General features: G+C 41.0%; 1 protein-coding gene across 5 annotated transcripts; it reads right to left on the bottom strand.

The window, feature by feature from the left end:
* Positions 1–52,829: 52,829 nt before the first annotated feature.
* VRK1 (VRK serine/threonine kinase 1) lies at positions 52,830–131,344 on the bottom strand. Of its 5 annotated transcripts, none has more exons than XM_032624730.1 (15): positions 131,254–131,344; positions 105,564–105,680; positions 103,930–104,100; positions 98,306–98,470; positions 93,466–93,521; positions 85,429–85,498; positions 84,362–84,449; positions 79,795–79,903; positions 79,583–79,675; positions 76,993–77,125; positions 76,079–76,199; positions 75,725–75,783; positions 71,742–71,920; positions 58,466–58,553; positions 52,830–53,341 (listed from the first exon to the last, which is right to left on the bottom strand). In XM_032624730.1, the coding sequence occupies exons 4-15, from the start codon at positions 98,463–98,465 to the stop codon at positions 53,310–53,312; spliced, it is 1,188 nt and encodes a 395-aa protein (XP_032480621.1). In that variant the 5' UTR covers positions 98,466–98,470; positions 103,930–104,100; positions 105,564–105,680; positions 131,254–131,344; the 3' UTR covers positions 52,830–53,309. The 5 variants fall into 5 exon arrangements, with proteins under 5 accessions (XP_032480621.1, XP_032480618.1, XP_032480619.1 ...); XM_032624727.1 differs by having other exon boundaries at positions 53,120–53,341; positions 58,466–58,556; XM_032624728.1 differs by having other exon boundaries at positions 53,120–53,341; positions 58,466–58,556; positions 105,585–105,680; positions 131,254–131,308.
* Between the last annotated feature and the right edge of the window lie 12,835 nt (positions 131,345–144,179).

Here is a 144,179-nt window from a genome sequence, read left to right as displayed (position 1 = left end):
TGGCATTTCTTTCCTCACCGCCCCGCCTTTACCTGCCCAACTCCCATCAACCCCTTCCATCCTCAGGCCTCAGTTTCATGGCGATTCCTCCGGGAGTTTGGACCCACAGCACATGTATTCTCATTAAGACACTATCACACATCCCCACTAAGCTGTAAATCCAGGTGAGTCAGTGACCGAGCAACCACCACTTTGTCCAGTGCCTGGCAGAGCAGTGGCACTGGCTGTATGTTGAATAAATGAATAACACACAATGGATAAGAAAGGTGAGTTGACAGCACTGAACTCCAACCAGGAACACGGTGGCCAGCAGGCCAGGGAGAGACCCCTCAGCTCTTGAATGGTCTTTGTGTACAGGTGTCTCCAACTTCTAAAGACACAGTCTCTTTATAACAAATACTACATACAGTGGGGACAGTCATATACAGGTGATGTCAGAGCCTGCGGTTTTTAGAAGCATGGCTGAAGTCCCTTGATACATAGTTAAGCAGATGTCAAGGCCCAGCCAGAGGCCTGCCAATGGTCACCCTAGAGCTCATCAAGTCAGTGGGTGTAGAGGGGCATCCCCTGGATGCCTGGTGCCTCTGACTTCCCCCAGCTCCTCCACTACCCCGTGTACTCTGAGCCCCAAGCCTTGCTTCCTGCTGTTCCGGCTTCTCCCAAACACTGCGAGGCGTTTTCACACACCTGTGTGCTCCTCCCGGTGCCCGCAGCCTCTTCCTTGATGCAGCTTCCCAGAAAGGCCATCCTTCCCTTCTGCTGTGACCAGGTTCCCGTCGTGCCTTGCATTTCCCTGGCATCAGTCTCCTTCATCTGCACCACTTCTCATGGCCATCAGCTCCTCTCGCTTCTCAGCCCTTTCCCTGCAGCATCCCCAGCGCCCCACACGACACAGGTGCTCGGTAAAGAGGTGGTTATGATAGTTGAACTAGTGCATTTTGCACAGGTGCACACATTGGGCTGCGGTGGCCTGATGCTACTGGACACTGATTTTCTGTAAATCCCTCACTTGTTTCCATGAGCACCAAGCGACCGACCGTCTGATGATGACCCCGCAGCTCTGGCGAGCTCTGCCCATGGAGAGAGAAAACCTCGGTCATCATTCAAGAATTCCGATCCACACATTTATAATCCTCACTGCAAACTAGCAACTCGGATTCTGGCCTCATAAAAACTGAACCAAGTACTGAGTGACTCCCTTGCAGAAAAGCTATATGTTTGCCTGCTACCATCCTGTCTCCCAGGACCAATACTGAAATGGTTCTTCCTTTGTCTCCTCCCATCCCCCAGAAAGGCAGGCAAGGTGGAAAGGAGAGAAAATCTGCACTAACCTTGCGTCTCGTTCTCATCTCTTTGTAAAAGGAAGGCAGGGTTTACTGGAAAATACCGCACAAAAGAATCTCTTCCCACAGGAAAAAAAAAAGGTAATCGTCTCTTCAGGGGAAAAAAAAACAATACGGGCCCTTAAAAACCCAGCCATACCCCACATATGGTCTGTTTAGATGCATTTTGTTAAGATTTATACCATTTAATGATGACTTAAAGAATCGCTACATAAACAATACTATTTTAGTGTAAGAGGGTTAGAATATTTCTAATTCAAGCCAGTAAAAACTCACTCCTCAGTGATTTAGGGAACTTGAGTACGTTGATGTGGCAGCATTCAATTAATGTCAGGCCGTATGGATTTCAATCTGGCTTGAAATATATTTAAACAAATGAAGTAGATACAAATGTTAGCTCTTTGGCCAGCCAGAGCTGAAAAATCCATTTTCTATCCCATTTATAATAAGAACTAATTTGAATGTCATTTATCTAAAGCACAATGTTTCCTAATTTTTACATGCAACCATTACTTATAGTTTAAGTAATAGTTATATCCATGGATCTTAGTGCACTTAATTGAAAATGCATGTTATTAAAATGCAAGACTTAATCCTTCAAAAATAAAAGCATGATCCTAAAGAATAATTGAATACTCAGATGCAGAGCCAGAGAGAACAGGGAGGGAAAAGCTTTAAAAAAAAAAAAAAAAAAAAGCACCTCCCCTTTAAATACAGCACTTCTCTCTTTTTACGTGGTATTAGAATTATGTCAGAGTGAAATTAGCCACCCTCGACCCGTTATTTCAGTTCAGATTACGACTGCCTCTCATCCGGGTGTCAGACTTGGCACCGGAGTCAAATCCGTCTGCCGAGGAGTGACATGTCAAGGGTGACAGTGACAAATTGTCACTAAGTGAGGAATAACACATGACAGGGCATGTGTCCGTAATGAGGCATATGCATGCCAGGGACGCCTCGGGACGCGTGGGGGCTGAGGACAGAACGCTGGGAGCGCTCCTGATGCCGCGTTCTCATTAGGGCTCCGCGCCTCCTTGGATGGGGGTTTCCATCATTACAATAAATAAATAATAAATAAGATCCTAAATGAACAACACATGGACAAAGCTCTTTTCTGTTTGTATGGGTTTTTTTTTTTAAAGGAGATCCAAATGTTTGTAATTTTTTTGAGGGTTGAAAATAAAATAAGACCTTTCTCTGGTGACCCCTTCTTCCACATTAATGATTGGTTTCTTTATTTCTTCCTTTAACTTCACCAAGATCAAGGAAACCCACACTCCGGAATGAAATGCTTCTACCTCTGTGTGTTGGTACAGATATTTCTGTGAGCACGTTGAGAGACAGCCCGATTTCCCAAGCAGAGGCCGTCACACAGACGTTTCACAGAAGTACAGAAAGAGGAGATTTCTTATTGGTCTCCAGTGCAAATGACTGTCTTCTGACCTCAAGCAAAATGCAAACTGTGAGAGGGAGAGAGAGCAAGCAAGCAGGTAAGAGGTATCATTATGAAAAATTAGATCAAGAGGCCACAAAAATAGGAGGCATTAAGAAAGGAAGATAGAATCCCCTATCATTTTGTTTCTTTTTGTTGTCTTTAATTTCCCATATGGCATCTCTGGAATTGTTTGTCCTTATGCACAGTGATGTTTTTATACCCAAGTCACAAGGATGCATAAAGAAGTGCTTTGGGATTTTATTGGGTAGATGGATGGAGGAATGGATGGATAGTTGGAGGATGGATGGATGGAAGGATGGATGGATGGATGGGGGAATGGATGGATGGATGGATGGATGGTTGGATGGATGGATGGGGGATGGATGGATGGGTAGATTGATGAATGGGTGGATAGTGAATGGATGGTTATGTGGATGGTTGGATGGGTGGGCACAGAGATAAGACAGGAAGTGATGAATCCACAGGTGTGACTGGGGCAGCTCCTTGAGGGAATCAAATGTCATGTAAGAGCATGGACTGTCCAAGGTGGTGAATAATTATTGGAGGCTTTCAAGTTGGGAGTGACATGGCCAGGTCTGCGTGGTGGAGAGATCACTCTGGCTTCAGTGTGTCCAGTCAATGGGGGTAGATGAGAGCAGAGGCAGGGTGACCAGGGAGGAGGCTGCCGCAGTCTTCCAGGTATGAAATAGTGAACCCCAAGATAAAGTGCTGAAAGAGATTGGAAGAAGTGGACAGATATAAGGGATGTTAGAGAGAAATGATCAACAGAAACATGTTAACTGGTTGGATTTACAAAATGGAGATAGAAATTCTAGATGATTCCAAGGTCTCTGGCAGCATGATGGAACCAGTGACCAAGACAGCAGCACAGAGAAAGAGCAAGTTTTAGAAGGAAGGAATAAACTGACCGTTTGGTAAATGTTGACATCATAGCAAAAAAAAAAACGCAACTGGATGTGGGAGCCCTCAGCACATTGGTGGGAATTGAAGCTGCAAGAGTAGAAGACATAACTGTAATCAAAGACTGTATTTCTGCAAAATTGGAAAGGACCCAAGGGGCAACATTTGCACATTTCTATAGTACACACTCTCTACATACAGATCTACATTTTTTAAGTGGGATCATACTTTGTAATCTGCTTTATTTTTCTCAACAAAAGCATCAGACATTTTCCTTTATCCTTTTTCTTTGCTCTCATTGGTAATGGCTATTTCAACTTATGTCATAAATAACTGAATATAGCCCCTCATGTTGGGCATTTAGGTTTTTTCTGTGTTTTCATGATTATAGACGACCTCCTGTCAATTTTGACTCTAATATACTGATCTTCTTTGCAAGAGCTCCCCAGAGTTCCACTGTGATAAAAGGAGACAAGAGAGGCGTGGAGAAATGCAGAAAGGCTGGATGCAGAAAGCCTGGTGAGGGTGCCTGGGGACAAGGGGTCTGGTGGTGAGAGGTGATTTGGGGATCACACACCATCTGGAGTGAGGGGAAAGATGCAGATACCAGGGAGGGTCTCCTAAGAATTCCTGTCTGCATCTGCAGTTCACAAGTTCCATGGAGCCTCACCAGGAAATTTCTTGATCAACTATTCATTTAAAAAGTCACTTATGAAATTCAGTATCCAAATATCTATGCATTGATTCTCACTGTGAATCAGATAGGCCAAAGTAAACAACCTAAATGCCTCGTGACTGAATGCAACCAAGTTTACTTTTTGCTCCTGCAAAAATATCACCAAGTCCATCATGGATCTTGCAGGAGATTCTGCTCAGGGACCCAGGCTGACAGGAGTTTCACCATCTGGAACATTCTGCCTCTTCAGTCACATGGTGAAGGGAAGAGAGGAGAGGGTCCCACGTGGGCTTTCCCTGGCTGGAAGTCACACGCACTGCCTCTGTTCACAGTCCTTGGGACAGAAACAAGTCACATGACTGTGCCTACCCACACGGGGGCTGGGACACATGGAAAAGAGAAATGGAATATCAGAGGCTTCACCATCTCTGCTATATCCTACCTGTGATGACAGAATAAGGTCACTCTTCCATTAAATGCCCACTGTGTCATGGCAAAAGATGTGAGACAGCCAAAGTGTCCTTCAGTAGGAAACTGATTAAATGGATCTTACACCCATCAGTAGAATATATTTTAATTAGAAAAAAAAAGATAAGCACTGTGTACCAATAGGAAATAATCTCAAATATATTTTGAGGTAAAGGAATTAAAATGCAGAACAGAATGTATGGAATTGTGCCATTAGGTAGAAGGGGGAGATATACAGCTACCTGCACGTGGATAAAATGTCTCTGACCCAGGAAGCTGGTAACACTGGCTGTGTTTAGGAAGAGAATGAATGGCTGAGAAGCAGGCAGGCAGGACAATTCTCCCAGCTCCCCTTCCCTAGCTTTTGAATGCTGAGCCATGTAAATGCATGACCTACTCGCAAAATTCCTAAATCATTTTGTAAAGACCTTCATTGAAACTGACTTCCAGCATCCCCTACTCCTGCAAGAACTTGGGCACACACACCCCATGAGCACAGCCCGGCTCTGTGAGAAGCTCCAGGCTGCCATCTCATGCCTCTGTGGGTCGCATGTGAAGCCACCACGTCGCAGCTGCCAGTAGCCCCCCTAAGGAGGTCGCTTTCCTCTGAGCCTCTTCCCCACGCGGTCACTGCTCACGTGCCCTGCCCTCTGGCCTTGGGGTGGAGCTGCTGCCTTGAATTCCATCTGACACAGCTGATGCCAGGCTTTCGGCTGTTTCAAGATGTCGGGAAGCCTTGGGCATAACAGAGAGAACTGAGCATCTGCTTCTAGGTTTGGGGGGCCTCGGGGACCACAGACGCTGCCAAAGTGCTGCTCCCACCTCCACACCACAGGAGCCGCTCAGCCCATACCGTGGGGGTGCATCCTGCACCATTGCACCACCAAGTCCAGGCCTGGCCACCGAGGAAGCCCAGAGAGGGAACTCCTCGGTGGGAAGTCCACCTCTCCAGCCCTCACTTCCTCCCCAAGGTGGGCCTCTCCACGGAGTAACTGACCATGGGTTTAGCCACTCCCTCTGGTGGCCTTGCCCCCTGGTCCCAGTAGGCCAGGAGCCCTGAAACCATCCAACAGCTGTGTGTCTGGCAGGTGTGCAAATGTACAAAGACTTACCTAGGAGGCTCTCTCCGACTCAGAGGAAGTGCAGCAAGGAGCGGGCAGACGCACGTGACAGACCAGGGCAGCAGGAGAAACCTTGGGACTCTTGCTGTAGGCTTGCCAAACCCAGCCTTGGCAGGGGTGAGACTCCCACCGAGAGAGAGGCTCTCGAAGACTCTGGTCCACCAAATTAATTTCAAGTGTTTGGGGAAATCAGAGAAAATTTGCTGAAGACAAATCCCAGACCTCCCATTGGGCAACTGCTCCCCTTACTCATTTCTCCCTTAAGTCTAGTTCTGATGCAGACGCACCCCCTGCCAGCCCCTCTCCTCCTGCCAGCCACCCCCCAACCCCATGCTCAATCTCCCCTCCCTGCCAGGAGCGTCCCCTGGAGGAGGTCTCCCCTGCCATGAAAAGCATGGCGGCCCCAGGCTGCCACCCTCCCCACAGGCAACAAATGAGTTCCCGTATTTCCATGGTGTGACCAGGTGTGGGATGCGTCTCCTTGGCCTGTGTGACTGCAGGGGTCCCAGCTAGGGGAGGCAAATACTGACTGCGTGCTGGGCACTGGGAAAAGGGCAGTGAACAGGACAAAATCCTCCCTTGTCATGGGGCTGGAAGAGGAGACACACCACAGAAAACAAGCAAACAAGCAAGACTGACGAAGAGAATAATGACAAACCATAATTCACTGAACCCTGGAGTCGCTCAAGAGGAGGCAGTGGAGGGGATGGGCCAGAGCCGGGTCAGGTGGTGTGAGCAGAGGGCTGCTTCTGGGAGCAGATGACCTGAGGGCAGAGGGAAGGGAGGGTATACACAGGTCGGAGATGAAAATGAGCTGGAATGTTCCAGAAACTGGAACAACCCAGAGTGCCTGAGGCAGAGTGAGCCAGGAGAGGAGCCCAAGAGGCTGGAGAGGTAGGGAGGGGCCAGGGTGGGATTGCGCTCTGATGGCAGTGGGGAGCCTGTGCAGGGGGGTTAGCCCAGGGACAACCTGGCCATCGGAGCAAGTGTGGGTGGAGGGAACCCAAACGGCATTCGAAACTTAAAATTTCCAGTCATCAAAAATGTGAAAAGACAGGGCTTCCCTGGTGGCGCAGTGGTTGAGAGTCCGCCTGCTGATGCAGGGGACACGGGTTCGTGCCCCGGTCCGGGAGGATCCCACATGCCGCAGAGCGGCTGGGCCCGTGAGCCATGGCTGCTGGGCCTGCATGCCCGGAGCCTGTGCTCCGCAATGGGAGAGGCCACAACAGTGAGAGGCCCACGTACCGCAAAAAAAACAAAAAAAAAAATGTGAAAAGACAGACCACAGATATCTGCATGCACATAACCAGCCAAGGCAGGGAATGATATACAAAGAAGGTCTACAAATCAGTCAAAAACAGGAAAAAACAAAACAACAGAAACAATCCAAAGAAAAGACTGTGAACAGGCTTTTCACAGAGGAAGAGACACCAGGAGACCACAAACATATACAAAGCTGTTCTACCTTGCAAATAACTGGGAGATGCAAATTTGATGCCCATGGGTTCCAGAAGTTGTGCAGGGCCTAAAGGAAGCACACATCCCATTAGCAATCAATTGCGGTTATTTAAGAATAAAATCAGAATACATTTTTTCAATTTGTATGTATTATTTCTTTCAGATGGCTACTAAGACGTTAGGACATAAATATGCATTAGGTCGTCTGGTCCTAATACTTAATGAACAGAAGTGTGAGGTGTTTCTTTTGGTTGAGAGGTGTGTGAGAAATTCCTGAGACACTGAGGGTGCCCTGAGCTGAGAAAGTACAGGGGGCTCTGGGTTAGAGAAGGTGGACCTTCCTGGAAAAAGGCCACGAGGCTGCCCCCCCCAGGTAAAGAGAAGGCAGGACTCTGTGAGTCAGGGAGAGGGTTCTGCTAGGGGGTGTGATGGGAAGATTCCTTGGGGGTCATAATAGTTCCTGTAATGATTCCTGCAAATGGCATCCCACCCTTTCTTCAGGAGAGTGCAGGCACAGTGTGACTGGAGGTCTGACAGGCTCAGAGGCAATGGTCCAAGTCCCGTGTAGTGAGTTGAACGAAGTCCCCCCAAAAGATATGTTCCAGTCCTAACTTCCAGAACCTATGAATGGGACCTTACTTAGAATTAGGGGCCTTCACAGATAGAATTAAGTTGAGAATCTCCATATAAGGTCATCTTGGGTTTAGGGTGGGCCCTAAGAGGCAGAAGGAGATCGAAGGCCCAGAGAGGCCCAGGGGAGACGGATGATGTGCAGACCGAGATTAGAGTGATGCTGCCACAAGCCAAGGAACGCCAGGAGTCACCATTCACTGGAATAGACAAGGAAGGTCCTGCCCGAGAGCCTTCCGAGGCAATGCAGCCTTGATGACACCTTGATTTAGGACCTCTGGTCCCCCAGAACTGGGGGAAAACAAATTCCCATTGTTTTAAGCCGCCCAGCTGGTGGTAAGTTACTGTGGCAGCCCCGGGGAAATTAACACACCCTGTTGGGACACTGCAGAGGGTCAGCCAACACAGGACCCACCTACCAGCCAAAACTGGGGAATTCAGGATGGGGCTGTTGCATCATAACTACCAGCAAACCAACCAACCGGGTCCAGCCACGTCTCACGTACCATTAGTAACTCCGGCCTTGGCATAGCGGCCTTCCAATGTGGGCTCACTCATTATTATTATTATTATTATTATTACACACAGCCTTCCTAGGTATAAGGAGACAAAGAGCAGCAGGAGGGAGCCCTGTGCTGGTTCCCATCCTACCTTCACCATTCTGGGCTGTGTGGTCACGGATCTGTTGCTTCCCTCTCTGGGGGCCCATTGGCCCATGTGCCGGTGGCCTTGCAGAGAAATGAGTTAGCAATTAGACCCCTAAAATCCATCTGCGAAGGACCCTCGTATGTGCCTGTTAGCCACAGACCACCCTGAGTCTTGTTGCCATGGTGATGGCATCTCATCCCTGGGGGAGGCAGGGTGTTTCCAGCGTGTATCAGTCAGCTAGGGCTATTGCGTTGGCCAAAAGGTTCGTTTGGGTTTTTCCATAATATGTTATACCAAAAGCCAAATGAACTTTTTGGCCAACCGAATACCACTCATTGAAGTAAACCAAGATGCATTGTCTCACAGCTCTGGAGGCCAGGGTCTTGTTTCCTTCCAAGGATGTGAGGGAAAATCTGTTTCTGCTTCTCTCCCAGCTTCTGGAAGCTTCAAGTGTTCCTTGGCTTGTAGATGGTTTTCTCCTTGGGTCTTCACATCGTTTTCCTTCTATGGGTATCTCTGTGTCCAGATTTCCCCCTTTATATCAGGATGAGGGGACCACCCTAAGGACCTCATTTTAACTCAGTTACCTCTGTAATGACTATCTCCAAAGAAGGTCACACTCTGAGATACTGGGGGTTAGGACTTCAACATGTCTTTTTAGGGGTGGGGGGGGAACACGAGTCAACCCATAACCCTGGGACAGCAACAACAACAATGTTAAAATGTGTTGATCTAGCTCCTCCTTACATCTAACCAACTAGAGGGTGCGGATCCTTCCAGAGGTCAGCCCACCATTTACCATGGGGGGTGGGACCGGAGTAAAGAGGAATCAAGGGTGGTATTTTCGGATCATCATGACGAGCGGTCAAGTGCACAGCCACACTGCCTGGGTTTGAATTCCAAGCTTCATCCTTAAATAGCTCAGCGAACACAGGCAACTTTCCTAAACCCTGTGAGCCTCGGTTCCTTCTTCTGCCACGTGAGAATTAGAGTTGTGGTCTCTGTCCTATAGGGTGACTATGAGAATCTAGAGGATGCTCTAAGTGCTCGGTGCTGTGCCGGCACATGGGGCCCCCTGGATGAACCGGAACTGTTATTACTGTTTGTGTCCCCAGTTTCTGGCATACTGGGGGGTTCCATTCGTGTGTGGGGAGTGCAAGAATCAGAGAATATATAAGTGTAAACCAATACACTGGCATAATTGTTTAAATTAATTTTTATTGGAGTATAGTTGCTTTACAATGTTGTGTTAGTTCCTGCTGTCCAGCAAAGTGAATCGAAGCAGCTATACGTATACATATATCCCCTCTTGCAGAGACATGGATGGACCTAGAGACTGTCATACAGAGTGAAGTCAGAAAGAGAAAAACAAATATCGTATAATATTGCTTATATGTGGAATCTAGAAAAATGATACAGATGAACTTATTTCCAAAGCAGAAATAGAGACATTGGCATAATTTTTACAGGCTTAGAAATGACCACTCACCTTGCTGATGGAAATAACAAATGTGCCTGGTGAGCTGGAAAGATCGCCAGTTGCCAGTGTGGGTTTCCACCAGGGGAGTCTTCTGAGGGAGACGCAGCTCCACGTTTCTCCCACTGTAGAGACTGGTAAATGTTTTATACTTATTTACAAGGCAGAGCAATTATGTATAATTATTCCATAATGCAAACACATTATGAATACTTACAGCGCCCCTTTTCCCCCTCCTCCTAAGGAATCTGGCTGAACTATGTGTGAAAGATATTTTGCGTAATTGAAATTTGGAACAGGTGTAGGAAGGAAAAAAGAGCCTTCCTGATGGAGGTGAAGGGAACTGCAATAAGATCTCTCGTTAAAATTAGAAAGCTATAGTAGGAAGGATTGGGGAGGGGCTCTGTCGTGGAGGAATCCCACATATGAGAGCATCAAACACGATGGGCAGAGAAGTCGAGAGCTCCAAGGAAGATGTCCTCACGGCCCCAGGCACAGCATGGTCACTCCTGAAAGTATCTTCATTTGCTCCCTTGTCCGTGGCCCACCTGCCCCACTGGAAGGGGAGAATTAGGGGTCTTGTTCACCAGTGTGTCCCTATAGCCACAGCACCCCAAAGAGGGCCGGGTACATAGTAGGCACTCAATAAATGCCTGTTAAATAAGCAAGGAAGCCATGAATACATCACTCGCTGGAGGGAAGCGGAAGGGGGAAGGAATTAGCATTAAATGAGCACTTACTGTGTGGGGCAGTTGCATGATTGGGTTCGTTCCTCACACACACTCTTGGGGTTTGGGATTTGACTCCCAGTGCACAGGGGAGGATCCTGGGGCTGGAAAACACTAAGATCACACAGGTACAAAGACGTGGAGACAAGAGCCTCCCTCAGGCCTGGGTTCCGTCCACTGCACCCCGGACCTGTCTCCTACAGCTAATACCAACACCCTGAATAAAGGGGGCGGGATGTCTGGGCGCCCAGAACATCATAAACCCCCCAAATGAACAGCACCGCCATGATCAAAGGAGCAGTCAGAAACAAAAGCTGTTTTCAAAAAAGAAAAGGGGATACGAGTAGCCAGGGGAGGCCGTTCATCAGGGGAGCTCATTTTCCCGACAGCTGCATGGAAACTTGAACTTTGGCCTCTCAACCTGAACTTCGACTTGGCCTAATTCTATATCAAGCAACAACAGTTTGCCATCTGTCCTGGGTCTGGCCGGCAGAGGACCTCAAAGGGCAGATTTCATCTCCCGTCGCTTGGCCTTGACATTCAAATCCTGTCTGTTCTTACTTAAGAAACAATAACGGCATTTATGTCCCAGCCCCTCACAGATGGCTGGACAGCCACCTGCTCCCTCGTCTGCCCCTCCATCTGAGAGAGTCGGAAGGGACGGTCACTTTCAACTGAGGATGAAGCCGACAAAAGCCCTCGTAGACAGAGAGCATTTTAATTAGGACGTGACAGATGAAACTCATGCACCTTTGCCCTAAGCGTCAACTGGAAAAGCCCCATGGAGAGAACATGGACTTGGGAATCAGGCTATTGTTGGACCCTGGCTCCCTCCATACTAGCTGTGTGACCCTAGACAAGATAATTTACTTCTCTGTTCAGCTGTCTTAGCTACAAAAATAACTCCTTCCCTGGAGTTACTGAAGATTTAATTTAATGGGATAATGTATGTAAATCACCTCAGATCAGACACAGAAGGAGCTTCTTAAACAGTAGGTATTATTGTTAGTAGATTACTTAGGCTCTCAGCAAATGTGTCTTAAGCCAAAGAGGTCTCCAGGAACGCAGCTGCAAATCTTTTTCTTTGTTGAACTAAGCTCTTCCCAGAACTTGTCCAGAAAGTCGGTTCATCACAGGGTTGTGAGAGACCTTAGAAGCCAGTTGATCTGCCCACTTTACAGACAGGGAAACCAAGGACCAGAGAAAAGTGTTGGCCAGGACCACCCAGTGAGACAATGGCAGAGCCAGGAGTGGAACCCCAGATCCCTGAGTTTTCCATCTTCACTTCCCCAGCTCTTTACATACTGTATCAGTTACTGTTGCTGCATAACAAATATCTCCCAAATTTAGTGACTTAAAACAACAGCTGTGTTCTTATCTGTATTCATTTGCTGGGCTGCCAAAGCAAAATGCCACAGACTGGGTGGCTTAAACGACAGAGATTTATTTTCTCATAGTTCTGGAGGATGGAAGTCCAAGATCAAGGTGTCAACAAGTTTGTTTTCTCCTGAGGCCTCTCTCCTTGTCTTGCAGATGGCCACCTTCTCGCTGTGTCCCCTTGTGTTCTTTCCTCTGTGCACACACAGCCCTGGTGTCTCTTCCTCTTCTTATTAGGACACCAGTCATACTGGAATTAGGGCCCCACCCTTATGACCTCATTTAACCTTAATCACCTCTTTAAAGGCTTGATCTCCAAATACAATCGCATTCTAAGGTACTGGGGGTTAGGACTGTAGCATATAATTTGGAGGAGGTGGACACCATTTAGCCCATGGCAGTATCTCTCACTGTTTCTTCGGGTCAGGAGTTTGGGAGGGCCCAGAGGGCAGTTCTGCTAAGGGTTTCTCATGCTATAGCGGTCAGATGGTGGCTGAGATAGAATGTTGGGGACTGGAGTATGTGGGGACTGGCGGGCATTTCTTTCTCCTCACATAGTCTCAGGGATTCTCCAGGGGGTCTCTCCAGGGGGACTAGTTTGGGTTTCCCCAGGCAGCCGGATGGTTTACATGGTAGCCCAGGGCTCTGACTCAAGTGACCAGCCAACAAGCTGGCAGGTGTGCAGTCAGGCAGGGCATCACTTCTGCCCCCTTCTGTGGGTCACACGTCATGAGCCGTACCGGGTTGGAGAGCGTCCCCTCAAATCCATGTATGCCCAGAACCTCAGCATGTCACTTTATTTGGACATAGGGTCTTTGCAGGTGGTTAAAATGAGGTCCTACTGGAGTAGGGTGGGCTGTCAGTCCAGTATGATGGGTGTCTTTACAAGGAGAGGGGGATTCAGATCCAGAAACACGGAGGAGACTCAAGGGGAAAAGACCACGTGAAGACAGAGGCAGAGACTGGAAGAATACAGCCCCAAGGAACGCCAAGGATGGCTGGCCGCCACGAGAAACTAGGAAGAGGCAAAGAAGGAGTCTCCCCCAGAGCCTTTGGAGGGAGCGTGGCCCTGCCAACACCTTGAGCCGTTGATGTTCCTGAATAAACAACAGGGGAATAAATTCTTGTTGTTTTAAGTCACCCAGTTTGGGTAATTTGTTACGGCAGCCCCAAGAAACCAAAGACACAAGCCCACCCAGATTCAAAGGGAAGGGAATCCGACTCCACCTCTGGAGGGAAAGTGGTGAAGTTCTAGAAGATCACAGAACTTGTAGTGATCACCTTTCAACAGTACAATCTGCCCCAGATTCTGAGTCGATTAGATGACTGTGACTTAAGTCACAGGCCTCCAGACCCACCTGAGCCAATCCAAGCTCTCTGGGGTGGACCACTCCCAGCCTAAGGAGCTCCTGAACCATTAACATGGTGGCAAGAATAGAGGCTGGCTCAGGTGGGCAGAGAAGCTGGGGAGGAATGGCCTCTGGACCAGCATGAAACAAGCCAACTCCCCTTGAAGCCTGAAAAGGGACATTTACCAGGCGATGCCAGGAGCTTAAGGAAGATCTCATCTTTCCAGGGCTGGCTGGGGCTGAAGAGGAGGGTCTTTCTGATTCTAGAGGTGCTCTGCCCACCTGGAGCTGTTCCAGGCTGCCAGCCCAAGCTGCTGTCCCGCCCTCTTACCACCACGCCCTTCACTGGGTCCAGCAGGACCTGCATTTTGATCTCAAATGCCAACCTTTAGGTTTCGGTGGTGAGGGAGACCTCCAGCTTCCTAGGGCTATGTGCTGGGACCAGTGCCCAGTGGTCTCAGCAGTAAATCCTAACCATTCAATCAGCTGGGATGCTGAGGGCTGCAATAAACCAAAGCTCTCCCTTGAGCTGCCTCGATCTCAAAGGAAATGTTTCTCTTCCTAAACGTGTAAGACCAGAAGTGGGGCAAACTTCAGGCATACTGTATTCGTTAAGGAAACCCTAGTGCAAGCAAAAGCAAACTCACAAGTGATTAATGGCTCCAGGTACCATAGAGTTTTATTTCTTATTCATGTAAAGCCCAAAGCAGGATTCTGACTGGCAGGTGTCTCTTCTTCAAGGTGTGATTCAGGGACCCAGGGTCCTTCCATCCCCTGGCTTCTGTATCTTTAACATGTGGCCTTCATTATCACCACGCTCAACTGCATCACTCTTGCAGAAAGGGAAAAAGTCATAAATGATAAATGATGAGCTCAAGGGTAGGGAGTTGCTTACTTCCTGTCTCCCCAACAAGAATGCAGGCTCCATGAGGGCAGAAAGTTGAGTCTGTTTTATGCTCTAATGTATCACCAGTGCCATGCAGTGCTTGGAACATTGCAGACCATCAATAAGTCTGTGTTGGACAAATGAATAAAAGGGCTACTAGGGCAATCAGGACTGCATGTCTCCTGACTCACACCCAGCAGGACAAGGAGAAGGGATTTTAAAAATAATGTTCCTCCAGCCATGAAATATAGGTTTTCCTTTTCTGGCTCTTGAATCTGGCCAGGCCAGTTTAGGAGGCATTCTACCCCAAGACTAGGATCCACCACCCTCAGTGAGTTGGCTCTTGTTTTCAAGCTGATCCCTCATGGTTGCAAGATGGCTGCCATAGCCCCAAGCATTACAACTTCACACTATAGCATCCAAAGAAAGAAATAAAAAGGAGGACTCTAGCAAAAGGAGCTCCCCATATACACCTCTCTCTTCTTGTCAGAGAAGAAAATCTTTCCCAGAAGCTTTCCTGTGCACCTCATAATCCAGAATAGGAAGACATGACCTTCCCTAGCTGCAAGGGAGCTGGGCAAAGGGAATATCAGGATTTTTGAGCCTCCAGCATGGAATGTGGGCAAGGGTGAGGGGTAGACAGCCAGTAGGGTTTGCCACACAGCCTTAACGCAAGACCAGCTCAAAGTGGGGCCCTGTAGAAGCTGCAATGGAGGAGGTATCCAGGCTAGCCTGGGACAGGTGTCAGGCAAGGTCTGAACCAGCACAAGCCACACAACCTTCCTAGTTAATTAACTGGGGCAGAGATGGGTTCTGTGCCCGAGTCTCCACCACCCCGCCCAGCATCCTCCCCCTAGCTCCAGTAAGCCCCACTCACTCCATGGGAAGTGAGCAGGAAGGTCCTGGGAACAGCCCATGAACAGGCTCAGAGGTACACCCCTCCCATAAGAAGAAGCACAAGAATGGAGATAAAACACTTTGCTGCTTTTGATCAAACCCTGCACACTGTAATGGCTCCAAGGCAGAAACGCCAAACATCACTGTTCACACACCTCATGGTATCCCTATGTCCTCCTGAAGCTGTTTTCCTCCTATTTAATTTCTCCCTCTTGGGGCCACTATAATATACAGTACAATATATTTTTTCCTGGAAAGGACAGCTATTCTGTCAGCATTACAAAGGCACCTTCAATTCGAATTCAACTTGTAACCACAGCTGAGGACGATCTCACTTTTAGTCACTATTATGTGGAATGTTATTCATTACTTCTTCTTACTTCCAGCAATATATTTTCTATTAATGTGTATCTTTTGTGACTCTTTTTCTTTTAACACGATTGAATTCTTCTCTACCGCACTATTACGTGAGGAGAACACACGGGCTGAACTCCAGAGTGTCTTTGACTTCTTGGGAAAGAAAAAGAAAAACGTTATTGAATTGAGGCTCTTTTCCCCGGTCCCGTCCTCAGGACTGCCGAGACCCCGCTTCCTTCACCCCCTGACCTGCCTAATGAGGGCAGGGCTCCGAGGGGCCACAGGGCAGGGTTGGTCTTCCTGAGCATCCCGAGCTTTGGGGCTCAGTGGGCCATGCAAGTACAAGTCTAAGACAGAGAGGAGTTTGGTGACCCTGGACACGCCCCCATGGGAGGGATAGCCTGCTCTGGCCAAGGGAGCAGTTACAAGTGATGACAAGTGGAAGCTGCCTTGGCATGTGGGAGAGTCAGGCTGGGAGCAGAGCAGGAAAGCCACTGAGCCCAGGGAGCCCCCATGAGCCTCAGTGCTGGTCTCCTCAACGGTGGGTTCATCCCCCAGGGAAGTGGGAAGGTTGCAGTCTCCCCTGGTCACCGTGCATGGCCACCTCTGAAGGGCAGGGCTCTCTACCTGGGAGTCTTGGCTGGTCTTCAGAAGAAGCAGAACCTGCCAACAGGGGACACTGCTCTCAGGACCTGATGGTTTGGGAAGGAAGAAAGGCAAGAAATGCCTCCTAATCTCAAGGTCTGGCCAATGCCACCTCCTCCAGGAAGCCTTCCTGATCCCTCCACCCCATCCCTGTTGCTCCTCTCACACTATGCACTGGGGGTCTGTGCGTCTCTGCCACACCCAAACTTTTCTCATTCATCAGTGAAAGCCCAGAGCCTAATTTCTACCCAATGCTCAGAAAATACTAGCTGACTTGATTGAGACAGCCAGGGACACAGACACAGGTAAACGTAAAGTTCAACAGCGTTGGCCTTGGCGGCAGCAAGTGAGTCTGGTGAGGGCTCCTTCAATGCACAGCTCCTTGAAGAACTGATTTAGTGATTTAGAGGAAGGCAAGGCACATCAAGGGCCAGGTCATGGCCAAGCGGTCATTTGGAAAGCTGAATCCCATCATTTCCGCAACACATGGAGAGTCTGTAATTAACCAGCTCCTGGAAGGCACCTTGCCATTTACAAAGAGCTCTGGGGGACAGGAAGGAAAAATACATTTGAAATGCTTATGCTAGCATTGGGTTAGTATCTAGAATGGGCACGAAACTCCTGCAAATCAGTAAGAAAAAGAGATCAGACCTAATAGAAAAATGGACAAAAGAAAAGAAACTGCAACATACAGAGGAAGAAAATGAAAGAACCAACAAGTAGGTGAAGAGGTGCCCAGGCACGTGAGTTTCAGGGAGATGCTGCTTAAAACGAATCTCGCACTGCACACACAGTAGACTGGAAACAGCCAGAAAGCCGAGTTATGCCAAGTGTTGGCAATGATGTGGGCAATGGCAACAATTATTCAATTTAGATTTCTGAGACTCAAACAATCCCACTTCTGGGTTTACAGCCCCAAGGAACTCTTACCCTGACCCAGAAGGGACCTTGAGGGCCGTTGACTGCAGCATTACAATGTTATTACAATGTTTCACTGAAACAAAGGCTCACTGAACTTTGAGAAGGACCAGTGTTTTATGTACATCCAAGAAAGGGAAAAAGATCTGCCAGTTAAACAAGGACAAAATGCTTTCTTATCACTTAGAATTTTTATACTCATGAAAAGGGCTCTTTTTAGACTTGTTTAGACATAACTCTTCTTAAAAATTATTTTTCACTCTTAGGCACACGTAAAAAGGAAAACATACATGAAACTAATTGAATGAAGTCTTCCTAGCCTCCTTCGTGTCCAGAGCTCACCTATGACTCAGAGTTCTCGGTACCTGTCCCTTTCCAAACTGCGTTGCTTTCAGAGAACTGATCACCAAGCGGTTCTTAAATGAGTGCTCTGCTATTTTCTCCAGACTCTCTTCAGGCTTCAGTCACCCTTGCACGAGCTCCAGCTCTGGTCCTGAGGATGTTTGCGAGGGGCGAGCAGTGGCAACTACATCACACTCGCCAAGAGCGAGTGCAAGAGACCACCCGATTTCAGAGACTTTAACTAAAAACGTGCATCTGAGAATCCCTGAAACTTGGTATCTGTGGACTTGGCAGTCATCTGGTAATGATGGGAGAGATGAGGTGGAGACTAGGCAGTGGCTAGAAGCACCGGGCAGGATGCACACACATGACTATTTGTGTAAATCAAAACAATAATTCTCACTAAACCTATTGGGATGGTTGTCTACTGGAGGGAAAGATAAAGAAAGAGGGGCATGGGGAGAAAGTGGAGGAAGTAACTAACAACAGGAACAAGTGACAAAAACAAGAGAGGGGTCTTGAAAATATCAAAGAAAATATCAAATATCACATGTTCTGTTCATTTAATCCTCACAACTCTGACCACCTCCAGTTGGTGAAACTGAGGTTCTCAGAGAGTGGGATGGAGAAACAGGTCCAGGAAGAGGGAAAACTCCCATTTATTGGGCACCTATTGTATGCCAGGTGCTCATTTAGTCTCCTAACCATCTGCCCAGGTAGGCATGAATGTCCACACTCTATAGATGCAGAAACCGAGGTTCAGAGAGGGAAGCTTTCTTGCTTGGGGACATACAGCTCATAGGGACCAGGCTGAGATTTGAGCCTGGAGATGAGACTCCAAAACTTATGTCTCTCCGCAAGTTGCCTATTTCACTGCATGCCCATTAAAGGCTCAGGGCAGGAGAGGGAGGCAGAAAAAGTTCCGAGGAATTGGAGCCCAAGGCCACGTCTGCAGAGAGTAGAAGAGCTCTGCACATTGGAAGAGGACGGGGATGGGGAGCTCCAGCCAGCAGAGGAGACCAACCGCACATCACACTGTGAGACTACGAGGTCAGATGGCTTCACTCACAGGGGGTTAACATGCAGACACATATGTGTGGCTGTAGCCACAGAGCAGGCTTGGTGGACAGACCACCGTGGGCGTCTCTGCCACATCCACATTCTGCCCGGAACTCCAGGCAAGTCTCAGAGTATCTGAGCCCCGTGCATCCTTGCTTCCAGCTGCCTTACACACACTTTTGCGCCCAGTCTTGGAGGCAGGTGGGGAGACTGGCGCCCAAGGGACAGTTCCGATACAACGGGGTTAGTATTAAATTATGTGCAAGTTGAAAGTCAGGGGGGCTTCTTGGAAGAAGCGATCTTTGAGATGGTGGGAAAGAAGAGTGACAGCAGCTCGCCAAGGGATGTTGACGGAGAGTGAACACCAAACCCAAAGGGCTGTGCCAGCACTGTCCTTGCACAGCCACCCTGTGCCACAGGGAAGGTGCTGCCTGCATCGCACTGGTGAGAGATTTGAGTCTCAGAGACACACAAGGACTCACTCTGTGTACCTCTAAACCCTGCGCCCTTCCTGCTGTATCCCAACGCCCTGCAGATATTCGAGGTAAAATAACCACTGGGGCACAGGTGCCCATCCAAAGGGAAGCAAGCTGGGGGGACCTCAAACAGCTGCCTGTAAGTGGAGCTGAAGGCTCCAATGGAGACAGTGGTCATGAGATGGGTTGGTGGGGGGTGGCAGGAGGCTTTGTTCAAAGCTCTGACAAGACCTCCCCGACCCCCGCACATAAAATGCAGCCCCCATCCCCATCCTAGCATCCTCATTCCATTTCCAGCCAGGGAAGGAGACAAATCCCAGCTCACACCATGCAATCACATTCCAGTCAGGCAGCTTCACTGGCCCTTGGTCTTTCTTTCCTTCCAACGTACTAGCTATTTTACTTATTTACTTGTACTGTTTCTCTCGCAGGAGAAGGGATTTGGGTCTGCTTTCTTCTTTGCCACATCTCCTGGATCTAGAACAACGTTTGCATATAGGCAGCCTCAGTAAAACCTTTATTGAATGAATGAAATCATGCCCGTCTTACACACATGCTAAGGTATTACGTAGTAGCTCCTTTCCCGAGGCCCCAGAGTAGCCAGTGGAGGGTCTGAGCAGGGCTGGGACATGCTCAGATCTGCAGGAGTGGGCAATGGTTAGCAGCCAGGCTGCCAGGGTGTGACTCTTACCCCTGCAACAGGCCAGCCTTGTAATTTTGTGCAGGTCACTGAATCTTAGCTTCCTCATGTGCAAAATGGGGATGAAAATAATATGTCCTTCAGGATGTTTTGTGAGCAAGAAATGAGTTAATACACGTGATGTTCACAACAGTGCCTGGCACTTAGTAAATGTTATAGAAGTGTTAGCTATGTATCAGTTAGTGTTTGCTGTGTAACAAACTACCCAAAGTAGTGACTTAAAACGGCAATCATTTATTTAACGCACGATTCTGTCCTTTGGCAATTTGGATGTTCCTCAACTGCAAGGTCCTTCTGCTGGCCTGACTGGGCTCACTGGTGTGTGTGCTGGCAATCAGTGACCTCACTCACATGTTGTGTAAAGGGTGACCTTGGTGTGTGTCTCACCTTCTGGCAGGCTTTTTCACGTGGTGTCTCAGGCTTTTTCATGTGGTGGCAGCCGTGGTGTTTCCAAGCTCCTGTTTGCATCATTTTGCTAATATCCTATTGGCCAAAGTATAGTCACCCCCGTTTCAAGTAGAGGAAGAGACTGTACCTCTTGATGGGAGGGTAGGAATTTGTGGCTGTCGTTGAAATCCACCGCTGCCCTTACTTGTTCAGAAAGGCCAAAGGCATCGAAACGGAAGTCAGAAAACCTTTGCCAACGGCCAGATTTGATGGAAGACTGGGAGCCCTCTGGGGTGTGAGAAATGGGAAAGCAGCCTGTCCTACTCCTTAATCTTACCTCCCAGTCCTCCGTCATAAAAACCAGTTATTTTTAGTGGTAAGTGAGCTAATGCCAGAAATTGATTTCTGCTCTGTCTCAAATGGTCCTTAAACTTTGGGGGATGGAGATGGGAATGGGGATGGGATGGAGTGCAGGCTCAGAGCAGACCCTCTTTCAGGGGTGGTCCGCTTCTGCCTGAGCCATCCTTCTGAGGGCGGCGCTCTCATCCTCAGTCTGCACGATCCAGGCTGTAAAAGCCCAATCTCAGTGCCTTCTCAAACAATAATTTGAAATCAATGAATTCTGCTCTAATGTACTCCTCCCCCATGATTACTGAGCTCTAGACATGGGGAAACAGATTTCTCCACTGAGCCCTCGGCCCGTGATTACCATTATTGCATAATTGGGGACATCAAAGGCAACAGAGGGCTGCAAGCTGCCAGGCCCAAGCTCCCGCTCAAATGACACCCTGAGCTCAGCTGCTGGGAGACGGGGAAATGTTGGTAATTGAGGCTAAAGACTGTTCTGTGCTGCTTTCTAATTTTCTACAGTTAGTTCTTTTTCATTCTGCAGTTGGATCCTTTTGGTAATTGACTTTCATATACTATTGGTTATGTACTGCACTTAAATGGGAGTGTTTCTGGCAGGGCTGAGCTGCATGACGGATCTAGAAGTGAATTTCATTAGGTGAGTCAGCTCTGCAGATCTGGCCACCCCCAACAGTGCCCGCCACACGCCAGTGCTCAAAAAACACGAGCCACCAGATACGTTCACACAATTATCAGTGGACAGAAATCATGGCATGATCCACATGTGCGTATAGCAACCATGCACATGATCACAGAATCCCCACGTCTTTTCTCTCACTTTACAAGATCTGGTGAGCTTAGAAGGACAAGAGATAAGTGAGGAAACAGACTCAGTTTCAAAGTTGGATCAGTCCTTCCCAATGCACTTTCTTGCACACGTACTCTATGTCAAGCAGGAAATACAGACACGAATAAGGAAAGGTGTTCACAGCATGGGGGTGGGGTGGGGAGAGAGAACAAGCAAACAAATTGTAGTAATGCATCGGGAAAGTCTACATGACAGAGATTTATAGAAATGCAAGATGGGGCAGAGAGGCGAGTAACTCTCCATGGGCACTGGGGAGGTAAAAGTCAAGTTAAGTCTTGAAGGATATCTAGGAATCAAGCTGGTGGAGAGGGGGTTAAGGCACCCCAGTTAGAGCAGCAAACAAATGTGCTGCCTATTTCAGGGAAGGGAAGAAATTCCCCAGGATGCATGTGCCACGAGCATGGCAGAGTGGACTGATCTCAAGTCCCTGGCCTTGACAACATCCACAGTTTTTGTGGGCGTGTGCTATCCAACTGTTTTGCAAATATGTCACCCACTTCCGTGTTTACATGGAACCTTTCATGACACCCTCTTGGGAAGCCACCTACTCATTTCATTGGGGCTGTCATCACTCCAACCTCATTTGGAGTCTTATTTTAGAATTGCCACTGGAGTCCATTTGTAAGCCACATAACGATTTTGTTTATACAGCAATACAATGTTTTTGATCCCAAGTGCTATATTCCTCGGCTCAACTATCCATTTTTTGCTAGATTAGGCTCCAAAGAATTCGGAACTATCTCCAAACATGAAATCCAGCCTCAAAAGTTGAGCATGGCCTCTGAACTGTGCGTGCTCAAAGACATGGGCAGGGGACCTGGCGCCCAAAGGCTGATGATTATGAGTGTCCATAAGTGTCTACATCATTCTGTGGGATTATTAAGCTGGCCCTGTCCCCACTCCCAACTTATTCACCCTTATCTAAACACACCCACTTTCACTTCCGATTCTTGTAGCTCAAGGTCAGCCAGAGGAACCAAAGACCCCAAGATTTGGATTGGGGGTTAAAGAGCTATAAGAGGTTATGCTTACTTTAGGAGAGAACATACCTATTAAGATACAAATAATACAGAATGTTTGTTTCCAAAAGTCTGATGAGTAATTAAAATCTACACCTCGTATGCAGACAATGCTGGGGAGGTTAGCAAAGCATTTTCCATTAAAAACGCTCGCAAAATCTTTTTCAAGGGCACACAGTCCTGAACCCAGATGCATGAACCCAGAGCCGTTTCTAGACCAACGTGAGAGTTGCAAGATTCCCCTCCTGTTGTCATGCATAGGGGCGCCTCCCCACACCAGGCTGGTGTGTGAGCCCCCAGCCCAGAACCACCACCCAGGAGCATACTGCAGTTCTAGGACGCCCACCTTGGCTCTCGGAATTACATGCTGTGAACTATTGAAAATAAAACCCTGGGACCACACAGAGCATCGGAAAGAAGGACTGGCATTTCCAGGCTGGGAATTCCAGATTGAGGCGCCTGGGTGGGGTCTGTGGTCCCCGCTCCCGAGGGCAACCGGGGCGGCTGGCTGCCCTGCTTTCCACGGCTGCTGACGAGCAGGATGACGCCGTCATTCACCAGGAAAAGTTCACTTCCCAAAATACCACATGCTGCAGGTAAACGGAAGAAAGGTCAGAGTGATGTAGGTGTGCATGTTATAAACCATCTCGTACATAAAAATTGCCTAATTACTGGGAAGATATGGAAGAGCACATACTACTCTGAACAGCGAACCTTCGGGGCTGTGCAGGAGGGGAGAGCATCTTGGGATGTTGAGAACTTTAGACTTCCTCCAGCCGCAGAGAAGATGCCAAAATTCTTTATGCCCCCACCCCACTCCCACATTATTACATATAAAGCAACCTCTGTACAAATAGCAGGGAAACGTCATGTACATTTGAATCTTTTGTATTCATTTCATACTTAAGTGATGTGACTAATCATTGCTTCTTACTCTTCGCTCTTGGATTTTCATTATGAAGATTCAAAAGGTATAAATTTCATATATTAGGTTTGGAAGCATGTATAGCATGATACTTGGATGAATTACATTTTGTTGACTTCTGTCTATTTCAATCAGATTTTGAAATAAAATGGGTGAACACAGTGTTTCCCATCTCGTTTTATTTTGCTGGGTACCCAATCTCTCTGTGACCCAACTCAGCAAATATGGGTTCTTTACCATTCAATGATCAAATCCCTTCTGAAGCAATACAATTCTTCTTTTAAAAATAACTTCATAATTTATTTATCCCACCAAAAAATCATTTATTAAGTGTCTCTTATGTTCTAGACATTGGGCATCGTTCCAGTATTTCTGTGAGCTTTTTGGAAAAAGACAACATATAGATATGTAATTATAAAAATAGTTGTTTATAAATGTAAAGCAGGGAGCAAATAGTAGGGACATCTAAGCCAGGTTGATGGGATCAGGGAAGGCTCCCTGGAGGAAGTGAAGCCAGACTCTTAAAGAATTAATAGGAATCAGTTAATTGCAAAAGACCAGAAAGGGCTTTGGAGGCAGCAGGAGTGTCCCATGCAAAGACACAGAGGTTAATGGCAGTGTAGAAGGACGTGCTCTCACTGCCTCTTGTGAGAACACCAGAATCACAACTAGCTGCTGGACAATCATCAACAGGAAGACACTGGAACGCACCAAAAAAGATACCCCACATCCAAAGACAAAGGAGAAGCCACAATGAGACGGTAGGAGGGGCGCAATCACAGCAAAATCAAATCCCATAACTGCTCGGTGGGTGACTCACAGACTAGAGATCAATTATACCACAGAAGCCCACCCACTGGAGTGAAGGTTCCCAGCCCCACGTCAGGCTTCCCAACTTAGGGGTCCGGCAATGGGAGGAGGAATTCCTAGAGAATCAGACTTTGAAGCCTAGTGGGATTTGATTGCAGGACTTTGACAGGACTGGGGGAAACAGAGACTCCACTCTTGGAGGGCACACACGAAGTAGTGTGTGCATCGGGACCCAGGGGAAGGAGCAGTGACCCCAGGGGAGACTGAACCAGACCTACCTGTTGGAGGGTCTCCTGCAGAGGCTGTGGCTCACCGTGGGGACAAGGACACTGGCAGCAGAAGTTCTGGGAAGTGCTTCTTGGCATGAGCCTTCCCAGAGTCTGTCATTAGCCCCACCAAAGAGCCCAGGTAGGCTCCAGTGTTGGGTCACCTCAGGCCAAACAACCAACAGGGAGGGAAAATAGACCCACCCATCAGCAGTCAAGCGGATTAAAGTTTTACTGAGCTCTGCCCACCAGAGCAACAGTCAGCTCTACCCACCACCAGTACCTCCCATCAAGCCTCTTAGATAGCCTCATCCACCAGAGGGCAGACAGCAGAAGCAAGAAGAACTACAATCCTGCAGCCTGTGAAACAAAAACCACATTCACAGAAAAATAGACAAGATGAAAAGGCAGAGGGCTATGTACCAGATGAAGGAATAAGATAAAACCCCAGAAAAACAACTAAATGAAGTGGAGATAGGCAACCTTCCAGAAAAATAATTCAGAATAATGACAGTAAAGATGATCCAGGACCTTGGAAAAAGAATGGAGGCAAAGATCGAGAAGATGCAAGTAATGTTTAACAAACACCTAGAAGAATTAAAGAACAAACAGAGATGAGCAATACAATAACTGAAATGAAAACTACACTAGAAGGAATCAATAGCAGAATAACTGAGGCAGAAGAATGCATAAGTGACCTGGAAGACAGAAAGGTGGAATTCACTGCTGCGGAACAGACTAAAGAAAAAAGAATGAAAAGAAATGAGGACAGCCTAAGAGACCTCTGGGACAACATTAAAGGCAACAACAGTCACATTATAGGGGTCCCAGAAGAAGAGAGAGAGAGAAAGGACCCGAAAAACTATTTGTAGAGATTATAGTCGAAAACTTCCCTAACATGGGAAAGGAAATAGATACCCAAGTCCAGGAAGCACAGCGAGTCCCATACAGGATAAACCCAAGGAGAAACACGCTGAGACACATAGTAATCAAACTGGCAAAAATTAAAGACAAAGAAAAATTATTGAAAGCAGCAAGGGAAAAACGACAAGTAACATACAAGGGAACTCCCATAAGGTTAACAGCTGATTTCTCAGCAGAAACTCTACAAGCCAGAAGGGAGTGGCATGATATACTTAAAGTGATGAAAGGGAAGAACCTACAACCAAGAGTACTGTACCCGGCAAGGATCTCATTCAGATTTTTATTTTTTTTTTAACATCTTTATTGGGGTATAATTGCTTTACAACGGTGTGTTAGTTTCTGCTTTATAACAAAGTGAATCAGCTATACATATACATATGCTCCCATGTGTCTTCCCTCGTGCATCTCCCTCCCTCCCACTCTCCCCATCCCACCCCTCCAGGCTGTCCCAAAGCCCCCAGCTAATATCCCTGTGCCTTGCGGCTGCTTCCCCCTAGCTATCTACCTTACTACGTTTGTTAGTGTGTATATGTCCATGACTCTCTCTCGCCCTGTCAAAACTCACCCTTCCCCCTCCCCATATCCTCAAGTCCGTTCTCCAGTAGGTCTGCGCCTCTATTCCTGTCTTATCCCTAGGTTCTTCATGACATTTTTTTCCCTTAAATTCCATATATATGTGTTAGCATACGGTATTTGTCTTTTTCTTTCTGACTTACTTCACTCTGTATGACAGACTCTAGGTCTATCCATCTCATTACAAATAACTCAATTTCATTTCTTTTTAAGGCTGAGTAATATTCCATTGTGTATATGTGCCACATCTTCTTTATCCATTCATCCGATGATGGGCGCTTAGGTTGTTTCCATCTCCGGGCTATTGTAAATAGAGCTGCAATGAACATTTTGGTACATGACTCTTTTTGAATTTTGGTTTTCTCAGGGTATATGCCCAGTAGTGGGATTGCTGGGTCATATGGTAATTCTATTTGTAGTTTTTTAAGGAACCTCCATACTGTTCTCCATAGTGGCTGAACCAATTCACATTCCCACCAGCAGTGCAAGAGTGTCCCCTTTTCTCCACACCCTCTCCAGCATTTATTGTTTCTAGATTTTTTGATGATGGCCATTCTGACTGGTGTGAGATGATATCTCATTGTAGTTTTGATTTGCATTTCTCTAATGATTAATGATGTTGAGCATTCTTTCATGTGTTTGTTGGCATTCTGTATATCTTCTTTGGAGAAATGTCTGTTTAGGTCTTCTGCCCATTTTTGGATGGGGTTGTTTGTTTTTTTGTTATTGAGCTGCATGAGCTGCTTGTAAATTTTGTAGATTAATCCTTTGTCAGTTGCTTCATTCAGATTTGATGGAGAAATCAAAAGCTTTACAGACAAGCAAAAGCTAAGAGAATTCAGCACCACCAAACCAGCTCTACAACAAATGCTAAAAGAACTTCTCTACGTGGGAAACACAAGAGAAGAAAAGGACCTACAAAAACAAACCCAAAACAATTAAGAAAATGGTCATAGGAACATACATATCAATAATTACCTTAAACGTGAATGGATTAAATGCTCCAACCAAAAGACACAGGCTTGCTGAATGGATACAAAAACAAGACCCATATATATGCCTGTCTACAAGAGACCCACTTCAGACCTAGGGACACATACAAACTGAAAGTGAGGGGATGGAAAAAGATATTCCACGCAAATGGAAATCAAAAGAAAGCTGGAGTAGCAATATTCACATCAGATAAAATAGACTTTAAAATGAAGAATGTTACAAGAGACAAAGAAGGACACTACATAATGATCAAGGGATCAATCCAAGAAAAAAATATAACAATTATAAATATATATGCACCCAACATAGGAGCACTTCATACATAAGGCAACTACTAACAGCTATAAAAGAGGAAATCGATAGTAACACAATAATAGTGGGGGAATTTAATACCTCAATTACACCAATGGACAGATCATCCAAAATGAAAAAAATAAGAAAACACAAGTTTTAAATGACAAACTAGACCAGATAGATTTAACTGATATTTATAGGACATTCCATCCAACAGCAGCAGATTACATTTTCTTCTCAAGTGCGCACGGAACATTCTCCAGAATAGATCACATCTTGGGTCACAAATCAAGCCTCAGTAAATTTAAGAAAATTAAAATCATATCAAGCACCTTTTCTGACCACAACGATATGAGATTAGAAATGAATTACAGGGAAAAAAACGTAAAAAACACAAACACATGAAGGCTAAACAACACATTACTAAATAACCAAGAGATCACTGAAGAACTCAAAGAGGAAATCAAAAAATACCTACAGACAAATGACAATGAAAACACGACGATCCAAAACCTATGGGATGCGGCAAAAGCAGTTCTAAGAGGGAAGTTTATAGCTATACAAGCCTACCTCAAGAAACAAGAAAAATCTCAAATAAACAATCTAACCCTACACCTAAAGGAACTAGAGAAAGAAGAACAAACAAAACCCAACGTTAGCAGAAGGAAAGAAGTCATAAAGATCAGAGCAGAAATAAATGAAATAGAAACAAAGAAAACAATAGCAAAGATCAATAAAACTAAAAGCTGGTTCTTTGAGAAGATAAACAAAATTGATAAACCATTAGCCAGACTCATCAAGAAAAAGAGGGAGAGGACTCAAATCAATAAAATTAGAAATGAAAAAGGAGAAGTTACAACAGACACTGCAGAAATACAAAGCATCCTAAGAGACTACTACAAGCAACTCCATGCCTATAAAAGGGACAACCTGGAAGAAATGGACAAATTCTTAGAAAGGCATAACCTTCCAAGACTGAACCAGGAAGACATAGAAGATATGAACAGACCAATCACAAGTAATGAAATTGAAACTGTGATTAAAATTCTTCCAACTAAAGTCCAGGACCAGAATTCACAGGTGAATTCTATCAAACATTTAGAGAAGAGCTAACACCCATCTTTCTCAAACTCTTCCAAAAAATTTCAGAGGAAGGAACACTCCCAAACTCATCCTATGAGGCCACCATCACCCTGATACCAAAACCAGACAAAGATACTACAAAAGAGGAAAATTACAGACCAATATCACTGATGAATATAAATGCAAAAGTCCTGAACAAAATACTAGCAAACAGAATCCAACAACACATTAAAAGGATCATACACCATGATCAAGTGGGATTTATCCCAGGGATGCAAGGATTCTTCAATATACACAAATCAATCAATGTGATAAACCATATTAACAAATTGGAGAATAAAAGCCATATGATCATCCCAATAGATGCAGGAAAAGCTTTTGACAAAATTCACCACCATTTATGATAAAAACTCTCCAGAAAGTGGGCATAGGGGGAACCTACCTCAACATAATAAAGGCCATATACTACAAACCCACAGCAAACATCATTCTCAATGGTGAAAAACTGAAAGCATTTCCTCTAATATCAGGAACAAGACAAGGATATCCACTCTCGCCACTATTATTCAACATAGTTTTGGAAGTCCTAGCCACAGCAATCAGAGAAGAAAAAGAAATAAAAGGAATACAAATTGGAAAAGAAGAAGTAAAACTGTAACTGTTTACAGATGACACGATACTATACATAGAGAATCCTAAGGATGCCACCAGAAAACTACTAGAGCTAATCAATGAATAGTAAAGTATCAGGATACAAAATTAATGCACAGAAACCTCTTCATTCCTATATACTAAGGATGAAAAATCTGAAAGAGAAATTAAGGAAACACTCCCATTTACCACTGCAACAAAAAGAATAAAATACCTAGGAATAAACCTACCTAGGGAGACAAAAGACCTGTATGCAGAAAACTATAAGACACTGATGAAAGAAATTAAAGGTGATACCAACAGATGGAGAAATATACCATGTTCTTGGATTGGAAGAATCAATACTGTGAAAATGACTATACTACCCAAAGCAATCTACAGATTCAATGCAATCCCTATCAAATTACCAATGGCATTTTTTACAGAACTAGAACAAAAAATCTTAAAATTTGTATGGAGACACAAAAGACCCCGAATAGCCAAAGCAATCTTGAGGGAAAAAAATGGAGTGGGAGGGATGAGACTCCCTGACTTCAGACTATACTACAAAGCTACAGTAATTAACACAATATGGTACTGGCACAAAAATAGAAACATAGATCAATGGAACAAGATAGAAAGCCCAGAGATAAACCCATGCACCTACGGTGAACTAATCTATGACAAAGGAGTCAAGGATATACGATGGAGAAAAGATAGTCTCTTCAATAAGTGGTGCTGGGAAAACTGGACAGCTACATGTGAAAGAATGAAATTAGAACACTCCCTAACACCATACACAAAAATAAACTCAAAATGGATTCGAGACCTAAATTTAAGACCGGACACTGTAAAACTCTTAGAGGAAAACATAGGAAGAACACTCTTTGACATGAATCACAGCAAGATCTTTTTTGATCCACCTCCTAGAGTAATGAAAATAAAAACAAAAATAAACAAATGGGACCTAATGAAACTTAAAAGCTTTTGCACAGCAAAGGAAGCCATAACAAGACGAAAAGACAACCCTCAGAATGGGAGAAAATATTTGCAAATGAGTCAACGGACAAAGGATTAATCTCCAAAATATATAAACAGCTCATGCAGCTCAATATTAAAGAAACAAACAACCCAATCCAAAAATTGGTAGACGACCTAAATAGACATTTCCCCAAAGAAGACATACAGATGGCCAAGAATCACATGAAAAGCTGCTCAACATCACTAATTATTAGAGAAATGCAAAGCAAAACTACAATGAGGTACCACCTCACACAAGTTAGAATGGGAATCATCAGAAAATCTACAAACTACAAATGCTGGAGAGGGTGTGGAGAAAAGGGAACCCTCTTGCACCGTTGGTGGGAATGTAAATTGATACAGCCACTATGGAGAACAGTATGGAGGTTCCTTAAAAAACTAAAAATAGAATGGGCTTCCCTGGTGGCGCAGTGGTTGACAGTCCGCCTGCCGATGCAGGGGACACAGGTTCGTGCCCCAGTCCAGGAAGATCCCACATGCCGTGGAGCGGCTAGGCCTGTGAGCCATGGCCACGGAGCCTGCACATCCGGAGCCTGTGCTCCGCAACGGGAGAGGCCACAACGGTGAGAGGCCCATGTACCGCCAAAAAAACCCAAAAAACAAAACTAAAAATAGAATTACTATATGACCCAGCAATCCCACTACTGGGCATATACCCAGAGAAAACCATAATTCAAAAGGACACATGCACCCCAATGTTCATTGCAGCACTATTTACAATAGCCAGGTCATGGAAGCAACCTAAATGTCCATCGAGAGATGGATGGATAAAGAAGTTGTGGTACATATATACAATGGAATATTACTCAGCCATAAAAAGGAACAAAATTGGGTCATTTGTTGAGACGTGGATGGATCTAGAGACTGTCATACAAAGTGAAGTAAGTCAGAAAGAGAAAAACAAATATCGTATATTAACGCATGTATGTGGAACCTAGAAAAATGGTACAGATGAACCAGTTTGCAGGGCAGAAGTTGAGACACAGGTGTAGAGAACAAACATATGTACACCAAGGGGGGAAAGCCGCGGGGGCGTGGGGATGGTGGTATGATGAATTGGGCGATTGGGATTGACATGTATACACTGATGTGTATAAAACTGATGACTAATAAGAACCTGTTGTATAAAAAAATAAAATTAAAAAAATTTTTAAAAAGACACGGAGGTTAGATGCAGCAGCTCATTTTAAGAACTGCTAGCCATTTAAGATGCATGACATCACCATGAACTATGAGTGGGAAGCCCTTTCTGGTTAGTTTTTCCTGTGCAATAAATAGAGCTCCTTCTTGAGTCTTTTTTCTTCTTCCCCTCAGGGTGTGATGATGAATCAGTGTCAAAAGTCTACACCATTTTTTAGGAAATAGCCACTATTAGAGAGAATATATAAGCCAGGGCAACAGAGATTTCTAGGGAGATGGATGGGATTTAGAGGACAAAGGGAAATGGGAAGCTCTTGGAAGAAGGGCTGGTGAAATGAGAATCCAGAGGCCACAGGAAGCGACCCCCTGACCATCACAGGAAAAATGGCAGATGCAAAATCCACCATGAAAAGGGGCTGGGTTCTGCAATCCCATCTCCCCAACATGTGTGACCACACACACACACACACAGCTAGGGGTCACCTGGGATGGCTCTTGGGTCATTTGTTCAGGTAAAGGGTTGATTAGACCAGCAAAAGTGTTGTGTGCTTGGGGAAGGAACCCCAGAAATGAGGGCTACTCTGTCAGAAAGGAACACTTGCAGAGACTGAGTTGTATACATGCCAGGACTCACCAGGATCCTAGTCACAGTATCGAGGGTATCCCCAAGATCCTATCTGTCCACTCAGGAATGAAAGTGTCGTGGCTATGGGTGAAGGGGACGACTTGACCTCTTGAGGACTTCTGGAAATGTTGACTCTATGTGATGCCCACCCACAGACCATGTCGTGCAAATACCATCCAAGGCTTTCCATTCACTGGAACTGCTTAACCTGGTGGTGACTTTGAGCTGTTTTCTTTTTTTTTTTAATAAATTTATTTATTTTATTTTTATTTATTTTTGGCTGTGTTGGGTCTTTGTTGCTGTGCATGAGCTTTCTCTAGGTGCGGCGAGCGGGGGCTACTCTTCGTTGCAGTGCGCAGGCTTCTCATTGCAGTGGCTTCTCTTGTTGCAGAGCACGGGCTCTAGAGCACAAGCTCGGTAGTTGTGGCGCAGGGGCTTAGTTGCTCCGCGGCATGTGGGATCTTCCCGGACTAGGGCTCGAACCCATGTCCCCTGCATTCGCAGATGGATTCTTAACCACTGCGCCATCAGGGAAGCCCTGAACTGTTTTCTTAATTTCTAATATTCCCATTTACCCAAAGCAAAGGGAAGTATCACAACCAGAACTCTTCTGAAAGGTCAATCTAGCCAAGGGAAATTCCTTATCAAATGTTATCAATTATGCCTACACCCCACTCAAACCATTTCTCTCAGTGGTGAGTGCTGGCGACGCTGCCTGCTGTGCAGATCACAGGACAAACAGGGGTCCTGGGTCTGGTGCAAATGAACTCATCATCCCGGGTGGGGAAATGGGCTTTCACATAGGAAATAGCAACATACAACACAATGCAGACAAGAGCCTGAGACGTGGGCTGAACTGGAGCCGTGGTCATCAGACCTTTACTGAAAGTTCACTTGATCACTGGTTCATTCAACTCTCCATTATCTGATGTTTGCCAAGCATCTTCCAGGTGCCAAGAACCATGGGGGATGCAAGGGTGAAGCAGAGTGAACTGCTTCTTGCTGATGAGGGGCAACAAGTGAGAAGACTTGCCCACCCCGCAGGATGGGGGCTTAGGACGGCTGCACCCCCCATGCTGTGGAAACTTAGAGGAAGGAGAGCACCAGCCTGCCCGCACCCCAGGCAACCCACGTCTAATGACAGGGTGACACGGGGAAGGGCATACAGGGGAGCACAAAGGTTCGGGCCTCAGCCCGTTTGGGACTACCCTGCAGGGTAGGCTAGCTTCCCGGAGCTGCTGGGGCCTTTGTGTGACCGCAGCATTGTCTAACCTTACCCTCCGCCTCGCCTGGTTCCTTCACTCCCCACGGGCGCTGATGTGCTGGGGCTGATCCTGGGCACCTCTTCCCAAGTCTGCATCCAGTCACGTCAGGGCGACAGCTGGAAATCGGTCACGGGGGTAAATTTACACCATGGGAATTAGCAAGCTCCAGATCAGGATCCCTTCCCACCAGAAAGTTGTGGTTAAACTTGTACCTGTACGTGTGCCCGACTGTCAGCCCCCACTCAGTGAACTTCCTGCAGCAAGACCCCAGTTCAGCTCAGGGTCCCTTCCCCAGAGACCCGGCTTAAGTCACCAGGTGACCTTAGGTGGGGCAGCTGTGCAACCCAAACCTGACTCAACACAGGGACTTCAGGCATTTCACCTAATCACACTGAGCCTTCTTTCTGCTTCTCCAATGAGAGGCTCGGCCTAGATGGGTGCGTTTTAGGCTGTGTTACATGGAGCACGGGATGCCCAGTGTGTCTGCAAGGCGGTGGAAAGGACACCTAATCCCAGCGAGGCCTGCCCCTAAGCCCCAGCGTCCCCATCTAGTAAATGGGGACAAGGCCCTCGGTTTGTTACAACAAATGGAGAAGACCAGTGCCCAGCCCAGGAGCGTCTCTCTGCACAGGAATGAAAGGCTCCCGGACAGTGCTCCCATGAGGATGGAATTCGTTATTCTCCCAGAACCCAGTGGCTCAAAAACATGCCAAGTGAGTAGATGAAATAGCCAAGGCCCCTTCTCTGCAATGCAGCCCACAGCATAGAGAGAAACGGTAACCAACCAATCCAAACGCAAGACTTTCACTCCCAACTTTTTCTTCTCTGTTGCCGCTGTAAACAGAAGACAGAATTCTAGGAGAGGCTTTTAATGGCCAAAGAGGTCAATAAAACCATCCCTTTAGAACCACTCTGGTTTGCTTCTCACTGTCAGGCTACTGGCTAGTGCAGTGGAAAGGCCTGTCTTGGGCTTTGGCATCACACTCTTGCTTCAGAGAGGGGATTAGTTTTACCCCATTTATACACATCCAGCTACAGTTGAGGGTTCATTGTTACCTTGCAGCGTGTTTGCTGCTGTGGTTCTCTTCTTGTGGAGGGTAATCAAGAGGATTTCTAGTAACCCAAGACGCAATATCAAGCCTTCCTTGGAAGCAGATGAAAGCCATTTGTCTTTGGCATTCCGTTGTGCACCTGATTCCCAAATGATGTGTTTGGGAAGATGGTCTGAGACGTTGCTTCCATGTGGCTATTTGGCAGTGTGCCTTCCCAAGCTCTGTCTCACATAATTTGAAAATTAGCAGCAGTTGCATTTCAGGTGGGGTGTAGCAGAAACACAAGACACCCAGTTTCATTGGAACTTCAGATAAATAATGAATCATGTTTTTTGGAGAAGCACGTCCCAGGCAGTATTGGGGAGATATTTACACTAAGAAGTTATGTGTTACCTGAAATTCAAATATAACTGGGCATCTTGTATTTTATCTGGAAATCCTCATGTTAGGGAACTTTCAGAAATCAAAAAGAGTAAGAGAAATCTGTGAGGTTCACCTTGACACAGCTGCAGCCAGTTTTCTGATTCCAGGTTATGGAAGATGTGCTTCATGTCCATTGTCTCCCCTGGCCAACACTAACTCCTTGTATGCAGTAGCTAGAGGAGGGCCATCTATGAGAGAAGGTGGAGCATGGCAACATTCTCATGACCTGAAATGAGAACCTCCTAGCTTAGAAACATCATGAACTTTAGAGGTATTGCTGGAGTAGTAGGGAGAAAGCAGAGGAAAGAGTCCTCCAGACTCCACACATGTTGAACATGGCTTTGGCCATCTGGAATGTCTTCTAAGTGATTTTAATTACTGCCCTGTGAGCAATTCCCGCCACTTTGTCCATCATTGCCATGTTCTTCTGGAAACAGAGGGGAGCTATGAGTTAAGAACCTCTGCCCTTTTCTAAGTTGGTTTATTTCTGGATTTGGTGCTTGATTTCCAAACAAGGACAGTGTACCACGTTATACCTGAGAAGTCAGCAGTGGGGTAGGGGGTGGGAGGAAGGGGTAGAGGAGAGTGAGAGCCAGAGCTAGAGAGATGGAGAGGGAAAGAGAGACAGAGAGGGGAGCGCAGAGAGAGATCTGAAACTGTGTGTAGCACAGGACTTGCCCTCAGCTATAGACAGAAGATGCTTGATGGATTCCCACTTGTATTCCTGGACCAACTGCCAGAAGAGATGGCGGGGGGGCATCCAAAAGCTTCTACACTTCTGTTGACTATAGAAGCAGTGCTATCGTGGCTCACTTCTGCCACCAAGCCTTGCACCCAAGGGAGTTAATGACTGAGGCCGTTCTTGCAGCCCATTGGTAATTATAAAATAACAAGATCACTTTCCATAAGCTACAAGGAAATTCAAGTCCCATTACTTAACATTGTTACCATTTAGGCCATGATCTGACACCAATAATTTGTTATTTTCAACTTCCTCCTGCTTAGGTATGAAAGCCATTCATGTTCCTCACCAAGTATTCCCAGTTCTTCTTCCCATTACAACCTGGGTCATGGAACCTGGAAAAGAACAACAACAAAACTGTGGTTTTTAAGCCACTGAGATTTTAGAATTGTTTAGAGTTGTTTGTTACCTGGCCCACACTAACTGATACAATCAGGGTTGAAAATATTTTGGAGGTGTGAGGGCCAGGTTGCAATGGCTGAGCACAGCACCGAGTTACCCTCAGAGATTGTGGCCACAGGGTACAGTGGCAAAAAGGGTGGCTCGGGGGCTTCCCTGGTGGCGCAGTGGTTGAGAGTCCGCCTGCCGATGCAGGGGACACGGGTTCGTGCCCCGGTCTGGGAGGATCCCACATGCCGCGGAGCGGCTGGGCCCGTGAGCCATGGCCGCTGAGCCTGCGCGTCCGGAGCCTGTCCTCCGCAACGGGAGAGGCCACAACAGTGAGAGGCCCGCGTAACGCATAAAAAAAAAAAAAAAAAAAAAAAAAAAAAAAGGGTGGCTCGGGAGGCAGACAAGTTTGGGCTCATATCACGTTGTATAACTCATTAACTGTGTGACTTTAGGCAAGTCATTTGACCTCTAAGCATCAGATTCCTGGAAAATCAGAGCAGCCTGATTTTCACTATGGTCACTTGTCACAAGGTCACTATGAAGATGAAATAATACATATAAAAGAGCACCATGCCTAGAACATAGTAAGCACTCAATAAATTAATAGTACATTTTAATATTTATTATTACAAGATGGAGGCTCTAGGATAAGAACCCCACAACGATATTATTTAACAATCTCTCTCTCTCTCTCTTTTTGGCTGCAACACACGGCTTGTGGGATCTTAGTTCCCTGAAGAGGGATCTAACCCAGGCCCCCTGAAGTGAAAGGACCAAGTCCTAACCACTGGACCGCCAGGGAGGTCCCATATTTAGCCATCTCTGCTTGAAGCTTCCAGAGGTGAGGCGTTTACTGCCTCATTAGGGCTGCTGGCTCCCTTTGGACTTGAGAGCTATCAGTCACTTCTCTGTGTGGTGCCATCTCCCTTTAACTTCCACCTCATCCGGCCTGGTTCTGCCTTGTCCAGGGACTGCAGTGACTCTTATTCTTCTTCCACACGACAGATTTTCAAATATTTTAGACACCAACCTTTTCCACCACACTCCCCACACCGTTCTCCAAAATAAATCATCCCAGTTTTTTCAGTGTTTCCTGGTGTGACATGGTTTCTTAAGCATTCTCCACCCTTCCCACCCTCTTTGGAAGCACCTCACTTTGTCCAGGTCCATGCAAATGGGGCACCAAGATGTGGTTTGTTGTGTGCAGAGTGAATCAGCCAAGCAGCCTCGGTGTGGACATCACCTTCCTGGCCCAGAAGATGGTCATCAGCTCAAGCCTCCTTCCTTTCCCCATGACCTGCTGCTGGGCCACGTCTTCATCCTATTCTTGGGTAACTGATTTTTTTTTCCGAATATTAACACTTGGTGGATTAATTTCATTTCCCAGTTTTCCTCATCTTCTAGCCAGTCATTCATTCATTCAGCAAATATTTATCCCACATCAACCATGTGTCAGATGCTGCGCTTATTACTGAGGCTCAAAGACCAAGACAGGAGGTTCACAGGCTGCTGAGGGAGACTGATAATCAGATAGACGTCCAGACTCTTCTGACTCTTGCTATCATCCGAAGTATAAGCTGCTATGGCTAGTAAATTATTTCATCTGTAGACATGATAAGCAGGTTTCTGTCTTTATATAAAAGACAATGGAAATGTGGACAGAAGGACTGAGCATGACAGCAGGACCGAAGGGACTCCTCTGGGGGACCTCTGCCAGCCAGCTATGACTCCACCTGATTATACAATGCCCACCTTTTTTTTTTTTTTTTTTAACAGGAACATAAACATTTAATCATATATATACTACAGAGCTTTTTAGAATACCCATATATACAAATATTTACTTCAAATGTACCCTTTTCTTTTGGGAGTGTGAATAGGTAACACATTTCTTTTTCTTATATATGGCATGTATATATTTTTATGAATAAACATATTCATAATCTTAGACCTAAATTGTATATATATTTTTAAATTTTATTTATTTTTTTATACAGCAGGTTCTTCTTAGTCATCCATTTTATACACATCAGTGTATACATGTCAATCCCAATTGCCCAATTCATCACACCACCATCCCCACCCCCCCGACAGCTTACCTCCCTTGGTGTACATACGTTTGTTTTCTACATCTGTGTCTCAACTTCTACCCTGCAAACCGGTTCATCTGTACCATTTTTCTAGGTTCCACATATATGCATTAATATATGATATTTGTTTTTCTCTTTCTGAATTACGTCACTCTGTATGAGTCTCTAGATCCAACCACGTCTCAACAAATGACCCAATTTTGTTCCATTTTATGGCTGAGTAATATTCCATTGTATATATGTACCACAACTTCTTTATCCATTCGTCTGTCAATGGACATTTAGGTTGCTTCCATGACCTGGCTATTGTAAATAGTGCTACAATGAATATTGGGGTGCATGTGTCTTTTTGAATTATGGTTTTCTCTGGGTATATGCCCAGTAGTGGGATTGCTGGATCATATGGTCATTCTATTTTTAGTTTTTTAAGGAAGCTCCATACTGTTCTCCATAGTGGCTGTATCAATTTACATTCCCACCAACAATGCAAGAGGGTTCCCTTTTCTCCACACCCTCTCCAGCATTTGTTGTTTGTAGATTTTCTGACGATGCCCATTCTAACTGGTGTGAGGTGATACCTCATTGTAGTTTTGATTTGCATTTCTCTAATAATTAGTGATGTTGAGCAGCTTTTCATGTGCTTCTTGAATGCCCACATTTCTGCACATTCTCCAGGACCCTTTGCCTTAAAATAAAGTTTCACTCTTTTTATTCCTCCTAACCATTGGCAAAGTAAATATACAAGGGAGGGAGGGAGGGGGAAAGAAGGAAGGAAGGGAGGGAGGGAAGGGAGAAGGGAGGAGGAAGGAAAACTCAATAATTAAAAAAAAAAAGATTTAGGTTAGCATCATTTGTTTAAATGACTAAATCCAGAATATGGTGTGACAATGACATTTGAAGATTTGCCCATTCCCGGTCACTGGCCTTTTTTACTTTTTTCATGATTACTCAAAAATCGTTTCCACTACCACATGCCAGCACATTCTGGTGTCCCCTAGGGTGCAGGAGGTCAGTACTTGGACACCTGGATTCATATGCCGTGTACAACTATTCCTCCCAACTCCACACTTCTCTTGAGCTTTGAGCATCCCTTAGAGAAGTATTTTTCCTTTAATAGTTCTGCTTGTCCTTTCATCTGCCAACACTTACACAGTGCCTGGCAGACAGTGGGTACCCGTGGGTACCCACTGACCTAGCAGAGCAGAGAAAGCCCCTGAAGGGCTTCCCTGAGCAGCACAGGGCTCCAGGTTCCTCGGGGAACTGGAGAGAGAGCTGCAGGGGCTGAAAACAAGGTAGCCCACTTGGACCTTAGCCTTCCTTCCCCACTCAGCATGGCCTAAATCATTTAAAATCATCTCTAAAAATGTTTAAGGATAAAATGAAGGAAACACCCCCAAAACTGGGATGAAATACATAAAGAAAAAACAGGAGAGGTCCAACAAGTAACTGCTAAGAGGTCCAAAAACATAAAACAGAGAAATTGGAGGGAAGGAAATAATCAAAGAATACTTCTCAGAACTGAGAAACAAAGTCTTCTGGTCGGAAAGGGGCACAGAGCCCAAGCCACATTATGTGAAAATCTGAAACAGCTTCCTCAGTGGTCACCGCTGGTTTCTACTCTTGTTCCTCTGCAGACTGTTCTCCCAGAACAGCTCAGGTGGTCTTTTAAAAGGGGAAAGTGGAGCCTATCACTCCTCTGTGTGTAACTTTCCAAGTGCTTCTCACTTCAAGTAGAATAAAATCCCGACTCCTTTCCATAGCCCTACGTGATGTGGTATGGCTTCTGCCGAACTGTCCAACTTCATTTTTGCCAGTCTTTTGTCCACCACTCCAGCCACACTCTACCCCCTGCACCTCAGATGCACTGAGCTCAGGACCTTTACTCTTCCATTTGCCTCTATCTAGAACCGTCTTCTCCAGGTGGCCCCCTCCTTCTTGCCCTCCATGTCTCAGCTCTGACATCATCTCATCAGAGGGATCTTCCCTGGTCACCCTGACTAACATAGCACCCGCTGTCCAACAGACTTTCTCCAAATTCATTTTTCTCTTTTATATTCTTCACTGTACTGTCATAATCTGAAATTATTGTAGTTATTTGTATATTTACCTTTTTTTCCTACAAGATTATAAACTCTGGAAAACCTCATCTGTCTTATTCATGCAGAACCTTCAGAGTTTTGAACAGTGCCTGGAACAAACTGAATGTTCAATATTTGACAAATAATTGAGTTCCCAGTACAGCAAATGACAAGAAGCCTCGCCAAGGTATGAAATATTATAACAGCAAGGGTAAAGAGAAGATCCTAAGAGTTTGAGAGAGAAAAGGGAATCAGAATTCATTGGAATTCCCCTAAGCAACACTAAATGCCAGGAGACAGTAGTGCAACATTTAAAAATATTGAAGGAAAAGACTTTTCAACCTAGGCTTCTATACCTAGCCAAACTTTCAGATGTGAAGAGACATTAAAGATATATTTTTTCAGACATGCAAGGATTAAAAAAAATTAATAATAACCTCCAACACGTTTTTAAAGAAGCTTCTGGAGAATGTACTAGTGCAAAGTAAGAGAGAAAATCAAGAAAGAAGCTATAGAAACCAGGAACAAGAGATTCAATACAACAAAGTGGTAGAGAAGTTCAGTATTACAGTGAGGGGGAGCCCTAGGTGAAGAGCTCTGCAGGAACTCGGGGACTAACTAGTTACTCAACGGAGCAAGAAGGAAGGCTCCAGGAGGCAGGTCTCTAATTAGAAAAAGAAAGAATTTGATAGATTTTTTGGATATGATTGAAATAAACAATACCTACCTAATTGAAATAATATAAACACTGACTACCAATTTATCTAAAAACATATAATTTTATTGAGATGATAGGAAAGAGCAGAAGAAAGCAAAGAGCTCTCGTTTTTTTAACCATAACAAGAACACAATACTTGAGTTTTAAAATTGATAACTAGTAAGTTCATTGATGTCACAAGATTCAAGATCAACACAAAAAACTTAATTACATTTCTTTATACTAACAATGGACCTGTGGAAACCAAAATTAAAAACACAACACCATTTACAATTGCTCCAGAGGAAATAAAATACTTAGGTATACACTTAACAAAATATGTAGAGGATCTGCATACTGAAACTTAAATACTGACGAAAGAAATCAAAGACCTAAATAAATGGACATACTGTGTTCACAGGTAGGACGACTCAACATAGTAAAGATGTTGATCCTCCCAAAATTAATCAAAGTTTTAATGTCACTTCTATTAAAATTCCAGCAATTTTTTTTCATAGACATGAGTTTATTCTAAAATTTATTATAGAAAGGCAAAGGTTCTAGAATAATTAAAACAACCTTGGGCTTCCCTGGTGGCGCAGTGGTTGAGAGTCCGCCTGCCGGTGCAGGGGACACGGGTTCGTGCCCTGGTCCAGGAGGATCCCACATGCTGCGGAGCGGCTGGGCCTGTGAGCCGTGGCTGCTGGGCCTGAGCATCCAGAGCCTGTGCTCCACGGCGGGAGAGGCCACAACAGTGAGAGGCTCGCGTACCACAAAAAAAAAAAAAAAAGAAAAGAAAAAAAACTTAAAAATGCACAAAGTGGGAGGAATCATTCTACCTAACATTAAGGCGTACTATATCTTACAATAATCAAAACAGCACATTTTATTGACAGAAAGATGAACATAGAGATCAATGGAACAGAAAAGAAAATCCACAGATACACCCACTTAAAATATGTCCAACTAATTTTTGACAAAGGTGCAAAAGCAATTCAACAGAGGAGGGGCAGTCTTTTCAAGAAATGGTTCTGCAACAACTGGATATCTATAGGCAAAAAAACTGAATCTTGACTTAAAACTCAGACTTTACACAAAAATTAACTCAGAATGGATGACAGACAAATGTGAAACACAAAAATAAAACTCTGGGGAAAATTAGAAAATCTAGGGCTAGGCTGAGTTCTTAGACTTGATACCAAAAGTACAATCCATACAAGGCAAAAATCCACAGTGGATGGGTGTTATAGAATGTTTGCATTCCCCCAAATTCATTATGTTCAATTCATACCCTCAATATGATGGCATTAGGAGGTGGGACCTTGGGAAGGTAGTTAGGGTTAGATGAAGTCATGAGGATGGAGCCCTCATAAATGGGATTAGTGCCCTTATAAGAGTCCAAGAAAACTCACTTTCCCTCTCTGCTCTCCTCAATGTGAGGATAGAAGCAGCTGGTAATCTGCAACCCAGAAGAGGGCCTTCATCAGAACCAGACCATGCTGGCATTCTGACCTCAGACTTCTAATCTATTTCTCCAGAACTCTGAGAAATAAACCACCCAGTCTATGGTATCTTTATTATAAGCAGCCCAAGCTAAGACAATGGAGATCTCTTAAGTTTAGCATTCATAATTCAACTCTCTGGGCAAAAGAAACTTCTCTATGGAAATGGACTAGTCCAAGCAGAAAAAAACCTTAGGATAATCCCATGGTAGTGCATTGCTTCAAATCCTCTCCCATTCCAGCCCAAGCTGCAGTGACAGACTCCACACAGGCTTCCACCAGCTCGTGAGTGTAACCTGATGGCCTCTCTTATATTTCCTTCTTTGGGATTTGTATGAGATGCCTGCCAGGAATAGCGGACCTTCCACATGTGCAACTCAGAAGTGTGGGAAGCTTCACACCCAAAGGAAGAGAGATGGGTTGGAGATTGTGAGATGTATTTCAATGGGCTCTTTGGAAGGTTCTACAGGATCTGTGTGTCAGTCACTCTCAGGCGTAGCCAACTTGATGATGCATCCCTGTAACTGTGCTCCCTCCTTCCCTGTTTCCATTCCCTTGTCCCTCACCTCTGCTCCCTGGGACCACATTCACAAATAAAAGACCTTCACATAAGCCTTCATCTCAGGTGCAGTTTTCTGAAGGTCTCAGGGTAAGGATGGGGTTCTTCCAAAAATGGCCGATTCAAGTCGCTCTCCATGGAAGCCCCAAAATGCCAGCTCTAAGCCCCTCCCCCTCACACACACAGACCCGGAACTCCCATTCACCTTTTAATGGCTTGCACTTATATATAAATAGACAGCCAAGGAAGTGCCAGACATTTGAAGAAACCATCTAAAATAAAGTACAGGAACTTCCCTGGTGGCGCAGTGGTTGAGAATCCGCCTGCAAATGCAGGGGACACGGGTTCGAGCCCTGGTCCAGGAAGATCCTACATGCTGCTGAGCAACTAAGCCCATGTGCCACAACTACTGAGCCTGCGCTCTAGAGCCCACGAGTCACAACTACTGAGCCTGAGTGCCACAACTACTGAAGCCCGCATGCCTAGAGCCCGAGCTCTGCAACGAGAAGCCACCGCAATGAGAAACCCACACACCACAAGGAAGAGTAAGTTGCGCTCACTGCAACTAGACAAAGTCCTTGCGCAGCAACAAAGAGCCAACAACAAAGACCCAATGTAGCCATAAATTAATTAAATAGATAAAATAAAATAAAATAAAATAAAGGACAAAGATCCAAACAAGATGGGGGAGTGGGAATGCAATTTGTAGAAACAGAGACTATGTAGGGACAAAAAAGCTTCCAAATACTATAATGAAAATCCTCAGCGATATAAGGAGATCCTGCACGCATGAGAAAGGACACTTGGAGAACAAAAAGCTCTTGTAAATTAAAAATATGACAGCAGAAATTTTTTAAAATCCTAAGAGTTAGAAGAAAATATTGAGGAAACCTCCCAGGAAGTAGAAGGAAAAAGACAAAAGAGACAGAAAGTAAGTGGGGGGAGAAGGAAGAAAGCTTAGAAGATCAGCCTATGATTCCCAATATCTGAACAGAAGCTCCAGAAAGAGAGAACAGAGTAGCTTCAAGTGTGCTCAACAGCAACTCTGGAACTAGAAGGTTATCAGAGTAATGCCTTCGAAACGTTGAAAAAAAATTATTTCCAATCCATAATTCTGTACAAATCAAACTATCAGCCAAGAGGAAAGGTAGAACAAAGACATCCTCAGACATGCAAGAATTCAAAAAACTTACCTCCCACGCACCTTTTTCTCAGGGAACTAATGGAGGATGTGCTCCTCCCGATGAGGGGTAAACCAAGGAGAAACACACTGGGCCAGGTAACAGGTGATCCAACACGAAAGAGATGCAAAGAGGAAACCCCAGGGTCAGCGGGGAAGAAGCGACCCAGGAAGACTGCTGCGCAGGTGGGTGAGGCTTTGAAAACCTGAGCCCCAGGCCTGCACTGGGCTCTAGAGCCAGCCACTTGCCTTCAGCATAGACAGGCAAAGCTGCAGTCTCTTCTACTGATGGAATCACTAAGAGATCTTCAAAGAGGATAATATAAAACCGACTGAATAATGAGATGATATACGCCCATTGTGAGCAGTTACATTAAAATAGGTGTTTGACCTCATAGCTTGGCTAGAGCCTTTATCCCAATAAATTGCAATATAGAAAAAATAAGAGTTTGCATTCTTTCTTTCCCCTTCCCCCTCCTGCCCCCCTCCATTAATGGATATGCAGATTGTGGCTTTGGAAGGCTATCCAAACCTGTAACAGTTTTTATTTCTGGGGCGGGAACCTAGAGCTACGGAAAAGGAAAGGTTCTTAATTTTTTTGTCATGGATTCTTTCAGTTTTTCATGAAACAAAAACAGGATTATCTTCTATCCAGGTTCCTTGGTGGTCCATAATCTTAAATTTAAGACTTCACCATTTACCTTTTTTTAATGAAAGTACTTTTAAATATTCTTGATGCTGGAAGTTAATTTTTAGCATATATATTTAATATATATAATAGGTTCCCATATGTGATATGGTATGCTATTTTAAAATTTCTGCCAATTACTTCCTTTTTTCCCATCATCCTCTCTATAGTTTTTTTTTTTTGCAGTTGATGTAAAATACTATATGTTACAGGTGTACAATATAATCACTATTTACCTTTGTTCCTACTGATTTTTATATCATGTACCATACATGTATTACCTATGAGTATCTCCTAAAAATTAGTTTAAAATAAAGTATGGGTAGGTGAGGTCTAACATATATTGTAGACATTATCACTTAAAGCCCACAAAGGTCATCCATCAACAGCTAGAGGGTCCCCTGAAAAACCACGGTAGGGCTGTTCCTGCCTTCAGTCTTCACGGGAGAAACCACCAACCCTGACCTCTTAAGAGTTTGTGACCCGATTTTCAAAGCCAGTTCTATCTTTATCAAAGGCCAATTCGTTACCTATACATTTTTAACAGTATATTAATTTCACTGCATATCATCTAACACTGGATAAAATGATCTTGACCTCTTCCATCAGCTTCTGACAGAGGACAAAAACCACCAGAGAGGCCCTCCAGCATTTCCAGTCCTTTGTTAAGACAGGTGAAGCTCTTCATCTCTGTCAAGGCCACACTCACTGATGGCAACCCAGCCATTTAGCCAAAGGCTAGAGAAGCAAATCCAGACAAAAGATCATATGTGAATGTGAGCTACTAAACATATTTAAAATGGAAATATAATTATAACGAACGCTTGGGTTTCACTAGAATTTGTCTGCCAGGTGGCCTTCGGTAGGGAGGATAGCACCACCAAAGTTTACAGCTTGACAGCAGTTCTGAGTAAGAGAAAAGGTAACCAGAAGAATGGCCAGACACTGGGGAGTGGAAAGTATTCCAACCTGCCACCTACTGCTTTAAAAATTAAAATTAAACTACAATTCCTAATATCTTCTGAATGGGGAAATAGAAAAAGCCACCATTTGGAGTTTAAGAAAAAAAAAAAAAGCCTGTATATTTTTGAGGCGGATAGACTCTTCATTTTAAAAGAGGACATCGGCAAATTCAACAGACTGGGGGTGGAGACGTTCTTCAGAGGCACTCAGCTGAGTCAGGGTGACAGGACCTATTTGCCTAGTAGTTTCTCTCCACATCTTCATTCCCAGGGTCCTGATGATTCACAGAAAAAACGTCAACTGAATGTGCCTGCACCAGTCTAATTTCTTTTGACAGCCTGCTTCACAAATTCTAAAAAAATTTGAAATTAAGGATCTTTGAAAATGGAAAACAGACCCACTGTCCCAATATGGAGGGAGCGGGCACTCAATGAAGAAAGTAAAGTCTTGGCAAACCAATTTGCAAAGGGTTGGGGTGGGTGTGCGTGTCAGAGTTAGAAATGATCTGAATTAAAAACCACGAACAATGGGGACTATCAGTTAGGCACGAGGTCTGAGCCTATGTGCTGGCTCGTCTACAATTTTTTTTTTTTTTTTAACGTCTGGCAGAATGTTTTACAGACTTAAACCCAGCAAGACTACAATTCTACCAGAAGGTGCCTCAGATGGTTTTGCTAATAATTTTGATCAGCTGAAATGGAGAAAAACATCATTTCAATTATTCACTTTTCAAACCCGTCAACTTTAAGTTGGAATATTAAATGCCCCTCTTCCTCCCTGTACCGCCATCAACCAAGTAAAACCAAACCCCAAAGAACCCTCACGGAGAGGAAAAGGCAGTTGGCAGTGACAGTTTTGGATATGTTCATGTACTAAAAATCTTGTTGATGTTAATTTCTTGCCCCTCAGGAAGTTGAGTTCAGCTTATGCTTAACTTTGGGGAGAGAAAGTTCCTTTAGAGAACTAGGGGGGAGGCTGGCATTGCTCCTGCTGCAAAGATGCAAGTGCGAACCACCATATATTGGCTTTTGTTTTAATAGCCTTTTAACCAACTTTGTTAATGGACTGAGTGCAATTTAGATATGGAACTTGGCTAAAACGTAGCTTCAACTGGCTATTAAAATTTAAGAGCCAACTAAGATAGCTAATTACAAAAAAGCTCCAGTGATAACGCTAAGCAGAATTAGTAACAGCAAATGACAGTCTGTCTGGTCTTATTCCCATAGGGAAAGAAACTCTTAACTGAAGTCAACCAGACACTGTGCAGCCAACCTAATTGCATTACTGGTATTATGGGATACAAATCCGGCAGCTCGCTGGGACAAAACAGAGAGGGAAGTCTGTCAGACTCGAGGCAGAAAGTAACTGACCCTCTCTTCCATACCAGTTACAGCAGGTTCCGGGAAATTTTATTTTTATTCACAGTTGATGGGGAAGTGTTCTTTCCTGAGGAAATTCCCTGTAAAACCCTAGGGAGGAGTGAGGACGACAGGAAACAGACTCCAAAAAGCAGTTCAAAAGGAAAAGATCCTTCACCGACACAGGATGAGACTCTCCCGTTAGATATTTAGGTCTGAAAAAGACAACAATAAATATCAGACTGCTAAAAAGTTGAGCTTGTGGGGGGAAAATGTTTCACTTCTTTGCTTCATTACAGATACCCTCATTATGGCATCAGTGGAAGTGCAGGCTAGCTCTCCTGTGAAGATTTATCATGTGTGGTGGCCACTTTGAATCGGAGGTGCTGGAGTCTTTAACATTCCCTAGTCAAGTGTCTCCCTGCTGTGCCTGTAAATGTCAGTCCAGTTTTTTCACGGCTGTGCGCACAGATTAGAAACAGCAGGAGAGCTGGGGAGTATGACTACACCAGTCAGGACACTTGTCTTCGTGGCACTGCTCAAGTGATTCTTGGAATGCAGGACCCTGCTGTTTTCTAATATTTACACACAACTGGAGTCATCAAGAGCAGTAAATGCAGTCTAAAGGCAGCTTGCTTCTTTTGTTAGGGACTTTACATTCAAATAGGGATATCAACAATAATACCACAAAAAAAAAAAAAACCCGCGGTTTTAAAAAGTTTCATATTCCTCCCCCCACCTCCAATTTTGCTGCTAAAAGACCAACCAGGTATTATCATGACTGTTCATTTAGCTCTTCTGTGTACATCACACAGTTCATTGGGAACAGCAGGGGTTCCGGATTCCTGACCTCAAATTGTGATTCTGCAGGCTGTGGCTCCTCTGACCTCGACAGGAACAGACAGGGCCTTAGGAACCATTTTGATATAATTTCAGCCACCTTTGCTTTCTAAACACTTTGCATGACAAATCAAAGACTTATTTTGGGCCTGTAGCACCTGGAATACAGATGACTTCTTTTTCAAAAGCATAGTTAGGAAGTTTAACAAAAGGTGTGTCGGTGGGAAGCCCACTGTGACTGCATGTGTATCTTAAGAAATGTCTAAATGATCCTTCCTTTTTTTTTTTTTTTTTTCTTTTTTTTGCAGTACGCGGGCCTCTCACTGCTGTGGCCTCTCCCGTTGCGGAGCACAGGCTCAGCGGCCATGGCTCACGGGCCCAGCCGCTCCGCAGCACGCGGGATCCTCCCGGACCGGGGCACGAACCCGCATCCCCTGCATCGGCAGGTGGACTCTCAACCACTGCGCCACCAGGGAAGCCCTAAATGATCCTTCTTTAAATTATAAATTATAGGGTAAGTTACATATTTGTCTTAAGCTCTTAAACATCTGCCAAGGATTTTTACAGGAGAAATTTGAGGGGTGCTATTCACCTTATTAAACCTATACAGTGATGTTTGTCAATTATTTCTCAATAAAACTGGAAAAAAAAAAACTTCAGGGGGCTGGTAGGAGGTGATGGGGTGTTACACAGGGACCACATCGCACACCTTTGCAACCAGTGTTAAGCAGGTTAGGATGTGAACAATACTTCTCCGGCTGGACTGACTCATGCATCAGCCCCAAAATGTTCTACAAGAGTTAATGAAATAAAGGAAGACAAAACAAAAGCTCTTTTTTGGGGGGTTGGGGGAGGAGAACTAAAATGTTTAGAACCTGAAAGTTTTCTCAAGGATCTTAAAGGCACATTCCTCTATCTAGAAAAGTTCAAGACAGAAACCATGACTCTCTTGGCCAGGCAATCTAACAGAATCAACATGCGCTTCCAGTTGTAACCTTCCCTGGACACATACTGCCCTAGGACTCTCCTGCGTTCAGCCTTAGCAGACCCTTCAGTTGTTCAGAACTCTTCTAAGTTCATATCCGACCCTTACAAGGGAAGTGTGAGGTACCTCTCACATCTGAGAATTATACCAAGAAGGCGCACCATGAACTTCTGTACTGTGCTTTTTATGTCAAAGTCAGAAAAAATATTAAATACAGCAATTTTTTAGTTATTAAACAACCTGTAGTCCAGGTGTTATAAGGTCTTCATTTACATAACTGTGATCACTTTTCACTTGCTTCTAAAAGATACCAGAAGCAGAAAGACAACCTACAGAAAAATAGAAACAGATTTCAGACTACTGTCCCACTTCCTCCCCAGCCCCCCACCCAAGGCGGGATCCGTGCCTTTAATATTCCTTCCTGCCTCCGTACTCCAGGCACAAAGATTATCTTATAGACCAACTCCACTGATAACTCAGACCCTTAAAAAACAGTTGACTTAACCAAGCCAAAAAGAGGAAAGAGTGTTTTGAAGATCCTCTGCAGTGGTTCATAAATAAAACTGTACTTGCTTAATGGAGAAATTTTACAGGTAACTTCATGACGAGTCAAAATTACAAAAATTCAGCAACACTACTCGTAAGTTGCAAAATACTACTGCTATAATAAAACTCACCAATATATGAATAACACATCCTTAGTACAATGAAAATAGTAAGCATTTTATTTGTAAAGTAACACCCAAGTGATAAAGAGAGCTGCCTAAACCATCTGGTCAGCAGTATACTGCATAGAATCACTTCCTCAGTGCGTCTTGTATTCTTTATACCGGTAGAGCTTAATGAATCAGGGGTATATATAGAATAAACTGTGGAACTTTAAAAGACACACACACGCAAAAGTTCACCAATGCAACTATTACAACTAGGAAAAATTATATAAGCATGAAATAGGACTGAAAAATAACACAGCCAAAGGACAAGCGTTTGATTTTTGTGGTGGTGGTGAGATCATAAATGAATTTTCTCTTTCATTTTGATTTCTGTGAATGTGGTTTGGGCAGTAAATAAGAATTAATAAGTAAAATGGCACTAATTAAATCAGTGTGGTGCTGGCATAAGAACAGACAGACAGATCAATGAAATTGAACTGACAGTCAGAAACAGACCCTGGTATAAGAACTTAATCTGTAATAAAACAGGCAACACAAACCAGGATGGAAAGGGGGTGAGGAAGAGAATTTACTTAACAAATGGTAATGGAGCTACTGGTTAGCTATTTGGAAAAAAATCCACTGTGATCCTTACTTCATGGCATACATACACCACATTAAATTTCGTATGGATTAAAAATTCAGAAGCATTAAAACACAAATCCTAGAAAAAGCCCTGGTAAATATTTCTGATATCAGGATGGGAAATATTTTAAAACAGTAGCAGAAATTACAGTGAAAGAGATCAAAGCGATAAGAATTAAATCATCAACAAAAAATAAACTGGAAAAAGCAACAAACATGACAGAGGTTAAGATCATTACTATACAAACAGTACAAACACACACATCAAAAAGCAAATAGAATGATTTGTTTAAAAATAAAAAATTGCTCAGGTTCACTAGCAATTAAAAAAAATTTACCTTATCAAATTATAAAAATTAGTAGCACTCAAGGTTGACAAAAATGTAAGTTGAGCACTGATTTCTGGGTAAAGTGTTAACTGACGGAGTTTTGCAAAGCAAGTTGATAATGTGCACCAATAACCTTCCATTTTCATAGTCTTTCACCCAATGGTTCCCTTTTGAAAATCTAAGGAAATATTTGTACATGTAGACAAAGACTTATGCCCAATTTTATTCAAGAATATTGTTTCTAATATCCCAATACTGAAAACAACTTAAACCTCCAACATTAGGGAAATGGTCATGAAAGTATCACGAATCCATAAGAAAAAATATTATAGAAACATAAAAACTATATTTATGAAGTATTTGTAATAACATGGAAAGTATTTAACGTTCACTTGAAAGAGCAGAATATAAAGCTTTTATAAAGTATGATATTTAAAGATAAAAATGCATAAAGAAGGCTGGAAAAAAATGTGTCAAAATGTTAACAGTGGTTGTCTGTGGGTGGTAGTAATATGGCTAGTCTGTCTTTTGACACTTTTCTGTATATTCTAAATTTTCTACAGTGATCAAGTACTATTAATACACTTTGATGACCAGATGAATATAGTTTTAAAGGATAAACAAGCGCACACACACACGCACACAAATACATATAATGTATTTATATTTCCACCACTAATTCATTGCTACACAACTTAGCTCTTGATATGCACATTTAAGTTAGTAATTCAAAGAAATAATTGGGGTTTTGCTGCCCTGGCCTATTAGTGTTTGATTTGTCTTAAAAGATCACTATTGAAGAACACCCAGAAGATATTTTACATCAGGGCTTAGATGGTTATCAAAGATTTACCAGCTGCTGTCTAGAAAATATAGCACACATGTAGTTCCCACTGTCTGAAGGACAGGAGCCTGCACAGGGGTGGGTCCTCAACAGACTAGAAACCCTCAGCTCACTAAGGACCTAAGAAAATGGCAGAGAAGGCAGGACACATGGGGCCAGGAACACGTCCATAAGGATGTTGGATTGTGAAGGGAGGATAAAGAAAGGCAAACCCACTGGATGCAGGGATTGGAAAGAAAACAAAAACAACACAAGATAAAAAACAGTAAGTATGGAACTGAAAAAGGCAAGGGAAAAAGCATAACTCTGACTGACAAGGAGGTTATTAAACCACTTCTTTGAAATCAGGGGGGTAAGAAAAACCAGAGTAAGGTAGGGAACAGAACAGCAGAACAAGGGGATGCAGCCGATGAATCAAACTGGCTACTATGGCTATTAGTTTTTCATTTCTGCAGCCCTGCCAATAGAGCAACATTTGAGAAAATGCCAGCACTTATTAAAAACAATATGTGAGGAAATGTTTGTTTTCTTAATATTTAACCAACAGGTTTTGCTATCTTTTTGTGTTTTGAAAAATAAAAAAGGCTAAGGCACATACACAAAAACACACCACACACATTTTATCCTATTTTAAGCATCAATGTGTTTGAAACAGAACTTGAGAGTTGATTTAGATGTTACAAATAAACGTGGGACCATAACACTGATGAGGACTAAAATCCAACATTCTACAGAAAACAGGAGGAGGCTCTGCCCAAAATCTAGTTCTCCATTCTGTAAAATCACAGAGCCCTAGAACTTCAGGAGGCATTTAAAAGATTAACCTTCGAAGGAAAGTTGGCAGATCTGCTTTGCGTTTTTCAGTATCCGACCACTGCAGTGATAAATGCTTCGTGTGACAACTAAACACCACATCAGAGAGCCAAAAGGTAAATTGTGTTGGTTCAGAGTTGCTCAAAATTGGTACAACCCTGACAGTTTCTGACATGTCTACATCCACCTGTACTATTATTTACTTAATATTTTCTTCAAATCAACTTGCTTTTCTAAAAACTAAAATACCTACTTTAGGCTTATCCTAAGCAATAGAAAAATCACCAGTTTAATGTGCTATTTATATTTTAAATACATATTAAATAAATGCTTACATATTTAAATAAAAGTGTACCTATACACCATCTAAAAACATTGTACAGGCTACAAGGGTAAGGTGTACCACCCCTAGAAAATCCAATCCAATCCCAATTTCTCTAACAAAGTAAATCTTGAAATTCCAAGCTTTTGTTCCCAAGGCAACTATATAGTCTATATTTTAAAATTTCTAATCACTAAAACTCTAAAGTGGTTGGTTTACTGTACAAATATTATACCATACCAAAAAAAAAAAAACTTGGGAGAAAAATAATCTCCTGTGAAAGAATAAGCCAAAAATATATATATCTTTATATATATATATATATATAGAGAGAGAGAGAGAGAGAGAGAGAGAGAGAGAGATATTTGACAGTATTTCCTTAAAGGAAGCCAGTCTAAAACAATCTTTGATCTGGCCACCACTTGATAACTGCCTGTTTTCTTACCATACAGCTTGCATACTTACATAATTCTCATGTAATCTTTCAAATACATGTATTTCATCTCTCACAGATAAACTTACTACTCCATTTTTTCTTTCATAATCTTTTCTCTTCTTTGTACCTCTCATTTCCTAGAGCAGGTGCTTAACAAATGCTTGTGGAACTGAGCAAAATCAATACAAAACAAATCTTATGCCCACAACAAATTTGTAACAAGCAAAAAGAGACCTTTATTTTGTGTATTTCCTTAAAAGTAAGGACTTTGCCAAACATTTTATACACTCTAGGAAATATACAACGATTAGAAAAGTGCATGTCATAGTAATATTTCTTATATGTACCCCAGAACCTCAAACACACAGCATGGGACAGCTTAAAGGGTATAACCTTAATACTGTGAAATTTTATAAATTAGGCTTTAGTAAATTCTACAAAGTATTTAATAAAAAAAAGTCTGCTTTTCAAAGACATAGGTACTTCATTGTTTCCCCCACTCCACAAGACTCACATGAAAATAAAACACTTAATACAGACAAAGAGGAAAAAGTCAAATGAAAGGAGGAAAGAGTCAAATGAAAGGAAGAAAAGAAAAACTGGTTCACAGTATTTGATTTACTTCTGGACTCTCTTCCTGGTTTTCGAACCTTGAAGAGAAAACAAAGAGATTTAAATCACTAGTCATTAACTTACAAAAGCAAAAGAACAGAAATATAAGTATTTCCATATATGGTTATTAATATTTAAAAATCTAATTGACTATGATGATTTGTGGAGACGAAACTGATACACAAGTTATAACTGTTAATACCCTAAAAACCTTAGGTTAATTTTTTAGTGTGTCAAAAAATATGCTAACAAAGCTGACCTTCTAGTTTGAAGTTATACAGAATGCATCCACTGGTAAAAACATACCCCATTTACACTGGTCCTGAACTATTTCTCCCACAAATTTTTATTGTACAATTAAAAACATTAACTCCTAATGTAAACTATAGCAACAAGATAGGTATTCCATAAGCAACAAGGACCTACTGTATAGCACAGGGAAGTCTGCTCAATATTATGGGAAAAATATTTGAAAAAGAATAGATATCTGTATATGTATATATACAGATCACTTTTCTGTACACCTGAAACTAACACAACGTTGTTAATCAATTACACTCCAATATAAAATAAAAAGTTAAAACATAAAAAGATAGGTATTCCTTGGGGGGAAGCACTGAGGATATGCATATTACGAAAAGCAAGACATTTTTTCCAAATGCGCTGCTTTTTAAAGCCTGATCCCTCTACTCTTTAGGCAGAAGAGCACTGGGCTAATCCAAAATGCAAAGTCTTGTCCACTAGGAATTAAACAGATCCCAATTGAGTCGCCCTCTAGAAAAGTATCACATCTGATACTGGCCTAAGTGCCTTATGACAGTTCCTCTCCAGCTATTCCTGTGCTGGAAGAATGCAGTGCTTCTCTACCGGGAGCATGTGGATCCGCCTCCCCAAGGAGACTTTGTCTCCCACCCCAGGCCACCTCCACCGCGAGCACAGCAGAGTCAGAAGGACAAGCTTAGGCCCGATCACAACTGCCTGTGCTGGCAAGAGGAGTGTGCCTTCCATGGCCTCGGGCTTCCCTCTGCCAGGAGAGAGCGATGGTACCAGGGTGAGGGCAGCGTGGGGCCCACGATCAATCAATAAACACACTGAACAGCAAAGAGATCAGTACTTCTCTTTTGAAACATACAAAACATTCTTTGAATCTAGGACAAAATATCTACCACACATGTCTAATTATAAACAGTTTCTAAAGGCTTTCTGACTACAGGTTTATTTAGGTACTTAATTGGAAGATAAGTTTGTTTGTTATTTTTCCAAGTTCTAGTTTTTATTCAATTGCCATACATTTCAATTCATGCAAACTTCAAAGTTATATGAGTATCTTCTTTTCTCTGCCACTCATAGTGCATGGCCTACGCTACGGTGGGTTTAAACTTTTGAGTTTTTTCTTCAATTTTTGTGATATAGCCTTCCTTTAAAAATATCCCATGGTAGATTTTTAGGTTTTTACTTCAACAATTTTGAAATTAATTTTCCATAGAAAACTGAGAATGCTGTGATTGTCTGAAATTGGAATAACAGGATATCACAAGATCAAGGTCCATAATCAATACTATAGTACATCTCCCTTTCAATAAAATTCGAATCTATAGTCACATTAAAAAGGACACTAGGGCTTCCCTGGTGGCGCAGTGGTTGAGAGTCCGCCTGCCGATGCAGGGGACACGGGTTCGTGCCCCGGTCCGGGAAGATCCCACATGCCGCGCAGCGGCTGGGACCGTGAGCCACAGCCGCTAAGCCCGCGCGTCCGGAGCCTGTGCTCCGCAACGGGAGAGGCCACAGCAGTGAGAGGCCCACGTACCACAAAAAAAAAAAAGGACACTAAAGTCAACGATTATCGCTATATTCTCATTAATGTCCTAATTTGACATTTTACTCTTAGATTAAATTCCGTTACTGCTTATCCCCATTCAATCGAGATTTAAAGTTTTTCACTGCAACTAAGAATGCCATCACCACCTGCAACTTATTATATAATCACATTATGCAACTTAGGGACTTTATCAGTTCAGTATTTATAATCAATTAATAATCAATTCTGACTAATAATAATCAATAATAATCAATAATCAATTCTGACTGTTGCAGAAAAAAATCTATTTCTCCTCCCATCCCATATATCCTCATTTTCATAATACTTTACTAGTAAATATATACTCATTTTCATAATACTTTACTAGTGGTAAAAGGCCCAATCATAAGACTAATGTGTAAAACTTAATGTTTGAAAAATAAAATATACAAGGTTGGGATACTCTTCTATGATTTTATAATGCAGAAGGAAAAAAACAAGTGGGAAATTTCTTTGTAGGGTGCCTTAAAAATATCTCTTTCTTGACTAGACCGTAACTATTCAAGGGGTAAACATAAGTCATGCTTTCCTCAAAGAATCCTCAAGAATGGTCCAAACTCCAAGGTACTTCAAAAACAACACCAAGAGTAGGCTGCTGAGCTCTGTCTGCTGTGGGAACGGCAGGGACAAAGTATGCTGGCCGTAAGTATCACGGCTGTATTAACTAATTTTTAGTACAGTTCTGAAATATTGGCCTGGGTTTGAAATGCCAGAATATGTGTAGTTTTTAAAGGTTTATCATTTTGTGGGGAAAAAATTACTTGGAGCAAATTACCAAATTTTCTCAATTGGTAAAAATCATGCCTTGCATAAAACTACAAGGATTAGAGGCCTCTGTTCTTCTTGAAAACGACCCCGTCACCCCTCTCTTTCTTTGAGAAAACCTACACAAGACACATTAGAAAGCTTTCAGAATGTGTCCTTACACAATAGACGCCCAGCTAGTCAAAATGAGTTTAGGTGTATCGAGAAAATTATACACGTTTTTTAAATGGTCTAAATAGATATTAAAGGAAAGTTGCTCCCATTTTGCTAGGCACAGCATTCTGAGAGATCACACGGTGAGAAAAATCTCTTATCATATGTAAACCATAAATCGTGTTTGAAAATAAAATTGTAAATGAAGAAACTGACATTTCTAAAGCAGCTGTTAGAGGTGACAATTCTTGAAACATGTTTCTGACGCAAAATCTTAAAGCTCTAAAACACAGAATTCACTGAATTATATTTCTTTAAAAAACTTCAAATGTAATAATGTGCCTTCTCATTCAGGTTACTTTAAACTGATGAATACAAAAACATACATTTTCATGAACCCTTGGATTGCTTTAGTTTTCTTTGCTAGAAGCAGTAACATTTTACTATCTCAGGTAATATTTCTCTCATTTTTGAATATTTAGATAGTAAAATACCTTAACTAGCCTTATACTTTAGGGGGGGGAAAAAGAATTACAATTGGAACAGTATTTAATTAAAGCAATTTAGAGTTTATATGAAGAGAATTTGATTATTTTTTATCTTCATTTTTTAATATCAAAAAGAAATCTGGATTATTCTCCTTAAATTAGTGATGGGGTCTACTCTCTTCTTTTGTCGTTAATTAATAAAACAAAAATACTAATATATTTTCTCACGGTAAAAACCATCAGTATAAGGACCTTAAATTAAAATTTTAGGTATAAGAAACATTTTTCGTAATTACAGTCAAATTTAAAATCACGTATGTATCAAAACAAATACCTCTGATGCTCACTAAGCAAAGTTCGGATAACAAATGACCTCCAGGCGTGAGGAGACGCATGAGTCTCCCCTATGCACAGCTGGGAACTGCCTTTGGTCTAAATGGGTATCAACCTTACTATAACAACGTAAGCCCTTTCCTAAACTAAAATCTCCCGTTTTAAAATGTAAGGGATTTTTTTGAGTAAGAATATTACTCTATCTTCATAAATGCTCCTTAACTTTGCTCCCACTCACTGCCACAGCCGCTGCTGCCGCCTCTGGCTGAGACATGCTTTGATGTGCTGCTCCTTGGGATTCCTCACCTCCTAGTAACAGAATGAACAAGACAGGGGAGGAAGGGGAAAAAAAACAAAAACAGGAGGGAATGGAAGATGGCAGCAGAAAAGTAAGAGGGACTATTTCAAAACCTTTAGCTTCTAGAGTGACGTTATACACTCGCTCTTCAGCTATCCCAAGGATTCTCTTGGGTAAATTCAGATAAACCTAAGGGTGTACTATCCATAATATATAATGAAGAAAATGTTAATAAAATCAGGGTGAAGATGATTCTCTTTGAAAGTCAATTTTTGCCCTCCGCAAACATGCATGGCTATCACTGTCAAAGGGAAGGTAAAAATACATCACTGGCCTAACTCTACTGGGCACTTACACTTTGATGAAATTTTTACCAAAAATAAGCCTCTTCTATTAGAAATCAGAAATATTTCAGGACCAATAAACTAATAAATAAATAAAAGGCAGACAGATAGAAGAGATATCTGGCAGGGGGTGGAAGTGGTACTGTAGCCAGCTCTGAATCTCTCCTCACTGAGGCAAGTAGACCATCTCTCATGAAACCTGGAACACATTTTCCCATCTTCTGAGCTCCACAGGTGTGCCTACACACCACAGACTGGCCATTTATTAACCATACCAAAGTCCAACCTAGTCTTGCCCTTTGCAGATGCTGCCTTTGCCAATGTCACTTCTGGAACTTCTCCATACTAAAAGTGCCTTCAGCACCAGTACATAAGCCATTGAAGAAATGACTTTATACCTTGCTTTTTGCTTCAAGACCTTTGGGAAGTGATGATTCGAGGCTTTAATTCCTTGCATCCCAACTTGCTGAGAGAAAAGAAGAGTTGGCGGACTCTGCAGTAAGCCACGTACTAACCACCTGACTCCTGACATTCCCTCTCACGCCCAGAGTTGGGTGGTAGGTGTGGAGAACCGGAGAGATAGTAGCCTGAGAGGTAAGAGTTCTGGTCTCTACGTCTAACCCTTTCACAACAGTTCTGTCATTTAAATGCTCTGTGTCTTGGGCTCCGTATCTGCAAAATGAGAGTAACTCCTGGTCTCAACTTCATGATTATTATAGACATGATTATAGTAAATAACACAATGTGAACAAAGGACATCGCGATACATACTGTATAAATATAAGATCTTCTTCTACATTTTTTAAATTATAAAATGAGAATGTTATGACCCAAATAGTTAACCCCTTATTCAGTGGGAGGAAATGAAATTTGTGTTTATTATATATAAGAAAAGAGCTAAGAGGCAAGACTGTTCAACTTACGGGTTTGTGTGGCCTCTTCTGTCTGTGTATCTGAGCATTCCATATCTTCAACACCAGGTTGTGTGCTCTGCTCTATTTCTTTCTTTCTCTTCTTACATATAAAAATTAAACAAAAAAAAAAAAAGAAAAAGATGTGGCATGATGGTCAATTAAGAAAATATACAGGGCTTCCCAGGTGGCGCAGTGGTTGAGAGTCCGTCTGCCGATGTAGGGGACATGGGTTCGTGTCCCAGTCTGGGAAGATCCCACGTGCGACTGAGTGGCTGGGCCCGTGAGCCATGGCCACTGAGCCTGCACGTCCGGAGCCTGTGCTCCGCAACAGGAGAGGCCACAACAGTGAGAGGCCCGTGTACCACACACAAAAAAAGAAAATATACAAACTTATCAGATATTAGCATATATATATGAATCTATACAGGTGTGGGTATGTCAAAACATACAGGAAGAATACACACAACTTCCTGGTGGGGGTCACCTAAGGAAAGGGGCGGGGGGTGAAAGAAAAGGGGATTAAGGGAACCTTCAACTATACAGTTAGTCTGGAAGTGGGTATATTTCTTATATCCACCTCTAACTTTTTACGCCTCATATAATTTATTATTGAAAGCCATGTTTTAACCATCAGGACTGATCATACAGAAACTCTCTTTGAAAGCTGATACTTGCTCAGGCCAATGATACTTATTTTCCCCATTTTACGCTGCATGTGTGGGGTGGGGTAAATGTACTTGATAAATAGGAAAATATGTGCCTGGCCCACGTACCGCATCAGTGGTTATACCCTCTAAACTGATGGGTAAATTCTGTGGATCAATAATGGCAAACTTCCAATAAATGTTTTATAATTTAAAGTTTAAGAGGGCCATAAACCTTACTGTAAAAGAAGAGTCTTAAAAGTACAAAGCTCTCCTAAAATCTCAAAAACAGGTTGGATTTTCCACCACTCTCTCAGGCCTTTCCTATTTTCTACATATTTTTCTAGTTGAGTGTTACTTAGGAGTTAATGCCTACGTTCTGTCACCATCCATTCTTCCCAAATGTTCATACAATTTCTTTTTCTTACTTTCTATCACTACATTCCCTAACTAGCTCAGTCCTGTGTAAAGTTTTAAAATACCTAACATCTCTATACGTAGGTATAACTATAGAAGGACATTAGTAAGGAATTGAAAACTTTGCACTTTTCATACAACTTTATCCCATGTAATCTCAAATTTAAATGTGTTAAAATCTACATCAGAATTCATTGCTTCTCTAGGTTGCCTAAAATAAGTCTGTAGCATTTAGGAAATCATCTGATACTTCCCAAATTTCACAGATTCACGACACATCAGAATGTCCTCATTTATATTTTCCTAACAACATTAAGTTAAACTTTGCCTAAGAATTTTCCTCACTTCAGGCCATTTTGTGTACAGCTATAAAAGGGTATAATGTCTGCTGACAGGACATTGTTCTTTTGCCTAATGGCAACCATGGGTTCTGTTCCAAAGAGAACTACATGGGAAAGCACAACTCTACTCAAGCCGCGTTATGTTAAAACCTCCGAATGGTCAGAACTGTTATTATCTATGTATTACAGTTAATCCCACTGTTTCAAAATATTCTTAACGGTGGCTGTGGAAAGATTAAACCTCAGAGATTCCCATCATGGTCCCGGAGAAAATGCTTCACATATATAAACATAACATCTTGACTAAACCTTAAAAAACTTTCAAAGGCATTCATTTAGCAGATTTGTACATGGAGGTATTACTTCTCAAAAATAGCTGGAAGAGTGGCTGTAACTTCATATAACTGATGAGAGAAGGGGAGAGTGCCTTACATCTTTCTTCTCCAAAGTGTTGCTTCATGATTACTATCTAAACCCTGCTGGGCTGAACAGATTGGTTCGATAATTACATACAATAACTGCAGTGGGCAGGTAACCCTCAGCTGGCACAGGGCAGCTCCCCTGTGAGGACTTCCATATGCAAACTGCACTGATGGAGTGCATTAGGTACATCTTTCCTGCCGGTGCACAGGCCTGATTAACGCCAGCCAAGACTCCAAGGTTAGCATGTCAGCAGATTTGTGATGCATTAGGCAGGAATAAACACAGACACTTTTGTTCGTTTGGACCAAAATTAAGGAGGAATATTTCAGTACTATATTGCTTTCCATACAGGAGAGAATGCATTTTCCAGCTTTAGGAGGGCAGATTTTTAAATGCTCATTATAAAGGGAGCTATCCAATATGTTCTACCTAAGAACCTAGTGCATTCATCTTGTTTTCAAGCTTATTTAATAAAAAGGAGCTTTCTTAATCTCCGTTCAGGTAAATTACATAGGAATGAAAATCAGACAGTATTCCTGATTTCCAAATACAGGTGTTCCTGAAACACCTGTATTTCAGCAGTATGTACTGGGGAAAGCACTGAATTTCATTAATCCACACTTCAACTGGGTATCTCTTGCCCAACTTCTCTGACAATGTATATATATATCAATAGTTTGGATAGAAAGGACCAACAGTCTACAGACTAAGACCAATTAACAACAACCTCCAAGTTAAAGAATATCTAAGTCTGTTATTCATTGCATAAGGCGATGAGTGAAACTCCAAACAATTTGCTGTCACCTTCTTTCTACTGATGTCACCAAATGCTCCATTTTGTTATTTGACAACTTTTTAGGCTTCAAATAGTACATAGTTTGGTTCTCTTTAAACAGAAAATGGCTTCACGAAGTGCATTAATCTCTGATTTTGTCATATGCCATACCAGGTCTCACAGGTGCCTTTATTTACATTTATAAATGAAATCAAAATATTGCATGACACATAAGAATAATTCATAAAGTTAGGACAGAGTTTTCTTTTAATTCAGCATGGCTAAAATATCTTTAAAAACTAGGTTTATTTTAAAGGGCATTAGTGTATATATTACACATTGTATTTTTGCAGTGCTCAGACTGCTAGGCTAAAACTTAGTTAAATTAGCAGCTTCTCACTTCCAAGTTAGAAACAGGAAGACAGGAAGACAGCGAGATGCATCGGACTGATAATTTACTAACCATCTAAACACTGACTGGAGATTAGTTATAGACTTAAAGCTGTTTTAATGGAAAAAAGAATAAAAGTCTTCAGAGACAAAAACCAAAGACAATTCTTCACATCCCAACTCAAACATCCAAAGATACCCTCTAAATGCTTTCAACAGCATCTAAGAGAAGCCAATCAGATTCATGCTTGCATCAAAGGAGATGGGTACTGAAGAACTGTTGTTGGTTTCTTCCCCCTTATTACAAAAGTCATGAATGTTCATTATAGAAACTTAGAAGGTACAGCCTAAAATGTTTAAATGGTATTGCACGTGTGTGTGTCAAAGAACAAAGAACTCTAAACACAAACATGAGACTGCAATACGCAGTTAATCTTATTGGACTCATTTGATTAAGGCCACTGAAATCATCATGCAAATGTATACCCTTTAAAAATTACTATTACATTCCTTAATAGTAAGCAAAAATAGAATATTTGTTACTCAGTGGTAACTAAAAAGAAAAAGGACATATCTTCTATGAAGGTAAAGAAACGTATGTGCTACACCACAATATTTACAAAACCAGTGGATTTTAGTTAAACTTCCCTATCTAGACAGAAAAAACTGAGGCTGGGGACAAAAGAAAGCTGGGAGAAGCTGCTCAGTGTTTCTAACTGGTGGTGGTGAGAAGACAAGAGCTAAGGGCTCTTGGTTCTTATTAGAACTTCTTTCCACAGAACCACGCTGCCCTCCACGGGACTTTTCGGTGTGAAGTGGCAGTTTCCAGCCGTGGTGCTTTCGTTGTAACGGATCCCTTCCTAGAGAGCTAGCGCACACATACATACATGTGTACTTGGCAAGCCCAGGGTCACACTCTACTTTTCTTCTCTCCCACCCTGGACACTCCTGGAGGGCAAGGACGGGGTTTTCCCCACATGCTATTATGTACCTTACACATGCACAAATATCTAGGGGTCTGCACCTGCTGAGCAACTAGTCCACTACTATTGTAGTCATAAAGAGATGACGTGTTTTACCAAAAGCCCCTCAAAAACTGTGTAATGTTTAAATGGACATTAAGTAATTACAGAAATGTTTTGAGAAAAAGCAGGAAAAGGTCAGACACAACTGAAAAGAGAACAGATGAAAAGACGGGAAGTGGGTCAGGAAGTGAGTAAGTGACTTAAATGAGAGATGAATTTGAAGAATGGTCTAAAAAACTGTTACGATACACTGAAGTGATTTATTATTTTAAACAAGTTTCCGTGGTAAAGGCTGCGATAAGAATAACGCACACTACAATTTCCTTCCACAGTAACCCTAATTCTATCGGAACAGAGGTAGGAATCCCATCATGTATTTTCTAAGCACCTACTGTGTGCTGGGCACTGTTTCAGGCTTCATTCTCATGGAGAAAAACAGACACTAACAAATCGTTAAAGCAAAAGAGTAATTTTAGCTTTTATAAAAACATTAAGCACACACAAGTTAAATTTCTAAAACTATTTGCATTTATGTAAGCCCTATAAGAAGTCATTTCAGAGTTCCGTAAACTAGTCTTTTTGAGTAAGTGACCAATGTAATCCCACACACGTGGGATTTCACTCTGTGAAATACCAATCCATCTGTAAATGTAACACAGGCATGAGTGCATGGCCAAACCCTGATTTTGTTTTTTGTTTAAATTTAGATATCTCTCCTGTCCACATTTTTAATTATCTATTCTGAAGGTAGTTAATAATTAACATATTACTCGAGCAATTTTATCATTTATTAGCAGGTCTGGGGGTTTAGCAAAAAAAAAAAGCATGACTAACAAAATGTGGAAAACCTATGTCCTTCACTAGTTCAAGCTTTCCCACTCTTATGCCATGAAGAATGAAGAATTTGCTGTTAATTATCTGAAAATGGTGCACCAAAGATTATTGCTAACTCATGAGTTAGCAAATGATACCGATGCATTTGTATACTCTGTCAGAATAAATAAACAAATGAAAAAACTGCACCTAGGTGGCAAGCAGAATTGACTGCTTGCCCCATGGGCAGCACACTTTTAGCAAAAGCACTGCTTTCACAAAGTACGCGTATCTGTCTACTTGCTTATCTGGAGCGAATGTGTGTCCCTTCCGAAGTTGGGCCTACTGAGGATCTAGAAACAAGCTGCTTCACAGCCCTACCGTCACCCATCCTCCTAGAAAAAACACAGCCACTGAGGAGATAATGAGCTGAAAGAAAAGTTGAACCTGGTCACATGGTCTTCAGGAGCACTACATGACTGAGAACTGGCTCTCATCGAATTTTCATGTAATAATGGCAATCACGGGCTGGAACGGTCTCCCAACAGCACTTCTGAAAACAGTAGATCCACCTTCCAAAGTTGGCAACAACGGCCTTTCATGACTCTAATATCATTCATATCACAAGGACCACGAAACTTCTGATATGATCAAACCTGTAGTCACTTAACAACTGAGAGATGTTTCCAGAGATTCAATAAACAAAGGTCTAAAGACTAATGGGTCACTGCATTCTCTTCTATGTTGGAATTAATATGACACTTCTTCATGCTTATTTTCCTCTGAAGGTTCCATGACCTGCACCATTAATATCAAACTTTTTAGCAAAGTTAAGGTATTTCAAGGGCAACTTATGGGGAGAGGCAAATGGGTAGCTAGTTATGGTTTAATTGTCTTTAATATTTTATACCTAAAATCACTTGGAGATTTTTAAGTGCCTTGAGCTCCTCTGAGGAAAAGAGCTATGTAAATGCATAATAATAATTAATAGTTGCATGGCCCTGGACAAGTCATCTAACCTCTTCTGAATTTCACTTTCATCATTTGTAAGCAGATGTATCTCATATCAGTGCTGTAAAGTATATGTAAAATAATTTAACATTGACAGACTACAAAATACTATCAATACATAAATGTGCAATGATAACCTAAAGTTTAAAGGGTTGATATTCTATTACCAGCACCGAGCACCATCAAGTCCCCTGGAGAATTTTCAAACTTAAGAATTAAAAGCACAAGACTCTGAAGCTATAACACTGCAAAATAAAGAGGCCAATATTTATAAAACTACGTATTTCAATGAAAACGAAACCCTATGTATGTACTAGTGGGGAATTAAATGCTCTCAAGCCACACTTGAGCAAGTTTCTTACAAAATAAACCAAGCTACATTAGAGTTCCTATTAAAAACAGACTGCCTGTCGGGGCTTCCCTGGTGGCGCAGTGGTTGAGAGTCCGCCTGCCGATGCAGGGGACGCGGGTTCGTACCCCGATCCGGGAAGATCCCACATGCCGCGGAGCGGCTGGGCCCGTGAGCCATGGCCACTGAGCCTGCGCGTCCGGAGCCTGTGTTCCGCAACGGGAGAGGCCACAACAGTGAGAGGAGGCCCGCGTACCGCAAAAAAAAAAAAAAACAGACTGCCTGACCTCCCCCCAATAAGGCTATTTCCACAAAATACATATTTCCTAAACTCATAGGGAGAAAACAGCGAACACAGAATTCTCTGGCACTCAGAAGTCTTCTGCTTTATGTCAACTACCTATGGTCCTTTAGTATCAATCAACAGCTTCAATGAAAAAAGTTAACTTCAAACTCATTAATGTGATTTATCCATTTTTAATATGAGTAAGTTATGGAGCTGCATTTTGGAACCTTTATTTCACAGTAATTACCATCTTGTCTTTGTCGCAAAATCAACTTTTACCAATTCCCCATCATTTACTATTCAAAACAATCAATTTGAACACACATGCTCACCAAGTGAATGTAAGCCAGTCTTCATTCACATCTGCCCAATATACTCTATTTCATAAACTGAATTTTTAAGGATGTATGATCTTAGTTCAAAAGATTCAAATGAAAATGTTCTGCTATTTTCTTGACATCAAGAAACCAGAAAGACTTGAGAAAATGTAAAGTCGTGAAACAACAGCATTAACAATAATATTGCAGTTAACATTTACTGATTACTTATTATGTGTTCAGCACTGCTCTAAGCACTTTCTAAATCTCATTTAACCCACACAACAATCTTATGAGCAAGACAGATAACATTATTTCCACAGAAAGACAGCTTTTAAAAAATGTATCCCTTATTAAACAGAAACTCACACAAATGTTTAACATAATTCCTAAAAACTAGTCATGATATCAAAGAAAAAGGGAATCCTGTTCTAATACTGTCCTTTGTGATCTAAGTTTTGAACATATCTTATAAGCATATCTTTTTGTTATGTCAAAAATAAATTTCCCTGGGTACCATTCAAGGCATTTATATGACGCCAAATTTCCTTCTATATTTCTTACAATAAAGATCGCAACATGGCATGTGTGAATAATTGCCTACATACATACATTGGTCATGTGGCTGATAAGTACTATTATTTAAAGTCTTTTAGACTTAAATGCCCAATATCTGCTTTGCCTATTGGCAAAAGGGTTGTTTTCTACATAGAAGCTAGAATTCCAAGGTCACTCAAATTTTGGTTTGCAGTGGTTCTCAACGATGTCTGTACAATGTAATCACCTAAAAATCCTGAGGCTCAGGTCCACCCCCAAAGTTCTTGATTTAATTGGTCTGGGGTGCAATCCAGACAATGGGATTTATAAAAGCTCCCAGGTGATTTTAGTATGCAGCCAAGGATGCCGCCCCTGCCTCTCATCTACGTTAGAATCACCTGAGGCACTTGTGGTATGGTGCCCTCCCAGATCATACATGCAAAAAATAGCTGAAGCCTCCACTCTGAAAGAAAACACAGTCCTCCCCTCAAAAAGAAAATTTTATAAAATGCATTGGAGGTTTAAAAAAAAGTTTTAAAAAATTGAGGAAATGAGAAATGATAATTTTTAAAAACCCACAATAAACAAGGAAATGCAGAGCTAATAAATAGAAAAATAATCATTATAGAACTTATAAGTATATTAGAAACATTGAAAAACAGCAGACTGAGCTGACAACTAAATGACATGAAGGAAACGTGTGGGATGATTACAGATGATAAAAAGAAACTGACTAAGAATTAAGCAGTTAGACATGGAAGATGTATATGATCTCTATATAGTCAGAGACAACTACAAACATCACTGAGATAAATGAAAGAACCTATATAAATATAGGGGTATATATACCATATTCATGGAACAGAAAAGAATACTGTGAAGATGTCAGTTTTTCCCAAAACGACAGTCAGTGCAATCTCAATCAAAATCCCAGAAGAATTTTTGTGGAAATTAATAAGCTGATTCTAAAATTTATATGTAAGTCAAAGAGCCAAAACAGCAAAGACAATATTAAAGAAGAATAAAGTTGGAGAACTTATACTATCAAATATCATTATGAAGCCAGTAGTTCAAACAGTGTGGCACTGGCCCAAATACAGATGAGCAGGCCAATGGCACAGAACAGAGTGTCCAGAAACAGACCCGAACACATATGGTTACCTGAAAACCAGCTACATGCTGTGGGGACCTTATAATCTTTTCAATAAATAGTTCAGATCAACTAGATATCCACAGGGGGTAAATAAACACCGACTCACACCATGCGCAAAATCAATTTCTGTTAAACTGTAGACCTAAATGAAAAAGATAAAATTTCTTGACAAAAGATTGTCTTCATGATCTTGAGGTAGACAAAATGTTCCTAAAATAGAATACACAAAGCACTAGTCATAAACAAAAAACTAATAAATTATGATTAATTAAAGTGAAGAACTTCTGTTCATCAAAAGATACCATACTAAGAGAGTGAAAAGATAAACCACAAGCTGTAAAAAAAATATGTGCAATACATATATTGTATATATATACAAAGTGCTTAACTCTGCAAATCAAAGGAAAGCAGACAACCCCAATTTTTTTTAATGGACAAAAGACTTGAAATGCACCTCAGAAAAAAAGGATAATCAAGACTGACAGGCGGGCTTCCCTGGTGGCACAGTGGTTGAGAGTCCGCCTGCAGATGCAGGGGACATGGGTTCGTGCCCCGGTCCGGGAAGATCCCACATGCCATGGCCTGTGAGCCATGGCCGCTGAGCCTGCGCATCTGGAGCCTGTGCGTGCTCCGTAATGGGAGAGGCCACAACAGTGAGAGGCCCGCCTACCGCAAAAAAAAAAAAAAAAAAAAAAAGACTGACAGGCTATGAAAAGGTGTTCAAAATCAATATTCTCAAGGAGATCAAATTAAAACCATAAAGAAATACTAGTAAACATCTACCAAAATAGATAAAGTTAAACATAATACAATAGCTAGTGTCAGTGAGCAACTGGAACTCTCATAAGCTGCTGTGGGAGAGTAAACTGGGCAAATTGCTTGGCGGTATCTACTAAAGCTACTAAGCATACGTAAACCCTACACCCCAGGAATTCTACTATGTATACACCAAACTTGAAATAATTATATATGTTTCCCAAAAGAATTTATAAGAGTGTTCTTAACAGCATTATTGCAATCACCAAAAACTGGAAACAATGCAAACATCCATCCACCAAGAGCAGAAGGGATAAATGAATCATGATATAGTCATATAATGGAGTACTACACAAGAATAAAAAAACAAAAGACTTTTGTTACTTGTGACAGCAAGGAAATTCAGAAATGCAAGGCAGAAATAGAGACAGATGTAGAGAACAAATGTATGGACACCAAGGGGGGAAAGCAGCGGGGGAGGGGGTGGTGGAGTGATGAATTGGGAGACTGGGATTGACATGTATACATCAATATTTATAAAATAGATAACTAATAAGAACCTCCTGTTTAAAAAAATAAAATTCAGAAAGAAAAAAAGAAATACAAATGAATGAAAGACAGACACAAAATTGTACAAAACGTATGGTGCTACTACTATGTTTTTCTTTAATAGCAAAACTAACTTATGGTGTTAGAAGTCATAAAATTGGTTACTTTTACTGAAGGGGTAATGGCTGGGAGAAGGGCATGAAAAAGGTTTCTGGGGTTTCTGCAATGATCCATATTTTGATTTGGGTGACGTCTAAATGCATACATTCACTTTGTAAAGTTCAAATTCCACAATTATTTGTGCACTTTTCTGTACATATGTCATAATCTCACTCAAAAATTTAGGGAAAAAAATACTTGACAAAATCTAACCAAATAAGACAAGATTCAAAATAAAGAACTCAATAATGGGGTATCTAAGGAAAGAAATTCTTAGTAAACACTGAATCCACTTAGATACAGAACTAAGGCTAAACTACCATTAAAAAACAGAAAGAAATGTATCAACTGCAACAATCTAAATTTACATAGTTAAAATAGTTTCTATCATTCTATAAACAAAAACAGCTAGATAGATCTTCACCAAATTTAGATGGTATATTTGGGGGCAATCTGACCTTAACTATAGGCTACATGGTATTAAGTTTAATACTACATTAGGTGTGATCACCTCAAAGAGATAGAAAGTTGTCCACCAGAGGAGCTGCAGGCCACTGATGTGCATTGGAAGACCTTTCTCTGCTCTTGTTCAACTCTTTGTACCATGTTCCAGGTTGAGGGCCAGCAGGAATTTATTTATTATTTACTTAATAATGATTTTTAAGGGCATGGTGATACTTAGTGCCTTTCTACTTCAGATTTATGTCATCCCCAAATTCTGTGCTTTAAATACTCCTCTTAGGTTATTGAGACTAAAACCAGTTCAAAGTGGATAAATTCATATTTCACGATAGTTGCCCAATTTACTATACCATAATCAAGCATGGCTGTAAAAAAAAATGGATAGAAGGCTTGCTTCATTCCACTGTCAATCAATTCTTATAGGTTTTTTACCATATCTCTTAGGAATATAAAGAGAAATATACATTGAATTGATTAAACTTATCCCTTTCAGAGATATGAGTGTCCTAAATACAAAGAACATATACTTTTATTTTAAAGTTTTAAAACATTATGACAGAGGAAAAGGAGGAGCAAGTATGCAATTATAAGGATTAATACAGTCTCTATGATGAAGCATTATATTCAGCTCTGAACTTCCTAGTAACCAGAGCAAAAAAAGAATCTCAACTACATACTCCTTCCTAAACAAGAGAAGGAATACTAATTTCTCAAAGAAGAGAGCTTTCTCTTGTGGGAGCCCCCAGACTGAAAAGTTGGATGGAGCTCTGCTCTTATCTGTTTTAGCTGTGGCGTATTTACAATTTATTTGAAGAAAATGTTCTGATGCTTTAAAAAGAAAAAGAAAGAAAGCTTAAAAAAAAAAAATCTGCTCTGGTCCAACTCTTTCACTTTACAAACAAAAAACAAAAGGCCAACAAAATTAACAACTCACCTACAGTTATATGGTTATCAAGGAGCTTCATGATCTTACCTAATCTTAACTTTTATTAGTTTCTTTTTAATACAAAAACAATCCTATATCAGCTCTGAAGGGAAAAAAAGCAGCAAACTAATGAAGGAAATCTAACAGTTCAGCTTTTTATTTATTTTCTCCCCCTAAATGAAGCTTTATACATGTAGGGGATGATCTAACAAGAAATTTCCAGCTTTCTGAACTACCCAAGGACACAAGAGAATTATAAGGTCACAGATGTTAGCTCTGCAGCAGACTGACCTATTCAGCTGTAAAGTCAGCCAACCCGCAGAAACCAAATTTTCTCTAGCATGTAGGTACAAACAACAGTGATTTGCAAAGGAAAGGGGAATGGTACTGGACAAGTTCTTACCTCAACAGAGATCTTTACTTTTCAATCAGCAAAATTTTAGAGAAAAACACTACAGAAGCCAGCTATAAATATTAACGTACAAAAATCTGTCCTGAGCAAGGAGATGCATGCTGCATGTTTATACGTGTATGCAAACTGTAAGTTTACCACCTTACTCAAAAATTCCACTCAGCCTTCCATTTATCCTCTTCACTTAAAGCTGGATATGGCTTTCCACACGGTTGTTGACCACAAAAACACAAAAATGGAGATGAAATTAAGACAAAACTTATGAAAGCAAAAAGATGTATATATAGATGCATATGTATAATTTCAGATTCTGTGATGAAATTACAAAGACACCTACTATTAGCCAAAAAAGTCAAATTCATGATCCAATGTCAAAATTCCTATCTCCTTTGTAAGTTCTTTTAATATGCTGCTTCTTATTTTAAAGGGAGAAAATCTGTTTTTAACTCTTTATCTCATAGTTTGGAATATAAGATTTCTAAAGGAATCTACTGGAATTTACAGAGTTAACGACAATTAAAACAGTCAATAATGTAAAAAAATATTTTTCTTCTAAAAGCGGTTTTCCTTTCCCATGTAAAAGCAACTAGCACATTTTAGTAAACAATTTCAGATTGAAAAGGAAATTAAGGGCTTCCCTGGTGGCGCAGTGGTTGAGAGTCCGCCTGCCAATGCAGGGGACACGCGTTCGTGCCCCGGTCCAGGAAGATCTCACATGCCGCGGAGCGGCTGGGCCTGTGAGCCATGGCCGCTGAGCCTGAGCGTCCGGAGCCTGTGCTCCGCAACGGGAGAGGCCACAACAGTGAGAGGCCCGTATACCGCAAGAAAAAAAAAAAAAAAGGAAATTAAGTTGATCAATAATATTAAAAATAACCAATAAGTTGATGTATACCTGTAAAATCTAAAATTTAAAGTGATACCAGGAGTTATTTACATGCCTGTGCAATATTTCTACCATAAAGTTTATTATTTAACATTTCTTTCCAAAAAGTTAATTCCCTTATATACAGATACACAGCTTTACATAATGACATTTCTGTAAAGAGCAAAATAATGTTCAAATGGGAAACACAACATGACAACAAACAAGGAAACTTTCAAATGTAATTTTCAAATGGTAATTTTTCAAAACCAATTTTCAAATAGTAAATACTTGGACCACACCAATGAACAAGGGAAAAGTGGAAGACAAGATCAACCCTAAGGGGTGACGTGGGAGAAAAGAACACACAGACTATGAATTGAGTGCCCTGCTCAAATCCCTCTGCCAGACATTAGTATCCTGAGTTAGAATCTCTTTAGGAATTTCCTAACTTGCTACTGGACACAAGAAACACATAAATATTCATTTTTCTACCACCCTCTACGTATTTTTCCATATCATAAAGAGTTTGCTTTTACATAATGATGAAAAACATTTAATTGCGTAGCAATCTGTTATTATTTTCTTTACTGAGCTACTGGTTCTCTTACCTAAAATTAATACTTGTTGCAATTATAGTCACAGGACGCCCAAAGGAAAATTCAGTAACAAAACTCACCTTTGTTGTTGTTTTTGCTTTCAAACTTCCATTCTCCACAACACTGAGGTCCAGCTTGCTGTCATCCTTACTTCCTATAGCTTTCAGTCCTTGCAAAAGAATATCTCGTAACTTTTGATAAAGAGGTTTTTCGGCATAATCCAGTAATTTCACTGTTTCCATGTACTTAGCAATTTCATCTAAAAGAATAACACAATTATTTTGTCATTTTTTGTCATAAATACAACATACTTTTCTAAGAAAATGATACATGGTTATACTAAAATTAGAATGCAAACGTATAGCTTGTTAAACATGTTTTTTTCAATCACTTCTTCAATGGAAAGTATGCTTTTGAATTCAAGAATTGTCAGATAAGTCAAATAAAAAACGTATTTTGAGAAACAACGTAAAAAACATTTTTTAATTGTGAGATAGTAAGACAGAAGACATGCTTAACATTTAGATATATACAAAAAATAATTGCTGTAGTTTTAAAGCTATTTTTTTAAAAGGACCTAGAATAAAGATTATAAAGTAAAATGTGCTTAAGTATACAATAAATATCATAGCCAGTATTTTTTTTTTGCCACAGAAGCCATTAGTTCTACAGAAGACAGCTGCATTCTTTGCGTAAATAAGAAATAAAACATATGAAAAACAGGTTGAAAAAAAGAAAAAGAAGCAAGGCCTGGTTTTCCCATAAGAGAAAAATCGACTTCTGAATGATGAAAGGTTTACTGTACATTGAGGCAGAACCAAACCCATAAAAAGAAATCTTACTAGTCAAGATCAACACTTTTCAACATCCATCTAAAAATCCATCTTTAGGCTAATGACTCATACATGTTATATCCCCAGCCCAGCCTTTCCACTGCTCTCCAGACTTGTATATCCACTGATTTCCACTGACTCATATCAAATCCCAACAAATGCAAATCCAAACTCCTGACCAACCCCTAAAACCTGTTCTCCCTGTGGTTTTCCCTGTCTTGGTTACTGAAAATTCCATCCTTCCAGCACCTCAAGCCAAGAATCCTCTTCCCACACCCCACATCCAATAAATCAAGAGATCATGTCAGTGCTACACACACACACACACACACACACACACACACACACACACACACACACACACACACATATATACACATTCATTCATTCAGGTATTCATTAAGCACCCACCACATGCCAGGCATGTTTCTAAATACCTGGGTACATGAGAAAAAAAGAAAAAAAAAATCCCTCCCTTCAACTTTCTTAATCTGAAAAAGGGGATCTATAGAAAACCTAAAGCAAACATCACCGAGTATGGTAAAATACTGAATACTTCCCTGATGAGAGAAGGAAATGGCAAGGAAGTCCACTTGCCCTGTTCCCATTCTGCCTGAAAGTCCTGTAGTTTTTAGCCAGTACAGTAAGGCAAGAAAAGAAACAGAAGGCATCACGAGTGGAATGGAAGATGTAAAACAGTTTATTCATGAACATGACGGTGTATGCAGAAAATCCTAAGGAATCTATAAAAAAAACTTCTAGAACCAATATGTAAATTTAACAAGGTCACAGGATATAAGGTAAATATTTAGAAATCTATTTTACTTCTATATACTACCAACAAGCAATTAGAAAAATAAATTTTAATAAAAATATATCACTTAACAATAGCATCAAATACCTACTAACAATTATAATGAAAGATGGGCAAGATTTTTTCCAGATTAAAACTATAAAACACAGGTAACACAGAAACTGAGACCAAATTAAACAGAAGACATAAAGTATCAATAGTATAAAGATGCCAATGCTCCCCAGTTAGTCCAGAGTCCATGCAATCCCACTCAGAATTCCAGCAAATTGCAGAGGGACAGGATGTGTGCAGAACTGACAAGGTGATTCTAAAATGTACACAGATATACAAATGATCAAGCAAAACAGAAAGTCAAGTATAAAGAAGAAACAGTGCTAGAGGACTTAAACTACCATGTATCACGACTTAAGATAAAGCTACAGTAATTAAGACAGTGGGGCCCAAGAAGAGAAAAAAAGAACAATGAAAGAGCCCGGAAACAGACTCACAAATCCACACCTGATTTAACACAAAGGCGGCATCACCAGGAAAGGCTGGTCTTTTCAAGAAAGGCTGCTGTTAACTCTGTTAACTATGCAAGGTGATAGATGTGTTAAATTATGTCAATCTTGGTAATCATTCTCCAATGTGTATGTACAGGCAGGCACACCTCAGAGACATTGCAGGTTCAGTTCCAGACCACCGCAATAAAGTATCACAATAAAGCAAGTCACTTTAATTTTTTTTGCTCCCCAGTGCATATAAAAGTTATGTTTACACTATACTGTAGCCTATTAAGTGTGAAATAACATGATGTCTAAAAAAATGTAGGTACCTTAATTAAAAAACACTTTATTGCTAAAAAAATGCCAACAATCGTCTGAGTTTCAGCGAGTCATAATTTTTTTGCAATAGTAACATCAAAGATCACTGATCACAAATCACCATAATAAACAGAATAATGAAACAGTTTGAAATATTGTGAGAATTACCAAAATGTGACACAGATAGGAAGTGAACAAATGCTGCTGGAAAAATGGCACCAACAAACGCTCGACCCAGGGTTGTCACAAACCTTCAATGTGTAAAAAACACAGTATCGACAAAGTGCAATAGAGTGAACAGCTATAAAATGAGGTGCGCCTGTGTATCAAGTCATGTGATACAATTATAGTTTTCAGTTATTCCTCAATAAAGTTAAAAAGTCAATAAAAACATCCAAAAATGCAACAGTGGGAACTAATTTCAGAAATGCAATACTGAGTGAAAGACAAAGAACTCCAATAGAAACCAGAACGTTAAAAATCCCCGCCCTCATGAAACCATTTTGTTCACTCTATGATTCCATTTCTATATAGTTCAAAAACAAATCCTTAGTGTTGGAAGTTAGGCTAGTGATTCATTAGGCCAGTGGGAGAGGCTCGTGATTGGCAGGAGGCACCAGGGGGTGTTTCTGAAAAAGCCTATAACATTCTATTTCTAGATGTGGTTGGTAGGTTGCAAGTTTAAAAGGCATAAGGTCAGGGTAGACCTCCTGAAAAGGAGATAACTGAGCAAAGGTTGAAAAGACTTCTAAATATATCCACACCGACCACTCCTCACTACCTGCACTGCTACTTCCCTTGCTTGGATTATTGCAGTAGCCTCCTACCAGCTCCTGTTTATACCCGGCCTTGCCTCCCTAGCAGTCGATCTTCACAACAGGAGTTGGAGAGAGTTCCCTTAAAGACAGACAATTCACGTCCCTCTCCTCCAAACCTCACGCGCTCCTGCTCAAAGTAAAAGCCAAAGCCCTATGATGGCTTAAAAGCAGGCATCCCTCAAGTACACCCGGCACTCACGTTCCTTATGCCTGGAAACGCTCTTCCCCCGACTTCCCCAGAGCTCGCTCCCTATCTCCTTCCTACAACTATTCAGTTGTCATCTCCTCAGTGAGGCCATCCCTGGCCACCCTATTTACAATTCCAATCCACCTCCTCACTTCACTCCCCAACCCATCCCCACACCCCCAACTCTACTCTCTGCTTTCTTCTTTCTGCCCCAGTACTAACCATGCAATATACTGTGGAATTCACTCGTTTGTTTACTGTCTACCTTTCCCAACTAGAGCTTCATGAGGATCGGAAGTTTTATTTAATTTGTTCACTGGTGTATCTCTAGTGCCTAGAATGGTCCTTCTCACACAATAAAGCCTCAATAAAAAAAATAGTTGAATTACTGAATGAAATTCGGTTCCATTACTGAAAGCACTGAATAATAACTGAAGAAGGCCCACCTGTGGAAAGGGAAGTACCTGTTTCAGGAGAGCAGGCTGCAGTGGAATGATTACACTTAACAATGCCTAAGCTCCTACATTAAGGGATATTCCACAGACCTCAAGACTTTTTTTCTTGCAGAAAACAAGATCCCTACGAACATTCAAGAAGTCTTTTCTTACCTGGCTTGTTCTTCTCAGGAAAACATTTGTCCATCAAACCTGCAATATTTTCTCTGTATCTGTTAAAAATTAAAGGCTGAGTCACTGTTTGAAACTTGATACCATGGAAAGTTATTAATATTTAAGAACAGTAAAGAGCACATTAAGCAGCATTGCGCTACGTCCTAAACATGCTCACGGACATTCTTCCAAAATAAATTCAACAGAAGACCAAGGAATCTTACTGTTTAACAAGTACTTTCTTATTTCTACACTAGTATCAGTTAAAACTATAGTCCCCATCAAGAAGTTCTGACTAAACATCTGCTTTATCATGATTTTGCCCCAAATAATTTATTATCAGTTTTCCTTTACCTAATTTTGGAATCTCTAACATAGTTGGGATCTTTCAAATTATCCTCCCAAGGAAGATGGCCACTAAGCCACTGGATCATGCAATAACCAAGGATTTCCAGGTCACCACGTCTTGATGGGGCTGTGAAACAAAAGAAGCAGATTCAGCACACTGAAACAATGTTTAAGGCAGAATTTCAGGTATATCTAAAGGAATGAGGTAAAAGGGTCAACTCTACAGTCTTGTTTTTCATCATCAAATCTTGACTCCATTTTGAAAAAAGCACCAAATACTGGGCAGTATAAAAGAAATAATTTACCTCCAACTAATAATTTACTTTAAAACCCAAATTGGCAAACTCTACAGTTTCACACTGAGACTATTAGCCTAGGAAATAAATTATAAAACAATGACACATTAAATAGTGCCCTTGGAAAATGTGAAGATATTAAAAATGCTATAAGCTATTAAGAAGCCCAGAGAACTGGGGATTTTAGCTCCTCCACAGCGTTGGGTACAGAAGAAAAAGAAACGGACTGCTGAAGAAACAGGCCAACTTAATAGGTGACAAAATAAAAGTCTACCTGTTACAAAGTTGTAGCTGCATAAGAAACTTACAGACTTTTAGGGGGGAAAACCCCCAACATTCCAATTAAGCTAAATAAAAGCAAAAGAAAGCCTTATTGCAGCTGACTGAACTACCTCCTCTACTGAAACCCTGGTGATCTTTGAAGGGTGGGAGGAAGACAGGGAGGAAACACAGATGCCCTCACATTGCACAAATGTAGGAGCCTAAGCTCTCCCTTCTTCCCCCATCCTATCCTGTCTCTTCAATTCTGATTTACTTGGCTAAGTGTTTACTGCAGAAGAACTGTGTAGGAATTCAGCTGAAAGCACTGGCAATGTATCTCTTGTTCAGGTGCCACTGACGTACCCACACCATTGTGCGCATCGATGCTGGTGAATTCAATCGTGCCATCGTGACATCTTTTGGGGTCTTCTTTGTATTCTTTATGAATTCCTTCTGGGCAGTACCGATAAGCAAGGCCATAATCTACCAAGTACACCTATAAATGTCCAAACACCAAGACAAATTAAAGGCAAAATGACTACACATATACTCCCTTTAAAGCCCAGAAACAGAATACTGTCACTTGAGGGTAGATTCATCCACAAGGCCATATTATAGCACCCCAAACAAGTTAGATCCAACACGCAAACAACAGCAAGCACTTAATTCTGAAAGACTTTTTAAAGAAAAATGTTAAATGACCATGTAGCTATAGTGCAGATATCACCCGACTTCTTTAGACAAGTATGTGTTACACCTGTAAATAATCTTGTCTCCTCAATTTGAGCAAGGATTATAAATCTTACACTTTTCCTTACAGCATCTAAAACAAACTGAGCACAGAGTAAACCATCAATACTTGTTGCAATACAACTGCTACATGCTGACTGTAAGACTCCTAACTTAGTTGACACATGTTGTTAGTTATTCCCCTCTGTCTTCACTTATAAAATAACCAAATATCAATTCACTTCATAAGGATATTTCACAGATTATAATAATGACCTGAAGACCTTTTAGATGAGGCTCTTAGCTACATTTAAATATTATATATTAAAGTCAAGTCTTCATAATTAGAACTAAATTTTAGTATTATATATACACATATCTATGGGCATGTATGTGTATATCTGATTAGCAAACAAAGCTAATAAATTTGGCTTTCCTCTATTCCAGAGCCACATATTACATCTCTAATTCTGGGTGACTGTCTCACAGATATATGTATCTGGTCACAGGAGGGAACTGAAGTAAAAATTTGGGGCTGGATCTAACACATACAACTAATACTAGAAAAATTATCCCATCCAAAACATATGCCCAAAGGATAACCAAGCTGCAAAAATACTTCCATCTAAACAAAGGCAGCATGTTTCAGTCAACTGCAAATGGAAATAAATTATATCTGCATTTATTACACAAGTGCCGTCTACTTCAACTAACAGAATCCTTCCCATTCAGCTCTCTAAGCTATGCTTTGTTTGTCTGCTTGCTTGCTTGCTTATTTTTAACCTAAACACATCTACAACAAGTTGCCTGGAAATTCTGTGATTGCCTTTAGGATTTCTCCATTAGCCTGCTCTAGACCAGAAACTTTCTTCTGTTCCGCGTATACAGATTCCTTACAGCTACTGTAACAGAGATGGGGAAGGGGAGGCAAATATATGAGATGACAGGAAAACAAAGGGGAGCCAAAGGAAAAAGGGAAAACTAAGCAAGAGGAAGTCAAAGTTAGGTCTGAGACAAAGAAGAATAAAGTATGGCATATCGACATACACAGTTAAAATGCTTAAATATTCCTTTCTTATACAAGATCAAGTAAGAAGTGAGAACACACATGAAATGGATTAAATACAGTGGCCCAACTATGTCAACGAAACCTTACTTTTACCAAAATCATGGAATCAGCTTCAAGAAAATTACAAATCCCTCTACTCCAACTAAACTGACCCAAATAAAGGTATAATAACATTAGCTTTTCTCCTTTCCTTAAAAAGTGAAAATTACAAAGTGAAGGTAATAGGCTTTAAAAATGCACATTTGAGGGCTTCCCTGGTGGCACAGTGGTTGAGAGTCCGCCTGCCGATGCAGGGGACACGGGTTTGTGCCCCGGTCCGGGAAGATCCTACAAGCCGCGGAGCAGCTGGGCCCGTGAGCCGTGGCCGCTGGGCCTGCGCGTCCGGAGCCTGTGCTTCGCAACGGGAGAGGCCACAACGGTGAGGGGCCCACGTACCGAAAAAAAAAAAAAAAAAAAAAATGCACATTTGAATTCCAAACCCTACAAAATTTAGACAGCTAGGACATTTCTGTAAATCAACTGATTTCAATAATCAACATGTTAAAGACCAAATTCTCCAAGTAACAGAACACTTACATTAGACGGATTTCCTGAACAAAGGAAATTTAAGAAATGACAAAGCAGAAAGGCAAACATAATTCATTGGTGCACTATATAATTTTAAGCTTCCACCCTCAAACAGCTATTTGAAATTCATTTTGTATCACAAGTACTTCTTCTGAATATTATTTAGGGCAAAATAGCCAACTTGATAAAGTGCCAACAAATCGCATCAAAAATGTAGAATGTTAACTAGATAAAAGTGTCAAGAAGAAATATTATTATTACCATATCTATTTGAAAAAGTAAAACTTCTGCATGGGTTCAAAAGTTCATAGCGGGCTTCCCTGGTGGCGCAGTGGTTGAGAGTCCGCCTGCCGATGCAGGGGACACGGGTTTGTGCCCCGGTCCGGGAAGATCCCACGTGCCGCGGAGCGGCTGGGCCCGTGAGCCATGGCCGCTGGGCCGGCGCGTCTGGAGACTGTGCTCCACAACGGGAGAGGCCACAACAGTGAGAGGCCCGAGCACCGCAAAAAAAAAAAAAAAGTTCGTAGCAACCATATTTGTTTTCAAACAACAGGTTTTAAACGGTAAAAATTAAAGTTACAAAACTACCTGGTCAGGATTCTTGTAGCTGAGAAGAAGATTTGAGGCCTTGATATCTCCGTGTACGTACTCATGCTCGTGAATATATTCCAGAATATCCAGCTATAAAAGCATCATATAGAATAAATTAATGCAGTACCTAACACCAACCAGCAGAGGACCGAGCTTCAACACAACTAGCCTTTACTGGATTAAAAACGAGAAGAATGTAGCTCACATACAATTCTTAAGCTTAGCTGCAAGACAGTTTTCCGAGAAAACCTTTTGGCATTTGCTTCATATATTTTCTGAAGGTCACTCCCAAAGCGATCCATTATCATAAACCTGTAACTAAAGACAAACAAGAAAAGTCAATGAACAAAATGTAACTCAGGAAAACCTATTTTGCACTGAGTACTCTCCTTTCAAAGTAATTTTTTTCAAGGCAATGTTTACCAAGAAAGTAGAAAGACAAGACAAGGAAAGAAAGAAGGAAGAAAAGACAAACATTCGAAACAAGTTCTTCCAACTAGAAATCTCAAGAGCTGTGAGAGCTTTCCTGTCTTGGCTTTTACTTTATGGGCCTCCTGGTCTCAGCAAGCTACATGAGACAATATTCAATGTAAGAAAACACCCACAGAGAGAAGACGACAGACACTTCAAGGTAAAGATAAAATAATCTGAGTAAGATTGATGTCACTAATTTTTGTCATAGTTAATGTTAATTTATGTTTCTGTATATTAGCTTCCCGCCTGTGACTGTTCTCTATTTTTTTTTTTTTTTTTTGCGGTATGCGGGCCTCTCACTGTTGTGGCCTCTCCCGTTACGGAGCACAGGCTCCGGACGCGCAGGCTCAGCGGCCCTGGCTCACGGGCCGAGCCGCTCCGCGGCATGTGGGATCTTCCCGGACCGGGGCACAAACCCGTGTCCCCTGCATCGGCAGGCGGACTCTCAACCACTGCGCCACCAGGGAAGCCCTGTTCTCTATTTTTAAGGCACATTTTAGCAGTATTAACATTCTGTTAAAATCAGGACTGTCAAGAGATGCTGTAACAGTAGCTAAATGCAATAAAACTGCTTAAATGGTATAAAAGAATTGTATACTAAGTACTCAACAAATAAGATTTGAGGAACAGTAAATATCCTGGAACAACATGAAGATTTTTGGTTTTGCCACAAACCAACTCTGTCACCTTGGCCAAGTCACGTTTCTTCTTTGGGCCCCTATTTCCATAGGTGTCAAATGAGAGGTAGGGCCTCATGCTTTCTAAGGTCTTTTCCAGCACCCACATTTTAAGATTCAATAACCATGTGTTATATTTCAGTGTGTACTGAAAAACATCACCTAGTTGCAGTAACATGGTTCACCTTTTGCTCTGTGGACCACTTTTATCTTTATAGAGTTTTCCAGATTCTGAATTGTCTAGTTAAACCATTCAATAAATCAATAAAAACCAAGAACACACTCAAAATGTATCAAAATACCTTCTAATGGGGATAAGATTAATAACCATCACATCAACTACAGCTGGCATTTGCTGAAGCCTTGGTATGAGAACAGCACTATTGTAAGCACTTCAGATGTATCAGTGCATTTAAACCTCACATCACCCTTATGAGGTTAGGAGGTCCCATGAGCCCCATTTTACAGCAGAAGAAAACTGATCATTAGTAATTTGTCTTCTAGGAAGTGGTGGATCCATGCTTCTGACCACCACACCAAACACATCGAAATAAATGAACATAAGTAGGACCCAAAAACCCCATTTATATATTTTAGGTTTCTAAGATAAAAATACAACATGAGAAGTTCAGTAAGGAAGGAAGAGTTAACATTTAAAAGACAACACGCGAAATAAAAAATTCAAGATTCTACCTATTTTTGAAGTAGAAGAGAATTAGAGATCTTTCTAAACATCTTTTAATAAAATAATTAATGTCTATAGCGGTAAATTGATTTGTCCAAAGTCACAGAATTAGTCAGTGGCAAAATGTCTTCATTCTTGTACGATTTTCAGTACCCTGACCTCTAAAATATTAGAGGGAACAGTAATTTTGACTTCCTGATTTCCTCTGTACAACACATTTTGAGAGGTTGAGGGATGAGACCAAGGACAAATGTACACATTTGTTTTTACAAATAAGTGATGTGATTGTGTAATTATTATGAAATAATATGTAGGTAACAAGAATACAATCTCTGCTGTTACTCTGAAAGGGAGCTAAGGCACACCTGGTTAATTCAACCAGAGATCTATTAATATATTACATGAAGTAGACCTTTGTTTTTATTCACAGATCACTCCACCACTGCTCTCAACAATCCCTCAATCGCCTCACCACGTCTAAATTATACAGATCAAGTGAAGCATGATTCTGAATACTGCATATAAATTTTCACCACATTCTTCTGCAAGGATATGTCTACCACTGAGTACTAAAAGGAAAGCTACTTTTAAGTAACTTTTCTGAAGTAAAACCTTCGATGTATACTTTCCTGGGGACTTGGATAAAACAATGCAAATAATGGGAATATATAAATCAGTATAAATGATTTAATAATGATAGCAGCTAACATTTTTATGAGCCTAACACTGTTCTAAGCGCTTATATTCATATCACTTCAGATGAGTTAGAGGGGAAAGTAAGGATTCTGGCAGGGGAGGGGGGCTGGAAGGACAATCTTACTTTCTATTTTTTTACTTTTGTAAGAACTTAAATGAGGGAATTCCCTGGCAGTCCAGTGGTCAGGTCTTGGCACTTTCACTCATGGGGCCCCAGGTTCAATCCCTGGTCGGGGAACTAAGCTCCCACAAGACGTGCAGCACAGCCAAAAAAAAAAAAGAACTAAGAGAACTAAAAATGATTATTTTTAAGAGCTTCAACCTAAGAAGTAAATCAATATCTTATAGGTGATCAATGTTCCCGTTTAGGAAATACTTCTAGGCACTCTGTGTTACAGAAGACACAGGCTGAGTTGTAAGGTCACCACAAGTCAATGGTGAGTCAGCTGTACCTCGAGGGTGTCTGTCCCTTTGTTCAAACACGTGCCCCGTGCAGTAGCTTCCAACTACCTACTGCACACAGGCCCCAAAGAGCCCTTTCCTCCCCATCTTCATTACCTACCTCAGCCTCTTTCTCCAAGTTATTTCCTTCTCTTTCTCATGTGTGTGCAAGTCCCCGCTTTCTTTGTTAAAGAAAGATGGCCAATTATGCATAAAATAATGTCATGTCTGAAAAAAAAATTCATTAAAATAAAAAAAGAAAGATGGCCAAGAGGCCAGCCAGCAGGCCAGAAGCCTATTATGACCTTGTGTTCATGTTACTCCCCACTTGAGATGCTATTCCTTCTCTACAGTGATTTTTTAAACCAGCAGTTCTTAATATTTAAGGGATTAAAGACCCCTCTGAGAGTAAAAGCTAACACACATATTCTAAGAGCTTTACATTTAATACCCCTTATTATGTGGATAGGTGTTACTCTATTTCACAGACGAGGAAATTGAGGCAAAAAGAAGTTACTTACCCAGTCACACACATTTTAAGGGGCAAAACAGATTTGAAACCAAGTGTCTGCCTCTAGAATCCTTACTCTTAACTTAATCCTTGCTCTATACTATTTCTCCAGAAAATTTCTAAAAACTGTAGAAACTTGTCCCAGCAAAACCACATATAACAAAATGTTCTCTCGTCATTCCGGGGAGTTCCCACGCTCCCTCAGAGGTGCCTGGGTTCCAGGATAAGAACTTCCTGGTGAACCACGCTGGCTGCCCCCCCAGCAGCTCCTCTGCTCTCCCTCTTCTCTGACAGAGCACCACTCTGGTTCAGGCTTTCCCCCCACTCATCACTGTGATCACTCTGCCCTTGCCAGTGGCTGGTTTAAGCATGAGCAGCGATAAAACTCTGACCAAGAAAACATGGGGGGAAGTCTGCCACGAGACCCCTGGGAAAGGTTTCCCTGCCAGGAAAGTGAAACTCACAAGAAGCAATCCCATTTTCTGCTGTTGGGTACTGTGTCTGCAGGTGAAGCCTAGAAATGGGCAGCCACCTTGAGACCACACAATGGAGAATTAATAGAGAACAAAGCCAAGAGGGCAAAAGGGCAAGATAAAGGAAGCTGGGCACTTGACAGTTACTTAAGAGACCTGAGTCAGTTTTATCTTTACCTGCAGCTGAAAGCATCCTAACCAATATACCCCAGTTCCAACTAAATCTACTCTTCAAATCTCAGCTACCAGCATTGCTGAATGGTGCTCCATTCATTCATTTAAATATTTTTAAAGTGTCAATTATGCATCAAAAGCATTGGAGGTTTTCTCCAACTCAACTCTGCCAGCAATATTCTCTCCATTCTGAACTCCTAAGACATGTTAAGAGTCAGAATCACACAAGTTGGCACTGAACTGGCGTCTGGTTGTTTCATACAGCTTTGTTTTTTCTCTTCAGCTAGACTGAAACCTCACAAAGGTGGGCAGATTATGTATCTAACAGAAAACGCCAAATTGAAGCCTGTGGGCTCCCTTTTACATAAATAACAAGGAATTTTCTGTTTGTTTGCTTATTCATTTTTAAGGGAAAAAAAGAATGCAGGCAAGTTGGCTTTGTTCCTACTTGTCAGCTGGGTTCCAGGCAGTTGCTTCCACTCGGTACAAGTCCCCCAGACGAGAGACTGTTGAATACATTCCACACAACCCAGGTGAAGGCCAAGCAGTACGGTAGGTAGGTGCTCAGTACATAATTGTTGACTAAACAACTGAACTGCGAATGCTCAAAAAGGGAGGAGAAAAACAAAACATGCATATTTTTACCTTTTTCCATTTTTTTCATGTAGACCAGACCCCCAATACTTAGGGACACCCAGGTACTTCAGTTTATGGGTACGAATCCATTTCTGAACTACAAATTAAAACACATGCTTGTGATTTCAATTGTTATACATCAGCAATTTTTCTCAGAAAAATTAAGAACAGAACGCCTAAGATATACATGCAATAAGATTTCACCTTTATTCATAAAAAAAGAAAGTGAACAATACATTGTACCCAACAAATGAACAGTACTTTACAATCAAATCATTTTTATTAACCCACAAAATTGTGTTATCCTGTCCTAAACATTGTCTTTAAAATGAAAAATCTGCAGAAAACATTTTTTAAAAAGTCAAACCACATGCAATTATAATTAATATCTCCAATTATGTAAATGTTTACTTGTTTCCACAGAAAGACTTACTTTTTACACCTATCTAAATGTTTTTTTACCTCATTCTAAAAGTCCTCAACCAGGAAATCAAGCTAGAGGAGAGAGAGAAGCCCCTCGAGAGATTCCCAAGCCTGATACCATCCTACCAGGAGATTCCGTGGATTTTTAGAGGGGACGGAAGGTGAGAAGGGGATTGGAGGACAGGAGGACAAGGATAGCTAGAAGAGGTCCTGCTTTCTCCCTTGGTAGTCTTCTAGTTCATAAGTGATCGAATCCCTGCAGGTCATGGTCTCCAGAATTTAGAAAAACACTCAAAAAAAGATTTGGAGACCCTTGAGGCATACTCATGGATTAGGGTTAATTCTCAACTTTTAACAATATTTCCTAAATCATATATTATTTATAAACTCTATATTATCAATATAAGTGAAATCTTATCATAATACACCTGTTAAGAGATCAAAATTCTTTCATACATTTGTATGAAAATGTATGTACATTTCATACATTTCATACATGAGAAATGAGATTTCTCATTTAAATAGAATTTATCTGTGAAGTAAAAAGTAACAAAACATCATAATTTAAGATCCAATGTTCTAGTCTTGGCTTAAACAAAACCAAACCAGTGGTCATTTTAAAAGCGCAAACGTATGTGTACTGTATTTCTTACTTTGTTCTGGTTTGGCAGCTCGCTGGTAGAACTTTAATTCAGTAAAAAGAGGTCCATTGTCACTGGGTTCCTTAAAACAAAAGAGTTCATTAGCACAAGCAGTAGTTAAAATTACTGAGTAATTTTCAATGAACCTTCAAAAAAGATTAGTAAATCAATTTTCTTTCCAAACAATACGATTTTGATACTTCAGTTTATAAAATATGTTTAAGATTAAGTAAAACTCTTCAAAAATGTTTCAGATAGTCTCAGAAGAGTCCGTAAGTCTTATATTTCTCTCAAGTTCCATTTCTACATGTGATAAACTATACAAAATCAGATATACAGCCCAGTCTTTGCAGAAGTTTAAGAAAAATTGTTAACCTTATTTTCATCATTAACTTTCTCTTAAGTAAAGATCAGCAACCATGTTAACTGTTTCACCAAAGGGCTACAAGATATTTCTGAGATTTACTGAATAATAAAATTTCAATACCTGATTTAATCAATTAGTGGCAAAATCCCATTCCTTTCCTGTTTCTCGTTACAATTTTATCTATTATCAAAACTGGCAGAAAACCAACCTTATCACAAAGAAGAGTGTTCTGGAACTCCCAGAGCAAACAAGCACTGTCCATGTAAGTGTATCCTTTCCTGACACTGATTCTCATGATTTTCAAACTAAGGAGCCCTACAATTTACTTCCCACATGATAATTTAAAGTCAAGAGGAAAATAAGGCTCAATAAGAATTGTTTTCCATCAACTTTACTAAACTACACTTGTTTCATATTCTTAAGGGATATTAACAGTTAAAATTATTTGCAAAGACTCTTATATTCACAAAAAGCTATTTGACAAGTGAGAAATATCAGCCTGTTGGGAGTTCTGCCTTGTTAAATAAATCTGGAGTGGTGAGAAAGATATTATAATTTTGTGGACTTTTTATACAGTAAACTTTGTCTAAAACTGATTAATACTTGTTTGATATTTTATGTTGATATTATCTTGTTTATTGAGAATCTGAGAAAAATTTTGAAAAGTAGCAAAAACTTCAAATAAGGAAGCTAACATTTCTAAACTAATTTTGGGGCGGCTTTCCTTTTAGGAAGTACGGGAAGAAATTTTGAAAAGTAGCAAAAAGTTCAAATAAAGAAGCTAACATTTCTAAACTAATTTTGGGGCGGCTTTCCTTTTAGGAAGTACGGGAAGAAAGTACGGGAAGAAAGTAAAATATGTTCACCTTTTTTTATTCAAGATACTCTCACTCTCATAGAAGTGAATTTTGCTCCTTAAGGTTTAAACAGAACTACTCTAAACGCACAGTTCTAATACCTCAGATTTCTTACAGTTCAGAAAAATAGAAATCCCTAGTTAAAGTACTTATAGGAAGATTGATTAGGCAATATGCAAAGAGTCAGGCCGCAGCCAGTTAAGAATACTGGACAGCAAAAGAGCAACGTATATAGCACTGGGATCAGAACCTGAAAATAAGCTAGCCTTGTTTGTTACAAGTAAGTATACTTTACAGCCCAGCCTTGGAAGAGAATGGTATACAAGGGTTTGGCCTGTCATTACCCCTTAAGAAGTAAAAACTAACCAATCTACTAAGGTATGCCAAACCTCTAACTTGTGGACTCATTACCTTGAGTTTCACCATAACCTGTGGTTCCTTTCCTTGCAGCAGTGGGAGCTAGACAGACACTTGTGAATGTTTAGAGCCCATGGCTTGAGAACAGGCCTTCAGCAGGAGTAACAAACTCAGTGTAAGAATGAAAAAAGAAATGGAAATTCAGGAAAGGAATTTTGGTAAAGTTACTCTCCAAAGGCTAACTTTTAGAGTAGCTCATTAACACAATTCAGGTCTGAAAGGGGTTTTCCTAAGACTAATCCTGGCTTATTACCATCAGTATAAAAGTCTGATTTATTCAGTTTCAATCTATGTCATATCAACTTTAATTCTCAAGCTTTCCTTCAGGCAATAATTTATTAAACTTATAGTAATGAGAATCAACCTATATAAATCAGGCTATTATATTGAAAGCCCCATTACAATGAAGACTCTTTGAGCTCATTTCATACTTTTTCTAATCCAATAAGATTCCATTATAACAAAATAAAGGAGCTACTTCCTTGGCATTGCACTTGAGCCAAAGCTAGCTATTTCTGTTAAAGAAAATACCTTAACTCATAACTAAAATTTTATTAACATATTTCAAATCTAAAATACTTTGCCAACTCTGTAATAGCCAAGATTTAGAAAAGAAATTGGGACTGACATTTTAACTAGAATATCACTAAACGTTTCTTTAAGACTTCTAAGTGTCAAAATGAAGATGACAACAGAAAAAAGATTAAAATGTGATATATTTCAATGGCACCATCTAAAAGCAACTGGCTGCCATTTAAAAATGAAGCTGTATAAAGTTTCTCCTTCCTACCAAAGAATTATGAGATATGAATTAAAAATTCAGGTCACTTCTCGTAACATCAATGAGGGAAATTAAACATCAGTCTGCAAACTTTTTTCCAGAGAACTTCGGAACACAGATTTCTATCAGTACATGTTGGAAAAGGACTATGATATAAAGAACTGTTAGAATATAAGATCCAAAAGCCTGGCCTCCAATTCTGCTATTAGCTCACTGGCATGACTGCAAAGGGTGACTGAAAGAACTAATTTATTATACAATCCATTAACCAGAAATCACAAGAGGAAATTTTTCTCCTTGCATTATCCAATATTTTAATGATCAATTTACCATTTCTCTCTGCACATTTACTTTCCTGAACTAAAATACAGATAGTGTCTCCCAGTTATCCAGAGGCAGAGAATACAAGTTTGCCATCTCCTGTGACCCAGCACCACGACTCCAAGGCTGCTCCCGTAAATCAGTAAGGATTAAGGCCCTAAACGAAACCAGACACAGTCATTCGGGAGGAGAGAAAATGTACTTAGCATGTACCGAAACACCTATTGTAAATATGTTAGTCTTAACTTCATTTCAAGACCAAATGTAAGAAATGTGTGGGTTAATATTTGGAGCTCTTTAACAGAGCAGATACCCGTATGAGAAGCAACCAAATGTTCTAACAAGTCTTCCACATTAACATGGAAGCCCTACCAGAAGCACAGGGTACTTGGCGCCGCTGCTGAATAAAAGGATCCCCACACAAAGGTAAACACGAGCATGCGCACAGGAGTCCACTGAAAATAATGAAGGTGCTCTGTGCAGCAGACTCTACCAGTGGTTCTCAACCTTGATGCACAAAAGAATCCCTTTCATGAGACTTCACTAAAAATACCAATAACCAGGCCCTGTACCAAGAGATTCTAATTATCCTGTAGAACCAGAGCTGAGAACCACTGTTTGATTTGATATGCTATTACACTATTAAGTCTAATTTCACATTAAAAATCAATTTGCCGGGGCTTCCCTGGTGGCGCAGTGGTTGAGAGTCCGCCTGCCGATGCAGGGGACACGGGTTCGTGCCCCGGTCCGGGAGGATCACACGTGCCGCGGAGCGGCTGGGCCCGTCCGTGAGCTATGGCCGCTGAGCCTGCGCATCCGGAGCCTGTGCTCCGCAATGGGAGAGGCCACAACAGTGAGAGGCCCGCGTACCGCAAAAAAAAAAAAATCAATTTGCCTTTGATTATTTCTTAATTAACATTTGCTGAGTTTTTTTCTTTCTCTAAAGATAAAATACGTGCTCACTTTAGAAAATATGAAAATATTTTGATATATTTTCTCCATATATAGCTATTTTATAAAATTACCTCTATACCATAAATAATTTTGTATCTTGCTTTTTTTTGGTAATTAATTATGAAATTTCCCCAAAGAGTAGTACATGTTCTTTGAAAACATGATATTTAATAGCTTCTGAGGTTAAAATGGCAAGTGTTTGTAAATAGTTCTGATTTTAATACTGGAAAGAAGTGATAATCATTTTATATATTTGGTGAACCATTTTGACTTTTAATACTACAAAGCTCTGAGAATGTAAGAACTGCAGAACAGTAATGGACAGAGCTATGGCAATGCCTGTCAGAAGTGAAGGTAAATCATGCATACAGGCCTGCACTAAAAGGCATAGACAAGAGGCAGAAGTAGGTGGCATCAGGAAGTTGCAAGGTGGTAAGCAATGATGCCTAAAAAGTTTTCAAAAGGATAACATAGGCATTTAAGGGTGGCATAAAGAAAACAAAATTTAAAACAAGGTCCTTATCATCAAAAACTTAAAATCCAGGGCTTCCCTGGTCGCGCAGTGGTTGAGAGTTCACCTGCCGATGCAGGGGACGTGGGTTCGTGCCCCGTTCTGGGAGGATCCCACATGCCGCGGAGCGGCTGGGCCCATGAGCCATGGCCGCTGAGCCTGCGCGTCCGGGGCCTGTGCTCCGCAACGGGAGAGGCCACAACAGTGAGAGGCCCGCATACCGCAAAAAAACAAAACACAACAAAACAAAACAAAAAAACCCTTAAAATCCAGTTAGGGAGATAAAATAAACACATAAACTAAAACAAGTAGTGGCCTGAAAGGATATTAGCAAGTGAAATTGTAAAATAAATGGAAATAGAATGAGTGCTACAGAGGTTTAAAGGAGTTCAGAAAAGACAGGTATTAGGGAAGAAACAAGCAAACAGCAGTCACTAAACGGTCCCTTAGAGAGGAAAGAAAAAGTCAACATTGTTTTGTTTATGGCATTCTTCCAGGATCACAGACAAGCCACAACCTTGAAAATGTTACTGAAATACTAAATGCAAAAGAGAAATCAACTGAATATTTATCATTGTCCTAATTACAAAGAGAAGGAGTAATATAGGCTAATGGAAACAGAACTAAATTAGGAGATGGGAGACACAGAGTACTGAACTAGGGTTGGTAACAACTGGTTTTAAACTTAGAAATGTAAAGTAATTTGCTACCTTTAGCAGTTAGGAAATACTTGTTTCTATCCATTCTCTTTCATAACTCTGTAAGTGAAAAAGATAGTAGAAGTAAAGCTACATACATTGAATAACAAATAAAACACTTAGGATTACTCATAATGAAGAAGAATATTGTCATTCTAAAATAGAACACAATTTAAAGAAGCTCAGGTTATATAGAAGAAAAAAGACATGGTGACACAGCAGGCCCACCTATGAGGCACGGCTCAGGCACACTTTCCTTCCGCGACACAGAAATGACCGTGCAGGGGAAGAAGCTGCCGCGTGGTCAGAGGGAACTGCGTTTTCTGAACCTCATGAAGGTGAGAAGTCATAAGGGGACTTGCTTTCTCCTCACAATGGACACTATTTAAAGATCCTAAAAAGAAACTAATCTTACCCATAGATTTTAATATTTTAATATTGTCATATCAAAGACAAATGCAGATAATATTCCATGCAAATGACCCAATTTAGTAGTAAGAACTTTTGTTCCTCTGATATAGCAGCAAACTAAATATTTCAAAAGGAATGTTATTCACTACTTCATGAAAAGGCATGAAGAAAAGTGAAATAGCAGGAGAAACAAACCAATAACCCGCCCCCCCTAAAGTTACCAGCGTTACTTCTACCTACAGGCATGCGGAATAGCCGGCATCCAATTAGCCCTCCTACTGTAAACAAATACAAAAATTGGACAAAATATAGGAAATTACTATTCTCATACATTAGACAAAATAGGCAGTATAGGACTGTGACTTCTAAAGACAGGAAACAAGCTAAGTGAGCCCCATGACAGGACACTTACGATGCTGTGTGGCCAGAAGGGGAGACCAAACCCAGTGCACCATAAACCCTGACACCAGCACCAAACAATGAGATGAGAAATGTTTTAATCTTCAGAATATTAGAAAAAAACTAAAGACCAATATCCCTCATGAACAAAAAATAAAAATCCTTAACAAAATATTAGCAAATCAATTCCAGCATTATGTAAAAAGCATAATACATCATAACTAAGTGGAGTGTATGTTAAGAATACAAAGTTAGTTCACTGCTATCAATCAATATAACTGCCACATTAACAGAATAAAGGAAGAACATCCTATGATCCACCTCAGTAGATGCAGAAAAAGTATTCAGAAAGTAAACAGGCAAACTACAAACTGGGAGAAAAGATTTACAACATATAAATCTAAGAAAGAACTTGTATCCAGAACAACTCTCTTACTACCAAATTATGAAAAGCAAAACAACCTAGTTATTAAAAAAAAAAGGGGGGGGGGGGGTTGGCCACAAAAGACTGAAGAGGCACTCCACAAAGGAAAATATATGAATGGCCAATAAGCATGATTAAAAAGTGCTCAAAATCAGTCATTAAGTAAATATAAACTAAAACTATGAGACACTACTGCACTTCTGATATCATGGCTAAAACAAACACACCCGACAGCTCCAAGTGTTGAGGGGAACACGGAGCACCCAGAACTCTCATACGTTTTGTAAAATGGTAAAAACCACTTTGGAAATCTGTCTGGTACTTCTTATAAATTTATAAGGTATTGATCCAAGAAAAACAAAAATACTTGTACAAGAATGTTTATAGAAGCTCTATTCATAACAGCCAAAAACTGGAAACAATCCACGTGTCTATCAACAGGAGATGGAAAACAAACTCTAGTATGGCTATGATATATTACTGAGCAGTAGAACTGACCAAGCAATTGAAATGCCAACAATATAAATGAGCCTTCAATACACTATGTTGAATGTAAGTAATCAGAGACAAAACAGTAATGTACTGTATAAATACCATTTATATGACATTCTAGAACAGGAGTAACTAATCCACAGCAGAACAAAAACAAAAACAAAAAAAACATAAAAAAACCTCAGACAAACGGTTTCCTCCAAGGGTGTGGGAAATTAGGGGTTTGACCAGAAAAAGACAAAAGTAGTAGTTTGGGGATGATGGAAATGCTCTGTATTTTAATAGGGGTTGGGGTATACAGGTATATGCATTTGTCAAAAGTATTCAAATTGTGTTTATTTATTTCCTTGGAAAAATTATGCCTGCATAAAAAGTTGGTGAAAACAATCACTAAAACAATTCAGGCCCAAAAGAGTTATTAACTCGTAAGAGATCAAATATACTCTTTTTTAAAAAGAGAGTAAAATAAAACAAATCAAACCAAAAGACCTTGGGGTGATTCTAATTCGAAAGTCTGTAGCCTTTAGGAAAATAAAGCAGGGTGAGGGGACGTATGTGGTAATTTGCCCAAATAACAGACCCTGTTACCTCTTCTATTTAACAAAAACATGTTCTTCACATGTACTAAAGAACTTTGAAAGAGGGGACTTACAAATGTTGGCAAGCAAAAAGATGCATACTACCTTGCATCCTAACAAAAAAATAGTAGTTAAAATGCCTACAAAATAATAGTAGTTAAATTAACTACTAAAAATAGTAGTTAAAAAACATTAAAATGTTTAAATAGTAGTTAAAATATTTAGTGCACCAATGTATAAATTGACCTGGCTATTCAGAGTATGCCTACGTTAGACAGGATACTGTCTACCTTCACTCGTTACAAACTAATTTCAACGTCAGTATAGCAAAAAGGAGTTTCAAAGTGACCACAAATAAATAATTTCATTTACTAAAATGAAAGGGGAGGAAAGATAATTGGAAATAAAAAGAAAAAATTGACCAAATGTAAGTTCAGAAGCAAATGCAAGATAAAATACAATAAAATTTCATTAAAGTAGTACAGTCTTGCAGGATATAAATATAAAAAGCATCTCATCTGTTGTAAATATAGCTGAAATAAAAAGAATGAGCTGAATATTTTTATTCCACATCTGCAAAACTCCAGGCTTTCATTCATTTTTTTTCCACAGATACTAGTGCCACTCTAACTCAAAAGAGAGGGGAGAGAATTTTTGAACTCAAATTATTTAAAACTATAAAGCTACTTTTGTGTCTCATTTAATATTTATGAAACATTACTAAAAATGTAGTAACTTATGGTTTAGTTAATTCTAGTTATCAAAAAGAATGTTTTACAAAATAAATACTACAACTAAATCAACAGCAAAGAAAACAATCAGCTGAAATATTTCCTTACCACTTTTACAACACAGGGTGCATCGCTGCCCACCGATTTTGAAGAATTCATATCAGCTGTTTGAAAAAGTGACATATGTAATATCAGAACAAGAAGTAGCATTATTATAAATAGCCTGTTACTAACCCTTTATTAGTATTTAGATCTGTGTATCTATAACCTCTTAATAGAATAAATTTCAGCTCCCAAATGTGTGTCTCAGGATATCATTACTGTGTATTTCATCAATTTTAAAACTTTTTTTCACGATTTAACATGTCTGAAATTGGAAGGCATCTTACAATTGCTGTCTTCAACATGATCATCAATTAAGTATGAAAAACTGAGTTAAAGACTTCTTTAATTCAAAAGTACTCATGGCCTTTGATATGCTAATGTATGCTGTGAATTCCCAAAAGGATGATGACTGATACAATTTCTTAAATTTAACAAACTAGGGAATCCTTTTAAGAAGGAGCATTAGGAAGGTAAGAAAAGAGGGAGCTAAAGCTCTAAAAAACATTCGTTTGGGAGAAAAAAATTCATCAAGATCAACAGTTCAGGATACTGGCACGAGAACTTTGAACTGCCATCCAGAATAATTTTAATGTGGTATCATTTTACTTCATGCAAATAAAGAAGCACAGTTGCCCTGAAATGCTGAGTTAGGAATATAAGGTTGCCCATATTCATTAAACACATATTTTTTACCAGATACCTACTACATGCCAGTTTCTAGGAAATGGATTTAGCAGTAAACAGGAAAAAACAATCTCTACTCTTATGAAACTAACATTTCAGTGGTAGGACACAGACAACAATTAAAATATAAAGTATGTTTGATGGGAGTAAGTGCTAGAGAGGAAAAATTAAGCAGGAAGGGAAGGTAGAGAGTGTTGCAAGTTAGTAAGAGAAACCTCACTGACAGGGTGTCACTGAAGCACTGGTCTGAAGACTGTGAGGGAATAAGCCACGTAAATATCTGCGAGAACATTCCAGGCCGACCAGCACAAAGGCCCTGATGTAGCTGGAGAAGAGTAAGTGAGGTGGAAAGTAACAGGGGTCAGAGATCAGAAAAGCAGCAGAGAACAAATACAATGAAATGGATAGGTGACCTAAAGCTGTTGCTATGAATGAGATGGCGAGTCACTGGAAGGTTTTAAGAGAGGAATGGTAAGCTCAGACTTTGATTTTCTAAAGAATTCTCCAGGCGGCTTTGTGGAGAATGGAGGGTGGAGGGCAAGGGCAGAAGCAGGGAGATCAGTTAGGCTACTACAACACTCTGGGTGAGAAATGGTGGTGGCTTGAACCAGAGTGGTAGCAGACAAGGCGGTGATAAGTGGTCAGATTGTGGATGTATTTTTAAAGAAGAGCCAACAAGATTTGCTCATGAATTAGTTATAGAGGATAAGAGGGGAAAAAAGAGATAAGGATGACTCCAAGTTTTTGGCCTGAGCAACTGGAAAGAAAAAGTTGCTACTTACTAAGACAGAGAAAATTGCAGGAGGAGCTGGTGCTTTGGGGTGCCTTAAGTTTGAGATGCTTATTAAACATCCAAGTTCAGGTGTTAAATAGGCAGCTGACATACAAGTCTTAAGTTCAGAAAAGTGGTCCAAGTTGGAGAAAGAAATTTGAGAGTCATCAAGATAGAAATGCTATTCATTTAAAGCCATGAAAATGGAAGAACCCCTAGGGAATGAGCGCAGACAGAGAAAAGAAGAAATCCTAGGACTGAGCCCTAAGGCATTCTCACATTAGAAGCTGAAGAGATGAAGAGGGACAGGCAAAGGAAACCAAGAAACCACCAATCAGCTGGGAAGCAGCAGTATTGTGAAAAGGCTGAAGCTAAAATACTTCAGACTACAAAGGGAACACCAAGTCATAAAAATGGCTAAATGGGCAAATGAATAAGTCTGAGCTCCTTAAGGAACAGCCCCAAGGAACACATCACTTAGATACTGAATTAATAATAAAGCAAGGTTAAGTTTTTTAAAATCAGCATTTAGTGCACAAAATATTAAAATAAGTATAGCATCCCAATAATACTGCACAATTCGAATGAGAAAAGGGGGAAAAGGGAAGTTCAATAGTTCATTCAAACAACACATACTGCAAAGTATGCCAGGCACTAGGAAAACAATAAGAAGAACTGTCTCACTGCCAAGGAGGACATGTTTATTCTGGAAGAAAGAAAAGTAATTTCAGGGCAGCATGGAAAGTACTATGAAAGGGTTAACAGAGGGGTATTATACACAGATAGCACCTGCCCTAAGCTCAGCTTTGGAAAAATGAAGCAAAAGAAGAATCACACACAAAGAGCAAGAGGCAAAGGGCAGCATGATAGTCAAAGAACAGATTTTTGAGGAAATAAAAGGGATGAAGAGAAAAGTTACATAGGGACCGAACTACATGAAGGGTCTGGTATGCCATTCTCAAAGTTTGATGCTTTATCCTAAGGGCACTGGGGAGCCATTAAAGAAGTTTAAATAGACTAGATCACCCAAGCCACAGCGTGAATAATAGGATGCAAGGGGGCAAGGCTGAGCAGAGAAAATTCACAGCCATAGTGAGAATCCAGACAAGACATGAAAATGACCTGCACTAAGGCAGTTATCAGCAGAGATAGAGAGAAATCAATGGATCTGAGAAGTCAGACAGTTAAAGCAACAGGACCAGATGAAGTACTGGGAACACGAGTGAAGCAATACTTGAGAATGCCTTCCCAGTCTGGCTTGAGGGGTGTCATTCATTCAGATACTCCTCTCCTGATCATAAGAGAATCACGAGATGAAAGAGGATGATATAAATTTTAGACATGCCTGTGGGTCATCCAAATAGAGATTCCTTATAGGCCACTCACTGGCTATGGGCTTGGACTCAGGGGATCACGTCCTTAGCCACAGATAAAAGATCTGGAAATCAGCAGTAAAGAGACAGTAACAGAAGCCAAGAGACTCGATGAGATCACTCGGAGAGACTAGACAGAAGGAAAAGTGAGCCAAGGAAGGAAAGCTGGAGAACACAGAAGTACTTACCAAGATGACTTAGCATAGCCAGAGAGGTAGGAGAAAAAGAGAGGTGAAAGTATGTTATCATGAAAGGCAATGGAAGCAACTTTTATGTGAAAGAAAGATGAACAGTATCAAATGCTGCAGAAAGTATCTAAACAAAATTCAGAAGTAACGTTTTAGCAGAAAATTATCATTAGAAATTGCTGATGATCTTGAATGTGGCTGTTTTGGTGTCAGTGGGCACAGAGAGATAAAGTGGAGGCAGCAGTATTAAAGCAAATGCCTTCTCCAGGTTGATCGATCCAGTTTTCAAAAAGCAAAGTTCTGCCACAGAAATTTGTCAAACCATTAGATTTAAAAAATATTATTAGGTGGCACTTTCTGATGATAAATACAAACACAAATAAAACAGCTAGCACACATGCAAAGCAAGTTGCAAATTTGCCAAAGGTTACAAAAGCAAACTAACTAATAATACAAAATGAAGAATTTGCTTGCTTTAAGACAAGTTCCCATCCCTAATATAGGATGTCCTAAGTCCACACATTCTGTGGTAGGGAGAGCTTATATTATCTGCCATCTCTAAATCACAAGGTCAAAAATATATACCTGGCTAATATAGCCCTAACCTTTCATGATTTATGAGGGCTTTCGGCTTAAGTCAGATAGCCTTGTTCACTGGAATAGGTTTGGTTCCAAACAAAACTAAAGAATCTACAACTATTTCCCCAAAGACAGGTGCCACTAGCCTAGAGAGATTATAAAATACAGTAAAGCGCTGGTTTTTAAACTATGTTTCATGAACATACCTCTAGAGACTGCAGCTAACCAACTACAGCCTATTGGTCCCGGTTGAGTCAGACACCTCTTGAGTAAGAGCTGCTGCTCTTTCATCTATGTCAGTGGTTCTCAAACTTTCCCAGGCATTTGAATCCCCTGGAGGGCTTGTTCAATCACATTTCCTACAGGTGGGGATTTGCAGGTCTGGGGTGGGACCCGAAAATGTACAGCTCTAATAAGTTTTCACATGACGCTAATCTAGTATTAATATTAGTATTCTGAGTTAAGATGTTGCTTGAAAATAAAAAAGCGTTCACTGCTAAAAATAAAATTTTATAAACCGCATGGCAGAAATCAAATAATTAAATCAAGATGAGAGGTGGAGTAAGAATATATAACGGAAAAGTTAGAAAGAAATATCAAAAGCAATTATGAAATGCACTGTGTCACTACTAATATTCCTGGTGGAGCAGACAGCTTTAGAAGCAATCACGTAAAATATTTTTTAAATCAACCAATTAGTTAACTTACAGAATCCCAGGGTTCCACAATGGGTCCCCCCCAGATTTCAGGGTAAGTATGCTAATTAAATAGCACATTTCAGGCCTAATATGCAACTTCTAGGTCATTCTCCTAAATTCCACTATGATGACTATTAGGGTTGCATAAAAAGAAAAGGTAAATCCATACCTATTAAAGATCTGAAAATCTCCAAATTAAACCAAAACAAAGGGAATACATCCTAATTGGGTGGAGGTGGGGAAAGAAAGGTATGGCTTTCTTTGGGTCTCAAAGGAGATGAATGTTATATAGAATATCTTAAAAATCTAAAGCCATATGCTCACTAATGACAATATTACAGATATTTTATCCTGTTTCTACTGTGATTAAATCAACTGTCTTCTCCACTCCCAGGTCACAGATGCATTTTTGCCTAATTATACAATATTTTGTTGACTGTAGATTATTAGAAACATCCTGTAAAAGTTTGCAACTAAGAAACTATCAATATTTTGATAACAAAGCATATACATCTTCGGACTGACAATTAGAAGTAGTCATACACTTACCAAGATATATACAACCAAAGCCACCTTGGCCAATGGATGATCCTAGTTTCCATTCCTTTTTGTTCATGTCCGTGATTATCTCCCCGGCTGCAAAATGTTCTGCAAGACGTCTCTTTGCAGGGCCCTGTCTTCCAGCCTGAGCTGCTTTTACACGAGGCATTTTCACTATAATACAAAACAAAGCAACATTCATTATAATCCTAGAAGTGCTAAAAACCTTTTCACTAAGGAAAGCTTCTGTGCAACAAAGATGCTATTCAAATTCCTACTTACTCCAAAACTTAAATAAAGGACATCTGTTAATTCTAATTTATACGTGCTCAATCCTTTTGATTATCTCTTAACTTAGGAGAGGAAGCAATAAATAAAATGATCCATGCAATTACTTTCAAGAAAATATTTAAAGTTCCAGTGGTATAATATCATCTATGACTAAAAATGCTATTTAGCAACAACAAAAGAATTGCTCTATGAAGCTGAGGGGGAAAGGTACATCCAATTAGAATGCATACTCTATACAAATGCAATGAGGAGTTTACAAAGGTCAATGTTGATGGCATAAGAACACAGTAGACACTGAAAACACAAGACAGTTAACATTTGAGGAAAGGGAAAGAGTATTTATGGCAAGATAGTAGATGCTTTACACATAGGCTTCCATCCATCCTCACAACTCCATGAAGATTACATTATCATCCCCATTTTACAGATGACAAAATTAAGGCTCAGCCAAGTTAAGCAACCTGTCCAAGGTCATATACCTACTAAGTGGCCGAACAATAGAAATCTGCACTGAGGATTCCCTGGCTCCAAAGCCTCACCAACATGACCCACAATTACAAAAGTCACCATAATGAAGGAGTGACCAGGAGAAATTACGGCTGTTTAGTCATTTGGGTTCACAGAAAAGGCAAAGCTGGTGATATCCAGCATTTGTATGTTTCCCCTCTCACCAACTATCCTTTTGGAGATGAATTCCTATTTACTTACTAACAGACAAGCTTAGCATAGCATTCATGGACAGCAGTGTTTTACCGCGAAAAGAGCACAGGTCTATGACGAAAAGACCTAGATTCGAGTGTAGGTGTGAGGTCAGTTTGGGGTGATCTTGATCAAGTCACTTCTCTCTGGGCTTTAAGTGCCCTTAGACAAAACTTACTTCACTGAGTGAAGGAAGGGTGGGTCAGGAATGGTGACCAGCAAGGCTAGCAAGCTGTAGAGTAAGGGCCAAGTTCTTGGGCAAGGGTATGAACTCAGTGGCCCAGAAAAAAAGGAAGTAACACACTTAAGACTGAAGAAAAGAAAGCATGAACCAGACTGTGTGTATGTGTGGTGTGTGTGATTTCAAACTCTCAGATTAATCTATTTTAATCTATTAATTGAAAAAGATTTAAAACAAATAGTTTTTAGGATCCTATAGTTCCCTAAAACTGTATTAGAGATACAGTAAAGAGGGTGATAGGAGTTGTAAGGTAGTCTGCAACATTTGAAATGGCTATTCAGCTGAAAGATGTCTGTTAAGATCCGACAATTTACATAAGTAGTTTGGTTTTGAGCCTAGATATTCTAAATACATACGTACTACATTAGATTGGAAATTTTGTTAGCAAATATCCACCCATATCACTCCACATACAGAGACTCCATTTATGCAAATGCTCTTTATTAATTTATTGGGGATTTTTAAATTTAACTTTTTCCTACAGAATACTGATGCATCTTCATTGTCTAAATCTTCTCTAAGTTAACAAAAGAATCTTCAAAATGAGTGTGTCCGTTATTTCTTCATATCAACTAATTCTCTTAATATGTTTGTAATCATTATAAAACTTTCCTGAATGGAATTTCAGTTGTAACCATGACAGCCCAGACTCAAAACACCAAAAAAGGTGACTTTTAGAGCTACAGTAGATTGAGTAAAAGAAATAACTAAGCCACACAGTACTTCCAAATACTAAAATGAATGCCTTCTAAATTTTATCCAGCTTTATCAAATCATCAGAGTAATGTCCTATTTGATGAGTTCCTTATTGTAAGAAGGAACTATCTTCCTTATTAAGACAGTTTAAATGCTTTAATTCAAAAAGACTTTCCTGAACTTGCAAAAAAAAAAAAGTGAAACCCCAAAGTGAAAGATCACACCACATACTAATCAACCCAGAATGACCAACACTAAGATGCAGCCTAGTCTAGTAAAATTACTGAACTTCATAGTAAAAGAAAATATTCTTTGTGCATGCAGGCCAAAAAACGATAGTTTATAAGGAAAGCAAAATCATATTGTCATCACTTTGACAGCGACATTTTATGCCAGAAAAAAAAAAGGAAGTAACATACTTAAGACTCAAGGAAAGAGAACCTGAACCAAAGAGTCTATACTCAGTTAAATTTCAAATCTAAAGACTTCAAGGTGTTATCAACACGGAAGTAGGAAAAGGGAATAAGAATCTACTAGAGAACAAGCCTCAGATATCTAAAATCACTAAAGAAAAGCCACTATAAGAGCTGACAGTGAGCAGTAAATACTTATTTGTAGAACTGAGTTTCAACAAGGGTTATAAAGGAGAGGCTAGAATAGATAATGGGTATATGTTCTGACAATGTGGACATAGTACAATCGCAAAAAATGGGAAAACATGCAAAAAAAAATCAACTTTCCAGTAATCATATTGTGGTGATACTTAGTTTTGTCAACTACAGCTATTGTGGTCACAGATGTGGAATAACGCAAATGAATAATTATGTGATGTTTTAATTCTATCATCACTGTGTCCTTAAAAATCAGGATTCAAATATGGAAGAAAAAGGACGCAGCTGAAAGAAGAGGTAGGATTATATTTGGAAGTATTTTTTTAATTCAGAAGGTACTTTTATCTTTTACAGAAAGTATATACATACACACACACACCTTTGTATTTCCTAGCCCCATTCACAAAAAAAAGCTTAGAAACAATAAACAACCCAGTAGCAATGAGCATCCCTAGTACACAAACGGTATTCCTGAAATACCATTTCCTGTTAAAAGAAACCAGGTTCCTTGAAGAAATGACTGATTCCAGGTCTGGAGCTGGAAATGTACAGGATAAACCTGGAACACCTCGTCATTTCTAGATGTCAAGGAAGCTATCAAAAACTACTAGAGTTATGTCAAATATGTCTAAGGAGTCAACTTGAAAGATGTTCCCACTACCAAAGATGAGCCAATTTGAGTCAATAAATATAACGATAATGGACTGAAACACACAAAATGGGTAAAACCAAGAGTTCATAATAGTAAGAAAACTTAAGTGGTCATCTCTAGAGGATAACAGGAAACCCCTCAATTTTGAAAACCAGTAAATAAAGGGAAAGAATCCAGCATCTATCCTTTCTTTCTTACATGAATTGTACCACTGGGTAACCAAATAGAAGATGAAGAGAAATTTCTCCTTATAGAAAAATTTCAGCTAATAAGTGAATAAGAATGGTTTTAGCTTAACACTAATTCCACCTCCTAATGCATTAATGGATCCAGACATTGAGCAATGATAGCTACTAACATCAAAATATGAGATATCCAGACATTATATGCCTCCTGATAAAAAAAACACGCCACTACCCATAAAGTAATCCTGCGAAATAAGAAATAAAAAATAAACAGACCCTGAGTATGATTTAGCCTATCAAGTCACTGGATATGAAGGGAACAGAAGAATATGATAAACTAACACAGGAATGCAATCGGCAAAATCCTAACTGCGGGAAGCCCTACAGTGCATATAACACCATTTCTTCAACAAATAAAGGGGGGAAAAGAGATGAGGGAGAAGAAAACTAGATTTAAAAAGACTTCAAACAGGGCTTCCCTGGTGGCGCAGTGGTTGAGAGTCCGCCTGCCGATGCAGGGGACACGGGTTCGTGCCCCGGTCCGGGAGCATCCCAAGTGCCGCGGAGCGGCTGGGCCCGTGAGCCATGGCTGCTGAGCCTGCACGTCCGGAGCCTGCGCTACGCAACGGGAGAGGCCACGACAGTGAGAGGCCTGCGTACCGCAAAAAAAACAGACTTAAAAACAACATATCTAACAAAATCTGGCAAATCTAAACCACAGTGTTTAGGGATGCATATCTGAGTGCTAAAACTATAAAGAAAACGATTACCATAAAAGCTAGAACTTACTTTGGGGGAGCATAAGAAAGTTGTGATTAGGATGGGGCACATGGTGGGCTCAGTAATATCTCTTCACATAGGTGGTGGTTATAAAAGTACCTTCTAATTCATTCGGTCTGTATTTGTTTAATAAGATTTTCTGTATTGTGAAATATTTTATGGTTTTTAAACATTAAAAAATTACTGCTCCTATAATTAACAATCCCCAAAGGATCAAAACCGGAAATCTTTTCATACTCCACGAGCTTGTCCAATCACACACATCCAAAAAAAAAAAGAAAGAAAGAGAAGTCTCCAAAGTAAAATCTGTACTTCATTTACTGTGAACTATTAATAGCCTTTTGCTTTTTTATTTATAGGCACTTCTTATATATTCTATATATATTAAAGAAATTAGCTCTTTACATTGCAAATACTTCTTCCAATTTATTTATCTTTTAATACTGTTTATTTTTAGTTTTTGGGTTTTATGTCATCCTTAAAAGACCTCTCCCAGTGAAATTTCTTTTTTCAAAGATCTCCATGTTTTCCTTTAGTTATTTTACAGTTTCATAAAATTTCTTGGTAAATTTTTTATCTGTCTACACTTATATTGGTATAAGATATGAGGTCGGAATCCAGCTTTTTTTTCCTTTTAGTCAGCCTTCCATACACATTAGGGAGATTCACAAGTGTTTGAGGAACTTAAAATATATCACACCAACCCAAGTAAACTAAGTACAGAAAAAGTTCATAGAAACTTGTACAATGTAGGTCCTAGATTACGTTTCTTTGGAATGGAATGAAATGGAATGTTGGTTTACTAATTACTACTTGAAACTAACTTTATGCTTGGGTTAAAACTTCCCTCACACTTCTATCTACTCCACGTGAACGTGAAGAAGTCATTGAAATATACTCTGCTGCTCTGGTAGAAAGGGGCCGCTACAACACAAAATTTTCTTTAAAATGCCCCTAAATGAAACTCCCTTCCTCCCTTTGCACAAGTGGCTTCTTGTGGAAAAAAGATGCGGAGGCCTCCTTTCTGCCAGCCCTACAATCTTAGGCTGGCCACAGACAACCGACAGCTCAGAGGCTGGCTTCTGCTGGATGCAAGGGGGTGGCAATGGCAGTGGATTAATAAATAAGCATTTGGTCAATAACTCATCTTTTAAGAGGTACAGAGACACAAAAGACTTAAACAAATGCAGCTGGAACACCACACAGTTATGCAGGGCAATTTAACATGATAACCACCCTTTAAAAAAACATACTACCTAATTAAGGTTATGATTCTTAGAGTGTGCTGCTGGATTCTATTTACGAATATTTTACTTAGGAACAAAATTGTTATTCATAAGTAAGACTAGTCTGTAGTTTTCTTTTTTCTAACATATTTATTTGCTTTGATATCAATATTATGCTCACGTCATAAAAACACTTTTGAAGTTTTTCTTCTCTTACCACAATATAAAGAGTTTACACAGCATTGGAATTACCTATCCCCTAGTAGTTGTGAAGATCTCAAGCCCGAGAGGCTGACGCGCTGAGCGCTGGTAAGGGGGTGGAGCAAGTGGAGTTCTCACACATGGGCCAGTGCTTCAGCCATTCTGAAATCTGTTCTGCAGCAGCTGCTACCTGACCCAACAATTCCTCTTCTATGTATATACCTGAGAGAAATGAAAACATGTCCACCAAAAGGATAACAGCACCTTTACTCAAAACAGCGAAACACTGGAAACCCACATGTCCATCAACAGGAAAATGGACATAATAAAATAGATGAACCTCCCAGTGCTAAGTTCAAAAAAAGAAGCCAGACACAAGACGAGACACTCATGATTCCATTGCACTAATCTGTGACGAAAGAAGTCAAGTAGCAGAAACCACTGGGAGGAGAAAATGACTATGAGTTGGAAGAAGGTTTCTGGGGATCTGGTCATGTTCCATACCCCAGTCTCGGTGATATCTGAACTGTACGTTCACGTCATTAAAATTAATCAAGTTGGGCTTCCCTGGTGGCGCAGTGGTTGAGAGTCCGCCTGCCGATGCAGGGGACGCGGGTTCGTGCCCCGGACCGGGAGGATCCCGCGTGCCGCGGAGCGGCTGGGCCCGTGAGCCATGGCCGCTGGGCCTGCGCGTCCGGAGCCTGTGCTCTGCAACGGGAGAGGCCACAACAGTGAGAGGCCCGTGTACCACAAAAAAAAAATTTAAAAAAAAATAAAATAAAATTAATCAAGTTATACACTTATGATTTATTTCATTCTATTTTTTCAGTTATGTAAAATTAACACGGTAAATTACACAAACATTAAGTGTTGTAACAGGGTCCAATCAGGAGAAAAAGAAAATGCACAAGTAACTTAAACAAGAACGCTTAATATAAAAAACTATTAATTTCTAAAAGGTGGTTGACTACTAAAAGGAGAACTCTAAGGAATAGAAAAGGGAGGGAGCAGATACTATCTACAAGGTTAAGGGAGAGAACACAGAAATGAACTCTTCACTGGAAAGGCTGTAGCTACAGCCCAGCGGGTGGCAGAGTTCTCTAGGGTGCCAGCTGGTCCATAGGAATCCACCCGCTGGGGTCCTGGTGGAAGCAAGATACTGCCTACCAGCGTACAAAAGAAAAGTCACAGAGAGCATGCTGGCATCCATACCTTAAGAGAGGAAAAAAAAAAAAAAGCACACTACAACAGCAAGAGAAGCCCCTTCCCCACTCTGCCTGGCAGTGTCTGTCCCTCACCCTCTACTGACTAACCTAACCTTGTGCTGGAGAAGAAAACACGTTTACAGGGTCTAGTTCAAGTACCACCAACAGAGCAAAAACAAGAAGCAATAAATTGATAACCTGCACAAATGTATACACAGGTTGACAAACGTTTGCACATGCATACACACTTGAGAACCAACCACCCTGATCAAGATACAGAACATTTCATCATGCCATCAAGTGTCCTAGGGCCCTTTTCTGCCAACACCCATTCCTGTTCTTCCCAACAAAGACCAGTGGTTGTGCCCCTCGGGGTGGGCCACTTCCCCTGGAGAACCCTACTCTGCTGCCAGTTCCGTCTGAGATGGGTCTCAGACCTGAGAGGGCCACCTTCAACATCCTCCCACAACCCCACCTGACCTTCACTGCACTTGGCAGCACCTCTTATTTTCTGGTTCAGAGTAAAAGAAGTCTCCGAGTTTCAGAGAATATGAAATCGATGTGTCTCAAATCTCCTTGTTCCTTTTCAGAGGATTTCTGAAAAGAAGAAAGGAGAATTATTTAAAACCAGAAGTCCTTGCTCAAAAACTGTAGTAAATAACATGACCATAAACATTTACCTCAGTAAAGAACTTAAAATACTCATTGGAATTAAACAATTGCTTTAGTACATTATAGGTTTCTCCTAATAATGAAACCAATACCTACATTAAGATTTCTATTAAAGAATAAAACGGAGGGCACAAACCTCTACCAAATTAAATCTTTCTGCGTAATTTCTGCCCACCTGGAGCAAAGCAGGTTATGACGGCCAATCCAACAGAGAGATTTCAAAGAAAAGAAAGTTTACCGTCACTGACCATTACATAAACTGACCACTTCTTTTCTCACTGATATTAAATGAAATTCAGATGCAAGTGAAAAGCACATGAAAATGCAAATCAACACTGCCCTTTACTGAAATCACTTGCTGGTATATCCCATATTAGCATATTCACCAAAATTTAATTGTAAACAGAGTAATTATGGTACTGAAGTTATTAAATACACAAAGCAAGCTTGGAACTATACATATTCAAATAGAATTTCAGTGGCAGATCAACTTTTATATCTGAAACAATACCCTAATTAATAGTCAGCTCTGGTAATAAAATGGTCCTCTGTTTTTCAGATAACATTCCAAAAAAAGTTCTGCTGTGAATATTAAAAGTTTTGTGAAAAGAGTCTTAAAATTCCAATAGCTATATTTATCACAATATGGTACTGTATTTAGACAACTGGCATTTTCCAAGTCCTGGATTCAAGTTTGGAATGTTTTTTTTAATCTTCTGCTGAGGAGAGAAAAAAGCTTGAATGAATCAAATAATTCCACTTACACTTAATGAGCTCTATGAATTCATCATACCCAAACTGGGAAATTACAATGCTGTATAAATCCTGTCACATACTGGATGACTAGTCATAAATTTCCCCTAAAACAGGTATGCACGTAAGTTCCTTTGAGGGGGTCATATATTTTTATGAAATTTTCTTTAAAGTCATAAGCTTCTCTGATGTTTTAAAACTGTATAGAGACACAGTGATTCAAGGATAATTTTCACCATGCCATTAACATGGTACCAGCATATTCTCAGCTCCACTCTTTGTAGTAGAAAGCACTTTCTCACCCTCCCCTATCTACACTTGGTGAAATCTTTTCCATATGCAAAGGTCTAGCTCTTTTTTTTTTTAAACATCTTTATTGGAGTATAATTGCTTTACAAGGGTGTGTTAGTTTCTGCTTTATAACGAAGTGAATCAGTTATACATATACATATGTCCTCCTATCTCTTCCCTCTTGCATCTCTCTCCCTCCCACCCTCCCTATCCCACCCCTCTAGGTGGTCACAAAGCACCGAGCTGATCTCCCTGTGCTATGTGGCTGCTTCCCCCCAAAAAATGGTCATGAAGAACCTAGGGGCAAGATGGGAATAAAGATGCAGACCTACTAGAGAATGGACTTGAGGATACGGGGAGAGGGAAGGGTAAGCTGGGACAAAGTGAGAGAGTGGCACGGACATATATACACTACCAAACGTAAGATCTAGCTCTTCTGCAGTCAGATATGACCTCTGAAGCTTCAGCACTGTTCTTACCTCTTATTGCATTTGATAAATGTTCCCTTAAGTTTATGAACTCACTAGGTAAGAGAGCTGTCTTACAATACACTGCACTTGGTAGGATTTCAATAAATGAGTAAAATTATACAGCAGAAAGGTTAAGTTTCTTTTCCTCAAGTACCTGACATCTAACCTTATCCTTAATATATAATGCCATTCCTTTTAAAAGCCCAGCAATTGAAATCCATGTTGAACCCTATTTATTGTCCTCAAAACTGTAATTCCCCCTCATAACTCTCAACAGATGACCTCATCTGCTGCTTTAGAGAAAAAAGCCACAAACTTCAAGTGGAAATTCCTTTTATCTTTCCAAGACTCAAACCTACAAACCACCTGCACCCACTTCAGGCCTAACTTTACATCCATCCTATCCTCCTTCTGTGATCACAATTTAGGGAAGCCCTCCTCCTCCATCAAACATCAGCTCCTTCTTCACCTGCATCCCATCCCCTCCGACGTCCTGACATAAACTATTAATTAACCCCTCTGTCAAATGTTCAACATCTCCCTCAACTAGACCCTTCCCATCAGCTTTTAAATATGCTCATGGCTTGCCCATTGGGGGAAAAAAAAAATGTTTTTTAACCCCCCTGCACTATCATCCTAACTCTCTTCTCCCTTTCAGCACCAAACCTGTACTTATGAACATGTCCTTTCTCCTCACCCTCCCCACAACTCACTCCATCCGGACTCTCCCTTCACAAGCCCACTCAAACTACTCTTGCTCAGGGCACTAAACCCGATGACCTGAGGAACCATCTCATTTGTTCCGCTCATTACCCAGCAGTTCTCAACACTGTTGTTAATTCGTTCTTTCTTGAAACGTTCTTTCCTTTTGCTTTCACAACACAACACTCTACTGGTTTTCACTCTACTGTTTCCGGCCACTCACAGTCTAGGTATTTTGGGAAACACAACAGTAACACCTCATTCTTTCAAGGATTTTGTTCTACTTTTTGATGTATAGTTTTCCAGGATTGTATCATGCTAAAAAAGCAGACCATCGTACATGGTCTTACACCAAATACATCAAAATACAAATTCTATAAGAATAAATTACATAAAATAAAAACATGCCATTAAATAAAATTAAGCCCTCTGGAAATAAAATTAATAGCTTTAAAATTAAGATGGAGGCATATACAAAAAATATAATTGATTGATATGAATATTCCTTTAAGCTAACAGAACTGAAAAGAGTTGATAGTGTCGAAGAGATATCTGCACACCCATGTTCAGAGCAGCACTATTCACAACCACCAAAATGTGGAAGCAACCTAGGTGTCCGCCCACAGGCAAATGGATAAACAAAATGTGGCACAGATGTACAACACAGTATTATGCAGCCTTAAAAAAGGAAGGAAATTCTGACTCATAACATGGAGGTACAAATACAAGTGGTATTATTTCAAAGACTGTTCTTATACATGCTAATTACATAAATCTACTTGTTTTCACAGCAGTAAATAAAGGTTAACTGTGAATTATGTGAACTTATGAAGAAGAGTAATGATTTGTTCATATATTCACTCAACAAACATTTATTGATAATCTGCCACAGGCCAAGCACTTGTTCTAGGCACTTGCTATACTTCAAGGAACAAAACAAAGGTCCTACCATTTGACACTTATATTCTAGAAGAGACAGATAATAAAAGCTAACATAATGGGTAAGTTTTAGAGAATAGGTAATATTTTAGAGAATGCAGATGCTATGTTTCAAAAAGGAATAAAGTAGAGCAGGTTGGGGGGAGGGGATAGAGGACAGGGAGTGTAAGGTGACCGGGGGCAGCGTGCAGTATTAACGAAGAGGTCATGGTCAGCCCCACTGAGGAGGTGAGATCTGAGCAAAGATGGGAAGGAGGCCACGTGAGTATCTGGGGCAGACATCCTAGGCAGAGGGATGAGTGGTGCAAAGACCCTAAGTTAGGAGCCTGTCCCACAACCAGAGAAGAGTAAGGATGCCAGTGTGACTGGTGTGGACTGAGCAAGGGGAAAGAAGGAGGAGAAGTCAGAGAGGGAACACGGGAGCAACAGATCAAATGGAGCCCCGGGAGCCACCATAAGGGCTCTGACTTTAGCAAAAGGGCAAACATAATATTTGGAACGGGTTTATACTTGCATTTTAATTCACAGTCCTTCAAATAAATCAAAATGAAGTCAAAATGAATCAAAATGAAAATCATACTCTGAACACTCAAGAAGAATTCTCCCACTGACCAATTTCTCACCAAAATTTTTACTATTTTTTATATTTCTGGCTAACGTGTATTATTCCATCCTCAAAATCCATTTCATCTTTAGGCTAAACTTGATATCATGATTACCAAAATCTTAAGTGCCATTGTCACTAAAGTCACCTCAAGGTAGGAATGGTTTTATAATGGATCAACTTCCATTTCTCAAAAGTACAGGATAGGACTAGGCCCTATTCTCCCTTTAACTTAAACTAAGTTATTTGGTAGTGCTACTAGAGTAGATGGTTGCAACTTTTTGACAAGAAATATAAAACTTTTACCATTCTATGCCTCCTTTTAAATTTAAAATAAAAATAACACTCAAGGGCTTCCCTGGTGGCGCAGTGGTTGAGAGTCTGCCTGCCGATGCTGGGGACACGGGTTCGTGCCCTGGGCCGCGAAGATCCCACATGCCGTGGAGCGGCTGGGCCCGTGAGCCATGGCCGCTGGGCCTGCGCATCCGGAGCCTGTGCTCCGCAACGGGAGAGGCCACAACAGTGAGAGGCCCGCGTACCGCAAAAAATAATAATAAATAATAATAATACTCAAACCCACAGAATTCTATATTATTACAAGTCATAGTATCTGCTTCATTTACTCAACAAATATTTATTGAGCACATACTCTGTGCCAGGAACTATCTAGAAGATGGGAATAAAGCAGTGAACAAATCAGACAAAAATCTCTGCCCTCGTTGAGCTAATATTTTGTTTAGGAGAGACAGATAAATTTTTTCAAAATTAAAACATGAGCTACGTCCAATGGTAATAAGTGCTAAAGGAAAAAAATAAAGCAGGGACATGGCGGGGGGTGGGGGGTAGGGGGGGCAGAGATGAAACCGAAAAGATGATCTGGTAAAGCGTCACAAGAAAGTGACATTTAAGCAAAGACCTGTAAATAAAGTGAGTGAAGTCAGCCATGCAGTGATCTAGAGGAAGAGCACCCCACACTGAGGGAGCAGTGAGTGCAAAGGCCTAAGGCCAGGACATGCCCAGCCTGTCCTAGCAGCAGCAAGGTGGCTGGTGCATCTGGCAGAGAATGAGCTCAGGGAGAACACTAGCTGGTGTCAGAGACATAAAAGGGCAAGGTGTGGCCATCACGTCCAACATGGAGGCCCCTGTAAGGACACTGACTTTGAATCTAAGTCAGATGGGAAATCACGGGAAGGTCTGAGCAGAGAAGTGGCATGCTCTGACTTAGGTTTTCAAAGGATCACTCTGGTTGATGCGTCAAACAGACTGGAAGGGGGCAAGGCAGAAACACCTACCAGTTATTACAATGGTGTTGCTACTGGAATAACCACTGACTGCATTCATCCTTACTGAATAGTAAGGATGTCAATTTTTTACAAACTGACCTGATTTTAAGCCGCTAAAGAGGAGTACAGAAGAACGTAAGAGGTTTTTTAAACGTTTTTTAACTTTACACAAGCTACCCACCCCCAGAAAAACAAGTCTACAGTACCAAGTAGAAACAATCAATATTAGTGACAGATGGTCTAGGAAACATGCTAATCATCTCATATTCTAGATTTTCTAAGTTCTATCTTTATGGCAATTTAGTTCACCAGGAAATTAAACATTTGAACTCATTTATTCCAAAGGCATTTATAAAACACCTCCAGAATATGTGCTGGAAACTGTGCTAGGGACTGGAAATATAAAACCAAACAAAATGCAACCTTTGGCTTCAAGAAGCTGCACTTAGCTTCATGCAAAAACACCATCACACAGTTATGATTTAATATTATACCATCAGCTTCAAACAAGGATCAATAAAAAGCCCTCCAGGTAAAGAATGTTTCTGAATCCTTTGATAGAACTATTTATTAAAGACAGTGAGCAGTTGTACACATCAACTCTATTAGTTTCAGGGTGGGAAAAAAGTGCCTCTTTCAGTGATGCAAGTTTTTAAGATATTAAGAGCTATGAAACTCCTGTTTCCCCTTTTTCAGTGGGTGCCTGGAAGTTCAGAGCAAAAGTGTAAACTCGATTACATAACTATCCATTGTCAGAGGTAGTAATTCTCAATCCTGGCTATACATCATGGTTACCAGTGGAACTCTGAAACAGTAAAGGCCCTACTCCACAAGAGCCCCAGCATCTTCTATTTTAATCCTGCACAGGGAGTTGTGATGCACAGACTGGACCACTGGTCTAGATATAGTCATCCCTCAGTATCCTCAGGGGACTGGTTCCCAGATCCCCTTGGATACCAAAATCCACTCAAGTCCCTTATATAAAATGGCACAGTATTTGCATATATTCTACGCACATCCTTCCATATACTTTAAATACTATCTAGATTACTTATAATACCTAACACAATGTAAATGCTATGTAAATAATTGTCCATGTGGCAAATACAAGTCTTGCTTTGGGGAATTTTCTGGAAATTTTTTCTCAAGTATTTTTTTTTTTTTTGCGGTACGCGGGCCTCTCACTGTTGTGGCCTCTCCCGTTGCGGAGCACAGGCTCCAGGCGCGCAGGGTGGCCATGGCTCACGGGCCCAGCCGCTCCGCGGCATGCGGGATCTTCCCGGACCGGGGCACGAACCCGTGTCCCCTGCTTCGGCAGGCGGACTCTCAACCACTGCGCCACCAGGGAAGCCCTCAAGTATCTCTGATCTGCAGTTAGCTGAATTCACAGTTGATTGAACCTGTGGATGCAGAACGCACAGATACAGAGGCCAACTGTATTCTGGTACATCTTCCTTTCTTCATTAAGTCATTCATTTTCAATGTAAGGGCTCTATTACATACAACTCTATTGTATTAGAGGATTTTAGAAGTTGGGTAAAAAATATAAAATAGTGAATGAACGATTCAGAAGGAGCCTCCCCCAAAAACACCCTTTTCCCATCCCACCATATCCCAGGCCAAAAACATTTATCCATATTTCAAACTTATTTGAAATTAAGAAGTAATTACAGGGCTTCCCTGGTGGCAGAGTGGTTAAGAATCCACCTGCCAATGCAGGGGACATGGGTTCGAGCCCTGGTCCGGGAAGATCCCACTTGCCGCGGAGCAACTAAGTCCGTGCACCACAACCACTGAGCCTGCGCTCTAGAGCCCATGAGCCACAACTACTGAGCCCACGTGCCACAACTACTGAAGCCCGTGTGCCTAGAGCTCGTGCTCTGCAAGAGAAGCCACTGCAATGAGAAGCCCACACATCGCAACGAACAGTGGCCCCCGCTCGTCGCAACTAGAGAAAAGTCTGCATGCAGCAACGAAGACCCAACGCAGCCAAAATTAAATAAATCAATTAAAAAAAAAGAATTACATATTTTGGTGTAAATGGCTTCCTGCCAATCTACAGTAAGTCAAAGAATAAAATCAAATAGGAGATAATCAGTCAATAAAGAACTTCATCACCTCTTTTGCTAAATTACATTGTGAACAATTTGAAAGCAATACATCTAAGGACAGTCCTCTTACAAATGAGCCAGTTAATCAGAAGTTGATTAATGCATTGGTTTAGTGCTAAGAAATCATATGAAAAATAAAATACAGAATCTTGAGTTTTTATAGCCACTTCGCAACAATACACAGGGTCTTCTTCATATATTTACATTTGTCCCCACAAATCCTACAGTTGAGACAGAACTATAAGGATGACCACAGGAATAAAAGTAGTTACTACCAATACCATTTAACACAAACAACTGAGACACAGGAAGGTTAACTCAGTTCTGTTAGGGACATCCAATCATCCCCTGGTTTCACTCAGAGAACCAGCCATATCAATAAAAGTATGAAAAACATTCACAGCTATATGGTACCCTTAGTAACACTAACAAAATAAGAGTCAAATGTAACACAATGAGAATTTAGAAGTGAACCTCCAGAGATAATGATCCCATCAATTCATAGATTTATTTCTGAAAAACCTTAAGCTAAACTCAAACTGTGATACAATCTTTAGAAGCAATTGTCACACTAGTCATGTTTTCACACTTAAGCTGGAAAGAACTAGGTGAAGACTCGAACTTCTAACTTGGAAAAATAAAGTAGATATCTTCAAGGAGAAAAATTTCTTCCTAGTCAGATTTTTTAAACCTGTATTAAAAAAATGATTAACATTAGATTATAAAAAGTTTTGGTATAGTGAATAAAATGTTTAAAATACAGTATCAAATGTACTTCTTCAACTTTTATTTCCTTTAAATGATTTCCAAAAGTTCTAAAAGAGGAAGACTAACTGCAGAATTAATTTTTAACTGAGAACATGTAGTATGGTACAATTTCAAACACAATCCCAAGATACCTCACTGCCACCACTTGCCCCCAAAAAGGAATGATGTCATGAAGTTTTTGCTACGCACTTCTTCTGACTTTTGATGCAGTGATTAAAAGATCCATCCATGGAGTCCTAACAGGTCTCCACGAACCAACCATGAAGAAGACACTACAGAAATATTTAGAAAACTTCCTGCTCTGCCCAGGCAAAGGCATCAAATCTAAGAGAAGAACAAGCTTGAAGATGCCAACCTCAAAGGGAGGTGGGTGCCTAGCTCCTTGACCCATAAGCCCTACAAAAAGAGCTGAAAGGAACGCTTTTTTTTTTTTTAATTAAATTTATTTATTTTTGGCTGCGCTGGGTCTTTGTTGCTGCCGTGCAGGCTTTCTCTAGTTGCGATGAGCGGAGGCTACTCTTCATTGCGGTGCACAGGCTTCTCATCGCAGTGGCTTCTCTTGTTGCGGAGCAAGGGCTCTAGGCACGCGGGCTCAGTAGTTGTGGCCTGCAGGCTCTAGAGCGCAGGCTCACTAGTTGTGGCACACAGGCTTAGTTGCTCCGCGGCATGTGGGATCTTCCTGGACCAGGGCTCGAACCCGTGTCCCCTGCACTGGCAGGCGGATTCTTAACCACTGCACCACCAGGGAAGTCCCAGAACACTTCTTTATGTAAAGCAATCACAGGAACTTTTCTAAAATTAGAAATTTTGAACTATACTGCTAATATTTTTTATAACATTTAGCACACTTTGCCAATCTTGTAAATGACGGATTTCCCATTAGTTCTCCTATTTTGTGGGCGGGGGGGGCGGGTTGCAAAATTAACTACCAAACGTTGCTCGTGGTTAATTCTCCGGGTGTTCAGTATTAAATCTCTGCAAGATAGCTACTGAACAACATCTTTCCTTATATATTCTGGCAGCAGGGCTCAAAGGAAGACTATTTCTAAATACTCTAAAGGAAATTAGGATGACCAAATAAAGTAAATCAGAAGAGTACTATAGACATAAAAAATTCTGCATGAAAACAAAAGAACTTTGCAGAATCTCAGAAACAAGAAGGGTTTTCTAAGCAACACATAAAATAAAACACATAAGGCCTAAAGAAAACTGATAAATTTGACAAAAATTCTCCACAAGTTAAAAAATACCATAAACAAATTCAAAAGACAAATAAAAAATACCTACAAGACCTATGACAAAAGGCTAATTTTCTCAGTACATATTCAAGAATCCTTTAAATTATAAGAAACAAAAGACAGAAGCCCAACAGAAAAATGGGAAAGTGACATAGAGAGGCAAATTCATGGAAAAAGAAATACAAATGACCTAAAAAAAAACCTTATTAGAGGAATTTTCAAATGCATACAAAGTAGAGATGTGATATAATGAACTCCCATGTACACATCACCCAGTTTCAACAATTATCCACACATTGCCAGTTTGTTTCCTCTGTATAAACAATCCACTAGCCCCTCCCAAGACTAGTTTAAAGCTCACCTCAAACATCATATAATTTCATATGTAAATTTTTCTAACAGGGACTTTTTAAAAATACACTCACCATATATCATTGTCACACCTAATAAAATTAACAATTCCTTAATATCACCTAATAAGTGTTCAAATCTCCCCAACTTTTTTTTTTTAAAAAGTCTTAGTTGATTTTTTAGTCACTGTAACTGGCTGATGTGTCTCTGAATCTCTAATGGACAAGTGCCACCTCTCTAATATTTTTTCCTTCCCCTTCTCATTTGTCCTGTAAAATTTCCCACACTTTGAATTTTGCTGATTACCTTAAAATTGTCACGTAACCTTTTATCCTATATTTTTTGTTATTGCAGTTGCTCAAAGTGTCATATCTCTGGTGTCTGCCTTTCAGCAATAGACCACCAAGAACAAACCTGTAGTTAAATCACTGGGAGAACACACACCACAGGAACAGTGGGGCATCTCATAAGAGAATGTTGTAAAGAATCTATGATAGGATTTGGGCTTTGGTTGGGTAATTTGGGGGAGGGCTAGGGAAGCAGGAATTTCTCTAGTTTCTTTTGGATGCGGTTAGAAAGTGGGGTAATTCTATGTTGGGTATCTCAATAAATCTTATCTGAGGGGAGACTAGAACCAAGATAAAACAGTAATTGGTAAAGAAGCTGCGGTCACTCATTCTGGCCAAGTATTTTGTGGGTGGCAGCAACCTTGCTTTTGTTTGTGCTCTGTCTCATTTTTCCGTGCCCTCAGAGAAACTTTGAGGCAATCTGTGAGATTGTTTATGTTTAAATGGAGAACAGCGTGGTCTAGCGGTGACACCAGACCAGCTTCTGAGTGCCAGGGCCGCTCTTCTCCTTTTTCTTTTGCACTAGACAATGAAGCCCTTCAAGTTGACCACCGTGTCCCTCTTACTCGACCCCAATAGTGCTGGATATTTTCCTTGCCTCACAACCATGGACAGGTAAGTTAACATGGCCAAGATTCAAAAAATATGTATGGCAAGTGTAATTTTTGCAAAAATGCCTTTTTTGCTACTTAACTTCGAAGTACTGAGAATGTGCGTACTGCAGAATCATTTGCAAAACGAAACGTCTTAAAGTGGTAAAATATTTGCTTTAATGACTAATAATGTAAATGTCATAAAAAGAGTATAAAAGACAAAACAGAAACATATTCAATGTTACTATAAATACACAGCCTAACTATTAAATAAAAAGGATGACTTCCAATGATCAAGAGGACAAAATAATGAAATAAATAACTGATGTAAAGCTCTTCAGAAAAGTTTTTAGTTGTTGTTTTACTAATACAAAATGTTGACAAAAATTCAGTTGCAAAACCTTGATGTGATAAACTACTGCAGAATATATGAAAAAATAGTTAAGAAAATAATGTATAAAAATAGTACCATTATGAGACTACAAAAGGATCTATTCCAATAACTAGCAGATGTACATTTTCCCGTCTAAGGTATTCCACAGTTACATATTTTGCCAATGGAGGCTGTTGCCAAGAGAATGCAAAAGGGCTTGAGAGCACTCTCAACCCTCCTGCTCATTATAGAAAGGATGAATGGTCCCTGAACAAAACGGAAAAAAAAAAAGGAAGGAAAACCAAGGAAAAACATTTTTCTAGTTGAAAATAAATCAAAGTGAACATTAAAAGGTTAATGAACTCAATAATAAAAAGGCAACCCAATTTAAAAACGGACAAAGGATCTGAACAGACACTTCTCAAAACAGATAAACAATTGGCCAATAAGCACACAAAAATATGCTCGACCTCACTGGTCATTAAGAGAAATAAAGATCAAAACCGCAAAGAGATACCACTTCACACACGCTACCATGGGTATAAACAAAAAGACAGAAAATCACAAGTACTGGTGAAGATTTGGAGAGATCTTCATTGCTACTGAAAATGCAAAATGGTGCAGTCACTTTGGAACAGTTCGGCAGTTCCTAAAAAAAGTTAAACAGAGTTACCACATGACCCAGCAATTCCACTGGTACGTATATACTCAAGAGAAATGAAAACGTATGTCCACACAAAAACTTGTGCATAAATGTTCACAGATAGCAGCATTACTCATAATAGTCCAAAAGTGGAAACAACTCCAATGTCCTTCGACAGATGAGTGGATAAATAAAATGTGACATACCCATACGCTGGGATTTTATTCAGCAATAAAAAGAAATGAAGCACTGATTCATGCTACAACATGGATGAACCTTAAAAACATACTAAGTGAAAGAAGCTAGTCACAAAAGACCACATATTGTATGACTCCAATTATGTAAAACTTCGAGAATAGGTAAATTTCTAGAGACAAAAGCAGATAAGTGATTTCTTAGGGCTGTGGGGGCCGGGGGGCAGTGGGTGATGGCAGAAAATGGAGAGTGACTGCTACTTGGTAGGGGAGTTCTCTTAGGGTTGATGAAAATATTCTAAAATTAGATTATGGTTACAGTCCTGTGAAAATACAAACACTGAACAATACCTTTTAAATGAGTGAATTGTATGATAACTGAACTGTATCTCAATGAAGCTTACTTTTTAAAAAAAGATTAATGAGAGGGAAAATGTGATATCAATGACAAAGGAAGGAACAATAGCTATCCTGAAGTTATGACATTCTGTGTAAAGAAACTATACCTTCTGAAAGAAGGGTAGATATCACCCCAACGCAGGCTACTAAGAACACAGAGGAACCAGCAAAGGGTACACTTTGTTATGTTACCAGTGTGGTTCACTGACTACTCCACTGAAGAGCACAAGTATAGTATGCAGCTATTTGGAGGATATGCCACCTTCCAGAGCACACAAGCAACATGAGAGAGAGAATTCACTGAGATTAGAACTCATTTGAGCATGAATGACTTCTGCTGATTCCTGAAGCTCTGCATTGTTATCTGTGATTCTCAGAAGTTCAAGTAGGAAACTGAAGGAAAGGACAAGCATAATGAATAGTATATGTATATGACATTCAAAAACGGAATTGGTGTCCTGAGCCATGGCTTACTAAAACAAAATGATGAGCTCCTGGCAAGGGACAGAGAATAACAACAAGATCAGAAGAACAGGTGCGGGGGCGAGGACTTACCACCGTGATCAAGAAAGCTCTTTCCTCAGTAGCTTAGATGACAATCTAGATGGCATACTCATCATAACTGGTGATAACATAAAGCTGGGAGATATCAAGAACACATCAGATAACAGAAACGAGTTCCAAGAATATTCTGATAGGCCTAACTAAAACTGTAAACTAGGGAGAATAATCTAACAAACTAGAGCCAGGATGAAAATCAGAAAACATTTCATTCAAATCCTTCATTTTGCAGGTGAAGCTGAGGCCACAAGGGTTTAATAACATGCCCAAGTTCAGAAGGTGCATTAAAGGTAGATTAAGGCTGAGAATACAGGAACCCTAACTCCCAGACTGGTGTTCACCTGACCCAATGCTACCTGCTACTACTCATATAGATAAGCATATGGGGAAAAAGGGAACCTTGACCCTTACCTCACAACACACAAAAATCAACTCCTGAAAACTGAGACCTAAATGTGAAAGGTAAGATGATAAAACGTCTTGAAGATAACATAAGAAAATATCTTCATGACCACAGAGTAGCAAAAACTTTTTAAACAAGACACAGAAAACACTAGCCATAAAGGAAAAGATGGGTAAACTGAAATTGATTAAAATTTAGAATTTCAGTTCATCAACAAGACACAAGAGTGAAATGGCAAGTCATAGATGGAAAGGGATTTTTACAATTCATATTTTCAACAAAGGATTCATATCCAGAATATACAAAACTCCAACATTTCAATAAGAAAAAAAGACAACCCAGTTTGTTAAAAATGGGTAAAAGCCTTGGAACAGGCACTTTACAACACAGGATACCTAAAAGGCTAATAGCATATGAAAAGGTGCTCAAGTCACTAGTTATCAGGGCAATGCCAATTAAACCACAATGAAATCAACACAACCACAGAATGGTTAAAAAAATTTTTTTAATGTTTAAATGACAGTACCAAGTGGAAGTGAAGTTGCAGAGCAATGGGAACTCTCAGTTTGCTGGTAGGAATATGAATTGGTACAATCATTTTGGACAACTGTTTGGGAGTAATTACCTATTAAAGCTAAAAATACATATGCCCTATGACTAGCAACTCTACTCTTAGATCTACACTCAACTAAAGTGAATATATATATGAAGCAAGAAATATGAACAAGAATGTTTACAACAGCATTATTCATCAACTGCTCCAAAGCAGAAACTATTCAAATAGCCATCTACAACAGAGTGGATCAATTGTGGTCTATAATTTGAGGTAGTTTTAAAAAATGGTCACAAATTTTTTGACACACCTTCCATAAACATGTGAGGTCTAAATTCCCTCCCCTTGAATCCAGGCAGGGTTGTGTCTATTTCAACCAATAGACTATAGTGGAAGTGATGTTATGTGACTTCCGAGGATAAGTCACTCTCGGGAAGCTTTCTCTGGGAACCCAGCCAACGTGTTTGAAGAGCCAAAGCCTTGTGGAGAATCTGCAACCAGGGCACAGCCACCTTTATAGCAACCACCATACTAGTGATAAGGTGATAAAACTTAGTCCCAAAACAGAAGAGGAAGAATATGCACTGAAGAAAATAAATACAACACCAACCTAAGCCCCTACACATGCAATGTCCAATTTAAGCTTGGTTTCTTATTACAAGGGCCCAGAATGAGGATGCAGGAGCTCATCTCCAAATTGTTGTGATTTTAAACAATACCACAGAGACTGTGCTCACTGGATATTTCCTAAACCTCCTCTCCTTCTCAAAGGAATCTCTGCTTCTGGAAACAAACATTGACCTTCCTCTTGTTATATATGATCATCAACCCCATTACAGCCTTTTCAGCAGCAAAATCTGAACACTATCCAAAGAGTCCACCATGGACTCAAAAGTTGCAAAGAAGCAAAGCAAGTTTCAAGTAGAAGTTTCTGACTCCATTCAAACTGTTTTAGATATACCACTGGAAAAATAAAATAGCCACTTTCAGGAAAAAAAAAAACAACAAACTAGGTGCTCTGATCAACAATCCCAGATGAGGATTTCTCTGGTGGCGCAGTGGTTAAGAGTCCGCCTGCCAATGCAGGTGACACGGGTTCAAGCCCTGGTCCGGGAAGATCCCACATGCTGTGGAGCAACTAAGCCCATGCGTCACAACTACTGAGCCTGTGCTCTAGAGCCCGCAAGCCACAACTACTGAGCCCACGTGCCGCAACTACTGAAGCCTGCTCGCCTAGAGCCCATGCTCCACAAGAGAAGCCACCGCAATGAGAAGCCTGTGCAGCAACGAAGAGCCAACGCAGCCAAAAATAAATAAATAAATTTATAAAAAATTAATATGGTTGTTGTTTAACCCCAACTAAGTTTGGAGTGCTGTGTTATGTAGTAATCAATAACCAAAACTAATGTATTATGCAATAACAGATAACCAGAACTACCGAGCTATTAAAAAAAAAAACACAACATATTATATATGCAACAACATGGATGAATCTCAGATACAATGTTGAATGAAAGAAGCCTGGTTAAAAGGAGTACATAATATAATGCCATGTACACATAAGTTCAAAACCAGGCAAAACTAAGCTATAGTTATAGAAGTCAGAAGAGTGGTTACCAGGGTGGGAATAATTACTAGAAAGGGACACAACAGAGACTTCTGGAGTGCTAGAATAGCAAATGTCTTGATCTTGGTGGTAATTATAGTGTGTTCACTATGTTAAAAAAAAAAAAGAAAAAAAATCATTGAGCTAGCTAAGATTTATGCACTCTTCCCACTCTGTATTTTTTTGAATCAGTAGAACTTGGTAACCTAACAGTTAAGGGTATGAAGGCAAAATAAAGAATGACTCTAAGTTTTCAGGCATAATTGACTAGGTAATGTCATTAACTGAACAGTTAAACCATGGGGCAAATAAAAACAGAAGCAGAAAGCAGAGACAATGTCCTATTCATTTTGTATTCAAGTACCTACCCCAGTACTCAATACACAGTCACTCTGGCTTCCAAGATACTCTTATCATTTCTATCCTACCTTTCTGCCCACCCCTTCCTGGTCTCCTTTGTTGCCTCCTTTGTGTCCAGCTGCCTCTTAATATTGGGATTCCTCAGCCTTCCGTCCCCAATTCCCCTTTCATAGACGTGCACATGCACAAACGCACACACCTTTCTCCTGTATTTTCAATTTCAGTTGACAGCATCATCATCACCTACTTGTTCTTTTGAACTAGAAACTTCAGAGTTGACCAAGAATTGGGATTGCAGTTAGCTAAATTAAAAAAGAAAAATTTAACAGGATAAACGTAAGTTCTCATGCTTGAGCACCAAAACTAATGCATAAAAACAGAATGAAGAAGATACAGCTTAAACAGATCTAGGGGTTTAATTCAACTCTAGGTTCAACTATGATGTGGTTATCAAGAGGACATAGCTGATAATAAGAATGTAGTATATAGAAGAAAGGCAATATTTTTTCCTAGCCTAATAGAAGAAAAGTGTTGTATCTAAAACAAGAGATGCAACTCAATTTTTTACTAATCAAGCCCTGCCTGGAGTACTGCATTCAATTTTAAGCAGTACAGTTTAAACAGGGGATTAAATCAAAGGAAAGTCACCAACGTGGTGAAGTGACATGAAATCATGCCTTGTAAGGAACAGTTAATGAACTAGATGGAGGTGTTTCAACTCAAAAAGACTGAGGAGACTAGATGACAATCTCTGTGTATTTGAAAAACCATTACGTGGAACAGGAATTCAGCTTGTCCTACATGTCTCCAAAAGACAGAATTGGGTGGGAGAAATAAGAAAGTAGACTTCCACTCAATCTAAGAAAGAACTTACTAACAGTCAAAACTTTATGAAAAACAGGGACAATTTTGCCTCCCTGGCCAGGGATGCTAAACACCCAACAATTCAGAGAACAATCCCCTACAACAAAGAACGACCCATCTAAATGTCACCAGTCACATGGTTGAAAAACCCTGTTCTAGAAGTAGTGAGCTCCCTGTCATCGGAGGCATTCCATTATAGACCAGACAATGTGATGATATCCAATACATGACTTTCAAGAATGGTGGGAAATGAGTGGAATAAAGATTTTCTGTTTCGATAACGCTCTAGAGAAAAACGCCCTCAGGCATGTTACAGCGATGATAATGGTGATGAGGATAAACACTTACTGAACACGTACAGTGGACCAGACATGATACCAAGTGATTCACTGTACATATTTCACAGGTCATTCTCAAAACCACCTATGAAATAGCTACTATTTCACCTTGATGTGATGGTAAAATTAGGTTGCCCTGATACCATACAGCTGTCAATCTTGGAACTCAGATCTACCTGACTCCAATTATGTACATCACTGTCCCAACCATAAATACTAATGACTTCAAAGCTTTCGTACTCTAGAAAACAAATGAAACAGCACGTATTCTAGAAGTATGGGGACAATGTCTGAACAGGTTTGTACTCACTTCAAACCTAGTTGGCTGGGAGAAAGAGGAAAGGATTATTTGAAGTAGTCCAGTGATGAAGGAGAGATCAATTATACTGACTGTCCCCAACTGCCTACTTTTGTAAGAGCCAAGAAGCTCTTATATACCCATGGAATCTCAGTCAGAAGCTGAGATTAATGATGACATCCCTTTATCCATAGGCGTGAAAGCTCAGGATGGACAGACGTTTGAACATCCCCGACTGGGAATCCTGCCCTTAACAAATACACTAGATGCAGATACATGGTTTCTTGGCTGCCTCTACGCAAGCCCATCTGTCAGGATGGCAGTGTGCCTGCTCACATGTTGGTCAAACTGTCACTAGGGCATAGGTGCCAAGCAATGATAGTTTTAAATGGGCAGCTTGCATAGCACTGTAAGAGCTTGCTCTTCTGCAGGGAAAAAAAAAAAACCAAAAACAAAAAACTCCGCTTTAATACTGAAGGGCTGCAATCACAAGTAAAACAGTCTTGGTCAATCTGAACATTTCAGTGGAAAAAAGATCTAGACTTGTGGAAAAGAGTCAGACTAAGGAAATTAAATCAAACAGAAAAAGTGCTTTGAAGGCAAATAAGTGATTGCACTAAAGCTTTTCACATTGCCAACCTTTCATTAATACACGTCACGGTAATCTCTTATGCAGTAAAATCCTTTGCTCAACAAGTCATCATTGATGTTTTATAAAAATGGAATGATATGGCTTTCCATGTTCTAAATTAAAAAGTAGAAATGCATGGATATTTAGCAGTTTGACATTAAATAAGTTCTATTTGTTAAGTGGCTATTTTTTAAATGACAGAAGTTTAATCCACATCCAAGATAATCTTTTAAATGCACAAAAGGCAGAAACCAAATGAGTTTCCCAAAGGTGAACAGAAAAAGAAATATAATTTCTTCGGGGAAAGAATCAAGAACTGGAAGTGGATGTTAAAACAGAAACTGAGTATTTTGGGTCGCAAATCAATAAATTAGGACTCGGGGGCTGTCACGTACATCCCCCTGACTATAAGCAAAATGTCCCTAAACTACATCTAGGTTCCTATTCTATCTCTAAAGATCCTTTGGATCACTGGCATGAAGTATCTAACATTCTTATTGCTTGGAAATTCTTCCCTCAGACTAAAACTCTAATGCTGCAGTTTGAGCTGTGTGTCCTTGTTCATTCCTCGGTGATTTTGAAGAACAGCTGGTCATCATCATTCTCCATGTGGTTCTTCATATACAAGTATCAGGACATACTGATTAAATAACCCCTAAGTCTCCTCTTAGCCATGATAAATAAAAGTGATTCCATTAACTTTTCCTCACTGGACCAATTTATCAACTCTTTACGTTTTTATCATTTCAGTTGCTCACCCCTTGGCCCCTTTTTAGGCCTGATAAGAAATGTCACCCACATCAACAATGAGCCAACATGTACAATTTACTAAAAGAAGCATTAAAATGAAGGAGTTTGAAAGTCCAGCAGAGTTCCCAGTATCCATCACTGAGGACAGTGGCAAAAGTCTGAAATCTACCATTATTCTTCTAGGAAATACAAAGGACATTGTTATAAAGTGACACCACTGTTTTGGCTTTGTGGTAGAAGTCTGTAACACAAAGTACTAAGTCAAGTTCAGGGTCCTGGCTATAACCTGTTCTTCCTACCAACCTATTACTGTACTGCTATACGTGCCCCTAAAACAACTTCTCTTGAAGACCATCTCTCCCATATCATTTTTCCTGCTCAAGAACCCACAGTACATTCTAGTGGCCAATGAAACTGATTATAAACTGGCCAGCAGTTTTCTAGACTCATGAACCAACTATCCTCCCCTTCACTCCCATGACTCCCCAGAACAGCCAGTTCTTACTTATTTTCTCTAGGACCTAACTTTGCTCATGCTATTCTCTAAAATGTGTTCCCACTTCCTCTCAAATCTATACATAAATTTTTTTCAAGACTTAAGGCATGAGTCTTCATACACCTTCAGAAATCTGTATTTTCATCCTTACTTGCTTACTCATTTCCTCCTATCTTCATTTTGTATGCAGTTTACAGTGTACACAGCCAGCTGATTTTTGATAAAGGTTAAAAAACATGATTCAATGGAGAAAGGGTAGTCTTTTCAACAAATGGTTTGGAACAGTTGGACATCCATAAACAAAAAAAAATAAAAAAGAACCAAGACCTAAACGTCAAACCCTCTGCAAAAATTAACCCAAAACAAATTCATTGATCAAAATGTAAGACATAAAATTGTAAAACAGAAGAAAACTTGGAACATCTACTTGACCTAGGGTTTGGTAAAGCGTTCTGAGACATGCATGGCACCAAAAACGATCCATACATTGGTAAGTTGAACTTGATCAAAATTAAAAACTTTTGTGCTGCAGGAGACACTGTAAGAGAATGAAAAAACAAGCCACAGACTGAGAGAATATATATACAAATCACATATCTGGCAAAGGACTTGTATTCAGAATATATAAAGGATACTCTAAACTCAACAATAAGAAAACAAATTAGAAAATGGGCAAAAGATTTGAACAGACAAATCACCAAATGAGATATGAATGTGTGGGAGTGAAAAAAATTTTTTCCACTACACTTCTAGGTTCTTTTGGCTGGTATATTAATTAAATTGACATATGACAGATTAGCAGGAGAAAAACAAATTTAATTACCTCCATAAAAATATGGGACCCAAGGGTAAGTTGGGCAGTTGAGGCTAATATACCATCCTGAGCTAAGGAAGGGGACAGGGGCCTGGGACTTCAAAGGGGAGGAAGGTAATTCAGACAATAAGATCAGATGCTTTGTTATTAGATGCCAAACAGATAGGGCTTTCAGATAAAAGTTAGCTCTGGTAATAGCTCTCTCTGAGCCAGGCTCCCTATCTAAATTCATTTGGCAGTTGAAGTGGAGGTAAAAAGCTCTTGAGTCTTTTGGGTCTCCACTGTCTTTGGCTTAAGATAATCTGCATGCCATAACGGCACATTTGGGGGAGGCTTTTTCTGAAACCCTTCAAATGGCAAATAAGCACATGTAAAGATGTTCAACATCATTAGCCATTAGGAAAGTGCAAATTAAAGCCATTATGAAATACCAATACACACCTATTAAAATGGCTAACATAAAAAATACTGCTAACACCAAATGCTGGTAAAGATGTGGAGAAATTATCTCTCTTGTAGTGATGATAAGACTGTAAAATGGTACACCTCTAGGAAAGTTTGCAGTTTCTTAACAGTTTAAACACACACTTACCCCTACAACCCAACAGTTGCACTGGAGTATTTATCCTAGAAAAGTGAAAATTTATATTCATACTAAAACCGGTACATGAGTGCTCATAGCAGCTTTATTTGTAATAGCCAAAAACTAGACAAACCACAACCTTCAATGGATGATTATGTGGCAAAGCCATACAAAGGATGAGCATAATACAATGATCAAAACTAGGAAATTGACATTGATAGTGTTAGTAATAAAAGTACTTACTCGAATTTTAGTTTTTACACTGTGTGTGTGTGTGTGTGTGTGTGTGTGTGTGAGTGCACGTACACACACGTGTATGGTCCTGTGACATTTCATCACCTATAAAGATTCTTATAACCGTCACAAGAAACAGGACATACAACTGTTCAATCACCCCAAAGAAACTCCCTCATGCTCCCTCTCTATAGTCACACCATACCCCCAGCCCTCACCTTAGCAAAACTGATCTCTTCTCCATTTCTATAATTTTATCATTTTGAGAATACTATATAATGGAATTCTAATCACACAACCTTTTGAGGTTGGCTTTTTTCACTCAGTACTATGCCCTTAAGCTCTATCCAAATTGTTGCTTGTGTCAATAGTTTGCTCCTTTTTGTTACGAGTAGTGTTCCATTATATGGCTATACCACATTTTATTTGACCATTTACCCACCAAAGGACGCGCTGGGTTGTCTCTGAGTTTTGGCTATTATAAACAAAGCCGCTAGGAACATTCACATACAGGTCTTTGTATGAACGTAAGTTTCTATTTTCCGAGGATAAAGGCCCAGGGGTGCAATTGCTGGGTCATGTGTTTGAAGTATATTTAACTTTTTAAGAAACTACCAAACGAATTCCCAGAGTGGCTGTACAATTTCACATGGGCAGCAACACGTGAGGTAATGAAAATTTGAAAGTCACAATTTCTACAATGCTTTCTAAAAGCCTGTAAAACAAGTAAGATTAAGCCTCTTAAATGTTATAATCTGACCTTAGTATTGTTTAAATGGATTTTTAAAACTTTCTTCCCGATTCCCACAAAAAGACTTCTTCTTTATTACCGCTAATGAAGAATGTATAATTAGATATAGTCTGTATGTTGACAGCTCTGTTGCTGTATTATATAATAAGCTGCAATAAGAAGTGGAACAAAAGCAACATTGCCAACAGAAACAGCAGTTTGTTTCTCTATGTTCCTGACGCAGTCTATGAAGACTAAAGGCTTAACAGCACTTTCTAACACACAATGTGATCACAATCCATTTATACACAGTATCAACAACGACAGTTTGTTCGGCTCTTACTTGGTAAGACAATTTGAGGAAAGCAACTAATCTGAAATAAAGCTGTAGTTATCCTAGCTATAAGATTCCTAACTTCATGACTTTTTAAAAAATTTTGGATATAATTGACAATTAGATAGATAATGGAGTCTCTCTGGGATTCCTGAAACAAGGAGCTAGACCTGAAGCAGACGTATCTATCCCAAATGTAAACAGCAATAAGTCTGCCAGTCTGCAGAGAAAACAAATAAATGCACAGAAAGAAACTATAAAGCCGTGAAAAGAGTGGGATGGTGCTGCCCTTGTGCCCACTGACTTTCCAGTTCTCATCAGTCCCTTTCAGGACCAACTATGTAATTCTGGATATTGAGCTCCATCAAGACAAATGTGTCCTTACAATATGACAGAACATTGTCAAATCTCATATTAATAACCTTGCAACTTAATTACGTGACTTCCATCTAGTGTATCTTCCCACTTAATATATGTGGCTTATTGATAAACATTTTAGTATGTGTATATATTTAATATTCATCCTAAATATTGGCCAGTGTGGACAGCATCTATATAATTTTCAAATCTGAGAGTACTGGCTTCTATCCCTTGGAGAGAGAGGAGTTATTGCAAAGAATCATCAAAATCCATGTACCTACACTAAGACTAAATAAATAATACAATTCAAACCAAACCAAGCTGACAAAAATGTTGTGGCTAATAAAATTCCCTTTTTTTTTTTTTTTTTGGCCTCACCGCACAGCATGCAGAACTTCCCTGACCAGGAATCGAACCTGTGCCCCCTGCACTGGAAGCTTGGAGTCTTAACCACTGGACCACCAGGGAAGTCCCTAAAATTCTTAATAAATTTACTCACCAATGTTACTAGAAGTAGTTTCTTGTCATTAGTATATACTGGTGAATATTAAAAATCAAATTCTAATTATGGGGGGAAGGGCAGGCTTAATACCTCTCCAGACTCTCTAGAGAGCTTTTCTTTCATCAAGTGCCCATATGTCATCCAGAAAAGAAGAGCAGAATGTGCTTGAGTTTGAGTGCAAAGATTTAAGATGACATTGGGAGAGATGGAGCAGGAATAATTGGGCAAGTGCATGAAATTATTTCCAAACAACCACCTCATAATGTTAGGTACTTAAATATCATTCAGAAGCTAAGGGGACAAGATATTAAAGGGCACAGCCCTCTTTACATCTTTATAATGGCAAGTACGAACATATTCACAGGAATTCGGGTCAAAAGGGCCAAACATGCCCTAGAGTATAAACACATCTTGCTTACACCACCTAGCTAAATGCTTTGTCAGGATTCTATCACCTTTCTAAATTAATACTACACCCTTATTAAAAATTCCATATTCTCTACATTTTATCACTAAGAGTATAGTTTTCCAAATATGCCATACACATTTGACTCCTTCTATGGTGGTGGCTAGACAACCGAAGTCAAAAAGAATGACCTCTATTAATTTAAAAGAACACTTGCTTCGACAAAACACAAGAGCAAGAACAGACTCTGCACCCAGCACAATTCCTGACATACCGTAGCCACATGACATCTGGTGAATAAATGAGTCCACCTCTGCTTACTCTGAAAAATAACCTTGGCAAACATGTAAAATGTCCTACCAGTCTGAAAAATATTCTCCAGGCCTATTCAGTTACCCATCATTCTTAAAACCCATCAAGACCAATTTCCATGAAAGCCTCACTCACACACAGAGGCAGCATTTACTTTCCATTAGGTTCAGTGCCTGATACATGGAGATATCAACATTTGCACACTTGCATAAATTCAGGAGTCATCCTTCTTCTTCATTTGATATAAGGTAAATTTCTAAGCTTTGCCTCATTTCCAGTAAGTTTTATTTATCAAATCAAAAATACTTTCAAAGTTTCATTTTTTAAATCAAAATTCTATTCATAGCACATTATATCTTCTTAGGGATGGTTTTAAGGGAAAAAAACATATAGCTGTCAAAATAAAAATCTTGTTTTTCTTTCCTAGACATCTGGGACATTCACTTATGTATTTATTATTATTTCACATTAGTTCTCAAATTAAAAAAAAAAGCTGGCTTATTTAAGAAATTTAATTTTAGGATCTGTCAACATTTTGAATGCATTACTGTTATTTTTAAAATATACACTTGCATCCTGGAATAAAACTTAGCATAAGCTTTCCATATAACCATTTCCTGGGCACTAACTAACTTACTATATGCCAGGTTCTGTGCTTGACACATTCCTCCATTTTCTCATTTGTTTAACAAATATCCTCTCGCGTTTTTTGCAGCACTGAACATTAAGAAGCCATTATACTCTAAACCTGATATTTGCACTAGATACTAGTACTAAACGGACAGTAATGCTTAACACAAGTTTACTGTCATTGGATTCAAGTTGTGTTACCATATTAACTCAGAATCTGATCAGCAATGATGAGATGCACAGAGAATAGCACCTGAGGCAGCTTCGGCAGAAGCTGGCGTTAAGTGACAACTTAAGTTGCATTCCCTTCCACAGGTCAACATCACCTTACCCACCCAGAAATTTAATTCCAATTGCTACAGGCCATTTTGAACAGCACAAACATAATTTGAATAAGATGATTATATAAAGAACCCCTGCCCACCCCCTCGGAAACTACTTTAAAATTGTAGATTAAATTCTCCCCAGAAGTATCACACTCAGCATGTCATGGAAAATAAGGGGCCTTTATTCTGAACTCTTAAAAACAAATGCTGCCCTGTATTTTTTTTAAACTCTTGCAAATTTCAGACTCCACAGATGGGCAACTGCAGTTTAAAAAGAAAAAAAGAAAAAATAATAATTAATGAGACTCTCTGACAGTTCCTTGAAACCGCCACCCTCCCAAGAGCAAAACTGGTATTTCCAAGTTGTTCCAAGAAGGCGAGACGGGGGAGGGAAAGGAAGAGTCAATACAAAGCAACGGGGGGAAAAAATGGGTGACTTGATAGAAAACAAGTTAGAAAAATGGGTGGCCTCAGTAGGAACCCAGTGGCTGCTTCCCCTTCCTCTCTCTCTCAACCCAGCGACGCTGGTGCTTTTCGTCGAATTTAAATAAATCACCTATGAGTTTTAAGACCGGAGCCAAAAATTATTTCGACAGAAGGAAAAACTATTTGCTGCCCCTGAATACAGCTGCATCAGCAAAGGGAGCCAGCCTGCAGCTACGGAGAGACAACAAAGGACAACCGTCAGAAGGATGCGAAAATCCCTCGTATAACTCCCCACGGAGCTCCACCGCCTTGAACCCTGCGGTTAAGTGCAAACTCTCACCCGGCCTCAGCCGGACTCTGCCAGGTTAGAAAGACCTGGAACGCTATCCTCCGGGGAGCGGGCTCCTTCCCCCAACTCGGATCTCAAGACCAACGTCACCTCTCCTGAGATGCCCTCCCTCAACCCCACCACTGTGGCCCACAGTCGCCTGTCCTCATTTTAAGGGAGCTTTTCAGCATCTGCAAAATGTCATATTTGCTTCCATTCAGTTTCCTCCGAAAAGGGTGAGCTCCAAGACGGCGTAGGGAGCCCGGCGGTCTAGGCTGGCCTACAGAGGTCATCTCCCAGACCCAGCCCGAGCAACCAGGATGCGGTGCAAGTATGACCAGCCTACACGCCGTCCAGAACCGGGAACTGAGCCTGGGGGACCGGCCCGGCCGGTGCAGGCAGCCCAGGGCCGCAGCGGGGCCTGAGGGAGCCCCGGCGGGAGAGGACGCCAGCGGCGCGCCGTCCGCAGCCCACTGCGCCGCCCAAGGTCACGGCCGCCCGGCCGCCCCGCGCCGGCCCAGTCCCCGGCCTCCCTCTCCGCGGCGCCCTCTCGGCGCTGGCGCTCTCGGACCGCTCGGCGCATGGCCGCCCTACCCCGAGCTGCAGACCCGTCGCCTTCCGCTCAATACGAACTTCCCGCCGGTTTCGCCGACTCGCAACTCTTCAGCTGCTCCGGCCCCTTCACACCCCGCAGTATGCGGCCTTCCCATTGGCTCAGGCGAGCGTGAGAGGCGGGGCGAGCGGGAACGTGCGGGGCGGGGCGGAGCCCGATATGGCCCCGCCCCCTCCCCAGAAACGCCTGGAGCCGCGGGCCGGCGCTACCACTGCATGCTGGGAAATGGAGTCTTTTACTGGCAAAGCGAGATCCCGGTCCCTCTGCCCCCGTGGGCTTCTGGGAAATGTGGTCTACAGCCTCGGAGTCCGTCCTTCTGGTCAGATGCTGTACCCGGCAATGCTGTAGCAACTGAAATAATTGTTGCCGGTGTTCGCAGTAGCTTTATTTATTAAATTATAATAATAAGTGTGTTGACAAAGAGTTGGATGTAAAAGAATCCTACGTTCTCCTTTGGCCGAGTGTCTCCTCTGCCTACAGGCGCTTGCGTTTTCCCCCCTTCTGGTCCACACCCTGAAGCTCATCCCACAGCAGCTTGGTTCAGTATGCTGTGGCCTGGCTCTGGAAGCAAACAGCTCGCGATCAGATCCTAGCTCTTCCACTCTGTAGCTTTGTGACCTAAATGACTTAACCTCTGTGAGTCTCATTTTCCTGTTTCTGTCGTGATTAAATGAGTGCCTTGTACGTAGAGACAGTGCTTTGTATGTAGTAGATGCCCAATAAATCGTAGAGTATTAATATTATTCTGTCCATTCACAGCCATGAGTCTAAATCCTACCTGTCAAAGCCTATGTCAATGCCTACCTAACCTTCTGTAGTATTCCATCTGTAATTCTCTTATGTCACAGTTTGCTTTGTAATTCTAATCAGTTGTCCACGCCTCCATTACCCGTGAGACTGTAAGCTTATTGAGGGCTGGGATGCTGCTCTAGGTCAGAGTCACCAAAGCCATAGGCAGAGGGAGATTTACAGTGAAACTACAGTAATGAAGTTTAAGCACAGGTCTCTTCCAAAGCCTTCTGTTAATAGCTCTGGGGTTTTTTTATTTGCCAAGGTAAGATATTTTTGCATGATTTTCTTTGAGTGGACCCCAAAATTGTGTGAACTCTGTCCATTGGACAGTGCAGTATTGTGCCTGATGACCCACATTTGCTCCTCCAGATACCCCCACGTGCTCCAGATGCTCCTCCAGCCTGCCCTCAACCCCAGGAGGCTGAGCTGTACAAACCACTTCCAGGTTCCTGTGCCCCTGGCTTCTGGTGGATTTGGCCAGTAGAGAACCCCACAGAGAAGTGGAAGGGAAGAGAGTTGTCGCTGAAGGTAAGGATTTCCCGGGATCCTTGTTGGCAAGGTCACCTCCAGTTGGCTGGGGCCCTCGGCTGAAGGCCACTGCTGCCTGGCCCTCCCCTCCAGCTTGCAGTGACAGCTCCCTCCCTTTGTGCCTCAGACCTGCAACTGATAACACCACAGCTGCTGCTGAGACAAGGTTACTGCCCCATCCCCGTGGTTCCCACCCTCACACTTTGGCAATACTCTCATTACAGATAAACTCTCTTCAAATAAACCCTGTTTCAAACACGTCGTCTGCTTCTTGTTGAGACCCTGATGGAAACACATACACAAGGTGAGCACTCGATGATTAATTGTCGGCAAAGAGGTCTCAAGATTCACACATCTCACAGGTGTGGATTCCCCAGCAAGAATCTGTGGCCAGAATCCATTGAGAGAAAGATATTCTTCACACACACACACACACACACACACACTAAGAAGACTTAGAACAAGACTTATCTGTCACATAGTGACCATGTTCCCCTAACTTCACCAAACACGTGCAGAAGAAATGTCCCTGATTCCACACTGGGTTGACAATTGGCTGACCTTGAAAGACACTTAAATCAGCAACAGTGTCTGGAGTTTTCCAAGGTGAGAAGGGAATGTATTTATTCTGGAACTCATGGCTCCCTCATCCTAACTCAGATGACTTACTGTTAAACGATGCTTAAATGCAACCATGTCCCAAGGCAATTACCAACTTCTCTGGCACCATGCACACGTGCTGAGATGTCCTACCAGTGCAGAGCATGGCAGGACATTATTCCAAGCTGCTGTCACAGAGACTGTGTATCTGAGATGCTGTAGGTGGGGATACAGCGCTGGGACACAGGAGGCCCTCGATGAATGTTTATGAGTTGATAGCTTGGTATCAACATCAGGATTCTGTAGAAGATTGACCCTTGAGGACTTGCTGGGGCTGGGCTTTAGAATTGAACTTGGGAGGAAATATTCACGAGTATAGTCCTGCCATATATTCAAAAATATCTCTACAGTCCAAACAAATGTTTACTGAGCACTCACTGTGAGCCAGGGATTGGGCTAACCTCTGGGAAATCTGGAAGTTCTGGTTTAACGAATGTTTAAGGAGGCCTTGCTATGTATTACACACTGTGCTTTTTCATATACGATATCTCAGTTCTTAAACAGGAAAAAACTTCAAAAAGTTTAAATGATTCCAGGCCCTCAAATCTAGTTCCAAATGTTGTTTTTACTGGCTCTTTATGCGCAGCCTCAGTACATGAGGATACTTCTAGCGTAATAATGTCAATACTGTGATAGAGATTTGTGCAAGATGCTGGCATGGTCAGGTAAAGGGATTCTGTGACAAAGGATTATCATGGATAAAGCAGTGTGGACCATGACTGGGTTCAGCCCAATTAATAAATATTGTTCCTGCTGCCCATCAAGGGCAGACCAGCCGAGGATCTATGCATGGGATCTGTATTGATCTGCCACATAGGCCCTGGAGTGTCCTCTTTTACTTCCAGGAACTCTCCAACCCGAGTATAAAGGCACAGAATGAGAACCGTAATACAGGGCACTTTGGAAAAGGGAGAGGAGGTTGGTAGTAGCTAGACCATGGCGGAAACTCAGTCTGGGGAATTCAAACAAGCACGATAGTCACTAGGAAGCAACACTGCCCAGGCAGTCTTCAGCAGACACTGGATCTACCAGTGAGTCAGTTCATGAGTCCTTGTCCTTTTCATCTGTAGAATGGGCGCAGTCATCCTGGACCAACAAGTTCTGTGCCTCCCAAGGCTGATGGGAGGTAGATGAGGCCATGTCTGAGAAGGGCTTTGATCCTCCTGGAACAAAGCTGCTGGGGTGTCGTTGCCCAGTGTAGGCATCCTAACAACAACCCAAGGAATTATTACCTCTTGGGAGGAGGGGAAAGAGAGAGGAATGAGGAACAGAATATGTTCAGAAGTCTTCCGAGTACGCTGATCCTGGTTCTTACTCATCCATTCCCTTTTGATGTCTCATCTCATTCCAGGGCCCAGAGCCCCTATTTCCATTTTAGCAAGGGCTTTTGAGCACTTATTATGTGCCAGTCACAGTGTCCTTACAGATTCATAATCCAGTGGGAGAGCCAGACGTGTTCACAAATTCTAGTAACTATGATTTTTATGAGCATTTATTTCCTATGTGTTGGGAAAACCATTTCATGTAACCCTGAGAGGTGGGTGATATAATCCCCAGTGTCCAGATGAGGATACAAAATCCCAGAGAAGTGAAATGATTTGCTCAAGGTCGTACAGCTAGTGGTGGCCGATAGAGCTGGCTGACTCCAAATCCATCCTGATATCAATCACAGCTGCTGACTCTTGGAAAATGTAATGAGATAATATGGTGGCACTTAGACTCCGTGCAGTGAGAATGCAGGAAGCAGAACAAATTGTTCTGCCAGGCCTCATAGACAAGGTAACATTGACCTAGTTACTCTGCTGAACTTATCTAGTGACTTCCACAATAGTAGAGATAGGTTCTTTGGGATTTAATGATACAATAATTAATGATTATGGGTTGTTCTGAGGTCAGAAGTGGATGAATGAAGTTTCAAAGTCCTAGGCAAATGTTTCCTGCTTGTCCTTTTCTCTGTCCTGATAATGATGATGATGATGGTGATGATGGCAGCTTCCATTTATTAAGTTTTAAGCACTTTTCAGGAATTCACTAATAATTTGCAAACAACATTTCAAGAAATCTTCACAATAACCCTTGGCATTTGATATTATCCCTCTCCTGACTACAGAGATAAGGAAATTGAAGCTCAGAGAAGGTAAGTAACTGATCCAAGTCACATAGCTACTAAGTGATACATGTGGGCTTTAAGTCAAGGTTTAGGCTAATTCAGAAGACCAAACACTTAACCACTTTCCATGCAGTGCACCAACCATTCATTTCACGTGTTTATATCTCCTGAGCATGTTTTCAGGATGCCATGGTTATTTGTCTTCCCCAAGATTTGCGAGATTAATGGTACAGAAAGATTTAATGTGCGAGCCTCCAAGAATGACTGAAATGTTTCACAGTGTACTGGTGAAACTCCCTGAGCTGAGGATGATGTGAGCTGCCAGCAGATAGGTTGCTTTCTGCCCACTTGTCGGGAGGAGTGGCAGATACGGTCTACTGACGCTCACACACATTTCTACTGCCTTCTATTGTCATTTGCTGCTGCAGAGGCTGCAAAGCTAAAACCTGCATTTGCCAGGCACCCTAATGCTTAGGACTCTGGATGCAAATTAGGTTCCACCAGTGAGATTCCTCAAGGAAGATTTGGAGGCAAAGTAAGGTGTCAACACAGTAATGAAGTCTCGGGATTTTTCTGCAGCAGTGTTCCAGTGCCATTTGTCTAATGCCATCAGAAAGCAGTTGTGTTGGTGGCAGTAGGAGCTTCCTGACCCCTGGGTGGCGCGTACAGTTGTGAGTTTCTATAGTAAAGAATTTAACTTTGCCCAAAAAGGGCTCTGGTCTTCGTCCTCAGCAAGGTGATCTCCAAGACCTTGGAATGGCAGATAGGAGTGTCTTTGTTTCCAACAATATGACACAGGGTAGAGGCTGGCCATGCTAGAAGGACCAACAATGCAATTTACGATGGGTGCTTTGGGTCACACAGTATAAGTCAAACTCCACAGGGACTGGAGACTGAGATCAGCATGTAGGCAATGAATCATACTTTTGCAGTGGAGTCCCAGTAAAAACTCTAGACACTGAGGCTTAAGTGACTGGTTGGCAATTACTCCACATGTATTGTCACAGACTGATGCTGGGAAAGTAGCACTTTCCTAACTCCACGGGCAGAGGAGCTCCACATTCCAAACCCTCCTGGCCTCTGCTTCTGCCCTTGCAATTTTAATCTGCATCCTTTCCCCATAATAAAATATATCCATGGGTATACAGCTTTCAGTGAGTTCTGTGAGTTCTTCTAGCAAGTTGTCAAAACCGAGGGTGGTTTGGGGAACCCTCTACTAAATTTGCAATTGGTGTCAGAAGTGAGAGTGGTGGTCTGTGTTCCCTCTAACTGTGCAAGTGACGAGAATTCCTAACCTCTCTAGTCCCAACGGCAGTCTCGTCATTTCTTCCCCCTTTTGATTGTGGCAGAGCTAGTGGCTTCCTAGGTAAGGCAGTTCTGTGTTGCTCTCACTAGTGCCTGCTAGTCTAGCCCTTCAGTGACTTTACAAGTACCTAACTCCCTATATTAAATCCCTTTGTACTTAAAATAGCTAGAACGGTCATTGTGTCCTGCATTAAACTTCAGCTAATACAGGAGAGGACCTGGCCTTGCTAAATGACATAGCAATTCGAACATGCAAGCTTTTTCACATTTTAATGTCTCTGAAATCAGAGTATGTCTTACAACCAATGCCAGTTGTAATTGGTGGTGATTTTATTTTTTCTTTATTAGTAGCACGTAAAATAATGGGGCATCTTAGAACTGATGGAGTCTTAGAATTTATTGAATTCTAGGATACCTGGTGCTTGCTTCCTCAGAACGTCTCTCTGGATCATCTCTCCCCTTCATTCCACTCCCCACATTGCGTACTGGATCTGACACTCTCAAACACCCACGGATATGGAGCTTTCCTCCTTTTTCCCACTCCACACTTTTTGAAAGTGAAGACAAGCATCCTTAGAGAAAGAGAGAAGCAGTGTGGTAATGTGATAGGAGGAGACAGACCTGAGTCTGGAACCTCCCTCTGCCATTTAATTGCTGTGTGACCTTGGATAAATTATTAACCTCACTGAGCTTCCGCCCTCATCAGTAAAGGCTAGCAGTTGTTGGGATTGAATGAGATAGCATGTGTGAAATTCCTGGCCCCTGGTAGGCACTCAGTAAAGGTTTTGCCTCCCCCTTCTGTTCATCCCTCTCTTATTTTCCTCCTTCCAAACACCATGAGGTCCACTTCTCATGTCACTCTGTCTCCAGGAGCCAAGCTACAAGCAGCTGTCATCATGTATTGTCAGTGGTTTGCCATAGACCCAGGTCAAATACACATACGTGTTCACAACCAGCTGCCAAGTTGTAAACTACGAAAAGAAGGAGAGCTTTTCCAAAAACAAAAGCAAATTGTTGCTTTTATCTTTGCAACCATCCAACTCGTGTTATGTTTTGATTTCAGGGCTGCTCCAAGATTCTGGGACAAAAGGCACTATATATAAGCATTATTATGAGACTCAAAGGGGCTCTGAGCAAAACAGAATCCTTTTATCACAAGAGAATTGGAGAGAATTGTTGCCAAATATAGTCACCGTGTGGAAGATGCATTTTTCCTTTATTCCACACATCCTCATCATCACTAACTCCTTGCTTTAACTAACCCATAGCCTATCAATTAGTCTATAGGCAAATATTTTAAAATAATAGCAACCAACATATTTTGGCAGTTGCCATGGGCCAGACATGGTCCCAAGTACTTTACATCTAGAATCTCCTTTGGTTTTCCCGGCCGCTCTATGAGGTAGGTACCATCATTAGCTCATTTTACAGGTGAGGAAATTAAGTCTTAGGGAACTTAGGCAACTTGCCCAAAATCATATAGCCAGTAAGTGGTGGAGGCAGGATTTGAACTCAGCTCTACGATGTCAATGATTATGGTCTTCCTTGGTGTCAAAAGGAATGTGGGATTTTACACAATGAAGAATGCACATGGCTCCAGATCTTCAGAAATCTGGGATCTGATCATGAGATAAGTGTCGAGCTCAAGTGTAGATTAACAGAATTCCTAGAAAATAGCAAAAGGGGACTGGAATGAAAAAGCAAATCTATTATGGGAAGGCTTGAGAGGACAGTGACTTATTTAATCCTCATTATCAACCCCGAAAGGTAGGTCTGATTATCATTACCTAACAGGTGAGAACAGGAGATTTAACTGTGGTTGTGACTCGTTAGTGACAGAATGCGGTTTTATACCCAGGACTGTCTGACCCCAAAGCCGTGATAACTCCACACTGCTTACTAAAACTAGATCAGTGGACTTTTTTACGCTCTTTTTCTGCCTATTTGTCTCTGGTGAATACCTTGAGAGAGAATGAATAATCAGGCTGTTGATAAATTATACGCACGTCAAGCAAATAAGTCAATTGTTTTGCCTCTAACAGGTGTGTCTTGATTGCAAACCATTAGTGACCATTAATAAAAGAAACCCAGGTTGTAATTTCCCAGGATTTGCATTTCACACCAGGGAGCTGAGCTCAGCCAATATTTTCATAAGCTAACACCTGCAGCAGAGGCAGAAAGCATGACCTGAGGTAACATTTATCTTTGAGAATTAAAATATAAGCCACAGGACAATTTGTGAACTTGATCATTCTTTCCCCTGACTGTCGTTGGTCTTAGCTTAGCATAGAGATAAGGCCTCAGGTGTTTAAAAACTCTGTTAAGCAGCTTTCAGAGGATTCAGGACCTAGTGCAGAGCCCTTCGAGGCATCCGCTAGTTTAAACTGAAGTTCATTCATTTACTGTTTAACAAAGGTTTAGTGAACACCTACTAAGGCCCGGGCGCTGCGCTAGGTTCTCAGGATAGGGATAAACAAGACAAGATTTCTGTTCCACCGTTGCCCATTCTCTCTCCTTAAAGCACTTTCTCCTCCTGGCCTCTATAACACTTTTCTGCCCAAGGTTCTCTTTCCTTTTCTGAATGCTCCTTTGCGGTGCTTCCTGCCAGCACTTCTTCTTTGGCTCCAACTTCTAGGTCTTCAAGGCCCTTTTCTCTACCTTTATGTTCACATCTACACAGATTTCAGAGGGTGGAGAGAAGAGCTCGGGAATCATCAGCATATAGTCAGCTTGTTGTTAGAAATGAGAATGGATTATCCAAGAGACAGAGGAACTAACCCAAGGACCAAGTGTGGACTAAAAAAAGAAATCAGAGCATTCTGGTGGTAATGGTGGAATTGCTTATTCATACTCACCTCCCACAGGACAGTAGCCAACAGCAGGCAGAAACTGAAAGGGATTTGACCCTTGAAAACAGGGAGCCACCCTGCAGGAGATCCATGTTTATCTGACTTTTCCACTGAGGACACTCCCCAGTCCACAGGCCACAGGGTGGCTAGAACTCAAAAAGAAAGCCACAGTCCTTTTAGCCTGAAGAGTCAGAGGGTGGAGTCTGAACAAGCTGGAAATTGGGGAGGGGCGGAGGATCTCAGAATGGACAGAGCCACAGGGCAGCCCGAAAGCCTCTATATAAACACCCCTAAAATCTTTGGCTGATCAATGGATCGCACCTGCATGAGCAAAACTCCAAGGCTGCCCAAAAGGGAAACAATAATTGGAAGGTTAGAAGAGCAGGTGGAGATTTCAGCTGCTAACCACTGCAAGGGAGTTTGGAGTCTGAGCCCTACCAAGTCAGAGGAGGTTGGTTAATTTCTAGTTAATTTCAGGCTGTCCAATGAAACCCAAAATGTACCAGGCCTGAAGAAGAAGGGCTACGTCTAAGGATTAGGGAACTAAGAAAGGGAGACCCAACAATGTCAGTAGCTTCTTTTAGGCATACAGGTAATGAGTGGCAGTGCTGGGATTCAAATCCAAGGGCTCTGCCTCCAGAGCCCATGCCCTCAACCACTGCATTCAAATTCGCCTCTCTCAGCACCCTGCATCCTTCCTTTAAAGCACTCACCGCCAAAGTCAACAACCAACGTCACTGCACATTCAGCTGTTTGTCTCCTGCACTAGAAAGATTCCTAAGAGCAGAGGGCTTGCACAGTGCCTGGTACACAGTCCAATAAAAATTTGTTGAATGAACAAATGAATCGTTTGGGATGGCTGACTCACCAAAGCCTATGCGTGTATAATTTATTAATATATTTTCTATTAGTAAACATATATCATTAAATATGCATTCCTGCCATATAACTTCACCCCCTGTTATGATCCTGGATGGAACTAAATCACCAATAATCACTCCAGTTTATTTGTACATATCTGTTACTGACTGTTTAGAAGCACCATCAGGAATCTCTAAGTGTAAAATATGAATGACTCAGTATTTTGATTAATCAGCTCCGTAGGGGAAATTTCCATGGTTAATCAGACTGAACATAAAGATAGGGCACATGCTGAGAACGAATAGAGGGGAGGGGAAAGACAGAGAGAGAAAGACAGAGATGAGAATTTTCTTGTAGTCAGAAAGGCAGTTTTGGGCTTCCCTGGTGGCGCAGTGGTTGGGAGTCCGCCTGCCGATGCAGGGGACGCGGGTTCGTGCCCCGGTCCGGGAAGATCCCACATGCCGTGGAACGGCTGGGCCCGTGAGCCATGGCCGCTGAGCCTGCACGTCCGGAGCCTGTGCTCCGCAACGGGAGAGGCCACGACAGTGAGAGGCCCGCGTACCGCAAAAAAAAGAAAAAGAAAAAAGGCAGTTTGAGTCAACACCACAGAACTTACAAAGTTTCTGTTTTCTCATAAACTCTGGTTGGTAGGTGTATTAGTTTCCTGTGGCTGCCACAACAAATTGCCACAAATTGTGACTTAAAAGAACAGAAATGTATTCACTCATAGGTCTGAAGACCAGAAGTCCAAAATCGAAGTGTCAGCAGGGTCAGAAACTAGGGGAGAATCTTTCCTTGCCTCTTCCAGCTTCTGGTGGCTCCAGGCATTTCTTTTTTTTGTTTGTGTTGTTTTGTTTTGTGGTACGTGGACCTCTCACTGTTGTGGCCTCTCCTGTTGCAGAGCACAGGCTCCAGATGCACAGGCTCAGTGGCCATGGCTCACGGGCCTAGTCGCTCCGCGGCATGCGGGATCTTCCCGGACCGGGGCACGAACCCGCGTCCCCTGCATCGGCAGGCGGACTCTCAACCACTGCGCCACCAGGGAAGCCCTCCAGGCACTTCTTGGTGCTCCTTGGCTTGTGGCAGCATCACTCTAATCTCTGCCTCTGTCTTCACATGGCCTTCTTCTCTGTGTGCATCAAGTTTCCCTCTCCTTTCTCTTTTAAGGACACCAGTCATTGGATTTAGGCCCCACCCTAAATGATCTCATCTCAAAATCTTCAACTTGATTACAGCTGCAAAGACCCTATTTTCAAATAATGTTACATTCGCAGGTATGGGGGTTAGGACTTGGACATATCTTGTTGGGGACAGGATTCAGCCCACAACACCAGAGATAGCAACGTCACTGTTGTAATTTCCTCTAATGGGATACAGAGAGGGGGCTGTGCCGACATTTCCCATTGACCCCAGGTGTTGCTGGGCATGTCCCCTGCTGTCACGTGCCCTCCCAAACTGGAGCCTGCTCTGGCCCAAGCACAACCACTCTGAACGATCCCCACTCTCCAGAGATGGAAACAGAGGCTGAAAACGTTAGACCAGCTGCTCAAGGTCACACACACAGAGGAGTCAGGATCTGAACCCAGGTGTGTCTTCTCCAGAGCCAGACATGTGGCCATCCCACACTGCCTGAAACACTCCCATTATTAGAGAGCCACTGTACTCTTTAAACTCCTTTGTTAAAATGCAAACTCTTCCTGAGGGGGGTTAGCCAAGCCTTCACAGAAACCCTGATTTTGGAGGAATGTATTAGATGACCTTCTAGAACACAAGAGATCCCAGGGGTATCTATGGCGAGAGAAGCAATAAGGAGGAACTTGATATCAGGGTAAATTTACACATTGAGAAATCAGTGCCCAGAGAGGTTAAGTGACCTGACCAAGAGTACACAGCAAATCAGTAGCATAATCAGAAATCACACCTGAGATTCCTGACTCTGCATAAGGAAACTTGGAAGGTATCAGTCACTCTGAAATATCCTAAATTGGCTGGGCCAAAGGGTTGCTGTCAGCGGAAGCAAGCATAAACAGCAAAGCCCTAACCAGACATTGAGAAGAGGCTCCCTTGGGTCAACCCTTCCCAGGAGGCCTCCCTAGCTGCATAGTTCAAAGAGGAGAGTTCAAGAGCATGGAGCTGAGGGTAAGAGACCTGAATTTTCGTGGTAGGCCTGCTACTGAAGACTCAAGAGACCTTGAGTAAGTCACTTCTCCCCTCTGAGCCTCAGTCTCTTTAACTTGAAGGAAAAACATTGGATTGAATAATCACAAAAGTGCCTCTGGCACTAAGCATTTATTATTCATAAGCTTCTAGAGCTTGAGCAAGCCTCAGGGCCAGCTAGAACTAGTTCTAACCCCAAATGGATATCTGTTGTTTCCTCTGCCCGACATCCTCTCCCCCTTCCTCTATCAGCAACTTCCCACAATTCCAAAGGGAACCATCCTCTATAACTTTTACTTCACAGTTGGAAGGCGCTGACACCACTCCCTGCTTCTGCTCTAGGTTGTCATGTAACCCAGGCCTGGCCAATTAGTGTAGCTGTACCTGAAAACTGTGATTGGCTCAGGAATAGACACGTGATCCAATCCTAGCCTAATGAGATTCAATCCAGGGGCTGTGGTTGGAAATTCTGGGAGAAAGAAGTTCTCCTCCTACTGACTTGGCCAAGCCGCCAGAATGTGAACCTGGGGGCAAAGGGAGGGAGCATGACTGACCCCAATGTCAAGAGACAGAGGGCAACCAAGTCCTGGTAACATTGCTGCATACACCCATGCCTGAACCTAGAACACTCCTGAGATTTTTAGCGACGTGAGCCAAAATAGTCACTTTTTTTTTTTTTTTTTTTTTTTGCTTAAGCCACTTTGAGTTATCACTTGCAACTAAAAGTTCCCTGATTGATTCAAAAGCCCTCATTTTAAGGATGAGGGAATGGAAACCAAGAGTGGGAAAATGGCTTTTCCATGTAATCTGACAGCAGGAAGCACCTCGGAGCCCATCAAGTCCAATTCTTACTATTTACGGGTAAAGAAACTGGTGTCCAAAATGAGATGGAACTTCTTATGTGTATACAACACATACACACACACACACAGAGCGGTGTGAGTTGTCTTATTGCAGTGCTGAGAAACTCTGTTTATCATCAAACATTTCATGCATCCTATTACACGTGAGAGAATAATTATCTAGCCTGGTGCCGTGAAATGCTTTTCCCCATAATGGAATTTTACTCTGGAAGTGTATTTTGGTATTAAAAGGTTCCACTTTATAATGTCGATGGTTCAATCTGTGATCTAAAAGGCACTTAAATGCTTTGAACAAGAGGCATAAAAAGCTTTTATTGCAAAAGCCTTGCTGGATCTACCAATTTTGCCATTGATCCTTTTCCCCAGAAGGCTTCTCTGGAAGCAGCCCAGGCAACAGCTAATCCCACGGTGGGGCTGGACCTCCAGCTAGTGAGTAAGACATGTTTCAGAGGGCTGCACTTTCCATACACCCATTTGCAGATATTGAAACCATTTCTGGTTGGACTGCAACAAGCCTCTTTAGGCATGTGACTCAAGCAAAGACATCCAGGCCATCCAGAATTTAGAATTAGGCCCAAGGAGCTTAATTCTAACTCCCTTTGTTACTCCCAGTGTGTGTCCTTGGTTGTACTTCATCAAAGTACAACCTTGGTTGTACTTCATCTGTGACATAAGTTCCATAATATTAGTTCCCAGTGTTCTTGGGAGTGGCTGATTTATTACAGTTGCTAAGAAGCCTGGTACATAGAGGTGCTCGGTGAACACAGGTTCCCTGTCCCTGG

This window comes from Phocoena sinus, chromosome 2, assembly GCF_008692025.1.
Source record: "Phocoena sinus isolate mPhoSin1 chromosome 2, mPhoSin1.pri, whole genome shotgun sequence".
In the NCBI taxonomy this organism is placed as follows: Eukaryota; Metazoa; Chordata; class Mammalia; order Artiodactyla; family Phocoenidae; genus Phocoena; species Phocoena sinus.
The sequence above is the reverse complement of the archived record's forward strand: the minus strand, read 5'-3'. Positions and strand labels throughout refer to the sequence as shown.

Excerpts from the sequence above, each read along its gene's own strand:
- VRK1 (XM_032624727.1), bottom strand. The coding sequence starts at position 98,465 with ATGCCTCGTGTAAAAGCAGCTCAGGCTGGAAGACAGGGCCCTGCAAAG. Across the intron at positions 84,450-85,428 it reads AGCTGCCAAACCAGAACAAA|TTCAGAAATGGATTCGTACC; the intron begins GTAAGAAATACA and ends TTTAATTTGTAG. Across the intron at positions 79,676-79,794 it reads TGCAGCTAAGCTTAAGAATT|CTGGATATTCTGGAATATAT; the intron begins GTATGTGAGCTA and ends ATGCTTTTATAG.